This window comes from Fringilla coelebs (genome assembly GCF_963513975.1).
Source record: "Fringilla coelebs genome assembly, chromosome: 3".
NCBI lineage: Eukaryota > Metazoa > Chordata > Aves > Passeriformes > Fringillidae > Fringilla > Fringilla coelebs.
The window spans coordinates 10361653-10505831 of record NC_140030.1 but is presented as its reverse complement, the minus strand read 5'-3'; the positions used below and the strand labels follow the sequence as shown (position 1 = coordinate 10505831).

Below are 144179 nucleotides of genomic sequence, written 5' to 3'. Positions count from 1 at the left end.
CTTCTCTCCCTGGGACCTACAGCACTGTGAAGCAAAGTTTTTATTGGGCCCATTTTGCTGCTAACTGGAGCTGTTGGGGGACTTCCAGGAACGCATTTCAGGTGTGCAGTGGTGACCTGGGCTGCTGCATCCCAGGATGGCTCTGAGCCCTGGGGGTGAGCTGGGGTAGGGGGTGGGGGACAGCCAGCCCTCTGGGTCAGACCATGGCTGGCTGCAGGACATGGCTGGCTGATCCACTGAACACCAGCCTTGGTTAGATGTCAATATGAGCTGCCTCAAAACAGGAAAGTGTTTGGAATCCAAACATCATTTTAGGATTGTTACAGGAACAGGGCAGAATATGGATGCACAAACTCACATTTTATTTTCTCTAAAGTCATGACTCTACTTCCCAAGTGGCCAATTACCAGACTTTTCCAGGTACTGACAACTCAGAGCTTTCAGTGACTCCAGCTGCAACATTTCTGACAGTATAATTTACTTTTTTCTGGCTGCCTTGTAAAGAGGTACAGGACTGTGAATTTTGGTCCTGGGCTTTGAAGCTTCATCCAGTCACAGTAATTCTCTGCTCCCTGGCTCTAATTCCATGGCCTTGTGCTTTGGATTTACATTACTTACCTTCTCTACATTTCATTATCTTTTCGGTCTTACCCAGCAGATATTTTCATTAGAATTTATTTACTTGTAAGTTTTTTCACAATAAATTCAAGGGGGAAAAGTGAGAGTAATTCCTTTGCACAGAGACTACAGTCACTCAGGCAATTCTTTCCCTCCTTAGGACCAAGTTAATTGGAATGGGATGTTTTTGGTTGCTATCCAGAGGTGGCTGGCTGGCTCTGACTCACTGCATGCAGCTTTACCTGCAGCCTCTGAAACACTCTGAGTCACAAGGAGAGGCAGGGCAGCTGACAGTGAGAGGTAATCACACAAAGGATATTACAGCCATGAAGGCACTTCAGGCACTGCTCCCGGTGGACAGCAGCAGCGGGGCACAAATACATCTATGTAGTTCTTAATTAACTACAAAAAGTGCCTGGGTCCCTTTTCCCCCCTCTCTCTCTTATTTCCCAGACCATAAACCAAATCTTCAGCAGGTATAAACTGGCACAGGCTTTCTGACTTCAAAGGAGCTGCATCGGTTTGAACCAACAAAGATTCTGGTGCCATATGGCCCTAATTATGTTAATGTGAGGCCCAAAGGATGCAGTGCAATAATAAAAAGGAAATACTGTGTGATCCATCATCACTTTGGCACTCAAGGCAGGACTTTCAAAGGTATTTAGGCACCAAAAGAAGCAGACAGGTGCGTCGAAGATTTTCTGTGTTCCATTTCCCCACGATAAAAATTTATTTCCTTTCTATCCCAAACCAGGCTTGAGAGCCCCCAAAAAGAGGGTAGACGCATTTTGTTTTTATCACCATGGAAATAAGAGGGGTCTTTCCAAAGTGGACCTCTAACTACTTTGTTTCTAGACCTCTCTGGGTGCTTGGCAGGTCCCAGGGCTGGCAGGGCCCCCCAGACACTCCCAGGGTCCAGGTGAGGCGGCTGCCAGGCGTGGCTGGAGCAGAACTTTGGCACCAGGTGAGGATCTCCACAGGAGGAATGATTCCAGCCCCTCTCACTCGCCCCCAGGGAGTGGCTAAGCCACAGTGCCCCATCAGCACAGCTCCTTGCAGTGTTATCCCAGCATATGGGGCTGCAGGAGGATATGGGGAGGACAAGTGTCTGTCCTCAGCAGATGGAAGCCTGCTGCACCCTGAGCTCCCATTGGTGTGGAAACCTTCAGCAGCACAGAAACTACCTTTGATTTAGATCCAAACAACTAACCACTGTTATTCTTGGACATTTATATTACATTTTCCTCATATTTTCCATCTCATGGATGATTAAAAACAAATTATTTCATGAAGGTGTTTGAAGTTAGGATGCTTCGTGCAGCAGTTGTTTGTTTCTAAGTCCTTGACAAGAATTTCCTGTTGATCTGGTTTTACGTTGTCTTTACCTAAAACAAATCTTCTCCAGGGACTGAACTATTCCCTAAATAGTTTTAAAAGGGTTCTTCCATCTCAGGCTCTTTTCTAACAGCCTTGTAATCTTCGTCCTGCCAGGGAATGAAGCAAGATTGCTGAAAGCATATTCAGGTTGCCCTAAAGGAGTGGGAAACAGATTGCTTAATAAGGCAAGAGCTGCATCCCACACAATAATTGTCACAGTCATCTTTCATTGTTCTGATGCCTTTATATTGGTGCTGTCTGTAGTGTACTTGGGAGTGATGCAATGCTGATGCTGTAATAACCTGGTAAGCAGTTGCATAGATTCCCTTTAGAAAACAAAAGGTCACCATTTCATGGAGTTCCCAGCATGAAAATGTGTTTATTGATGGCTTGCATTTTGTATAATTTTGTTCTTCAGCTACTTTACTGCTCAGCTTACTCAGTCCCAGGGCACAGATGTACTCATGGTGAGGTGCTGCTGTCCTTCTAAAGAGCTTGCAGTAGTGGATGCTTTGGCTGTAATTCCCAGCATGTACTGATGTGTCAGGAGCACACATCACCCTCGGGACTGGCCAGGAAATGCAGAAAGTGAAGAGTAAGGTAAAGCAAACACCAGGCTGCCTGTGTGTGGGAGCAAGGTTTAAGTCTCTACTCTGCCCGAGCCAAACCAGTTAATAGAGATAGGGCTCCTGAAAGCTTCTAGATGCTTCTCTGCTCTGTTAGTCTGCAATGGGCCTATCTAAATTTAACCAGAATTTTTTATCTTCCTTTTTTTTTTAACTCTTAAAAGCAGCTCTCAAAGTGGGTTTGATCAAACCCAACATATTTCTGAAAAAAAGCCCTGGATTTTGCATTTTGACATTTCCTGGTGAAAAGACTTGTGCTGCTGCTGAGATCCCAGATGAGTTCTGGGCAGCTGCAGTGAAACAGGGGGGACACTGAGTCAGAAGGGTGATCCCAAATTCCTGCATGTACAAACAGTCCTGTCACCTGGTTGCAGTAGAGCCACTCCAATAGTAAAGCAATAAACGATGGATGGCAGCCTATGAGATAAAATATCCAAAAGATATTGTCAAAATCTATTATCTTTAAAATACCATGGCCTTTTATGATTTTAATTTCAGCAAATGACGGTTTACAAGATGAAACCCCAGTCCTGCACATTTTTCTGATTGTTACTAATGTCACACATGTAAGCAATGTTTCCCCTTTGGCTCAAGTTATTTATTGACATAAATATTTGTGAGATCAGAACATTAACACCTAACATGTTTTAGCATAAAATAGCAACAACTCATATGCAAGTCTTGATAGTTTCTGTATTTTTCTATAAAATACCTGGAGTTCCTGTATACTGTGCAGCAGGGAGCAACACAAATCTGCCTTTAAAGATTCCCAGCAGTTCTTGATTCATATGTAACGGAGAAAAAATGTGAAAAAAATATTTATTGCAAATTCCTCAAATATTTACCAGGTGAAACATCAAGAGCAAGACCTTAAATAGACTCTTAATTCCACAGTGAGGTATTAAAACAGTGTTCTGAATTTCAAACATGCGCTGGGAAAAAACACTGCTTATTGACACCTTTTCTGAAGACCAAAGAACAGACTTTCCCTCTTGCTATAGAAGAAAAACCTGTATTTAGGCATTCATCTGCAACATTTTCATTCTACTTCTCTTATGTGACATTTCATCCTTGTGTTTGGATAAAGGATGTTCATCTAATCAGTACAAATGCTTTGCAGCACCCAGGTATTGTGCTCTCATTAACTCACAAGCCTTCTTCTGTTTATAAAATGCTCTGAATATTTACTGGGGACCTGGACAATGCTGTTTCATTGTTACAGAGCATAAGTGTATGCAAAACCTCCTTTGTGTTTCCCATATTTTGCAACCATTTTCTTTTCCTCGTCCTAAGTCATAAGCTCTGCAGAGAGCTCTGTGATGAAATCCTGAGTACAATTAGGCTAAAGGATTTATTATGATTCATGCAGAACAGGGGGAACTGTGTGAACTTCAACTAAAACATGAAGGCTTTTCCCCAGCATATACTTTTGTCTAAAATCTGACGCTGCTTTTTCACTTTCCTCAGAGCTCCTGAGATTTTTAAACCATGTGGGCCGGATTCCAGGTATCTCTAATATCAGCAAGAAACTGGGTTTGAATCCAGACAAAACACAAGAGTTTCACTTTTGGCCCTGCTCCTGGAAAAACAAGGGATTTGATCTTTGATATAACATGGATCAGACCTTCAAATCAGACACTTGGAAATGGCTGTGACTGAAGTGAGAAGGAAAAGGCTGGAAAGAGTCTAAAAGATGAGGAGGCTCCACTGTAGCCACCACATCATGCAATTTCCCTTATAAATATATTTATTATCATGTAAAATCAGCTGAATTTTTTGCCCCTGCAGCCTTAGTGCTCACTGCAAGAGAGCACAGGGATGGCTGCACACAATCAGGTGGGATCAGACCCAGCCCAGGGTCCCGTCCCTGTCCCTGTCCCTGTCCCTGTCCCTGTCCCTGTCCCTGTCCCATCTGGTGCAGGCAGGCCATGGGAATGGGGCAAACAGATGTCCAGCCTGGTCTCCCAGCCTCTCTCACTCAAAGCACAGGGCCCTCTGCACCAGGGGGAGGGACTTTGCATTTCATACTCACATGGCCTTTTGTCTGGTGTGAATTCGTTCAGCCGCTTGTTTGAAATCACGTGAAGGCTTTACATTCATATGCTCACATGGAAATGGTGGGGATTTTTTGGCTTAAAGGCACCTTGTTCAAGTACCTGCTGAGTGGTCCCTTCCACTTCTACAGCATTCTTGGAAAAAACTGGCAAAGCTCCTCTTTGTAGATACCAAACGTGAGCTTTTAAAGCATCAAGACATGATTTCCACATTTACAAGCCCAAAGGAAAAAGTAAAAATAGCCCAAGGAGTATTGAAGGGATGCTGCAGAGCCCTGTGAGGAGCCCACTCGATGCCATCCCATGGAGCTGCCAGGAGCCCATGGAAGGGCAGGCACTGTTGGGTCACTGCTTAGCCAGGCTTTGGGTCACTGTTTGCTCCAGGTGAACTGCTGTGGGCAGAGGTGCAGCCCCAGCCCCAACAGCTGCGCAGAGAGAGCTGAGACCTGCCGGGGGGACAGCAGCAGCAGAGCTGCTCAAACAGAGCAAATGAAAGGCCTGGGGAAGTCAGGAGGAGTTATTTATGTGGAGGGGTAATGTTGGCTGGAGTAGAATTGCTTTGGGGCTGCTCTTGGACAATTGCTTTCTGGCTGCTGTCCGAGCCTTGCTTTCAGGCTGACCTCTCCCGGCTCATCTGGAGCTCTCTGCTGCTTCATTAGTTACTGTCAGTAATTGTAGCCTGCAGCCATGGGCCAAGGGAACGTGGGGGAGAAATAAAACACGGGAGGAGGCAGGGATGGGAGGGCTCTGCTAGGAGGGGCTGCTGCAGCCAGGGCTCTGCTGAGCCACGGCTCATCCCTCTGCGGAGCAGAGCCATTGCAGCCCGACCTGTGCTGTGCCCAGAGCTGGGGTCAGGGCTTAAGGTGATGCAGGATCATCAAATGTAAGCTGAGGTGGTGGAAGTAGTTTAGGAGAGTAAATGGCAGCTTTGGAGAGCTCAGAGGACTCAGAGCTGTGGGAGGAGCAGCTGAGACCTTTCTGTGGCAGAGGTAAAGCCCTGGTACCCTGCTGGGGCCTGGCAGTGGGCTGAACATTCCCCAGCAAATTACAGCTGGTTTTCAACCTGCAGGACCATGGATGATGGTAGGTGCCAGTTGCCACCAAGATGGAGGTGTCATTTGGTTTCTCAGGTGTCTGAATTCTTGTGTATCCACCTCCTCCTCCAGAGTCTGAGTCTGGCCTGGCTGGATTGAGGAACAGCTCTTCCAGGAGGATTTCATCATTCATCATCGAGTCAGTTGGATGTGCTGATGTGCCGTGTGGCTTTATGGAGAAGCTTGAAACAGAGCTTTGCTGAACAGACTCAGAAAATCCCTGATTTTGGAGTAGCTGGAGGCTGGGAAGGTACTTGGAGACACACTGGGTACACTCAATGAGTTTTTGCTGTTCCCCAGGTGTCTGCTTAACACAACTATTCAAATTTTTAATTTAAGAGAACAGAAAAGGGAGGAAGGAGGGGGGCAGCACCTGTCTCCTCCGTATCTACCCCCAAAGTTCTCCACCATGAAACACACAGTGAGGTGTGATGGAAAACCAGCAGACAGCCTTGCCCCAGTGTCCTTGGACAGGCTGTGGTGGTAGGGATGGGGGGACGCCTCCACAGTGACAGCAAAGGAGGTGCAAAAACAGCAGTGCTCCAGACAGTGCTGTCAGGTCCTAGATAGATGCAGAAAACCCCTGTGATCAATTGAAAGGTGATAAGGATGTCTCAGCATGCTCCTTCATCGCCAGCTGGAGGGGAATTGGATTTGTCCCTGGATGGGAAAGAGTAATGGAGTGAAATTCCCAAGGAGGACTCTCCTCCCATTACTTCTGCAAGTTACCTAAAAACCCCAGAGTGTCTTTAATGCAAGCTGCAAGCACTGCCATTATAAATAATTTGGCACTGGTTCTGCTGCAGGAAAGTGCCTCAGCACTATATTACTTCAGCATGCAACTTAGATGCTCTTTAACACTTTCCCAAAGTGTTTCCCTATCTCTTGAGCAGAACAGACTCTCCAATTTCCAAATGCATCTGCCTACAGCTAAAGCAGTTGCAGTTTAACTGGGATATGTAAGCATGTGTGTGCTTCTGTGCATGTATACATCATGACCCTCTAATATTTATTTTTAAATCTTCTCATATGAAAACAAAAGTATCTTATGTCTGGATAATGGGAGAAAAAAGAAAGTAATTTATTTACTGAACTTGTAAAGTTCCCAGGGACAAGAGCACAGAGTCTTCAGAAGCTTCCCAAATCAAATTGTTAAGCTTTTTTTAATTTTCATGCCTGCTAATTGCTCTGTGCAGCTGGTTTTATTTAAGAGGTTAGTATTTTGAAGTTGAAATGAGGACATATTGCAAACTTCACCCCACAGTTCACTGTGCAATGTACTCTGCACAGCAGCTCAGACTGTTAATCATAGGTGAGGGTTAACAAAGCCAAACTGATGCAACTGCAGGGAGACATGGGATACAGCCAGACAGAGCAGTTCAGAGCCATAAACAAAGACACTGTCCCAGTGAAGGATGGGCCTATTGCAAAATATGTGAGCTCAGGGCATCCCTTGGCACTGCAGGGTGAGGAGCACATGCAGAAGTCCTGTTGCAGGAAAGGAACCCTCCAGTGCCACCAGGATCATGTGCCTGACTTGTTTGCTGTGTCTGGGGGAAGATCTGGACAGGCTCTTCAGGCAGGGTCAGGGGGTCTCCACTCAGGGCTCTGCTTTGGTGCTACAGGAGTGTGAGCAGGGCAGACACTGAGCACACAGCCCTCGACCTTCTGGAGGCTGTTCCCAGGCACTGATCCTGCCCCCAGGCCATGCCCTGCCCCTGCAGGTGCTCCCTGCGCTGCAGAGGGTCTGAACAGGTTGGTGTCATCTTCCCAGGTGAGATGCTTAATGATGCAAATATTATCCAAACAACTTGAATACATACACCACCTTGACAGAAAACTAGGGAAGCACCTTCCCAGCTTCATCTTATGCATCAGATGGCACCAAATGTTAGGTATTTTGGCTTTTGTTTTCATCTGACTCCTGAAATTTCTGGTGGGAAAAATAGCTACTCACTTTTCATAGTTTAGGAAGGTTTATTAAACCTTATCAAAAATACAACAGAAGACTGAATAAAAAAAAAAAGGTTATAGTGCTGGGAGCAAATGATTTTCCCTGCCATGTGCTCAGCCCCCTCACAAGGGAGGTTTTTCCCTCTTTAACCCTTTAACCCTTCCCAAAGTTCTGTCCATCAACCCCTTCTTCACTGTCCAGTGGTGGAGATCTCTTCCTCAAACCCTAATTGGAGGTCAGGGTACAGTGGTGAGTGACAAGCCAACCCTCCCAGATGTCCCAACTCCCACTGAAAACCACGCGAGGGGGTACAACATAACTATCAACCTATAAACTTTTCTTAACTTATATGCATGATGTTTGTCCATTAATTGTGAGAGTCAATCAATGCATTACTCATCTATCACACTGGTGAATAGATTCAACAAACAACTCAGTCAGCAGCAGCAAAGTTCAGACACAGCTTCCCCTTCATACATTCCCTCCTCCCACCCACTGCTTGAAATTGTGCAAATACATAAACCGATTACAGGGTTAAGACAAAAATAAACCATTTGTCCTTCATCAAGACAGTTCATATTGCACATGACCTAGGTGTGGCATAATGAGGCTGCTGCAAGGCAACCCAAATCCAAAACCATTTCAGCAGTCCAGCCAGTTGTGCTTGCTCAGGTTGAAGGTGGCAGTGCTGCTACAACTTCCAAGAGGCTGCTTGCCCCTTGGGAAAATGTCAGACTGGGAGGACCAAGGGTGTGGAGCAGCATTCCCAGCTCTGTTTAGGATTGTCCAAGGAATGGGTAATGTAAAAGGAATGAAAGGAATTGTGTCTTCTGGTAGAATTAATCCCTTGAGGATTTGCAGTCTGTAAGCAAGGTCTGGCTGGGCCATACGGAAGGCAAAAGCAAGCATTTAGCTGGGAGAACTGAAACTTTTCATTAAAAAAAAAGTTTCGTTCTGTCTGCTTGCAAACAGGAGAAAATTAAAGAAGAAAAAAATAACCCCAAAGCCAAAGGTCACCCTGCGTCATGGTTTGAGAGGAAGCAGGTTTTTTTGGGATGCTGTGGTCAAACCAATAGGTGCTCAGATTTGAATATTGGCACCTGGTGTGGCCACTGAGGATATGGATACGCCTCTGAGAACAGAGGGGGTTAAAAGCTGAGAACTCCCAGGGGAGAACACTCTTGGTTCCCCCCGAAAGAGCTCAGAGCTGCCCTGCCCGGCTCTGAGCTGCGGGGTGAGGGGAAGCCATGAGGCCTGAGGGAGGTAGGCCAGGCCTTGGACAGAGAAGGGAGGAGAAGGCCCTGCAGGAGGGAAGGGTGGAGGAACCCGGAGAGACATCGGCAGCCCCCCTGGAGGAGAGAGAGAGAGAGAGAGAGAGCGGGCTGGTGTCTGTGCCTGTGCCACCTTGAGATTTGATAGCACGGCCGGCTGGGAAGGAGAAGGGGGGAGTGCAGGGAGAGGGTGCCGCAGGCCAGCCATGGGAGTTCTGGACAGGCCAAGCCTGAGACTTTTAACCCTTTTTTGGATGATGGGAACCTTACAAATGCTGATTCCTCCTGTAGTTAAATGAGAAGAGAGATATAGATGAAATAACAGGAAATGGGCAAGTGTGATGAAAGTCTGTGCAAGTGGAAGATGTCAGAAGAGTTGAGAAGAATCCTAGGTGGGAGGAGATGATGGAGTGGCCTTTGGCTGGACTTCTCTTGTATAGCCATGGACGGAACCACCTTTTCCTGTGACACAGAGACTGCATTTAGGGGGAGGCACTGACTCGGAGCCAAGGGAGTGCAGTGATGTGATGGAAGGCGTGAACAGAGACGACGGGTGAGGAGGGTGGTGGTGCTGCCCTCTGGGAAGAAGAAGAGGATCTCTATTCTCGAGACCCCTCAGCCCCAGGGGCTGAAATCTGGGGGGGACATGTGTCCCAAAGGTGAGAGACTGTGCTGTTTTGGAACTGGGCAAAGCACCCTTGAAAAGGAAAACCCTAGAGGCAACTCTGGTCTGTGTGCAGTGGTGAGAGCACTGGGCACGGAAGGAAGATGTCACGCTGGCAAATGATCTCTGGGTGGTGCCACATGTGACAGGGAAATACAAGAGGTTTCAACTGTGTTTCCAGGGGAAGCCTATGGTGCAAGAAAGACTCCTTTCTCCTTGATGATTTGAGAATTGATTATCTAAAGGGTGGTGACAGATCGAGAGTGGATGATCTGAAGGGTGGATGTTTGGGAAATCTGGTGGGGGGAGGAGGAGGAGGAGGAGACATGTAAGGTTTTCATTCCAAATTGTGTGTGTTTCTCTTTATGTATAGTTGTAGGTTAATAAAGTTTTCCCTTTTTTATTCCTAAGCTGGAGTCTGCTTTGCTCTATTTCTAATCACATCTCACAGCACATACCAGGGAGGAAGCATTTTCATGGGGGCACTGGCATTGTGCCAGGCTCAAACCATGACACCCTGGAAATTTAGAAGAGGAAACAGCTATCAATTGAAGTATGCAATTTTTTTCCAAGCCTCAAAGGACTGAAAGACGAAGTATTTTCAGTATTAGACCCCCTTCACTAAATACATTTCCCCCTGTTTTCAGGGCAAATGCAATGCAATCAAATTCTGGGTTTAAAAAAACAACCCAAGAATAACTGAGTTAAAAATCCAAGTTTCTACCTGAGGGAAGTGTTTTGAAGGGTAGTTTGTTGCTATTGAACTTGCTGGTAAATTACATTGCCCATTGTCAAAAAAGGTTGTTAGCAGCCACTGGGTAGCTGGGTTACACATCTGTAGTATCTGGCATGTAAAATATTTTGTTATCAAAAAGGCTGATATTTTCCTCTCCTGCCCAAAGCTGCAAGGAGAGAGGAGCTCATGGTTGCTGTTCCCCACAGCAGGGACATGGAAAAAGGGATCCTGGAAAGGCTCTTGCTGCCCTCTCAGCAGGGAGATGAGCTTCCCAATTCTGAGACATGTTATGGGAGGCCCAAGGAAGAGCTGTCAGCTGTCGCCTATTAACCTTTTCTTGTATTAAAAATATCTTTTTGATTTAACACCATTATCATCTTCCACTGGTGGCCACTTGACACATGCTTCTGGAGAAAAAGCTGTTGCTTCTGCCCTGTGGAGAAAATCAGAACATGATTGAACCTTGCATCCAGATCTTCTTCGATTTTCCTACTGTGCTTCCTGCCTTGCTGACAGCAACAATCCCAGCAGAGATAATCCTGTGCCACCTGTTGGGATGGCACTACCACTCCACCTTCACAAGGTGATGATGTGAGAAAAAAACCTATTTTTTGTTTGTACCATGTGGTATTTATTAGAGTTAATTCATACTATATATATACATGTGTATAAAATATTGTAAGATCTCACTCATGTCTTTGACCACCCTGGCTGGGAGCAGAGTATTATTTCTATTCAATTAGTTCCAGGACATCGTTAAGATAATACCAAGTCCCTTAGCTTAAGAATGAAGCCTTCCCAGACCATGATCATCGACTTCCCAGGAATATCTGAGCCCTCAGGAGAACCTGCACCTGGAGAGATTGCATCTACCGTCTCAGTACAGGCACCGCTCGGTTACATGTGAGAGAAGCCTATTCCGAAGAAGTTCAGACAGCCATCCGGACACCTGGACTGGCTTTTGTATATTTCTGCATCTCTATGGTCCCAGTGCTACATGTGAAGGGACACAAAGGACATTCTGTCATTCCTGCCCCAGGCAGAATACACGGGATATAAGCTCGGGGCATGAAGCAGTCGGGGTGAACCACTGGGGAGACGCTGGCACTCTGTCAGTCGGATCCAGGAACACCCAGCGCCAAATTCCGGAGTTGACACTGCCTTGGCTGTGGTGGGTTTTTCGAAATTCTGTTTTGTTGTTGATCTAATAAATCCTTGTTGTATTTTTATATAAATTTGGCTGCCGATTTGATCATTTATAACATACCAGTATGACAGAGGTGATGTCTGAGAGGCTGGAGGGAGGCAGAGAGAGTTGGGGCAATGCTATTACTAATTTCCCCCTGGACCATGTGCAGAACTTGGAGGGGATTTTTGCTCCACCCTTCACTTACTTTCCTTTAACACTCACTAATCTCTCATTAACCTGCCTCTGTACAGTGGCTTGCAATGGGGATTTTCCCCCTCTGGATATCCACAAAGACCATTAATAAATTATCATATTTGGGAGGCTGGCTCCAGACTCCAGTACAGACTCAGTGTGATTTATGCTCATGACCAGTGAAAGGAAAAAAAGCCATCATAGGCCTTAAATATTTTTTCAATAACATATTTGGGAGGGTAGGAAGTGTTAGATCAGCAGCAGGATTGTTCTCTTCCTCTAGTGAAAACTCTTCTAGTAAAACATTAATTTGAGAAATCAGAAGCAAGGATTCAAAGAGAGCCCGCTTCCTGCTTCAAAGCCTGGTTCAGACCTTGATCTATAAACCTCCAGACCTAGATTTCTCAGTTATGCCTGGGTGTTACCATAAAAAAAATGTTAGTGGAACATTTTAAATAAGTATTGAGCATTTCCAGGAAGTGAAAGTGTTTTTTGCTAAAATGCAGTGATCTCTCTAACATACACCAGAAGATTTTCTACTCAAATTACAACCTTGAGCAAGTAAAATACTGCTTCTTTATAATATATCATTTATCTTGGTGAAGATTAAAAAAACCCAACAAATCTGCTACAGAATATGACTAGCAAGAGTTAAATTCTCCTCTCAGACATATCAGTGCAAATCTGATTATAACACAACTGCTGGTAACATTACTCCAAATTTGGACTGGTACAACTTGAGACTGATGTCTTGAAGTAAACATGTCCCTGTGATTTCAAATACCCTTTACTACTCACTGAGGTATGCAAACTACCATCAGCAGAACACAGGCATGCTTCTTTGGAATGTGAAAAGGCCTATTACATGAAAATAATAAAACCAAGATATAGTGAAAAGGAATTTAGTTGGAGGGCAGGTTCTTAGTGTTCCCCCCAATCAGCAGATATAAATCTTCCTGTACCTCAGACTTCATGTACTCTAAGCTTTCTTCTGAGAAGCAAGGAGAGTTTCTATCATTATACCCATTAGTAGCTGTCTCAAAAAGAGTTTCCTTTTTTTTTTCGATGAAAAACATAAGCCATGAGTTGTAATATGCAATTTCTATCATTAAATCTCAATTAATAGCCTGTCTAATCAAGTACTCAGTTATTTAGTAAACAAGTGCTTTGAATGGTGATGACTTTATGGTTTATACAGATGTTTAGCAGAAAAAGACATGAATACTGTAAATATTAATGTAATGTAATGTAATGTAATGTAATGTAATGTAATGTAATGTAATTAATATAATATGTTATAATATAGAAAATACACAAGAGAAAGGTCTGTCCACACCTTGGTGACAGTAGTGAAAATGAAGGGGTTCTGCAGAAGGGTCAGTGTTTCTGGGGTTTATGGGAAGGAGGCATTTTAAGCTGGCTGTAAAAGGGGATGATGTGTCAGATAAATGAACTAAGTGATTAGCTTTGTGAAAAACACTAAGCAGAAAGAGCAAAGTCTCTGCCCTTACTCTGGTGTAAGATGCAAACTTGGCCAGTCGGTACTTTAGAGGAACAGTGGAGTTCTTTGTCTGGCTTAGCTGAGTCACACAATTATCTCAATAACAGTAAGTACCTAGCAACAGCCTCAATAAACACCCATTTATTTGATTAATCAGCCACTTTGAAACAGGTTTGGTAAACATTACCCTTTCACTTTTGGCTTACGTTATTAAAAAGCTGCCCACTGAAGCTGCGCCCCACGCTATGAATAACCACGCACAACCACCACTGTCCTGCCCGGCTCAGGCAGGTGGGCTGAGCTTAACCTGACACTTCTTGCCCATGTCAAAACACAGAAGGCAGGAGGGATCAGTGTAGGATTGCTAGCCATGGGCTCAAAATAAAACTGCTGATGTTAATGAGCGCTATCGAAAACTGCACAAGAATTTGGTCGTTGCGAGACCAAGATAGGAAGAAAGAAAAAGCAGAAAGTTAGGTTTCCATAAATGTAAACATTTGCATATTTGAGGACAACTTACAGTGGCTGGAATGTACTTTAAGCACCAAAATGTACTTGAAGTACCAAAAAGGTTTGGAGTACTCAGAGATTGGAGAAGTGTTTGCAGCGGATTGGCATCTGGGAACAAATGGAATTTTTTGCTATCATAGGAGATATCAAGATTATTTCCAACCCTTAGTGGACTCCTGTGAAAGGGAGGCTGTGAAGTCTGGTTACAGAGCATACAAATATGTATGCAAATATATACTTCTATTTGTATATATATATATGTATGTATATATGGAGTAGAGGTGCACTCTTCATGGGAATGCTGAGGTGGCAGCACTTTACTGCTTTTCCCAAGATCTCCAAAGAGTGCTGTGCCTGCCTCTTGTGCAGTGGTGAGGGAAGTTTTCCTCTTCAAGGAACATGGAAACTTATTTCACAGGTAAATGGCTTTGTTCAGCTGAAGCCCTATTCCCTTCCCCTCAGGTAAATGCACCATCAGCCTGTACGGCTGGAATGACCTTCCCTTAACCTTTCTGGCTGAAACTATTCTCTTGACCACAGAATAATTAAGTGTAGATATCTGCTTGCATTGCTACAATAAATAATTATAAATCTGCATTCCCATCCAGCATTCCTTTTCTTAATGCTGCCATAATGCCATTTACATTTGGATTATTTTTCATCAATATACCGGTATTATCCCCAGTATTAAATTGTCATCTAGGAGCAGAGGTTACTCCCTTTCCTGCTGATTTTTAATGCACAAAGAAATAAACCCTTCTTATAAGTGTGCTGAGAACCCAGTGTCATTAAAGCCATACAGAGCCTGCACTTAGGTAAGATCTAAATCTAACCTTGCTCAGCGAGAGAAAAGGAAGAAGAAACAGAGATCCCTCCTGCAAAACATCACCCATCTGCTGGGTGGGGGTGAAGTTCACAGGTGTCCCCTGTTCTCCCAGTTTATCTCAACCACACATCACACCTCTTGTTTTTTCATGCATTTACCTTTATGAGCACCAACAGATTGTAATTCAACACATTTCTGTAAAAAACTAGACATTAAGGCAGAGATAATACACAGTACACATGAGAGTTAATTAATTACATATTTTTCCAAATATTACTCTGGGGTAATGTCAGGATATTTGTCTTCAGAACTTAAAACCTGGCTAATGTGAGGGTTCTGTGGAGCCTGTATCCTTTGAGACTTTTGAAAACTGTCTGGAAAAATCCTGTAGGCAATCTTGTCTAGCTCTGAAGCTGGCCCTGCTCTTTGCAGGGTTCAGGCTGAAATCTCCAGTGCTTGTTACCAAGTGCTTTTTTCAATAATTCTCTGGAACTCTGATTCAAAAACTGACATCTGAAGACATAAGTCATGCCTCCATATAAAGTGTGTTCTGTTATACCACAAAGACCCTGGAATACCTTTGATTGGTTTATTTCCCCCAATAGGTGGGGGGCGGGGGGGGGAAGCCCCTTGGAGTGTGAATTGTGGCCCTTCCATCTGTATTCTTGTAAAGCCCATTATAACACATGAGGAAGGACGAACAGTGGCATTTTACCAGATGTGATTACACAGACAACTTTATTATTTGCAGTTCACTGTACAGGAAGGACAAATGTCATTATTCATCCATTATGAGGTTGCTTTTGCTTTTGCTTTTTATATTTTCTTGCACATAATGCCTTGCAAGTTCTAAGTAGCACCAACCTCTTCCACGCTTCCAAGTTAAGATTCTTCACCCCTGCATTCACAGAGGGTTCAAGTGGTGTTACTCAAGACTGACTTCAACAGAAAGGGAGAATAACTGCAACAGCTTTCACAGGTGCACACAGATAATCCAAGTGTCATTTTCCCCTGAAGAGTGAAAACTTTTCCCTGGGAAGGGTGTTTCTGTGGATGGCATACCACTCCCTGAAATAAACACACAGAGCACCACAGCACATGCAGGAAAATAAATGTGGTGCATGTACTCTGGGTGGGAGAAACCTCTGACCAAAGGTGACCATGGTGCAGGAGTCAACTTGTTTCTTTTGTTCCCTCTCTACAGAAGAGAGAGTTTGTTATCAGGCAGTCTAGGGATGTTTGGAAATAAAATGACAGGGAATGAGTATGTGAGCTGTTTTCCTAAAAGCAGCCAAAGTAATTTATTATATGAAATTTAAAAGATAAAAAAAGACAGCCAGAGGAAGCCAGAGTTTTTTTAACAGCAATTGAAAACCTTTTCTTTCCTTGCCCACATGTCTCAGTAGAGAACAGAGCACATTTTAACAGCTCCCTCATTAAAGATGGTTGTTCAGTGCAGAGACAAGGTTATGCAAGTCAGGGCAGATGTGAAGCGCCGTGCAGCTCTGAGAAGGAATATTTTGGAGCTACACTTTCATTGTGTGATTTCTTCATGAAAAAAACCCAAAAGCAAAACTTCAGAACACTGAAATAAAACATCTGATCTTGTTCTACCTGAAGAAACTGTAATAGAGAGTCAAAATTTAAATTAAATAATCCCAGGGAGCTTGGAAATAAAGCATCAAAATCGCAGGGTGAAAAGTTTCTAAACCACAGGAGCTAGCCAGAACTTGTTACGTTCCTGAGTGATAAACACAAAGTTCAGCTGATCTTTCATGGAAAAAATATAGTAAATTTCCCTTCTGGGGGTTATATTTACCCAGCCTTTTCAGGCTGCATTATCACCCACCGTAATCTATTTAACTTCCATTCATGAGTCACTCTGACACTACACTGCTTTTCAGCTCTGTAAACAATACAAAAACTGAGCTCCTAGCTACAAATAAGGAAGGAATTTTGAACGTAATGTTTTTTATCGATGAAACATATTGACACATGATGATACTGTTGTCAGTCATACTTCCATTGAAGTTAAAAGGAATAAGAGCAAGCCAATATTTGATAGTTATTTCACAAATGTACTGCATAATCTCTGAAGACTAAGTCCTAACAGATATTAAACAAAGTGATTCTACATAGTGATTCTATTATTTGCAGCACCTTTAATAATTTGCCATGATAAAACTTCCAATGAAAAAATGTGTATACTAACATAATAAAACACACTTTAAAGGTAAGCATAGTGTATATAGTATATGGGAATGTAATATACACTTTATTAAAAATGTTTTGCCATTATTTAAAGGTACAAATAAAACAGTCATGTAACATTCATTCATGTTACAGATTCAGTATTATTATAAGCAATAAATACATTATTAAAGTTGAGGCAACAAGGAAGAACAACACACTAAGCTGAGAATTAAATGGAGGCACATTTATATACTATAAAGTTGGAATGTGCATTTGAGAATGGCAAGCTCCCATGATTGAGCTCCTACCCCAGTAGGCAGGCAGTGAAGTGGATTTAAAAGATGTAGTCCAGATCCCCAGTCCTGGGGTGGGACACTTGCAGAGAGAAACAAAACTATCCAAAAGTAGATTTGGTCTGAATTGAGAGTCTGATCTCCAGGTCTGTCAGCTGTGCTCCTGCAGGAGATCCCAGCCTCTCCCTGCGCTCAAAGGCAAGCAGGCACAGGCATCACATGGCTCCTTCCACACCTGGACTAAGCAGAGCTCTCCTTGGTGCACAATTCCTGGGAAAATACCTGCTTGATTGGAAAATACCTGCTTGATTTCAGCTAAACTTACCCAAGTAAGCCTGGCTTTGCCGAATGCTTAGGCATATTTGGCTGGTAATGGTTTTTCTGTGTCAGTAACAAAGTGACAAATCCTGACAGTGCATTGTTCTGTCAAAGGGAAAGGTTTAGGAAAAAAACATGAAAGTTTTGCCCAGGTGCTGCATCTATAGGAGCACCCAAGGCTATTTTTTGCAAAGGAGAACCCATTTGAACTTCCTTCCTAGTGCCCAGATGGATCCTTGCACGCAACCTGCTGGGTTCCTCCTGCAGTTCTAGGTAGGCAAGTTATTTATTACTTCCTCTCCTGAGCTGCTGGGAGCCTGATTATACACTGCTGCTGTTTGCTTTCTCAGTTCAGGACTTGGCTGCATTTCCAGAAGAGGTGCTGTTGTTAATGGTCAAAATGATCTCTGTGTCAGTCTCTAGACACAGTTAGAAACAATGCAGCAGTGGGGTGCAGATCTCTTGATGTGGCAGTGACCTTGGAAGTCCTGCCTCAGTCCTGCCTCCACACGTACCATAAAATGCAGTATCCTTCATATTCTGTTACACCATGTATAAAACAATGCAGTCTAGACATTGTCAGAACACTATTAATGATAATAATGAACACTATATGAACAATGCACTATAGAACACTATTAATTACCTTGCACCTTTAGTCTCTGAGGTCTTTAAAAACACCACTCTGCAAACCTGTGCTGACTGAATGTCACTGACCAAGTCCCTCAGCAGCTGCTTATCCCACTAACCCCGACAAACAACAAGTTAGCCATAAATAATAAATAATAGGCTGTTATTTGCTGTTTTGGCAGCAGATGTCATTTCTAGAGCAGTTCACCCTCACCATGCTCAGTGTGTTAGATGAAATGAGGAGGAGGAGGACAAAGATCTCCCAGCTCTGCTTCCAGTGCTGAGACAAGGAGCCTTCCAGGGAACTGTGAGACTTCTCCAGGCTGCAGGAAGTTCTGGGCCATATAATAACAGCTCATAAGCCATGAAATTTTACACAGAGGGTGTGTGTGATTCACTCCTGGGTATTGCCCTACCCTCAGTGAAATCTCACCAGTGACTGCAAAAGGAGAAGGCTCAGGGTTGGAGATGAGCACTTCATAAAATCCCATGGGTGACAACACTCATGGATCAGTTCCAGAAGGCTTTGAAGGAAACACTTGGGCTGCCTGGAGCCTGGTACTCGCCTGTCTTCCCAGGCAGGTTTTGCAACTTCCTGGGAACAAAGTTCCGCCAAGGCTGGATGGCTCCTGACATCCACTCCGGGAGCCCTTTGGGCTGTGTTTTTGCAAACTGGCCTGGCTGCAGCACAGGCACCCCAGGGGCCTGAACCCCACTGGGATTAGACAAAGATTCATGATTTGGCACAGGAAATAGCATAAGATGTGATCTCAGGTCTGCCATCTCCCTCCTTTCTTCTGCGTGGTGGTTTGGAACCCCAGGCTGGACCAATGCTCCTGTGTATTTACCCCCTTCTGTCCCAAATCCCACAGCTGCTCATGCAGAGCCCACAGGGCCCCTTGCCTGCCCAAACCTTCCTGTTGCTCACTCCTTGCACCACAGAAACTCTGCTGGGGAACCAGCTCCTGCCCTGGGGCACCACCCATCCTCATAGCTCAGATCCCAGCATCAGGAGGGGTGGAGCAGTGGTCCCAGAAAACTGTGCCTCACTGGGATGTGCCTCCCTGGGATGTGCCTCAAGCTGGTGCTGCAGAGATGGAATTAGAACCATAGAATAATCTGAGCTGAAAAGGAGCCACAAGGATTATCTAGTCCAGCTCCTGGCCCTGCACATGACCAACACAAGCATCACACCGTGGCCTGAGAGAGTTGTCCAAACTCTTCTTGAATTCTGGAAGTTCAAATCCCTCTGAATTGTGGAAGCATGGAAGTGCATAAAAAACAGAATAAATTAATTTCTTTCCTCTTTGCTGCCTTACTAAAAGTGTCTGGGCAAATATTTGACCCCTCAGGCTTGTTGTCACTCTTTTCTGAAGTTCTGAGCCTTCCCACCTGCTGAACACTCATCTATCTGCTGGCACATCACAGATTGAAGGCACATCTTTTTCTACTTGCACATATTGAGGGGAAAAATTCTATTTGTTGAAAGATGCTTATTGAAAGACGTTTAACTGAGTTTTGTGAAAGGAAAAACCCCTTCCAAACAATGCTGCTGGAAAGGGGAGCCTTGCATTTATTATGGAAGATACAAGGGCAGATAAGCAAGCCCAGCATGTGTTTAGCAGTCTGGCTGCTAGAACAAAGTACAAATAAAAAGTCCCTCAACAGCCACCACAGAATCCAGTGGACTGTCTTTTTTAAAAAGGAAAATCTATCTTTGCTTCAAAAATTCAGTCAATGCTCCCTTGATCACTCTGGCTTCAGGTACCTGGCAATGCTCCTGAGCTCCTGGGCCAGGATGGATGTGTCCTGGCTCCCAGGGGAAGGAGGGGCAGTGGGGACTCCAGTGGGTGCCTGTGCCACCATCCAGCTGCTGGCCCATCATCACAGCAAGGGACAGGACACTGCAGTGCTCCCTGACCTGCTTTAGCATGGACTCAGCTTTCATGAATCCAGGCACTAAGTGAAAGGATGGCTCTGGGGCTTTGTGTTCCCAGCATCCTTCCCTGGTGTGCTTGTTCTCTGCCAAGGCATGGAACAAGTGTGCTCGCCCCAGTTTCTTCATCATGTCTGTAGGCTGGAAATAATTTACACTTAATATTTTTTAAATTCCCAATTTCACATTGTCCTAGTTTTGGCCAAGGCCATGAGCAGGGTGGAGCCTGGAGCTGTGTGGGCACCTCTGGGTTGTTATTCTGCACCACCCACATCACTGAGGGGGGTAGAACTATGGAATTCTCACTTCCAACGAGAAAGGGGGATGGTTTGCAGTCAGGAAGGAAAAGGTGCATGCAGAGGGGCTGGGGAATAATTTTTTTCCTGTCTCAGGAACTGTGCAGCACAGGCTCAGGTCAGTGAGAATATTTTCTGTATGTAAATTGCCCTCTTTTTGTATACTTTTGTTATTAATTTTGTTGCTCTTGCTGTCACTGTTTATTTTCTTATCTCATTGCTGTTTCTAGTAAATTGTCCTCAGCTCAGCTCAGAATTTCTACTTTTTGTCTGTCTCTGTCTTGGGATGGGGGAAGGGAGAGGCTCCATGGGATTCAATTTCCAGCTTAAACCATGATGCACATTTACAAGTTACTTCAATTTTAAAATCACTTAACAGAGTGTACCCAGGTTTTGCTTCTCTCTTCAATCTTCATTAATAAATAAAATTGGCCAGGGACCATTTGCTTGCTCTGGGGCAGAGCAGCCCAGTGCAGCTCCCATGCACATGGCTGAGCTCTGTTCCTGCCCCATGCACTCTGGCCAAGGGAGAACCAACCACAGGGAAAAATCATCATACTGTGGTGGTCCCTGGCTGGTTCAGGGTGCTGTTGGAACACTGCCAGGCAGTACAAACCAACAGTGATGGGGTCCATGCTCACAGCTGGACATGCTTGTCATGTGTGCCTGTGGCTGAACCCCCACTCCAGCCTCATTTCATGGACCAGTACAGATGTACCTGGGGAGAATTCATTCATCCCACTTTAGTTCTCTAAATCCTGATGCCTTCTAGATATTTGTAGCATATACTCTTAAATAGCACAGGTAGAAAAAGAGTTGACAATTTTATTTAATTTATGTCATGATTTATCTCATTAAGTTTCAACTCAGGAACTTCATGGCTGTGGCCAGGCAGGGTGTCAAGCTCTGCAAATGTGGCCTGTTAAAGCTTAAGAACTGCATCTGGAAAGGTGAGAAAGTCAGAAGAAATACACAGGCAGATGGCTCAGGGGACAGAGCACACTCAGAGTACAAGGTCGAGGAAAACCTGACAAAACAAAAATAATACTGAAATGTAACACCCACACAGCCACTCATGCTTCCACCATAGAGAATCACAGACAATTTTTTAAAAAATTGTCCTAAGTGATCCTGTCAACGTCCTGGAGAATGAGAAAGTTAATCTGCATCCTCCAATGGTCAAGGACCACAAGGGTTTCTGCAACATGACTAGATAAACTTGATACATTTTCAGGAAGAAACAAAGCCCACAAAGACCATTACCTTGCTATTTTTTTCTTCACTAAACACCTTCATGTCTTGGATAGCTTCAGCCACGCTGTGAATGGGAGTGTGGCTTTTCCAGGCAACCCCTGCACAGCCAAAGCCCAAGGGCAGGTTCCTATGGTGACTGAGCACTGTAAAGCTTTTTGCCCAGCTCTTAGGAAGTGCTTTGCAAAGTAGCAATGAAACACTACTCTGCTTAAAACCTTTTCCACAGGATTTATTCACCTGTGGCCTCCAAAGCGATTAACCAGCTGCATTGCTCCCGAGGCTAGTGATAGGCACTTGAAGCCTTGAGTGTGTCTCTATTAATTCTTAGGTGTAACCATTTTTAGGGGTCAGGAATTGCTAGGGCTGAAAGCTTGGAGATGTATTATATGTCAGTACCTGCATAATTATTTTTCACAAAAAAGAAGGCTTTACTGAACTTACACAGTTTTGTTATGGATGACATCTCACATAGCAAATACATTGTACACTGGTGGCAAAGAAGGTATTAATGTAGTTTATTTAATTTTCTACCAAAAACGATGAAGAGTCAGATTACACTTCATGTAATTCACAATGTATACCATTGAATTCTGAGTCCTGTGCAAGTGGAAAAAATCACCATCTCTAGCCAGATGACTAGTTTGAGCTGCAGGATGTCAATATTTTAGCCCCAGAATTCAACATTAAACTTTTCATTTATCAGCTGAAACGAGGCTTACCACATCTGCCAGAGGAGGTGAGAGATGCATTTCCCATGTGGGTTCCCCAGGAACTGCACACCCTGCCAAACTCCTGCTTTCCAGGAGGATGCTCGAGAACCACCTGGAGACTTGAGGAGCTCGGTGTGCTGCCGTAAGCTGCCAGGAGCACCTCACTCCCCGCTCACTGCAGTCAGAGGCCATGTCACCCCGGGCTGCCGAACACGGGCAGGGCTCACCTGGCACCGGGACTGCCCCTCTGCCTGCAGCGAGCTGCTCCTGCTGCAGCCGGAGACAAACGTGCCCGCAGGTTCGAGCTGACCTTTACAAATCGCTCCTGTCACTCCCTGTTAGGAGCCTTCTGAGCACTGACAGGAAAAACAAGTCACCCTGTGAGCAGCGGGACTAATTGGTCGTTTCCCGTGCTCGAAGCGTTCCTTACAAAGCTTTTTCTCTCTTCTTTCAGTTACCTAACACGGGCTGAACTCTGCAGCCTCTCCCTCAGGCAGGCTCTAATGGATTTGCTTTCTTTTCCTATTTCTGTGAAACCCGTGGAAAATAAAGACCTTTGCAATGGCTTCCTACTGTGCTAACAGTCCTGTGAGTGCAGGGTTTTGTGTAGGTGTTGTACCTGACTCAGCTTTCAACACCGGGTTATCATAAATGTCAGGGTCTCTTCCCTAGGAAGGGAATATTGCTTAATCATGTTAATTTAACCCATTTTACCACACTTCTAATCTTGGTCAGTGTAGGAGGAACCTCTCAAAGTGCTCCTGTACCTAGCAAGCACACACAGTATTCATCTGATGTCAGCAGCCAGGAGTGCATAGAAGAGCTGCTAAATGTACCAGAATCCTGAAATGGTTACAGATCTCCTGCAACTTATCGCTGCTGAAATTTGATTGCATGTAAATCTATTTTGCACATAGAATCACAGAATGGTTTGGGTTGGAAGGGACTTTAAAGACATCTAGTTACATACAGATACTGCCCTGTCATGGACAGGGACACCTTCCACTGCCCCAGGTTACTCAAAGCCCCATCCAGCCCGGCCTTGAACACTTCTCTGGATGGGGCATCCACAGATTCTCTGCACAACCTATTCCAGTGTTTCACCATCCTCACAGGAAAGTGAGGGTGGTGAAACATCTTAACATCTAACCTAAACCTACCCTCAGTTTAAAGCCATTCCCCGTTGTCCAATCACTCCATACCCTTGTAAAAGGTCCCTCTTCAGCTCTCTTGAAGCCCTTTTTGGTACTGGAAGGTGCTATAAGATCTCCCCAGGGCCTTCTCCTTGCTGGTTATTTTGACATGCTTACAGTCCAGCTGGCTTTTTCCCCTGGACTGGCTTTCCAGCAGGAAGGCAGGCATGCATGAAGCGCCATCAGCCAGCTTTTGCCTCCTGAGTTCTGTTGCCTGGGAAGCAAAGGCCCAGGTTTCTGCAATTAAGACATTCAGAGCTGGTGTTGTATTTCACCATGATTCTTGCTCCTGAAAGACTTTGGGCAGCCCTTTGGCCTTCCTCCCTTGCATAGGCAGAACCGTGCAAGAACAACAGGAACATGAGAACCTGCACAGGACAGCTCCTCCAGCCTGAGCTCTCCAGACTTCAAAAGCCACACGGTGACATTAACCACAGGACAGACAGACAGGAAATTCCCCCAACCACAGTGGCTGCTGGCATGAGGTCCTGCTCCTGCCCCCTCAGCAGATTCCTTCCTGCCTGTTGCTGATTCACCACCACCAGCTGCTCACATCTTCATGCACTGTCCTCCCTGGTGGCCCTGGAAAGCTACTCCAGAGGAGGAGCTCCATCCTGAACTTCAGTTATTGTTTTTTCTTTTTCCTTTAGTCAGATATACTTTGCTTTGCAAACATTATTGTAAAACTACTTCATTTTTTAGCAACAAGTGCTGGCAGATCCTGGTGGTATGTGATGTTTCCTAAGTGAGCATCAGCAATGTCTGAATGGGGTCAGACCTCACACCACAGGTGATGCTCACTGGGTACATGAAACAGCACAAGGCTTCAACCAAAGCGGCCAAAGGAAAAGCATTGCAAGCAAAGTATGACTGATCTCAGGTGTAGTATTTCTTTCTCTTAGTTATGGCCTATCACAGTTGATATTTGGTAATTTCTCAAGAAAAGAAAATGACATTTGGTTCAGGTTCAGTAAGTTCCATGAAACATTTGTCTTGGTGGGTATACCTTCATCTGTGTATTTATCAGATCTTCCTTGTTATCTGTGTGTCTCATGTCAGCACCAGTCAGGGTTTAGCTGAACAACTCTTTCAACATAAATATGATTTTCAACCCCCTCACAACCTCTCATTCTCTGAGGTCACACAGAATGGGGCACCTGAGAGATGCCTCATTCTGGTCAAAGCCACCCATCCCTAGGGATGACCAAGCACCTCAGCTGTGTTGCAGGCAGGAGGCAGGGCAGGAAGATAACTCCACCAAAACCCAGCTGCTGGTTTCACACTGCCCACAGACGTGGGACTGATAACTGAAGAATAATCCTTGTAGAAATAGGCACTCACTGCCTTTTTTGCTTCAGAAAAAAAGGATTTAGGACTGAGCACAGATTTAGGATTATATTTTGGATTGAGCACAGATTCTTTCAAACAAATTTATTTTATCAATTATGTGCATCAATACAGACTTTTGCTGTAGGATTGTAAAACCTTTCCAGCCTTCTCTCTACTGACTTTTCCATCACTACTGTAAGGCAACATTTTTTTTCCCTTAATAGAGAAAGATAATTAAAACACAGTTGATGACCTTGGTGGAGAACAGCATTACCACATACAAGATCCAAAGTGGATTAGTTGTGTATCAGAGAATCACAGAATATCAGGTTGGGAGGGATCTCAAGGTTCACCTGGTCCAACCTTTCTTGGCAAAAGCCTGGTCTAGGCAATATGGCCCTCTACCCTGTTGAGCCAAATCTCAGAAGTGTCCAGTGCTGAGGAACTCACCACTTCCCTGGGGATATTATTCCCACGGCTTGTCTAGACTGTAACACATCAGTTTCTCTAGGAGGAGGCTGTGGGAAACTGTATCAAAAGCCTCTGAGAAATCTAGGTAAACAATGTCCACTGCTGGCCCCACATCAACCAAGCAGGGAACTTTATTGTAGAAGGCAATCAGGTTTGTCAAGCACGATTTGCCTGTGGTGAATCTGTGCTGGCTTTGCCCAGTCATGTTTCATCTGACTTGTGATAGCCCCCAGGAGGATTCGCTCCGTAACTTTCCCAGGGACTGAAGTAAGACTGATGGGCCTGTAATTTCCTGGGTCCTTCTTTAAGTCTTTCTTGAAGATGGGGGTGACCTTACCTTTCTTCCAGTCTTTTGGGATATCCTTCAATCTTCATGACTTCTCAAAGATCACAGACAGTCACCTCAACCCTGGCATCAGCCCGGTCTCTGCACACCCTCAGGTGGATGTTGTCAGAGCCCATCAACGTGCAGGAGCCAAGCTCCTGTAATTGCTCACAGACCAGCCCTTCCTTCACCAGCTGTGGGTCTGTGTTTGCCTCAGCCTGGATTTTTGTTCTGAAGGCCTGAGAGTCCAGCAGTGCTGGTAAAGACAGGAGTGAAAAAAGTGTTGAGAACCTCTGCCTTTCCTGTGTTATTGATGACTAATTCAGCTTTCCTGTTGGACAGCTTTCTTTCTATTTCCTCTTCTTGTTTACATCCATGGAGAACCCTTTCTTGTAGGTTTTGACAACAGCTTCTCTTGCCCATGGGCAGTCTGTCCCCATGCTGCTAGTTGGAAGTGCAAAGAGCAGCCCAGCCCTCAGAATGTGACCATGCTCTTCCTCTTGCAGGGGCAAGAGGCATATGGGATTTAGAGACCCTCAGCTCTGCCACCATCTCCAGACTGCAGAGACCAGCCTTCAGATGCCTTTCTTTACTGTGTAGTGCAAGAACTACTGAAAACATGTAGTTGTTCTCTGTAATAAACAAGAGAATATTTGGGTCCAATATTGTCATTAGTATTAAAGTGGGTGAGGGAAGGCAGGGGGACAGGAAAAAAATTAAACACTTATTCCTGAAACTTCAGCATACTTTTCAGTCCCCCTTGAGTCCTTGTGTACCTGAAGAAGAACCACAGCACAGAAGGCTGTGTAGCTTTGGAGGGGAAATGCCAGCAGTGCTGTGTGAAGATTGTACCATGGTGCTTCTCATTGCTCCTCCTTGTTTAACATGGATGAATGCAAAGAAAGGAGCTGGAGATTGATGGGAAGACAAGCAAACTTCTCAAGAGGCAGTGCTGAAATAACATGCAAAGTGCCCTAACTGGCCAAGGGGTTGTGTTGTGCAGGATTTATTTTCCCATTTATGAAACTGGGGATCAGTGTAAGAACCCTCTGCATGGAATAATTTCAGGTCTTTTTTTTTTTTTCTGTAAGATGTTTCCTAGATCAATATAAATGCCTCCATGCTCAAGGAGAAGTTGGAATTTATGCTGCCTCATGCAGAGAAAACGTGAGGAGCCCCAGGTAACCTGCAGGTAGGGAAGGGGAGGCATGGTCTGAAATGTGCTACTGGGGCAGCAGGAACACAAGCTAGAGCAGGCATTAGAGGCAGTGGGGTTTGGTAAGGAGGGAAATGAGCTCAATGCATAGAAAACACACACTTTCCCAGAGTAATACAACTTCTCACAGTATGGTATTATGTAAGCTCCTACCCCAGCCTAAATTTCCTTTCCAGGCAGGAGCCAGAGTGAGGACATAGTTTCAGAAATCCTAATGGAACCACAGAAACTGGCTGAGGATTCCCAGCTTTGCTTCCCAAACACAGGGACATCACTTTCAGAAACATCAGGAAGCTGGACTGCCTTGTTCCCAGTGCCCAGTTTCTCCTTGATTTATTCAAAAGGAATCTAAAGGAGCCTCAGTTATTTATGTGAAAGGGACTTTGTTGGTTGCTGACTTGGAGTGGGACATGTGACACAGGCCTGAAGCAAATCAGTAAATACAGAAATATTCTCTTGAGAAGGAAAGGGTGGGGCAGAGGACATGGTAATTACATGCTCTCCATGAGTGCTGCTTTTCTTTGTTTGCCCAAAGCAGCTTTGGAGAAAGCATTCCTAATTGCATATTTCTCATTTGCACTGCCTTTTTGTTCCCCTCAAAAAATATTCCCTTTAAGAAGGTTTGTCATCCTTTGCATGGAATCCAAAGCAGTGGGGGATAACAGAATACATGGCTGGCAGATGATGATCTGGGATGCTCTCCTGGAAACCTTGACTTGTGTCAATACCAGCAGTATTCAGAGGCCAAAGCTCAATGCAGAGTGGCTGTAACAAGTCACATGTTCCTGGGGGGGGTATGCTGCAGTCCTTTTTCTCCTTCTTCTCTAAGCTCTCCAGCTTTACTACCTCTGAGAAGGTGTGAAGAGCAGGATTTGGAAACTGAATGCAGGATCTAAACTTTGCTGAGAACTATGCAGAATGAGAGAAGGACAGTGATGAATGGGGACATCCTGTTGAGCAAAAAGCAAGAGAACATGCCACAGTGTTTACTTGTCATCTTGGCAATGAGCAAGGGTGCCCTTGTTCCTCTCAGACCAAAAGTTTCTAGCCCTAAGTCATCTTTTGACATCGCCTGCTTCGCCTCAGCACTGGAATCAAGTGGCTTATCACTGGAGCAGTGTGAGTACTCCTTCCTCTGCCAGGACCTGCTGGTTTGAAGACACTGGCTGACTTGGCTCTACCTGTAAGACCTCTGTCCACCATGGCCCATGGGAGTGGAGAAGGTAGGGGAGTGCCAGAGGAAAAGCTACAATGCACCTCGACAGCAAAGTGAACATGCCAGTGAGCGGTCTGTTGCACAATGCTGGAGCAAAATGGAACAGAAACCCACCTCTTTGGAAAGGAGCAGCAGCCTCAAAGGGCTCAGTGTTTGGCTGTGATTTTCCCATAGAAGTGTTTTTACAGCTGTGGTTAATGTGTGACTAATCCTCACTGTGCAGTAACCACACAACCACTCCTTGGAGCGGCGCGAGTGCACGGCGGCTTTGGGTCGGACGTAGAGATGGTAACATCTGAAAAGAATCCTTAAAACTGACGACACTTCTGAGCAGGGCTCTAATCATTTATGTCATGCCTGAGAAACTTGCAGCCAGGCTCCAGTGTATGTATATATATGTATAACAAAAAAGGCAAACCACCTCCCAAGAACAATAAACAGTTCAAAGGCTTGTGTTCTCAGGCAGCTGCTATCAAACATTAACTGCACTATTTGAGCAGGAAGAGCAGACTCAACCAGCATTTTCAAGAGCGTTTGCAAACTCTCTTTTCCTCCAGTAGTACACTAATAGCAATAATAATAATAAAGCCACATTTCAGTCTGAACAAAAGGTAGGTAATATTGCTTCGAAACAGACAAATTCAAATGTTTCTCTGTGCCATCCTGAGAACAATAACACTCCTAGAAGTTCTTGAACCGTTGCTGTGTGTTATGAAGACTGAACACTCAACTGTTTCATCAAGTTATTCATAAAGGCAACTTGAGACCTGCATGTTCTGGATGAGAAATGACATCAGGGCTGTGTGTTGCATGTAGCTGCATGTACAGTCCCACTCTCTACGTGCCAGTCCCTGAAGGATTGGCCAGGCCCTGGTGTCCATTCAGGTTGGCTTTGAAGGCCTCTGACCATGACTGACCTGACTTTTAATTGTGAGCAAAGTCAGTTTTTCAGATCTTCTCCAGGTATGGACAGATAAGCAATGAGATGGGCCATCTGCTCCCTCGTTTAGATACATGCCAACTCTTTCTTTTTTTTTGCTTTATTTTGAGGGGTTCTAGTCCGGTTGGGGGGGGGGGCTGTTAAAATACAACCATGTTCTTTAATGGCCTTAATAAATTATTTCAGCCTCAATTCTAACTGGTTTGATTTTGTTCTGCACAGATATCCTAAGCTTCAACAGTTTTAAGCTTTCCTCGGCTTAGGTTTTGCGTAAGGCAGTCTGTGTGTGTCTGTTAGAATAACAAACTCCATGATTCCTTGTGGTCACACACTGTCCCACACTGGCACCCAGCACATGCCCTAAGCACAGCAGCAGGCTCATAACCAGCATGTGCTCATGCTAAGGGGGCATTGAGAAAAACAGCCCCTTGCTCTCAGCATGTACTACTTCCAAATCTGATGGGAGTCAGGTGCCAGAAGAGAGAGGAATCTTATGTAGAACCTGCATTTCTCAGCTCCTGCTGAGTTTCTGCTGGCACTCAAACCCTGTCCATTCAGGAGGAGACACAACCTGGTTTGCCACATGAAGGAAACAGCTGTCCAGTCTCCTAAGGCACAGGTCTCAGGGTTTGTTTAGAGGGAGAAATGCACTAGTGGCATCAGGATAAGGTTCCTCTAGGCTGCCCCACTCCTTTCCTCAATGTCCCTGCCCTCACTGCAGTCACCTGCAGCAGCCCCAGCTGTGTACAGGAGGAATCCCGCTGGCTCCTGCCTATGGCTTCCAGAGGTAAGGCAGGTGAGATGGGTTTTGGTGGGGGATTTTTTGAGGCTTGGGGATTTGTGGCTCTGCACGCTATTTTCAAATGCATTGTATATCAGAGGGGTACCACAGTTTGGGGACCCCTGGCCTTGTGGCACATGTTAAGCATACCACTCTCTCCCACACAGGTTCTCAGGGGCCAGGAATGCTTTGATGGTTGGCTCAGACAAGTATGGGTTTATGCTGAGGACATTTTTATACAACAGTGTCACGTGGCTTTGGTTAAACTGGAACAGCTGTGCTCTGGGGTGTAAGATCTGTCCAAATACTAATATTTATTTTAAAATCACACCTATTTATCCTTTGCTCTATGCCATTTTAAAGTAAGATTTTTTACTTTTAAAAGCACCGAATATTTTCTGACTTTTTAAAGTTTAGTGATTCAGTGATTACCCTTCCCTTGTTCCTATTTTAATTTCTCATTAGCACATAGTTGTGTGTCCGTGCAGATGCATAATCACATGTACATGTATACATGTGTGTGCAAAAAACAGAGTACATGGGTCCAAACCACCTTCTGTTGTCATCTCAAAGGATGCTCCAGAAGGCTGCCTATCCGCTTTTCCATTCTAAAGGAGGAGATAAATAAACTAGAGTAAATTTAAAAAACAAACTAAACCTACCAACCAACTAAACAAAAAAAACAAACAAATCAAAACCAAACAAACAAACAAAAAAAACCAAACCAAAAACAACTGGGTAAGAAAGAAGAAGAGATTTTAACTGGTCTCTGTGTTCTTTGCACAGATTATTGCCTGAAAGACATCCCACTGGCTCAGGAACATTTTATACTGTAATTTTCCTGAGTATCCAGCTTTGTATTCAGTACATTTGGATCTTTTCCCCCTCACCATTAATGGAATGGGTCTCCAAGTTTAAATTTTTAAAACGACTTGCCAATTTATTTTTTCTTTTCTTCTTGTTCCCATATTATTCTTTTGCCTAAATTGTTCATCCCCATCCCTGGTCCTGTCGTTTACCATGACAAGCATGCAGCAACTGTACAACCAGACTGTCACTCTGTGTTTTCCTGAGCTGGACAAACCAAATACCATTAGTTTACTGTGGGAAAAGACTCTGTTCTCCCACATAATCTTAATATTTTTCCTCTGTTCCTTCCCAACATGAGTTAACCCTAGACCATGGAGGTGATGGTAAGCAAAGGGCTCACCAGTTCTTTGTATAATGATATCCATGATGTAAACAATTCCCTCTGCTTGCTGGAAATATTTGCTGGCTATTACATCCTGTATTATTTTTTTCCTTTCTTACAGCTACATCACACATAATTATTCTAAGATTGACTAATTCACCTAGCCTTTTCTTCCCCTTTTATTCCCAGGTTAGAGCAGAAATTCCTTTTGTTGTCCCCTTCATGCCTGACCTTGTCATATTGAAGTTGACCCTACACGTTACTTGTCAGAATAGGAACACGTCCTTCATACTCTAAATTGTCTAGGGTGCCCAAATTCCCAACAGCAAATGCAATTCTGTGTATTTCCTTCTATTATGTCAGACAGTATTTAGAAAGATGTCCCCAAAATGAGGTCTTTTCTCCCTACTAACTCTCTGCCTTGCATAGCCTGCTGCTGGCTACTTAGCTGACTTCTCACCACTTTACAATTCTTCCACTAATCCCTAGCTTCCTCCTTTTGATTATTCATTTTCTGTGTGGCACTGATAACTTGCTTTAGCAAAGTTCAATTAGAAAAGATTGCCTTTGACTGAAAAAAACCTGCAATCAAAAAGCAAGATATCAGATTAGGCAGGCAAATCTACTTTTGGTGAATCTATTTTGTGCTGTATATGATCATCCTACCTTTTAATTTCTCTATCCATCAGATCCTTTTGTAAGACCCTGCATACTGCTGAGGTTGCACCTTCTCCTTAGTGAAGACACTGCATTTCATTTTCTGCAGTAAAATTGCTGTCCTCTAACTTGACAAACTTATTAAAAATTCTGTCCATCAGGCTTGCAGTTTTATGACCTAAACACTGCCCCAGAATGCTAAGTAACTATTTGGTTTTGAGCCTCTACCTCACCTCTTGCATATTTAAAAGCTTGGGGGCTTTTTTTGTTTTGCAGCTATCTCAAATGGGGCGAATTTCACCCTGCACCTTCATTCCACTACTCATTTTCATCAATATACACACTAGTCCTGATGAAGACTCAGATAAGGCATTTATGAAATGCCTGACATAGTTTTTCTTCTCAGCACCCCTGCAGAGTGGCCCTCTTTTTTCTCCTGTTCTCTATTTCAATTACAAGATTACACAGCCTTTTAGATTTGCTTTAGCTTCCTTTATAGGCTCTAATACAACCTGACAAAGTGAGAATTGTGAAAAGTCCTCCTTCTCTCATAGTTTGCCTTCTTTGACATTCAGTGCATTTACACCCTCCAGCTCATTTTTCCAGAACAAAGAAGGGGTCAAATTTTTCTGCCAGCCACATTCTTTGCATCTCACTTGTGAACAAGAGCAAATGTGATAATTGCTCCAGCATGGATGAAGAAGAAAGTCAGGAAGCACAGTGAACAGAAATATGACTCAGGAAAACCCAGGCCAACCTGTGCCAAAGCAGGAGGCAGACCAGCCCTCCTGTAAATAATTCTCTCTTGGTACAACAAAATTTCTCTGAAGTGCACACTGAGGATCAGACAAGTGTTGCACTTGGAAGGATTTTCACACAGGAATTTCTCACTTCCCTTAGCACTTCATTTTATTCCCTCCCTGCTGCTTTAACTTCAGATATTATCACTGACTAGAAAAGGGGAAGCAAAAGTCTTGGTAGCCCCTAAGGAAGTGAATTCACAGCTGGTAAGGCCCTGCAATGCAAACCAGCCAACTCTGATCTTACACAAGTCTAGCCAGTTTAAAGGACTGGCAAAGTTGGCATGAAGTTAAAAAGCACTTTTCAGCTGTATTTAACTATGGAAACAAGTCTTCTAAATTCAACCCTTCTACCCTTTTGCCTGGATTCAAAACCTTCTGATTACCAAGATTCCTCCAAATGTTTGGGTTTTTCTGTAAACATAACTCCCCATGGTTCCAGTGTAAGCAATCTAAAAATACAGTGGCCAGTTTACAGAACAAAAACTAAGTTTCTTGCAGTTCAAAACCTTGCAAAAGTAAATAATTGTAAAGCTGCAGTAAGACCCACCCAGACAGAGAGCAGCTCCTGATTTCCCTGTTTAGTGAAGGGAATAATTTTCCTCTTCTTCTGTGCTGCTCCATCTCCTCCCACAGAAGCCATAGCACCTCAGAGTAAATGATGTTGCACAGCAGAACACTGAGGACAGGTCTGCTCTGTTCTCCTCCCTTGGGTGTACAGTCTCCAATTCATCTTGGAAAGCAGGGTTTAGGGAAGGCTTGGGGCTGTCCTCCTACAGTCCCCTCTGCTCTCAAACTCCTGAGGGCAGAAGATGAGGAGCTGGAGGAAGCCCTGTGGAAGATTTGTAACTTTCATCACCATTTTGGGGATGGTGACATTGTGCACAAGGAGAGGTCCCAAAATCAGAACCAGCATGAAACGTTGCAGGGCTCTAACAAAGCCATTTCATTCAAGTCTCCACTGGAGCCCATTTGTATCCCACACCAGTGCCTCCAGCCAGAGCAGCTCACTGCAACCGGGACACTCAGGGCAGGGTGGGAGAGAAGGCAGACCACACTCTGACCCTTCAAATGCTGAACTGAATCTCAGTCTTTCTAACCCCAAAATTCACAGTTCTGTAACCCATATTCCTTAAAGACCTAGGGGGTCTTAAAAACAACATCTACTTTTTGAAGTATTATACACAACAATGTTCACAGACAGACTGTGTCGGACACATTCTTGCCAAAATGCCATTTATTGCAGTATACCTTTACATGGCATACAGATAACCCAATGTTGCATCTTCTGTCAGAACTCATATTTCATTTGTACCACTTAAATAACACAGAATGTCATGTTTGTTTCACAAACTGTCAGTTAAGACTACCAAAATATACAGTTTTTTTTCCTTTCCCTCTAACAAGGTTGTGAGGTACAACTGAATTTTACTACTTTATCTTCCTGTGCTTTACAAGAACATTTTCATAGATAGACCTATCAAACCTTTCTACATTCCTATACAAAGCAAAGAATTACAGCTGAAATTAACACCATCTGGTCATTGCATTAACCTATAAAAATTCATTCAGTAAAAAAAAAAAAAACAAACCCAAAATAAAAAAAAACGAAAAAACTGAAAACAGAACAACCCTAACAAAAAACCATAATGGTTGTTGCAGTTTTTCTTAAAAAACCAGCCAGCTACACATATGCACAAGTTCTCCACGTGCATAAAGAAGAGTTTGGAATCAAGACATTTTGGGTTTTTTTCCTTGTGTTTGCAGTGAAGGCACCAATCTTAGCTGCATGGCAGCTCAGGAGTGTTTTATACTTCATTTAAATTACACAGGTTTTTAAGTTTGTCTGTTAATGTGCAACATTTGTACCAACTGTTGCAATATTCCAATATACTCTGATCATTCCCTCTGGCTCGACAGTACAAATATTTACATCAGTTGTAAACACTCCTCCACCCACCCCATACCTTCTGCACTGAGTGATGAGGAACTGAAGTGGCAAGAAGCTACCCAAAGGCAGAGCCAAAGTAAGGCTTGTACAGAACACCACACTTGTGTTCGCATGGTTTGAGATGCTCTGGAGAACTCCAGACCCCCAGAGAGGCCCCAGTGCCTGACATCTGACAGCACACTGACCACACACAGCTTCAAGCATCCAGACTGTGCTCAGGGGGTGCTTTTCTGCCCTTACTAGACTGACATCCCTCGAGTGGCTTCTCTCCAAAGTGCAGGAACAGCTTCCAAGGAGCCGCTCCAGAGTAGCGAGAGTCAAGCACACCAACTGTTGTATCTGTTTAAGGCCACCTACACTCAGCCTTCCCCAGGCTCATTTCAGATGCTTCTTTACTCCTTAGCTGCAGTCAGGAGGTGCTGCTTCCCACCTCCCAGCCCTGTGTGCCACGGCACCCTGTGGCACAGAGGGCAGAGCACATTCTGAGACAGCCATGGTGACTGGAGGTGCTACAACACGGCCTGGTCACCTGGTACTGCCCAGGGTAAGATCAGACAGCAGGACAGCCAACCTCCACTCAGCACCTAGGAAAGGGAATGTCTGAGATGAGACTGCTTGGAAAAAATCTACTTCTTACCTAAGCCTTGAGAGAGAGAGAGAGGGTAGTGGGACAGCCCAACACTATTGGTAAAATTAACTCTCCGGTTAGTTTTGGGGTTCTTGGGCTTTGTTTTTTGCTATTGTATGTACCAGCTGCTTAGGAGCTGGTTCTGAATATGGGATAATGTTTCCAAAATATAAGTTATTTTAAACCACGTGGCAGTCATTTGCTTACCCTGCCCCTCACACCTTCTTTTGGCAGAGATCAAGTTCAGCTTGATGTTTCATAGGCATTAAGTGCTCCAAATACAGCTGTCAGAAAGAGCTAGAGGACAGCAGTGTACCAAATGTCTGCCCAGCACAGCCACTTGTTACACTCAAAACACATCTATGAGTTAAATAGGAAGGACCCCTGCTATACAGAATTTGAGCACTGATAATTGGTTATTCTTGCTAGCCCTTTCCCTAAATATAAAGAGTTTTATACATACAGTGCTCCCTTATCTTCTCCCCACCGCCTGTCCCAGCAGTCTTTAGATAAACCAAAGTGAGTTTAGGAACTTGCAGTTCCAGTTCTGTTTCAAAAAAAAAACCAAAAAAAAACCCCAAGTTGTGCAAGAAAGCAGGGAATGTTGAATGAATCCAGATCTATTTTGTAGTTAAAAATTTTCCAATGGCAAAGTGGTAAGGGCAAATAACCCAATGATCATATGGCTTAAGTTTAATGCAAAGCACACTAGGAGGTCCACGTGCAGGGAGAGAAGAGTCCAAGAAAGATGGAATAAGAAGTGTCCTGAAGATCAGTGTTTATGCATAGAATTCCTCTTGTTTGTGTGGTTTTTGGTATCCTCCATTAGACTGTTTTGGTTCATCCAGTGAATAGCTGCCTTCATCTTTCTTCTTCATTCTGTACAGCATAAATGCAACTAGAAACACTGCAAACACCAAGCCTACAAGTCCTCCAGCAATAACACCTGGAAGGGGAGAAAAAGACACAGATTACTCTAGATGCCATACCAGATAGTACTACTATGATTTTAAGTTCCAGATTGTTCCCTACCTATCCCTGGCTTAATAACTTAAATTAATGTGTCCTTCTGTCCCCTCCCAAACCAAGCACCTGCTCAAATACAGCAGCCAGTCCTAGGGACATGGATCTCCCACTGGGCCATGCTACACAGCACACAAGGCCATGGTGTTCAACCCTGGTAATTTGACTGAGGCAGCAACAGAGAAATTTTACTGTAACTTTTCAGAAGAGTGAAGGAAGAGGTTTAAACAAAGTTGCAGATAAAGCAGCCACTGCTAGCTGCTATTAGGAGACTAATATTTGCCCCTGTTAGGGTTTTGACATCACAGAATCGTCACCGTCATTTCAGAGGTCTAACAAAAAAGGTTGGCATCCTTGCTCAGAGATGTATTTGCACAACTGCAGCTTCTGCTGCCAGGAGACTCCAGGAATCTGCTTTTACCAACTAGAAATCCAAAATATCTGGTACCTCCAAGAACTTCTTTTCTGTCCATAATTCCTGAGGCTCCTGCTGCTTTGGCATTCCTCTCAGAGTCAGCCAGTACTTCTGAGTTCTGGATGGAGATTGATTCCTCGTCTTTAGTCAAGATGAAGTCTCCCTGTTGGGACATGCAGGGCAAGTTATTCATGTTTCTCATCATGTCTGTCCACCAACATAACCTATTAAACCAATCACTGGTTTTGACTAATTAACACCCATTCCCACCAAACCAACTTAGCACATGATACTAAAGACATCTCCCTGCAAAGGGTGTCAGAACTGTTAGTCCTCACCGGGTCTCCAGAGCCAACTTCAGAAACCTCCTCATGTGTAGGAGCAACATCCCTTGGAGCTGTGGCCATGGGGGTGGCAGCGACCTCCCCCTCACCATGGACAGTAGAGTGAGGCTCAGGCACATCCTTGGTGTCTGGCACATCAGAGCTGGGGATTTTAGGCTCAATCTCATGGACCACAGCAGAGGCTTCTGAAGGAGTCACATGAACCACGGAAGGAAAGTGAGCAGTGGAACTTCTCACTGTTGTTGTGACTACATGGCTTGTTGGCTTCCCATCAGGTGAGCCCAGGATGGATACTTCGTCCTTCACAGCTTCAACTGGTTTCTCTGTCACTGGATTACTGGTTGCAGATGGAGATATTGCTTCCTTTTCAGTTCTGCTCTCAATCCCATGAAATGGCTGTTCACTGAAATCCACTGGTGCTGCCACTATTGAGGAATTAGTTGATTCTCCTGGGATTTTCCAGGTGTGAGACTGATCAGTCAGGGGACCTGCAAAACAAACAAACAAAAAAATATTATCCTTGGCCAGTTTAGAGGCCTGTTAATAGTATCTTCAGGACACTGGTCTAAGGAGGATGCTTAACCTTCACAGTCAATTTTCATAATTAACCAAAGTTCAGTTTGTAATTCCTCATCCTTTTCAGTGGAATAAGGAAGGGGCAGACCACTGTGGTACTCAGCAATACTTTGTTAGTCATCTGCTTCTCCCCAAGGCAAAAGTGCCTGTTTGTGGTGAGGTTGACAAGGGAAATCTGCTTTCAGTACACTGGTTCCTCAGGGTAGATATCTGAGTCTTTTTCCATAAACACTTTTATTTGATTCAGAGCAGTTACACCTTCAGTCTCAACCACATTTGGAACTGATTTCAGGGTCTTAATTTCTGCAGAGTATAATCTAAAATACAAACTTGTGGCTGGAAGGAAGCAGAAGCATAGCATGCTTCGGCTTTCAATAGCTTGCTCTTTTCTCACTAGTATCCCCTCAACTTCAGTACTGAACACCAAGGTCTCTCTCATGCAGTTTAACAATCATTTTTATAGACCTTTCCCCCTACCCTAAATCCCCCTTATCTCTTATAAAAACCTATGGGCCATGGGAACACGCCCATCTGATGACAGATAAAGTTTGTACTTGATACGTATTGGTAGGCTGGGGTTTGCACACCCTCAAACATTATCTCCTATACCTGCTCATAAAGGGCATTGTTATGATCTCTCTTCCCCATGAGTGAAGAATCACTCCAGTTTCATAACATTCTTTACACACTTCACAATAGCAGTCACATGGAGTTTACCTCTGCCTCTGCTCCCTCTCAAGTCTCCTACAGCTCATTTTCTACTAATTGTTAGCATCTCAAGGAATACAAGATTAATAGATTAGGCCCTTTCTCTGTTCCCAGCTCTCATATTCTGGGGTGGGTGTGTGTATGTGGATTCCTCTCTCTACCCCCACTTCCCTTGGGTGCTTACTGAGACCTCAATTGCCAGAAGGATCAAGCACTACCAGCACAAGTGCTAATAACTCACCTGCACCTGAACCTGAGAATGCATCGTCTTCATCACCAGATGAATCAAGGTCTTCAGGGGGAAGGTTCAGATTTGTAGTTTGCTTTAAAGAGAAGAGCAAAAAGATGCGTCAGTGATGAGATTGAAGTGATCAGGTTGCTTGCAAAGAGTCTTCTAGGGGTTCCTAGAGGTCACACAAAATTTTTTTGTTCAGATTGCATTTTTTCTTCTTCCCTCATTCCAGCTCCCCTCCCCAAAAGAGTAGCTCTTAGTATGTTAGTATGTTTGGTGTTGGAAAGGTCAGTCTTGCTGTCTCCTTTCTCTGCACTGCTTCCAGGCTGCCGTTGCTTTGGGAAAGAAGAAAGCAAGGAATCCATTCAGAGTTGCATCCTGGGAGCAGGAAATGCCCAGTCCTTACCAGCCTGTTTCAGGTGCTGACTGTGTCCTCCCTATCTACCAACCACTCCACCTGCAAGTCACTGCATTATTTCTAAGGAGCACACGGGAAGGGAGGCAAAGTAGTTTGCCTTCTTTCCCTTTATGACTCAAATACTTTTCACATATCTGAAACCAAAGCATCTAGCTTTGGTCTTAGCTAGCTAGAAGGAGAATCCAAGTCCCTTTTTACTACGTGTGGGCACTCAGAATAAGTCCAGAGATAGAAGCCAGCCTTCACTGCTGGAGAACAAGCCCTGACCTTTCTCTGTTTACACTCCAAAGAGTACACTACCCTGCACCGAAATTCAGTTGCTGAAACAAGAAGCCAAACCCCTGTACTATGGCACTTGATTGTCAGAACATACAACACTCAAAGCTATTCAGGATCTCCAAAGATGACAACACTCTTTCAGTGTTTACTAGTTAACTAATTACAGAATGATTACTTCACGCATCTCATTGGCTTGTGCTGTATACACTTTCTGCTCCTATCACTACAACATGCCTGACTCTCAGCTCATGATGAGCCTCAGGTTTATTTCTGCAGGGCTACCATTACCTAACCAATCATTTTCCTTTCTCAGATTTCAAACCAAAACCCTGTAAGCCACTTCTTCCAAATTTTATCTTTTTGACATCCAACTACATTCCCTGTTTCCACAAATTTTGACTTCTATCTCATCCTCAAGTCACCTTTGTCACCCCTTTCCAGCACAGCCATCTGCAAGTTTAGATGTCTCATTGAATCATCCAAGCTGTGGGATCCCTATGATCCCAAGAAGTGCAAAGTCTCATTTTATTAAGTAAAAAAAAGGACAATATTCTTGCCAGCTTTGCAGCCAGACCCTCTGTATTTCTCTTGCTTGCATTAACACAGGGTCACTTAAAAATGAATATAACATTCATCCTCATCCCAGAGAGAAGTTAGCCAGCACCATTATGTACTGTCAAAACAATCCAGCTCTGTAGTTGTCACTTTATTACCTACAATGGATATGTTTATCGGTCCTATCTCCTTCTTATTCTTAAGATACAGGTTTATCCAGTTTTCTCTTCCATCCTTAATACCTTATCCATTCCCCACATTTCCACAGGACTAGTTTCCAAGATGGTTAACTAGCCCTTTAGATTCTGCCTCTCTGAAGACAAGTAACCAAGTTGCCACCAGCCTATTCAACCTCAAGATCTTACCCCTTCAGGCAATTATTGTAGCTATATGATTTTTTTTTTTAATAACAAAAAAACACTGGGAATAAAACCCCCTCATACAGACATAAATTTTTTAGCTCTTTTCTTCCCTACTGAAAATAACCCCCAAAGCACTATTCCTTAAGCTTCTGCAAGCATATTTCTAGAGTGAATTGCCCTTCGATCTCTTGCTTAACGGCAAGTCATGAGGTCTAAAATTTTGACTTTTAGATTTGTCCCCGCTTGTTTGCGCTGAGCTTTTGCACCCTTCCACAGAAAGTAGGTCAGAAAAGTACTTCCCATGTGTTTTCCTTCTTGTGTCCAAGGGTGGTGACTCACACAGGCTGATCTCACTTCACTTCAAATATTAAAGAGTACGAACTGTTGGTGCATAAAGAATAAAGAAAGAACTGCCAGGCTGCCCAAATTCAGATCCCTCGTGTGCCCTTCCCAGTACATTCAAAAGATAAGTGAGGCCTTAGAAATGGCACTGTTTTTGTTGATAGGGGGGTTGGAGACCATATTTCTCTCTCACTTCTCACACCAGTAGTGGCAAGCACAACCCTTTGTTCTTTCACTCAGCCTGGCTGAGTGCAAAGGGGGAACATGCTGCTAAAGGTGGGGATTGCATTCTCCTCCCAGTGGGAAAACTTCCTGGAAGCAGCTAGAAATCAAACTCTTCAGCTTTTTTTTTGAAGTAAGGCACTGCCAACACACCTTAAGATTGCATCACCATACACCTTCAGCTAGGATCAAGGCTACCTTCCCCCCAAATCTGAATATTCAGGGGTTGCTCATCTGGATTTCCAACAACACCTGGACAGACTGATTGTCTACAGACCTCAACAATCTTCCTGAAAGGATCACAGACTGTCAAGAAATAAAATCTTGACTATTAAGCCTGCACCCTTTCCCCTTGAGGGGTTAATAGGTGTGGATTGTTCAGTTGTGCCACAATTCCTTTGTTCTTATGAAGTATGTCCAGCCTCCCTACCCTTAACCAGGGTCCAACCCAGGACAACCAGCACTCACACCTGAGCTCTGAGCCTCTTCCCAGGCTGCTGCAAGCTCTGCTTCTCCACAGCCTTTGCTATGTACCCATTTGAGTCCTAGTTTGATTCCTGCATGTGAGCAGGGATAGTGAGGTCCTCCTCTGAGGGGAGAAGCCCAGGGCAGCCAAACCAAGGGACACCCAAGGTGTTCCAGGGCAGAGCTGTCCAGCAGCTGCTCAGCACCCATTCTCCAAACACGACCCACCAACCCCTGAGGCTGGCTGCTGCATGTAAGAGAATAATAGAAAACATGAACCAGGATCAGTAAAGCCTGCTTTCCACAGTTTTATATGAGAACTTAGTGAAGTTACATGCCCCCAAGGGTCTTGTCCCCCTGTCCCAGCTGCTCTTCTGGGCATTGTGGCACCTCCCTTTAACCAGGCAGCTTCCGGCTTGGGATCTGAGAGGGACTTTGGCCCAAATACTCAAGGGAAGTACAGGATTATGCACATGTGGATAGCAGTCAGAATACCCACAAAGTGCTGTAATTTCATGGCATCATCCAATTTCATGACACATGAGCATTAAGGAACATTTGCCCAATTTATGTAACTGTATGGTTATATAAGGACTACATTTCTTGCTTCATAAATTACAGCTTCAATGGGCATAAAAGATGGTAACCTCCCCACAAAATACAAGTACTGCAGAAAGGCCATGCTTCTATAATGATCTGCCGCTGAAGGATTTCAGACACAGCAAGGTTAGAAAACACTGACTCAAGACAGCATTGGAAGGGACTGAACTAATTTGGGTTTGCATCAGGAAGACAGACCGTGCTGTTCAAAGAACAAACACCTCATGGTCAAGGTTTTTCAATGACCTTTGACTGAAGCTGACTTACACCAATGAGAAAGGTTTTGAACAGCCAAGAGGATTAGGGGCACAGAACCACTGGGTTATGCTATCATACAAAAGAGCTGAAAATAATTCCACTCTCTACCTTTCAGAGAATGGATGCTTTGAAGGATCTCTGATGGTATCTCATGTACTCTAGTCAAAAAATCTTTACATTCTTATTGAGCACCTACAACATGTTGCTTTTTTACCATTTAACAAGCTTGTATGGTTTTGTTAGCAGTTCAGACGACTGGTTGGAAACACTTGTCCAGTCCTTTTGATTTGCTGTCACTGAGTTCAGTTGCATGTGAGGGGTAAAATTTTTAACTGTATTTTTGATATGCTTTAAGCAGTTCTCATTAACCAGTGGAAGACCCTCTTCCACAAGGATCAAAGCAGCCTGTTTAGGGGAAACCCTGGGGTGACTGTTAGCTTCTGCTCTTGCTGAGCACTGCATTGTTGGAGAACAATAGTTATTCAGTTCTGCTGGGACAACCAGAAAGCTGCTTAGTGGCATCTTCAATTTAATCAACAATAGGCCCGGCTTTCACAACTCATTAGCAATATTATTGGATCCAGAAGGCTGACATAGTCCAGACTTTTTTTCTTTTTTAAAGTATCATTTTTAACTATTTTTCAGTCTCCATCTTGGTCAGAGTCTCAAAGCATGGGTCCTTCTGGGCTTATCCCACCAGCTGCTACAGAGCTCCCTCCTGCTACAGCAGAGATCTGAAACACTCTCTCATGATGAGGGGGAGATTTGTAGTTGATTAGTTGATCTAACCCTGCCCCAACTGGGAACCACATTTATTTAATTTGATACATGCAAAAGGAAAGAGCTTTTCTCAAATTGCTCTTTGAGGTAAGCAAAACCACTGGCTTTGCCACAAGCTGCTACAAGCCCTTAACTAGATTAAGGATGATTTGTATCCGACTCTTCTTAATCCAGTTAGTGATCTGCAGGGTCAAAAATACTTGAAATCCTCCATTATCTGAATAAAGCTGTTAAATTTGCACATTTATTTCCCCTAATAAATCCTTCTTACTCAGCTGAAAAAGAATGAACTGTAATGAGCTGTCCCACCTCAAACAGTTCCCTAAACATCCTGCGAGAGTATTGCAACAGCATGGGAAGGAAAACCAATAGTTTGCTCTTGTTTAAGAGATATACAAGAGCAAGACAAGCATTTGCCCTATAATTTGGCTACAATAGAGCATCTAGAAGAATACTTTCAAAAGGATTTGAACAATTAATTCTTAAATAAACTCAAGGTTTGTCTTTCACCCTTTCCAATACACTGAAGAGCAGAAATGCTATCTGAGGCAGAGCAGCCCAAAGAGCTTCTAACCTCAACATAATATTTGTATTAGTGTGGGGAGAAGACAAAACCACCTGCTGAAGGAAACTTTAGCTTTGTTAAACCTTGATATTCTGCACTTAATAGCCCATGGACAATTAACTCCAATCACAGATGTTCATGGTTGGGAGACTGCTTCAATGGTTAAGGGGGGGGGGGGGAAATTAAAAAAGAAAACCACACAACAACCAAAAACAAACCCCAATCATATAAAACCCACCAGCAGCATCCTCATCTACCCCCCTTCTATTACAGACGTACAGATTCTGGAATTAAGATGGCCATGCACTCTCTTTAACAGTCAGCCATAAATCCTGGAATAGCAGAAAGAGAGCTGATGCTTTTATATGGCAAGTCAAGACTGAAGCTTGCATGCAAGCCTGTAACATCAGAACTCAGCAGCAGTGTGCCACCGCTTCACCTAAATTCTCTTGTAGTTGTTTCTCCTGCTACTCCACTGCTCAAAATAAACCCTGGTGCTCCTTGGTGATCATGAAGGTCAATGAAGTATTTCTCTTCCTGGAGGAGCCAAAGATGCAGAGTAACAGCGCAGGCCAAAGACAGCTACCAACCACCCCACGCACAGTTCAAAGGCTGGACAGCCTAGATTTAAACACTATCTTATCCCTAGCTAGTGTTCCAATCAAGGACTGCTGTGACAACAGGAGTGTTGGAACTTCATGGTCCCTTCCAACCTAAACCCTTCTATGATTCTACAAACCAAGTCACCAGCACTTCTCACTTCCTAGCGCACTCCCTGTTTCAGATGGTGGTGTTCCCCTGTGCCCTCAACAACCTTTTGATGTGTATTAACAAGCTTCAGCATCCCCACCCTTCCATCCATCAATCTGTGCCACCTGCAGCAAGCCTGGAGAGTGGCTCAGAGGGTGCTCCTCCCAAACAGAAGCAAGTGGAAAGCAAAGGGGGATCTTTTGGTCAGCAAGGCAAGCACCATTTTAACAGAAAGAGGTAAGCAAGCCAGTTAATCTGGCTGCTTGTCTATCAGATCATTATTAGAGTAAAGAGATATGGAAGATCTTGGTTAATTGCATTCTTACTGGCCTCCTCTTCTATTTTTGCCTGGTGACTTGAGAGAGGAACTATCTTTGAGGGAGTTGTGTTTGAACTCCCTGATCACCACACAGTAGTTTCCTCTTGGCACTCAGCTCTCAAAGGCAGCAAAACAACTTCCAGTAGCTGCTCAAGACAGGATGAGAGCTCTTAGGATCTATTCCACCATGGTGAGGAAAAAAACAGACTGTAGACTGCCCACTGTTCACTAGGCTGTGTTCGCCTTTTCTTCAAGCTGTAGGAGCATAACCTGATCCTCTGCACAAGATGCAGTGGCCAAGGAATAGCATCCAGCTACTCCACAGGCAGAGCAGCCAGTGTCCCAGTGCTTCTAGAGGCTCCACATTATTGCCCAATCAGCTTTACATTTTCTCCTTAGAGTGACAGGGCAACTTTTTTAATTAAGTAGGGCAGAAACACAGTAATCAGCATGCCAAGAGCAAAAATGAACCAGCTTGTTGCCACCAGGTTAGGTTTCACACTGTACAGCAGGGCCCTTTTAACTCCCACCTCCCACAAGAGCATGTCACTTCATGCTTCCTGGACCATCCCCTGCACGTCTGTTTGCGCACTTTCATGGTGAACCAGATCAGGGAACTGGTCTTGTTAAACTAAACAAAAGGAAAAAGAAAAGAAAAAAAAAAAAACCCAGACCTCCTCCCCCCCCCCCCCCAAAAAAAAACAACCCACCAACAAATCCAAAAAAAAAAAAAAAAAAAAAAAAGAAGAAGAAAGAAAAAGAAAAAAAAGTAAGAAGAGGATAAAATATCATGCAAAGAATTTTCCAGCAGGACCAGTTTCCCAATCCTACTCAGTGCATGAATGCACAAGTGTTTGTGTTGGCACAGGGCAGAGCGTGGCAGCCAGGGCTGCTTAAGCATTCACACAGGCTCACAGCCTGCATTCTGGGATGCTGACACTCATTCCCCAGCCCGCCATGCATTATGGAAATGCACATCACCAGACTGCAGGCAACACGCAAATCAGAGGCTGACTCAGAGGGCCACACAGGTTCATACAAAAATGAGCAAGGACAGGGGCTGTAGGGAGAGTTCTGCAGTGTCTGCTCATGGATCATGTTTGTTCCAAGGTCTGACAGCAGTGCTTCTGAGTCCTCCCAGTCCTCCTGGGAGCAGGAATACACAGTAGTAAAGGCTAGACAGATGTCTTGCTCAAAGCAGAGCAGATCTACTTTCATCCTGGGCTGCCTGAACTTTTACAGGAGGCCTAGCGCAATTGCCATTTATTCCTGGACAAAGAGTACATTGAACATCCTTCATCACAGAGGGCTGAGCAGAGCTGGAGCAGCTGGAGTCCCAGAGGACTATGGAATCTTCAGCAGGGGAAGCTCATGGCCATGGTCATGGCAGCAGGGACAGCACAGCAGCAGCGCATGGGAGCCCTCTGTGCCAGCAGTGCACAGAGCACTGTGCCAGCTTTGATGCAGAAGAGCTCAGCTGCCTCTCAAGTCCCTCTCAGCCAGCTCCACTAGAAGCCTGCTCAGTCTCTCAGCAACAGAGAAGTGAGTTACAGCCTGTGCTCCTGCTTTCTCACCTGGACTATGTATCAAACAAGGAAGTTACTACACACTGCTTTCACTCACACCAACCTGCTCCTTCCAGTCAAGCAATGCAGCTCAGGCCAAAGACTGAATTTCTGAATCTCACCACAGACCAACACATCCACAGACATGGCACACAACAGGCACACAGCTTAACTCTGTATCACTGACAGTCTGTCACAATATGGCCAAAAGTGGGGTCCCTTTTGTCTCCCACGTTCAAGGCAGCCCGTGCTTTGAAGATGCAGTCTAATGAGAAAGCTCATTTCCCTGCAGCTAATCTCATGAGAAGCAGCCAGTTCAGTTTTATGTTATAAACCACTTTTCTTTAAAGATCCTTCCCTGCAGCTCTTAAACATACTTGATAATTCAGGCATGTTTCTTGAGCTAGCAAAAGAAAGCCACAGCCAATGTATAAGCTCAAAGGGTAGTGCAAAGTAGGTGGAGCTCACTGAGGCCCATCCATCCTGGGAAATTAACTTCAATCTACTTAAGCTGACTTGAGAGATGAGCACTGAGCTGCCTAAGTCAAGACTAGGCAAACCTAGCTTGTCAAAACCCTCTGACTGAAAGTCACCAGCACTTCTTACTTCTCAGCATAGCAAAACCAGCAGGGAAGATTCATTCTCACAGCAACAGCCACTTCATCTGCTTGTTTAGAAAGGAACAGTCCAGGAATTGCTTGGTTTCAGCAGAGGCTGGAGGTGGGCCACTCATCCCTGAAACCAGGAATGGTTTAGAAAGGAACAGTCCAGGAATTGCTTGGTTTCAGCAGAGGCTGGAGGTGGGCCACTCATCCCTGAAACCAGGAATGGTTTAGAAAGGAACAGTCCAGGAATTGCTTGGTTTCAGCAGGGGGTGGAGGTGGGCCACCCATCCCTGAAACCTGACAAAGTAAGGCTAAAGAGGGGAGCATGCTGGCAAGCAGAAAATCTTTATGAAATGGAAACCTATCCAGCAGAGGACTCCAGCAGCCCAAACCCACACATTACCCACATGTACTGGTAGCCACACCACAGAAAAATGCAACCCTCTTGCCAGCAGAAGGAATTGTAAGTGACAGGATTCAAATACCTGCTGCCTATTCCTCCTGCACACATGCGGGACCTGCTGTGGAGCTCAGGTGAGAAAGAGCAACTCACCTCACACAAGGCACCGGCAGCCACGGCCACCTTAAATAAGCGACTGGACTTTGCAGTGCTGCCTCCAGCACATATAAACACACTGAGCTTATATCTTGGTTTGCCAATTATTCCCAAACAGCTGGCTGTGGTGGAGGCAAATTCCTTTCCTTGTCCTATCTCTTGACACCACTCACCCTGTTCAGTGACCAGCACTAAGGACTGTCATTGCAGTTAAACCTGCAGCAGAACCAGAGCTCCTGACAAGAGCAACAGTGGCCTTCAGACTGCCTGGCTGCTCCTTGGCAGCATGTGTGGGCTGGGGAAGCCAAGCTCCTTTCTCCACACACCTCAGAAACCACCCAGCTCCCAGCGAAGCAGCCACTGGCATTACAGCCCTGAGGCTGCTGAATGGAGCCCAGGGCTGGGTTTGAGGCAAGAGCTGCAGGTGTTGAGTGCCCCCATTTGTTCCATTTGGGACTGGCTCGTCCCGGCAGCCCTCAGGGCTCCAAATGCTGAGCGAGGGGCTGTGGGCCAGGTGCCAGGACACCGAGAGGCCCAGCCCTGCACGGGGGGCTCGGCCCTGCACGGGGGGCTCGGCCCTGCGCCCGGAGGAGGTGGGGGGGACCCGGCCCCGCACCCGCAGGAGAGGCTCGGCCCTGCACCGAGGGGACACGGCCCCACACCCGCAGGAGAGGCTCGGCCCTGCACCGGGGGGACCCGGCCCGGCAAGGGGGAGGACTCGGCCCCGCACCCGGGAGGGGAACCCGGCCCCTCACACTCCTCCTGCCTAGGCCGTGGCTGCAGGACAGAGCACAAGCCTGCAGCACACCAGTGTAGGGACACGGCAGTGGCAGCTCAGGGATTTTAGTCCCACCGGAGCACAGCTTGCTCTGGTCATCTTCAGCCGATCAGCTCAGGAAGTCCCAGCTCAGAAATCAGAGGTGTGCCTACAGGAAAGCAAGATGTGGTCTGTGGTGTCTCAAGTCCTCAAATTAGGGTGGTGGCACCCTGTGCCTTGCTGATGGCTCTCAGCAGCACCCGAACACGTGTGCCTCTGGCCTAGGGAAGCCTGTTTCCCAAAGAAAAATGCTGTGCAATTTTGCTGGTGGAACTACTACCCAGGTCAAATGAGCTCCATGGCAGCTTTAATGTGATCAGCAAAATACAACAAGCAGTGCTACAGCTGCACAGGTGCTCTGACCTGAGCACATGTGGTTCCAGAAGTCAAAAACCACCTCATCACTATGCTACACAGTATTCTGAGGGGAAAGGAACTGTTCTGCTTCACCTGAGGGAGGGAAGCCAACACGCAGCCAGGAACAATTATCAGACAAGAGAAAATGCAACAACCTTCAGTGTCCAGAAACAAGGATAGGAAAAGACTCAGGTTCTTATCTCAGTAGTTTCCCTCTTCTCCACCCTGAAGTCCAGCAATTACCTAACGTGAGGTATGCCAAGGAGCCAGGAGACAAAGCTCTAAGATTTCTTGAAGGATCACAGAAACATTTTCAGTCTACTACTGATGCATACATGTTTCTAATTTGAGCAAATTGCTTGCAGTGCTATATTAAATGAGTGAAATCCAAGTTTCAGATAAAAATCCCTAGTGTACCAATCTAAAAAGCTTGTACCTAGGGCAGGACTTGTGGCTCCTAGCAGCTGGAACGTTGTTTAAACCTCAGCAGAAAGATGAACTTGCAACCCTGGAGTACCAAAGGTCTCACCTAAAGCCATTGGTAAACCTAAGTGAGACTACTTAAACTTACAAATGCTTGGCCTTACAACAACAAAAAAGCTGACCAGGTGTTCCAATTAGTTACAGAGAGTTACAGTGGAACAGCCCAGGTAATGTTTTATAAGAGGATGTATTCTACAGCAACCGGATATGGACAGGACAACAAAAGTTACTTTCTGTTTGTCTACACCTCAGTGGCAGAAACACCTGCCAGCTGCAAGGCCTGCTGCTATCAAAACTCTGCTTTATCTTCCCAGCTGATCTGCTCAGTCTAACTTACAGACCTTACATCTGCTCCTACACATCACGACAACATCCCAAGCCTCAACAACCCAAGACAAAGCCTCCTTGATTGCTTTTGTGAACATTCCACATTTTCTTCAGAGGGATGCACAATGAAGTCTCCAAGGCTTGTGAAATTAGTTTTTGCTAATGTCCTGGGGTGACAGGACCTAAATCAGGACAGCTAACAATCTGTATTTTCCATACATGCATCCCAGACGTGCTCCCTTGGAATGCTGTATTTCATTATAAATGTAACACTCAACTTCTCAGTTGCAGCATCACCACCAGCCCTTCCAGCCACAACCCCCACTGAAGAGCTGATGGATTGGGGGACTGGAAGCACCCAGAAGGAGCTGCCTGGCCTGAACAGGCACCAATGCAATCTCTCTCACATGTGCACACCAGATGGCAGGACCAGGGACATCCCAAAACCTAACTGCTTGGCACTGTTGCTTGTCAGTCTGGTACAGGAGACCTTGACTATTTGCAAGGGAGCTACAGAAGTGAAACTTGGGCAGCAAAATGAGCCATGAGTTGGCATTCCACAGCACCTTTCTGATCTGGTCACAGCTAAGCTCCAACCAGTTCTGAGGGACTCTGTTCTTGCACAGCAGGGCTCACAGCAGCCAGCACCAGTCTGCTAGGAATGAACTCATGAGTCCCAATTGACAGCCGGTGGCTGGACTCACACAGACCATGCAGGCAGCTTTACATTTTGGGTTTAACCCAATGCAAGGCAGTTCCTGCATCTTAGCAGGTCTTACTCTAGCACACACTGGACTCAATGATCCTTGTGGAGTATATTCTACTATTCTTGGTGTTCTTTTTATGTTTGTTTCCATGGCTCACCACTGCCAGCTTAGATCTGATGAAATCAAGTCTCTCCCTACATTCAAGTCTCTCCCTACATTATGAGGCATGCTATCACACTGTCTTATCCACAGGATCTCAGTGTTGACTAAGCCAAGGTTGTTTATAATGCAGAAGTCATCCCTGTAACAGATGCAGTTACACTGCCATGACTAAGCCCTTCACAAGGACTGAAACATCTCAACCAGAAGCAGGAGGCACATCTCAGATCAGGAATACCCTGTTCCACTGTCCCAAGAGTCTTCTCAAAGAGGCACTTTCACCATTACCCCCTCCTTCCACAACAGTCCTAGCAGCTCCTGAAGAAAATCACCACGAGAGTGTTGTGGGTGCTACTGGTCTCCTTGGAATAAAGAGCAGCAGCTCAGATGGTCTTTGGGCACAGGCTGGACCACATTCCACTGAGTTATTCTAAGGGAGAAGACAGTTCAGACTACACGGATTCCCTTTGAGAAACATACATGCTCACAAGCACTGGAGCACAGAGCCAGGGACATACCCACATGAAATGGCACAGACCAAGCTCACAGCACTCCCTCCTAGGACACTAATGGTCTCTGCGCTTATGTTTACAAAAGCACTGCTAATCCTGCCCATGCTACGAAGTTCTGACAGCAGTTGCCCCATTCACAGTTAAATTATGCAACACCTCAGTGAGATTATGAGAGCTGACTGGTGTACTTCCATGCTGAGTCACGAGGATGTTGGAAGTATCATTTCAATGATGAAGCACCAAATGAAATCCTCCCACCAGAAACAGTCTTAACAAACCTTGCTGCTGCAATGGTGCTCCAGTCACCTAGTGTTCCACTCATCTAATTAATGGACATTAGGCATTTCTTGACCAAACACCTACTGGATTAAACTGACTCTGACCCAGTCACCCAGTTACACTGTTTCACACCACATCTGTACAGCAGAGCCCTGAACAAGGGACAGTTACAAAGGCCAGATAAATCAGAGCTTCCTTTTGATCTCAGCTGTTATCCAAGCCTCATCTCCTGCTGTCATTTTTGGGTGTATAGCTTGTTCACTGGTCTTCCCCATGGCCTCCTTTCAGAGCAGCCACCAAAGCAAGTGGGGAGAGTACAGTTTAGTGGGAGATGTTACCATATTTGTGCACTCTGGATGCTCTCTTGCCTCATATGGGCAACTGTAAGATTTCAAGCTGTGATTTGGACATCTCTGTGTTTTATACATCGATACTGTGAAGAGACAAGAGCCACTTCTGTTCCCTTAAACCACTACTGCCATTGCTGACAGATTGACAGGCACCACAAGTCAATAAAACAGTGGTAAAATTGCAAGGCAAGGTGAATGCTTTACTACCAAGTTACTCCTAGCACAGCATGTCCCCTAGTTCAGACCAGTTTCTGTCAAGAGTATAGCCATCAGTATAGCCAAGATGTGACATAATAACAGATCGAACTTGTAAGACACTGTTCAAACATCACTAAGTTGAAAATATTTTATATGTATGAATAAATTTCTGTGTCTTCTCCATGACAACCAACTCTAGTCAGCACATTATCCCTCTAAATAAAGCAGAGCACAAAATGCTGAAGGACCACTTTATGGGTCAAGTCTAAAAGCACAGGCTGAACCACTGGCATGGACTAGCACCATCACAACAACACTGAATGCTGCCCCAGATATGTAGTATTCACCTCACAATCCTCAATGGATGGATTACACAGGACTTCTCACACAACTGTACTTGCTGGTCTCTCTGAATTATCCAAAACAGGTTCAGTTTCCAAGAGTTGTGATCCTCTGTTGTGAACTTTCACTTTCTTTTACTGGATACTGCAGTTTTCTCAACTTTGTAATATTCTGGGCCTGCAGCCAGAGACCCACTGGCTACATCATGTTAGTAAATTAAATAATATCAGAGAACATCCCCAGGCACTAGAACACCACCAATACCATCACATTATTAGAATGATTTATGACATAGTTTTGAGCCTTGCCAAGCAGTATGCCCCCAAATAAGCACAGGAAGGTTCTCAGCAGGCAGTCTGTTGAGGGGGGTGCATTACAGAATAGACCAGATAATTAGATTTCCTGCACAGTTGTGGCTCTAGTGTTTAAGTCGGTCACAAGACACCTTGTGTCGAACGTGCTTTACTGTACTGGGTTTCCATGGTAGGGTTTTGGCAGCAGGGGAACTACAGGAGTGGCTTCTCTTACAAGACAGAACTTCCCCTGTGCCTGACAGAACCAGTGGCAGCCAGCCAGGACAGAACCACTGCTGGCCAAGGCTGAGACTATCAGTGACAGCAGCAGTGCCTCTGATGACACAGTCCAGAAGGGGAAAAAGTTATTGCACAGGAGTGATTGCAGTCAGAGACGAGAGGAGTGAGAATATGCAAGAGTGGCAACCCTGCAGACCCCAAGGTCAGTGAAGGAGGAGGGACAGGAGGAGCTCCAGGCCCCAGAGCAGAGATTCCTCTGCAGCCCCTGGTGCAACTGTGCCCCTGAAGCCCATGAAGGTCCACAGTGGAGCAGAGATCCACCTGCAGCTGTGGAGGATCCCACAACAGAGCAGGTGAACGCCCAAAGGAGGCTGTGACCCCATGGGGGGAAGCCCATGCTGGAAGAAGCTCCTGGCAGGACCTGTAGCCCCCATTGAGAGAGAAGCCCAGAGCAGACCAATTTTGCTGGCAGGACCTGTCACTCTGTTGGGGACCCAAGCTGGAGCAGCCTGTTCCTGAAGGACTGCACCCCATGGACAGGATCCAGACAGGAGCAGTAATTTAGACCTGCAGCCCATGGGAAGGACTCACACTGGAGAAGTCTGTGGAGACAAACCCTCACACTGGAGCAGGGGAAGACTCTGAGGAGTCCTCGCCCTGAGGAGAAGGAGCAGCAGAGACAACATGTGATGAACTAACCACAGCCCCCACTCCCCATCCCCTTGAACTCCTGGGGGAGAAAGCTGGAGAATCTGGCTTAAAGTTAAGCCAAAAAAAGGAGGGGAAAAATGGGGACAAGGTGTTTTTAAGATGTGGGTTTACTTCTCGTTATTCTACTCTGAGTTGATTGGTAATAAATTAAATTCATTTCCCCAAGTCGAGTCTATTTTGCCTGTGATGGTCACTGGTGAGGGAACTCTCCCTGTCCTTACCTCGACCTACAAGCCTTTTGTTGTATTTTCTCTCCCTGCCCAGCTGAGAAGGGCAGTGACAGAGCAGCTTCAGTGGGCACCTGGTGCCCTGCCAGGGTCAACCCACCATATTTACTTACAAGCACCAGTGTAGGAACGTTTGGTGAATCTTTTTAACCCCTTATGGTTGCATGTTGGGTGTAGGGGGGGGAGGGCATACTGAGCATTTAATACTCTTGAGCTACCAGAGTAGTAACTTCTAATTATTCATAATCGCATCTTCCAGCTTGTTGTAGAAAGAAGCTCACCAGTGTTTCACAGCTCAGTGCAACTACAGATGCAGACTGGGGAACTTTTTGCAGGTTAAACACACTTCAGAGGGAGCCGGTGCTGCTGCAGGATTAAGCCAGCAGCTTTCTTCTGCAGGCCATGAGTCAGTCGATGTGAGAGCACGATAGCACAGCACTCCTTGCCACTGCCCAGACATGCCAGAGTCAGCCTCTTTTGTTCCATGCTTTGTTCACTGATGGGAAAGTAGTCACGATCTAGATGATTCCTCCATTAGGACAGAAGGAGATTTAGAAGTCAAAGCTGTCTAGCTGCAGGCTGTTGAGCAAGTTTCGATGCAAGCCTCACCACCACTTTCCACTGCATGTAGGTGCCACTCACACATTGCTAGAGCCAGTGAGGTGGACAAATCTCATTTGTCCATCAAATCTGCTAGTGTGAGAGTCTCTGTCACAGTTTCATGAGCAACAGAGCACAGCAAGTGAGTGAAGAATATCACATATATTAGCATCTGTGTTAGATATGAATTCAAGCAAGCTTTGTGGTTCCTCTACTTTGGGTTTTTACCCATCAGCTTCCTGACTAAAGAAAGCCTGGACTCTGTCCCTAAAGAAGATCCCAATTAGCTGGTCAGTGAGATAACAGGTTCTCTCCTCTGCAGATGCTTTAGCAGAGACTGATGTTTTGGTAGGACAGGCTGCTCTGAGCTCCTGTGGTTGTGCAGAGCATAGGTATCAAATCTCCCAGATCACCATGCTAGGGCCAGGGCACACAGCCTCCAAACTGCTGTCAGCTGGATAACAAGTAGTATGTGACAGGCATAGATGTCTCTATAAATAAATACATACATACATATCTGTATTTGTATTTCTCCACTCTTCTGGTCTCAAAGCATAGGAAAAGACAGCATGGGATCCTGTTCTGGGACAGGAAAGAGCCAGGTAGTCTCTTCCTACAGCACTGTAGCTGCCAGCTCTGATCCCCAGAGAATATACAAAGGCTTCCTACCAGCACAACCACAGCAGCACCACTGCTATGACATCGAGCTTCACAAGAGCTCTCATCTGGAACTCGTTACATTAATCACCACTTGCTTTCTAGAAAGCGGACTGGCTCCACTCACCCCTGCCCACCTCTGGCTTCAATCTACAGCCTGCTCCTCCAGTAATCCCTATATGAGCAATGGGCTGGACTGGAGCTGCTGCCTGCCTCTGACCAGGATGTGTACAGCCACCAGCATTAGGAACTAATTAGCAAGAGCTTTCCTGTGTACAGCAGAGGACAATCACAGTCCACAGTGCCGCCCAGAAAGCATTCAGCATGCTCCCCTTCCAAGTGGAACAAAGTTCAAGTTTCCTTACATTTAAAAGGGGCAACAAGCTCCTCATCACATGGCAGAGGCAGACAAAGAGCAAGGCCCAATGTCCAGCTATGGTTTGTGTGTGCTCAGGTGATGGAGCCAGTGCATTCTGAAGAGTTGTTGTGTGACCTGGCTGTACTCTGCAGAAGGCTGCATGACAGGAATGTGTGTCTGGGACTGCCCACAGCCAAAAATCAAGACTGTCAGCCTTTGCTTCTATGACTGGCAATCACAAGACATTGACATTACTGCACAGGCAGTGTAGAAAAGCTACAAGTGGAGTATGACAACACAGAGCCCTCGTGGCAAGGCAGGATACCCAAGAGTATTTTAAGCTGCTTGGCAGGCAGTTTCCTATGTTATATCAGCACCTTTGATTTAGTCAGGAGTCGTTCTGCAAGTGCAATCCAGAAGACCTTCCATCAAGACACAAAATGAGTGGACATTAAAGAGAACCATGTTGCAAAAACATGGGCTGTGGGAGAAGATAAGTTCTGTCAGAGAGCAGAGCAGCAAGACACAGAGGCGAAGCAGCAAGAGTTCTTCAACTGAAAATACCCCAAGGAGTTTCTAACTAGAAGCCTAGCAGGGAAAGCCATGACTTACAACACCTCCATGACTCAGTTGTTACTGCAGCTCCAGTGACTCAACGGGAAGTTCTATTGCCAGCTCCATCCAAATCCCACTAACACACTGGTTCTCATCCAGCAGAGCAAGCCTCACTGGTGAGACTGGTCTCAGCAGCAAGATACAAACATTACAGTGGAGCATGGCAAGGAGCCCAAGCTAACAGACTCCATTGGACCCGTGCCGGTTCCACAAGACCCAGAACGCCAACTGCAGCCAAGCACCGCTTGAGAAACAGAGAGCTTGGGAAACCACCACATTAGCAGATGTTGCCCCACAAGAGTTGCTTGTAGGAGGTCCAAATGTTATCTCACCTTGAGGTGAGGCTTCACAGAGAAGTAACTTTTCCATTAGCATCCCCACAGTAGAAAGTGCACTGTCCCAAGTTTCTAGCCAGGCCAGATAAGGCTCATTGCTGTGGTACACCAGTAGCCAGCAGAGCAGCAGCTCAGGTGAAGCACACTTGTCAGCCCTAACTTAGAGACCTGTTAACAAAGCTGACACTCAGCACTCCAAAGGAGGCACCACATGCCTTCGGCATTTAAGAGTATCTTCTCAACTCAGAAATGAACCTCTGAGAAACATAAGAAGTCCTTGCACTCTTGGTCAAAACAACTTGCCCACAGTAAGTTCATTGCCTATATCAAAGTCTACAGAGTAACAAAAGCTCCTCACATCCAATCCACAAATAAGCAGTGTCTTTAAATATTACAATGCTCTGATGCTTACTCAACAGCTCACAACCATCCACCCCAAATACAACCACTTATGTTTCTGCTCATATATATTCTGCTCACTTCAGAATGCTGAGATGGGACCCAGCTATAATCCCTAATTTCTTCCACATTCTTTAGCAGAACAAAACTACAGTTACACTAGAACAGAAGAGAGCTGCTGTTCTAGCCAGCAGCTTATGTTCCCCACTGCTTTGCTAGTTCTCTTGGCAGGAGCCACTGTCCAGTCTGTTTGTTTATGTAGAGAGTTACCATTAATTTCTACAGATAAGAAGTCCATCACTTTGAGCTAAATCACTCTCAGATAAAGGCACCAGAGTAAAGGTGTTGTGCTCCTCTTATAGGCAACTTGAGATCTAGCCAATAAAGCCTTGACAAAGCAACTCACCTTGGAGCAGACGTGCAGGGGCTGGTCAGATAATCGCTCTCTTTGGCTCCACTGATTACATCGCCTTGACTCTAATGAGGGCTTAAGCACCCAGCACACACAGACACCTACATTTAGGTGCTTCAGCATCAGCTGAACGCTGTCCTGAGGGACTAGTGCCATGTGAACACAGCAAGCCCATCAATCTTCAGATGTCAAGGAGTGCTGTATTAGACGTCTTCTACTCTTTATTATCTCAAAGCTATTAGGGTGAAAACACTAACGCTGCAATGCTGAAGCACTGCAATTTTATAATTGGCAGCACCTACTCAGGAAAAGGCCCTATCTTCCCTCTTCCAAGAAGCTCCCTCCTCCCTGGAAGGAGGGCCTAAAATCCCAGCTCCTCAGATGCCAGAAACAAGTGTGGAATGTCCCTCTCAGGGGTATTAGTATGGTTCTTGGACACAGTAATCACTTCAAACAAGGCTAGGACAGAATGCTGGTATACAGGCCACCTGGAGACATCCGAGTACAGGCAATGCAAAACACATACTTAAAATGGACTGATTTTGCTGCTAAAACAGCAGCCTACATTTCAGGTTTGTGCACTAACTTAATTTTAGAAGGCTTACAGATTTCTTGCACTTGCTGTAACTTGTCTCAGGTTGTTAGAGAGGATTGTTTGTTTCCAGAAATTTCAGAGTGCTGCCATTAAAACGTTAGCTCTTCTCACCACTTGAAACTCAGAGAAACCTGGAACAAAGACTACAAAACTGCACCAGAGCCCCCTTACACCATACAAACTCCAGCTCATTTGCTGCTGCTCTACTCAGAGCTGACCAGATACAGCAGTCACCATTTCACCAGGAGGGGGCCACCAGCAAGTCAGTGTTCAGATGGAGAAGCCCTGTTTACAATGCTAGATGAATATTATGACACTGCTCTGTGCATACTGTAGAAAATAGGTGTTTCCTCCTTTTCCACTGCCTTCATGTTTACCAAGCAAGATGGACTACCCAATTTCTTCTAACTAGTTTATGTTCAGATAGGAATGACATCACCCTTGGAAAAAGGTTTGGCCTGCTCTGGTAAGCTTCTGTCAACCACCAGCATGCACCTACACCAGACAAAACAATCAGAACCCTCCTCCTCTCACCATAGGGGCTGGACTGCCCACTGCCCTCCTGCAGCAGGATCAACTGGCTTCTGGGTAAGTGTTATACCGTGTAAAAGTTTCTATTTTAGACAACAACCAGGTTAAACTGTTAAAATTATAAGATGTATCAGTCTTCTCATTTCAAGGAAGTCCATGTCGCCATCATAATAACACAGGGCAATTACTCTCATAAAGAGTGTTTTAAGCAATAAAGTGTCACCTTGAAGGAGACCAGGAACCTCCCCAATCATTCCTGCAGGTAAGAGTACTCAGGAAGAAAACAACTTTGGCCAGTTTCTTGCTCCTGTTCATTATTCCAATGACAATATGCATAGATGAGCCAAGTTACACAGCAAGAGCCAAGGGCCAAGCCATGTGCCAGCAGCAGTGGCATCCATCCAACAATCAGACCACCAAGAACCCAACACAACCATGGCAATGGCCACAGCACTGCAGTCTGGTAGATTCAAAGTACTGTGCAAGGTCACTCTGCTTCAACACAAGAGGCTTTCAGACACTCAATGCAAATCATAATTATTCCAGATGGGTGGGAAAGGCAGATTAGTCCCTGTCACTGACATTCTGACAGGGGGAAAAAAGCCATGTGATCACCAGAAGGGAAACAGCCTCAGTGCTGAATCATCCTGGAGAGCCCCAAGACTTCTGCTCCTCCATGTGCTCACCCTTGAAACCTCTCGATCTACAGTGCCAGCCAGGCCTGAGCGTCTTGCAGGCACAGAAGAACTCCAGACAAGCATTTACTTCATGTCCTTCTCATTTCTAGTAAGGAATATTTATCACAGGGGAATTTTATCCAAATAGAGTACAGCGGCTGCAAATTAACTGCAGTTTCCCCACTTCATTAAGCAGAAGCTTACTCAGTAGTTGAGAGCAGAGCCTTCCTTCCATGGAACAGTGCTGCCTACACTCACATGTTTGTAATTTTTAGCCATCTCATAACGACTCACTGCCATGTGGGCCAGGAGGGTCCACATCCAGAACTATAGGAAAAGTTCACAGACAGAATGGTACAGCAAAAACAGAGGTATTTCGAACAGCTCAGATCCCACTGTGCACTTTGTTCTGCCACTCCTTATCCGACTGGTGCTGCAGTTTACCCCTAAGCAAGTTTTAAATCAATCATTTCAGAAAGAAAAAAATCCCACTAGTTTTACTTTGATGGTCCTGCCTGCTCAAACTATCTCATGCTCCACTTTTTTCTCCTAACTCATCCAAAGGGGAAGACTCCACAACCGACGCACACTCAGGTCTGGTGGGGGACCACACAGGAAGCAAAGAAGTGTGTCCCACATCTCAGAAGAAAGGGATGGGACTGGGGCTTTGTGGCCCTCGAGGCGCGGCCACAAGATCTCCTGCCCCGCACCCTCCGACCGCACACGGGGTTCGACGCCGCCCAGGCTGCGAGCACAGACCTGAAGCAGCGAGCACAGCACTTCATGGGACTGCGGGGCCAGGTTTCCGCGGAAAGGCTCTCGCAGGCAGGGCGGGAGCAGGAGCAGAGCCATCCCCTGTCCGCGGATGACACCTGGCGGCTGCTGCTGCGGGACCAGCGCGCCCCACGGCTCCGGGCTGCCCCGGGAGCTGCTCCCGGGACACGGCAGCCGGGACGGGCCTCGCTGCCGCGGGGTCACCACGCTCCGGGGAGCTCCGGCACGGGCGCGGCCGTGCGTCCAGCCGGGCAGCACCGGGACCTTTGTTTCAGCGGCAGAAAGCAGAGTCCGGGCGTACCCTGCCCTGGGCCGGGGCTCTCAGGCACAAAGGCGGCGGGGACCCACCGACCCGCGGTCCCTGGGTCTGTGCCGGGGCACGGCAGGAGCGCCGCAGCTTCAGGAGCCACCCGTGACTTGGCCACAGCCGAACCACAAAGGGCCACATGCCAGCGCTTCCCCGGACCCGCCGCTCACCGCCTCCGGGGCGCGACACGCCGGAGGGGCGGCGGCAGCATCCGAATCCGCCCCCCCGGCCCTCCCGGGCGCACGGAGGGGTCCCGCGGCCGGGGGTGCGGGGAGCGCCGCCCGCCCGCTCCGCGGCGCCCCGGGGCGGAGCCGCCGGCAGGTCGGGAGCCGCCGCGGCGGGTCTGGTTTGAATTAAGGCTGCCGGGGCAGCCGGGCTAGGGCCCGCCGCCAGCACAAAGGCCACCGCAGCCCTCCATCCCGGCACGGCTGGGAACCGCTGCGATCCCCTGCGGGAGCCCGTCGAAGAGGGGAGCCGGCCAGTCCCCCCAGCCCGGCCCGGCCCGGCCCACCCTGCCCCGCCGCCCTGGACCCGCACCCGGTCCCGCTCCGCACCCGGGCCCCACCGCCCCACGTGCGCCGCGCCCGCCCCGCTCCGCTCGGCTCACCGGGACAGCAGCCTGGAAGCAAAGGGCCACCAGCCACACGGCCACCACGTTTATCATCCTTCCTCCTCGCCGGGCCTCGGGAGCGCGCAGCCTGCCCCTGCTTCCCGCCGTCTCCAACGCCGCTCTTGCTTCGCTCCTCTTAGAATTGTTTTAAGTAGCGGCGGGTCTGCCCCCTTTTCTGGTTTCTTTTTTGTTTTGTTTTATTTCCCTCCTTTTCCCCCCTTCGCACGCAGCCGAACTAGCCTCCCAGCAGCGCTCTGCGATGGCGAGGAGTTGAACTCTGTCTTTTAATGAACCCACTGCAACAACCTTCACCTTACGGCCACCCCCCGGCCGGCCCCGCCTCCGCTCTGCTCCGCTCCCCTCCCCTCTCCTCGGCTCGGCTCAGCCCGGCTCCCCAGCCCCAGCCCGGCCCGGCTGGCACGCCCTGCTCCGCCGCCCGCCCCCGCTTCCTGCCGCGCTACCTGCGCCGGTACCCCCTCCCCGGCCGCTCTCCCCTGCTCCCCGGCCGGTCCCCCGGCAGCTGCCCCTTCCCTTCCACTGCATTCCCAGATTTCCTCTCTGGCAGAAGCATTGCTCCCGCCGAGCTTCCTTCCCTCTCGCTAAAAATAATAACTCAAAATAATAATAATAATAATGATAATACTGTTCCAAGCCTTCCCTTCCCGTTTTACTGTGGGAGAAGCCCGGGGGCCCTCGGCTGTCTCCCCCCGGCGCCGCTCCGGAGAGAGGGGCGGGAGCGCTCCCCGGGGCAACCTTCCTAGCTGCCGATCACCTCCAGCGGGGGGCTTCTCCCCCAGAAAATTCGTGTTTGGGGAAATGAGGTGTCTTCCCTCCTGCCCGCGGGTCCCCGGGGCCGGCCCCATAGCCTCTGCCCGTGCCTTCGTGCACACGTTTGTCTGCTGCTCGGAACAGGATTTCTGGCAGCGTCAAATGCTGCGAGAGGTTTGCGGCAAAAAATGCCGCTTTGAAAGAAGCGCCCTCCTGCAACTCGCCCTCGTTTTTACTGGAGTTAAAAGCGACTTCAGCGCTGCTGTGGCTTGGTCTTCGCACGTCCCACCGAGGATGGCAAAAATGAGGCAACAACCATCCAGCAAAAACACACGGCAGGACGAATTGTATCACCCTTCCACGGGGTCAGGGCTGGAGTTCCTGTTCCAGTCCATTCATTTGTCTTGTTTTATTTTCTCTGCTTGTGCCAGCACATGTTGAAATGTTTGCTATAAACAATGCAGCTGAATGTGTGTGCAAATATTATTTAAAAAAAAAAAAAAAGCAGTTTTTAGGAATTTTTACAGCTGCTGGAAGCTGTAGCAGCACACACTGCCCACATGGCCAATGGGCACAGCATGGCCAAGGCACAGCTGGATGGATGAGGGATGTGGTTAATGCTGCAGCCATTGGGCCCTGCTGCCCTGGAGCTGCTGGGGAGAGGAGTAACCAAAAAAGAGCCTTAACTGGTGCTTCTTGGTTGTTCTGGAGGCTCTTGGTGGGTGTTGGTCAATGTGTGCCAGACCCAGGATCCCTTCCCACAGCTGTGGCCCAAAGGCTTTATAGACCTAATTGGATATTCAATGTGGCTAAAACTGTTGAGATTTTATCACATCTTTAATTACCTTGATTTCTTTCCCTCTCTTAAATTACTCGTGCAGCTCGTACCACCCTGCCTTTCCCTCACGTGAGCCATGGCCACCAGGTTCTTCTTCCTGCCCAGTCTTGAATCTGGTGCCACCAGAACATTGGACATGAGACTTTTGGGAGAGGGCTTGGGTCAGAGGTGCTTGGTGCTGGGGCCTGCAGAGCACGAGGCTGAAAATGTCACCCAGACTTGGTGGGCGGGTGGTGACATCCATCTGCATGGCCATTACTGGGGATCAGGAAAGGCATGCTGGGCACAGCCAGCCTTCTCAGCAGATTTTGGTGGAGCAGGGGTCAGTTTGGCCAAGGCTCCATCTGGTGGACCCTGGCAGCACAGTGGAGAGAGGGAACACTTCCACAGCACTTCTGGAAGTGGTGGCAAGGCACTGCTGGGGTTGAGTGGTGCTGGGTTTTATGCCAGCGTGGGCCTGTGTGTGTCCTCAATCAAATAGGACTGTGGTGCTTCTTGTTGGATTGGCCAGAGAAGGTTTAGAGCTTGACTGGGATGCTCTGGTCGGGATCTGTGAATGGGGTGAGAGAAGAACAATGCAGCATTTGGAAGCCAAGTGTTTTCAGTGACATTCCCGTGCCCTCCGCTTGATCATTGAAGCATGTTAAGTATTGTGGTTTCAGTCAAAAGAACTCCATGCTGAAAAGCCAGATGAGACTTGTATGGAGAGGAGTTTCTTGGCAGCCTGGAGCTCAGGGGATCATAGGAGTTGGTTGCTTCTGCCCATTACAGTGGAGCTGTGGGGATTTCCCAGAATTGGATCAAGGGCTTCCAGCAGTGTAGCCCAATTGAACTCAGTCTCCTTGGGGAAAAGGAGCTGGTTTGAACTGTGTGCTGCCATGGGAAGAGAGGAAACACAGCCACGGGAGGAATCCTGCTCACTGCTTCTGCTACCACCAGAGGCAAGCTGGGAGCACGGATGGCAACTGCTGCTTTTGGGCAACTACCACCCTTCTGCACTGGGCTCTGGAGCTGGAGCCATTGTCCCCTACCCTGATGAATGTGAGTATCACACAGCAGCAGGAGCTGCCTGCCTGGCTTGCCAGGTGTCAGAGCCACCCACATTAGCGTGTGAGGATGTGCCACTGTTACTGTGTGCCCTCACCTTGAAGCTGCACACCAGCAGCAGTGCAGCCTGCAGAGCAGGTGACTCCTGAAGCCTGGTGCCATGTGTCCTTAGATGGTTTATTAATGGTCTGTGACCAGGTGGGCTAGGGTTAGAAAAAGGGTCAGATTCTGCTTTGAGTTCCTAAACAAGGGCTGGGCTGTACCTGTGGCATCAAGCTGGACAGACTCACACATCACATCTCAATGATTTCATCAGCTGGCAAACTTGTTTACGTATGCTACAGACTGACATCCTGGGATGGAGAAGAGAAATATATTCCCTAACACACAGTGGAAGGTTAGAGTATGTGCAAGTATTGAGATTGCTGTAAGTGTCCAGGCTGCCCACCTGCTGGGGTTGACAGCTCAGTGCTCACATCTGCTATTTCTGGTTGGCTTCAGGTAGTTGCCTTCTGAGATGATGGTTGCCATTTCCTGTGTTGTTACTTTTGTGACAAAGAAGTCAGGTTTTCCCCCTCCGTGGTAGCTCAGTTGGCTGAACGGGATTCGCAAGAACAGCAAACCCACAGCTCTTGTGTTTCACTTCTCCAGTATAATGTGTAGGCAAGGCTTCAGGTGAAACCCAGAATTTCTGTGGTGATTGCTGAACAGGACAGAGAGGAAAGAGGGTGCCTCTGGACACATGGGACAGTAAAAGGATGCTAAATATATTTAGTTAAATGCATTCAGATTCAGTCTGCCCTAGAAACTCATAGGAGTGAGGTGGGAGAGATGCACCCAAAAAAGAGGGATGGTGTCTGGGAAGGGCAAAGTACTGTCGCTGACAGTCCCTTTGATATCAGGGTTTCCTATGCATGGTGCCCCAGAATGGTGAGCTGGCAACAAGAAGCTTTGATCAGTGAGCTAATACCTGCAGATGGAAGAGGAAGGATTGTCCTGAGAGGAGTAGGTTAGGACAGTGTGGCTGGTGGCCTATTTGGAGACTGTGTAGACCAGGAAGATTTGCAAAGTTTCATTTGCTGCTAGCCTGGAGCTTCTCTTCTTCTTCCCCTTTCAAGTTCCTCAGGCCAGTGCCTCTATTATCCATGGCCCACACCACATCCTTCTCTTTCTAATTCCATGCAGTAACAATGGAGCAATCTGCCCAGTCATTTAACCAATACAAGCATTAAGAACGAGTCTGAAGAGGAAGCAAGCTGGATCTTCAGCCTCAGACTACCAAGAGCTTGTCTGCCAGAGTGCATCATTTGGTGTCCATACGTTGTGCTATTCACCTTCTGGGTCCCCAGACACAGGGGCCACTGTTCACCAGGTCCCCTATTCACCAGGCCATTTCTCTTTGTTCAGGCTGGTGGCACCAAATTCAATTAGCTCTTCCTAACTCCTTGCATGCCTTGGCAAATCCTGTGCATTTTGGCTTGGGTGTCCTTTGACACTGATGTAGAAATAATTGGTTCTGACCCTTTCACATGCAGCTGTGACTTGCAGCAGGATCACCTGAACGCACCCAGTTTGCTTGCACAGTGATATCTGATTTTGCTTGTTCTGTCCAGCCGCCTTTGCAGTGAGTCAGACATCTGTGAGCAACCCCATCTCCTCCTGGCTTGCACTCCCAGGAAGTGAGAGACCAAAGGAGACTCCCTGTGGCCCACCCTAAGGTGTGGAGTGTGCAGTTAGCCTGAGGCCATGTCTGCTCTGATCTCATTTCTTCTCCTGGTGTAATGCTCTGATGGAAAGGATGACTTTGCTTACTTGGACAAGAATAAATCTTCTTGTAAAAAATTGGAGGTTGGGTTTTTTTCTGCTTAAACAATGCAAAGTGTAATGGTCCAAGTGTTAGGGGAGCTGTAGTGTTGACTTTATAGTTGCTAATTGAATCAACTTGGCTGCCTCTCCCAAGAGTTTGCTGACCTTTTCCTTTCTCCTCTATCCCCTTTCCCTTTGTTCTGCTAGTGAGAACTTCTGTGTGGACACTGAAAACTATATATAAATATGTCTGTGCCACTAACCAAATAATTCTTGACCTAATTAAGCAGAGCTTCCTTTGGCAAAAGCTCAGCTGGCAGTGGCATGCCACTTTTGTGATAGTTTTCATAAACAGCTGTAATAAAAGCAGCTGCATTGCTTTGATGCTGCGTGTGAGGGCCTGGTAGGATCCTGCATGCTCATTCCAGAGAGCCTCAGAGCTGGATTTTGGGGGCTGGTGCATGAAAACCTACAGAGGGGTTTCCCATTAGCCTGAAGTTACACGGGTGTTGCCCACAAGAAAAGACTGACTCGCTCTCTCTTAATGAGGCCTTTTCCTGTAGTACTGGATGCTGCTTTCACTGTTCAACAATTTTCGCCCACCACTTTCAGAGCTTGTGGACTAAGCAGGTATTTCTGAAAGCACTCACCTGAATAACCACTTTTTTTGTTGTTCTTTCCCTTGCCCAGGGAGATGCTCTGCTGCCTTTCTGTGATGCTGTTACCCGTGGTCAGCTCAGGGCAGCTCACTCACAGTGACTCATGCAGGCTTGCAGTGCATGATCCCTCAACCTCTGTGACCCTAAATAATTTGAGCACAGAATGGGATTTGCCCTGGCATGAAAATTAGTATGGAGAGAAGGGTATCATGACTCCCAGGAACATACAGGCACGCAGTGCTGGGAGCTTTGGAGAAAAGGCAAGCAGCACAGGGAGGACAGAGCTAACCTGTTTCCACAGCACCCCTTGCTTGGTACCGGCTGCCTTCCCCTCGGCAGCCGCCCCACTCCTCCAGAGGACGTTTCCATTGATCCTGTGGTGCCCCTGGGGACGGGAGCTTTCTTCATGTGTTCAGTGGGGAAGTGCTGAGAAGAAGTTTTGCAGATTGCCTGAGTCGCAAACCCTCTGACCATGAGAGAAGTTGGACGCTGTACAGCTGCCTGCCACCCTGCAAAATAGGAACTGTGATACTTGGTGCTTTTATAGTACCTCAATAAGTGATATAACAATAAAAGATGTGTATTTTTAATCCTACAGCTGGCTCTGGCAGTGTCACAGAGACCCATTATTTGCCTGGGGGAGATGGGGACGCCAGATCGAATGAGGTATAATCTCTTGTCAAAGGCCTCCTGTATTTTCTCTGTATTCCTTTATTGTCCTGATTTGTGATAGAGGCTTATGCTCTATCTTATGATAGGTTATACTTGAATAACTTGCACAAAACTTTTATTGAAGTTCTCCTTGGGGAATGTGGTCCCTGTTCCTCTCTGGCCATACCAAATATACAACATACCCCTGAAGTTAGCTATCAGTTTTTGCACAAATTAGAGTGGTACAGCTCATTAAAAAGTTCCAAATGAAGGAGAAAATGAAAGTGTTTTAGCCAAAATATGGAAGTATTTGGTCCACATGAAACATGTTGACTATAAGTTTCAAGACTGTCACCTTTAAACAGCCTAGTGTCTTGAGTTCGGTGTTCCTGCTGCATGGAGAATTTGAGTAAGCACGTCTAACTTCAGGAATTCTGCCAAAGCAGGTTTAATACTCCTACGTATGCAAAAAAGCTGGTCTTGGGAGAAGCAGATGCTGGAGCAGAGCAGTTGTGAGAGCAGGGCTAGGCTGCATCAGAGATTTTAGTTCCGTTTCAGTAACAGCTGATTAGAAGAGATATTTGGAACGTTGTAAAAAATACTGTTGGTTTTTTATGTATTCATCAAGCTGAGGTGATCTGGACCCCAGACTGGCTGAGGGTCTTTGAGGAACGTTGGCTCTGGGGCCAGCCACAGGTTTTCCCATTTCCTCTTGCCACCGGTGATGACTATGCAGTGAAATTGATACGATACAACGTACGGGTTTTCTTCCTGATTAACCAAACGGATGCATCTCGCTGCAATTATCACCCTTCATTTAGCATTTCAAGGCCACTTACCCCCTCCCGCAGGCATCGGCAGCCCTGGCTGCGGGCTGAGTGCAGCCACTCCTGGCCGACCCCTCCAGGCGGTGCAAGTGCCTCCCGGCCCCGGCTGTCAGCGCCCTGATTCACCACCGATCCCACCCATCCTGTCTCATCCCTCACCCTGGCCCTTCCCATGCGTTCATTGGGAGAACGCTTTTCCCCAGCCCCCGGCGGTGGGGATGCCCCTACCCCGGGTGGATCGGTGCTGCAGGGGTGGTGCAGGTGCAAGGCTGAGGCACAGACCAAGCTGTGCTCCAGGTCTGCCTGCCAGCACCTTCCTGGGGGCGACCCACCTCCATGGGAGCATCTGCCCCGGTGGGAACGGGCACAGGGCCACGGGGAGCAGGGCAGGGGCACAGCAGGGCACATACATGGGGGGGGAGCTGGAGGGAAGGACGGGAGCTGTAACCCTGTAACCCTGCAGGGCTTACCCGGCTGTAACCCTGGCTGGGCAGTGGGGGTCCTGCACTGCTGACCTACATATCTGTGGGGAAGAGAAAGCTGTGGGTTTACCATGGGTTTCAGGTAGTATGGAATGAGTGCCTGATGCCTGCTCCACTCTGACAGCACTGACTGTGAACAAAGATATTTGCAACACAGATGGGGTGAACACAGATATTTTAATTGCTTCAAATTTTATTCTCTTTTGTTTCCTTTTTTTAAGTTTGGGTTCTCTTTAGGTGACAGTGAAATTAGCTTCACAGGGAGGCCTGGAATGAAGGTTTTGCAGTGCATAAAGTGTCTTTTTACTATTATTGCTATATTATGTACTTTTTAAAAACACCATTTGGTTTTCAAGGTGCTCCTTCTGCCTTCCCCTCCCCTTCTCCCGTTATTTGTAATCCAAAAGGTCCTTATGGTTGTTTATTGCACTGTGTTACAGTAGTTTTGTGTGTGTGTGTAGATGTAGCTGCTTTATTTCGCCACCTCTCATCCCATTCCATTCTTCAGTATAAAGTTGTTCTCACTCCCACCCCCAACAAACCCTTTGGGCCTAGTCCTGCCTTCTCTTCCCTCTCTCCCTTCTCTTCCTCCCCCTTTTAACCATTGATTTATAAAATGTTGCTTACTGATTTCTGGTACATGCTACTTGAAGAGACCAACTCTTAAGGCATCCAGAGCCATCTAAGACATTCTGCTGGAATAGAAGGTTTGGCTGAGGCAAGCTCCTAGGGAATGTTTCCCTGCCCTGCCCAGGTGTCTTGGATGCTCAAGGGTCCCTCCAATGGCACCAGATCCCTAAGTATGCAACAGGATGTGTTCCCAGTGGATGAGTCTGCCTGGGAGCATCCACATTTAAACAGATTTGGTTTTAAACTGGGATGGTATTTCCCCATAGCCTCGCTGGTGGGGTGTAGCTGCATGGCTCTTGTGGGGGTATCCCTTCTCCAAGTGGCAGTGGGGGCCATGCAGCGCTTCACAGAAATGTGGGCTGGGTCACCTTGAACAGCCTGGTCAGACCTCTGGACTTTTGGTTCCCTGCATGTGGAGGGGGTGGCATATGGGGTAGGGCTGCATGATAGACCCTTTCCCTGCAGTATGTGAACTTGTATGACTCCCAAACTGGGATGAATAATCAAACCCTCAGTTCTCATGAGACACATGATCTTTCAAGGAAACAGGAAACAACATGTGAGTTTTGGAGTACTTAAGATGGTGAGTTTTAATACAAAAAGGCTTTTAAAGAGCCAAATGGCCCTCTTGAAAGAGATCAGTGTATAGCTTGGATCTCTGATAGGGTTGAACTCTGCTCCATTCATCCCACCCCTCCATGCAAGGGGTTGGAATGGACTCTGTGAGTTTGCCCATCCTCAGCCCAGCTTCAGGCCTCTGATTCTTGCTTATTGAGTGATTGCTGTGGTTGTTGTACCAGCCTCTGGATCCAGTTCACACACAGGTTGGAGCAAGGAACAGCATCTAGGCAGACCCAGGCAATGGGGCTGAATCCTTCTCCAAGTTCCAGCCTGTATGAACAGATGGCCTCCCAAAACCTCTCCTCCTGAATTGATCCTGGGCAGGGAGGAATGGAAATACTTTCTGATGTTGTATTTTAGCTGTGTTAGAGAAAGGGAGTTAAGGTTTATACAGGGGAGGAAAGAGAAGTCTTCATTCCCAGCAGGGAACCTCTAATTTTTGATCCTCCTGTTAAGACAAGGAATGGGGTGCCTATATTTGGGAGAAGAGAATATAGCCGTGAAATGTGCTGTCATCGTCTCCCTTGCTAGCCAGTGCTTTCTGCCACCACCTCTGGGTTTCTGCCACCACCCGTGTGTGTTCCCTTGCTGTAACACTTCCCTTCTTAGTTTCCATTAGCCCTCAGTAAGCAGTTGTATGTCTTTGGGGATCTTTACTTTGGGACCTGACACCTGCAACCTTTCTGCTTCCCCAACACTGAGGAAAGCCCTTTGACAGGAGCAGACAGTGGCCTCGCAGGCTGAGAAGGCTCAGCCAACATCACCTGTAAGGAGAGGGACCTCAGCAGGCTTGGCCAATGCCCCCCAGTGCCCACGAGTGGCACCCCTCTGCGGCACTCAGGTACTGGGGCAGCTCTGTGCTGCTGGGGGTACGACCTGCAGCCGGTACTCAGAGCGAGTGTTTGTGGAGCTGCAGCGTGTGAAGCTGCCCTGTGATCAGCAGACAAGCAGGCAGCCTTCCCCCAGCCTCCAGCACCTGAGCACGGCTGTGCTGGGGCAGGGCTGCCTCGCTCCCCGAGGCTGGGCTGGGAAAAGATCCAGCAGCCAGGCTGAGGAAGGGCTGCGGTGCTGTGCGGCTGCCAGGAAATCTGAGCCCTCCAGGCAGGTCTGAAGCTCAAACGAAGCTCATTAGGGCTCAGCTATGTGAGGGGTTTCTCCCCACCCGCCTGATGTTCTTGCACACCAGCTGTGTCACCTGCAGCGTGCCCTGGCTCTCGATTGCAGATCTGGGGAGTTCAGGGTTGGGTAGGCACTGTGCAAGCAGAAGAGCAAGAGACAGAAGGCCTCCTGTGCCCAGAGTACTGATGCTGGTGAGAAGGTGAACGCTTTATTCCAATGTTTGCTCTTATTAATGAAAGGAAGAGGGTCTTTAGAATAGGTCCTCCTGCATTTTAGCTGCCTTTTATAGAGCCTCTGGAAAATTTCCATTCTGATAATGATGGGGGAATGCTGCTCCCGAGATATATTTTGCATTAAGTAAATCTGGGAGAATCGAGGTGGAGACAAGGATCTCAGGTGCAGAACTTCCAACTCCCACCTGCATGCTTTAGGAGTCATGCTCCATCTTGTGCTCTTTGTGATGCAATGAATGGTTCAAGCTGTGCAAAAAGCCCAGCCCAAATTCAGGAGTAGAAGGTAAACCCGCCCAGCTCCTTGTGGTTAGGAAAATGCTTGTGAAGTGAGGGAGGTGGGTTCAAAACCCTGAGGCTGGTAATGGAAACTAATTCAAGCATCTCATTTGCTGGGCAAGTTCCCTAACCATGGAGCGAGCCTGCAGAGGGAGAGGCTCCGTCCAACAGAGGAAATGCTCGTGCACCTCCTCGCTGAGGAGCACTAGCAGCTCAGGTAAATCCCTAAGCTTGGTCTTCCCCACCCCTCCCTGCCTCGATGCAGGGTGGCTGCTCCCCCACCCCACAGCCTCTGGGTTGTGACACCTAATGTGTGACGTTGGGATCTGGTTCATTCTCCTGGCTAAAGCAGTTACCTCCTTTCCTGCACTAGTTCAGGAAGGCCCATATCAGCTCTGGAGCACTATCAACACTGGATGGACAGACATCATTCCATCCTCTCCACATGTGACTCTTTCTGTGACAACAGTTCTGGCTTTTAATCCCTTCTGATGATGGAGTTTGGGAGGCCTGGGGTGCTCTGCTGCACAGGAGAACAAGCACCCCAGGCTCACTCTGCAGCATCTCTCAGATCGTCTCTTCCTGGGTGGCAGGATCTACACTTGCCAAGTTCTCCCACACCTCCCTAGCCCAACATCAGGAACCAAGCAGGGCCCCAAGAGGGATATACCCCTGACAGGAACCAATCTTCCTCATTCCCAAGCCAAGAGGTGCTTGAATCAGCATCCTTTGGGCACAGATAGTGCCGGCGTATCTGAAACTGTTTGGGCTGAGTAAAGCACTGCCTGTAGCTCATCACATCAGAGCTGCCCACAGACTAATGAGACTTCAGGTGGTACTGGCAGCTTGGAATGACGTGAAGCACTGTGTTAACAAACCAACAGCCACTCCTGCCCTGCCGTGGCCTGCAACAGCTCAGATCACACAGCTCATGGTGTTCCCCTTTCCTTCCTCAAGCAGCAGAACTTTGTCACCACGGGGGCAGGGTCTGCCACTGTCAGGACACGTGATGCTCAGGCACTGCTCCATGCAGAATTCCTCATCGGGGCGCTGCGGCTGCCCTGGCTGCAGGGGCAAAGTGCTGCTCTGTCATCTGCCCTGAGTTTTCCCCCCAGGTGCATGACTTACATGCAATCTGCAGTTTCAATGACCAGTCACTAGATGTTAAAATGCTTTTGCATTCTCTCACCTTCCCCGAATGACATGGTAGGAGTTATCATCCTACTGTTAACCCAATTTCCCAGTTACTGGAATGCTGAACATCAAACACTCTGGTGGAGCCCAACCTCACTGCTGTGGTGAGCCCTGAGCATCTCTCCAAATGCCCGTCCCTTAGAGAAGAGAGAACAGTGACTAAATTGGTTTCTGAATTTGCATCAGCACTTTAAAATGTCTAAGCATTACGACCCCAAAACCTCAATTTTCTCCGTGCTCTGATGGAAAAGTCAGGGATGGAGGGATGGGCATTATGACTGCTCTGTCCACAGGGGCCCCTTAGGTGAGTTATTTCCCACCAGGCTCATTTCCTGTGCTGTCAGTCCACTTCACTCCACACCTTCAGCTAAAAATGGTCTTTTGAAAAACCTCCTGGGGCAGTAACAGAAATGAGTGTGGATCTAGGGATGCCACAGAGAGCTAACAATTTTTTCTCTCATTTGAAAGCTAGCCCTCTCAAACGCTCCTGAACTCATCCTGAATCCAGGGATGTATGAAGAAACTGTCACCAGGCTGTAGCCTTGTCATCAGTAAAGACATAGTATAAAATAGGAAGGTTTAGCTGCTCAAAAGTGCCCTCTGAAAATTTAATGATCTAATCCAGGGTTCTTCAATAATTGCCCAATTCCCATCAGAACAAGTGAGCAAGCACCTTCCCAAAGCTGAGCTCCACAGACACAGGTAAATCACATGAGAATATGGCTGCTTTCCTACAGGAAAAACGCAAGACCAGATATATTTCACACAGTGTTATTCACACATTTTCATTTTGATTTTTACAATATATACACGTGAACATTACATTATTCAATACGAGCCACCTGAAGTCAAACCTAATCCAACTGGTCCGTAAACAATCTATATCAAAAAGCAATACTTGAGCAAAAAGTCTAGTGGTTCTACCCAAACCCTAAAATAGTTGAAAGGAAATCCAGTGATTTTCATGTTCCTGGATAGAATTTGTGCACAAATGATCTCAAGAAAGCAAGTGGAAGATTATACTCAAGATATTGAAAGCACCAAGGATGACAGTTACAGGACTGTTTAAATTCAACCATGGCACGAGTGCTGCAGGGACAAAGTACAGGGACATTATCAAGTTTCTGCCTGGACATCCCCAAAAGCCTGCTGTACTGTCTTATGTGCTGAAGGAATGCCGGCTCAGTGGATTGTAACACACGGCACAGGTTCACAGGGCAAAGACAGTCACTGAGAATTGATGTGTCCAAGGGAGTGGCTCAAAATTCATCCTCTGGGTGACTACGGGAAAGCTCTGGCTCCAATGACTGGGCTGGTACCTCTGGGGAGGAATTTTGTGAACTGCCATGCAAAAACTACTTGGCAATTAGAATTGTGCTTACTGAAAATAACGAGGCCTACTACTTCACTTCATGCAGGCACTGGAAGTAGGCCGGAAGAGACTTTGCCGTTTGCCTATTAAGGAGTTCTCACTACCATTAGAAACGCAGCGCCTCAGATGTCTGCTAGAGCAACAGTTATGTAACCCTGGTACCAACAGTAACATGACAGAATTCCTCATACAAGTTTGTACCACTACTATTTTCTTTCTCATGATCACATCCCTACCAAAACAGCCTTTTATTTCATCAATGCTCAAGACGTTATTTCCAAACTACCACGCTGATCAAAACTTTAGGTTAAGCCATCCAAATGAACATTTTACACAAAATACTTACTTCAACAACATACAAAGCACTTTCTTTATCTTTCAGAAACTGAATATACAAAGTAAGCTTTTTCCAAAATATTTCCATAGGCAAAGGATTAAAAAGGATTTTAATTATACACATATGGTCACAATTCTGCCTTAAAAAGATCATTGGGAAATGTACATAAGGCCGCTTGTATATGTACATCATCTTTATGTTACTGTTACAATGTCATATGTCCAGAGAAAAAAATCGACAGTATCATACATATTTGCTTTACGCTGCGAGAAGGCTATTCAAAAATACAGTACTCTTCTGTACAAAAAATTCATGCCACATTTATTAAGATGGAAGAAGCATTGGTTTCTGTAATAACCAAATATTTCAGTCCACTTCTTACTATGCTTATTTATCCTGATTTAAAATTTGAACAGATTGATTTCCCAAAGTGTCCATATGAACAGATTCAACAGCTATGTTATAAACAAAACATAATGTTTCTCACAATAGATAAAAAGAAAGCGGGTTCATATTTTTGAAACCATATAAAGATAGAATTTTAAAAAAATCACTCTTGATTTGCTGAAATAAATTTACATTATACAACACTATATGCCGGGGGAAAGAAGGGAATGAGGATATGAATATACACTAAAATGCAAATTTTTGTCCCAAAAAGGAGTAAAACAAATTACATTTACAGCATGAAGGTTTACAAATGTACATCTGTACAACCAAGGTAAGCATCACTACTAAATTAGCAAGGCTTTGTAATAAACATCGAAACGAGAGATTTGTTTTCAAACTGTAAACTTACACCTATTAACTACACGTATACAATGCATATATTTATAGGAAGCAAAAAGCTATCTGAATATTTAATCAATCATGCTTAAATGTTGAGCTATCAAGTTTACTTTTCAGTGGCCCCTTCTCTTTATCATTACCTATTTTTTGCATCTACAGTGAGAAAGCAAAATAAATGCTCAACACTTTCAAATCCTTACAATTCTATATGCAAAATAAAAAAATACATATCTCTACTCTTCCTGCATTGTAAAACTGACTGTAAAGTTAATACAGGGTTCACTCCTTTTCCAACAGAGTACTTTGCTGAATAGAAGTACCACCATCATTTTAATCCCTCTGCCTTGTACAACAATTAAATATATAAGTATATACAGCACTTTATGTTTAATACATCGCTAGAGAAAACCTTAGGGCATGATTTAAAAAAACCTGTATCCACAGCAAGTGCCAAAACCTAGTCTTTTAAAGTTTCCATCGTTTTGTTCTTCTCTACTTTAATTTGCTGTGCCCTTGGATAGGGTTTGTTATTTGGATAGGATGTTGTGAACCACCAAAATACAACTTAACTTTTCAACATGTTAAATAATGTTTATGCAGCTGATCAATTTTAATCTGGTATAAAAGACTTCACACAAAAGGGAAAAATAAGGATTAATTCTATATACAACTCTATAAACCTGTTGTGCTATGATGCTGGGTAGACCTACCAGATTGCAAGCCAGTGTATTAAAAGAATACTGTACTTTTTCCCTTTAAAAACTATTTCAGTGACTTTACAAGGTAAAAATTTACAAAATATGTGACAGCTATTTTGATACAATTACATCATATACAGGCATTCTGTGCTTTGCCAGCCATCCAATCTGATAGGTCTCCGGATCAGGGCTGGAGATATTTTTTTTTAACAATTCACTCCCCAAAAATATACACAAGAATAAAAATTTTACAAATGGATGAACAAAGTCAATAAATAGATTTAAAAAAATCAGAACATTTAGAGTTAAGTTGTAGGTTTTGATAATTCACAATTTAATTTTTCTTCTGTTTCTCTTTGTCTTTTACAGCATCCCATTTGGTGGTCCACCAATTGGCCCCAGATCAGCACTGTTCTTCAGGTAATACTTCTCCAGCTTGGCCAGAATGTGTTTGCCATAGGTGTATTTACGCAGAGTCGTGATGTGGGGTCGAATCTGTAATAAGAAACATGTTTGGCTTTTTTAACATCCACACTTTTAAGTAGAGGTGACTACGCTCTGAAAAAAATATGCAAAAAGATGCCGGAAGCCTGTATTTCAAAGTGCTGGAAGTTTCTGGAAAGATGTAAAACTGGTGATTTTGACTCGTCAAATAACTGATGTTCCTATTGCAGGAAAAGGGAGGCAGTACTTTGTGGGAGAGCCCTGTTGGTGACTGGGGGAAGCAGAGCTACTGCAGGAATATCCTGGGCCCTGAGTTAAATAGCCTCTGGCCATTATGGCAACAGCACAATTCTCCATGTCTGGATATTCTTAAGCAGAAATGTGTCTGTATGCTAGGAAGTGTGGGAATCTCTTTTTGGGGGGAACTGCAGAGTGGATTTATACCCACAACCAGGAAATAAAAAGAGAAACCAGTATTTCTCCTGTTATATTAACAGCGATGACAGATACTACATTTTCCTGTTAGAAGTATTTTCACATAGAAGCTGGAACAAAGACAGGAGATGAAATCCAACTACTGAAACTTTCCTTTTTTAGCTCAGTGCTCAGAGACCTGAATGTTTTCTCCTTTACCAAGCTCCACTAAATGCCATGGTTATACATCAAGCTCTAGATTACAGAAGCATTCAGTTTTACATCTGCAGGGGAAGGTGCTGTGGCAGAAAAGCTCCCAGACATATTTCTGAATCCCTGCAAGCATGCACACACATACCTTGTGCATGATGATCTTCCTCTGGGCGGGCTCGGCCATGTCGATCATCTTCTGCACGACGTAGTTGGCGTACTGGTCCTTCATCATGGTGTATAAGGCACTGTGCGGGCCGTCGTTCTGGCAGCACACCTCGTCGATCAGCAGGGCACGCTCCGCGCGCGACGCGTGAGTCACGCACTTCTCCACCACGTTGCTGAAAAAGAAGGCAAGTCCATGATGGGACCGTGTGGCCACATTTCTCTTCACAGAGAAAAGCAAGGCACAACTTCCCAAGGATAATTTCTGGATTACAGAATCGCAGCAAGGAACCTCAGAGAAAGAAAAAACCAATTCTTATCTCATTTACTGCTCCTGTGTTTTGGAACATGTGGAATGTTGTGGAAGATTGTTTACCTGAAGGGAATCCTGGTGTGAGTGTTTTGATTCATTGACCAATTGAATCTGTGTGTGTGTCGGGACTGTTGGCTGACATCACAGGATTTTGGGCAGTTGAGTTGAGTGCTTGTGCAGATTCAGTTTCGATGCAGTGTAATATAGTATGGAATAATGTAGTATATAAAGTAATTAATTAGCCTTCTGGTATCAATGGAGTCAGATGCATAATTTTCTCCCTTTGTTGGGGATGCCTTGATTTCGGATAGGACTGGAGGTGTAACATTCTTTCAGGTAACTATTACCAGTTTCTCTGGAAGTTTATCAGTTCTTCAGGATTCTTAATGCCAGTAAAGAGCATATTGCAAATGCATCAATTCCTCATTTCCAAATTTCCAGTCTAATGACTGAGGAAGTTAGCTAGTCACCACATCTGTATTACTTCACATGTGTGACAGGGCTATTTTCTGATTATTTGGTAGGAGAGACTTTTTCACTGAACCTACATAGGTGTACTGGACTTCAGGCTGCAGATGTGTTCTAGCACATCTATTTTGGTTGTGGGCCATTTGAAGACCCAATAGAGAATGCCAGGTATGAAGACTCTTATTTTTTGAATAAATGCACTTTCCAAGAGCGTGCCTATCAGAGATTCCATCAAATATTCTTTCGTAGAGCAAGTCTCTGACCTTCTAGTTTATTTCAGAAGCTGGAAAGGCCATCAAGGCTTGTAACATAGCAAAATGATCCCAGCCCTAAATCTTAGAAATTAAACAAGTTAGAGGGTTTATGAAGAGTTCTATTCAGGCAAAGAAAAATAAAATCCAAATAAACCAGTTTGCTAGCAATTTTTAAAACAAATGCCCCCATGTTTGCTAGCAATTTTTAAAACAAATGCCCCCATAAAGTCACAGTGTATTTCTATGTCATTTTGGTGACAAGGTTAGTCTCACTGAACCACCCAGGATGAATTCTCAGGTGTATTTTTCCTTCACAAAAGGCACATAATCCATATTTCAGCAAAAAGCACAAAAGGAGGAGTTTTAGGTTCCAGTTTCAGAATAGTTCAGTCCTCCCACAGCAGTCTTTCGGACTTCTAAGGCAGAAAATCCTTGTCAGACTGAACTACAATTTTTTAAAGCTAGCCTTGTTATACTTGCAAATTGCTAGGCTGGATTGAGAGTCACCAAGTTCCAGCTCACTGTCATCAGCACATCACTCAAGTTCCAGCAGAACTTTTCACCTGGCTCTGGGCATCCTTACATGAAAACCTGGAATCTGTTCTCTGCACTTGCACAAAGTGAACAAAAGCCATTCCATAAACCCACAGAACCTCTTTTGTTTTGCTACAGAACCTCTGCCTCTTCCCTTCCCCAAACTGAGTATAAAAATATCACTACCATTCATCTCTATAAAAATATGAAATTTCAGGAGGTAAGATAAACAATAAAAAAAAATTATTGTATCCCTTTTGTAACACAAGAAATAAATCCAGTATTACAACTTTACGAAGTTAATGAATCTTTACTATATGAAAGTTGTGCAATACCTGGCAAATTTGTGCTGACTCAGAGCTAGAACTTTTCCTCTTATTTCTGAAACGATTTTGCTTTTGTCTTCAGGACGACCATGCTCCAGTACATGTTGAATAACGTAATTTCCATATTGATCCTGAAAATAAGATGACTTAAATATTCTTTTGTGTTCATACCAAATAATGAATACTGACAGCTTTTGTACATAAGCATAAAGTATGAAATTACTATTTGCGTGGATATAAGGAAAAAACAGTAATGTCAACATTACAGAAGCAAAGTGATGCAAGAAATATTTCATCAAGAATTACTCAGCGGACCACAAATTTTACATGAAAAATGTAAATAATTTGTAAAACCGGTGTTTTGCTAGAGTATCTTTTATCCTCTTAAAGAAAGAAGTCCTCAAATTTAAGATCATACTTTTTTAACAGCTGTAATATTCCCCTGAACACCAAGCTACAGTCAAAAGTGTAAGAAAACCACTTTTTATGTCTTCTTTGCCTCCCAACTTCCAAATTCATTTTCATTAAAACTACAGAAGGAAAGAAAAACAAAACAAAACAAAAAAACCAAAACAAACAAATAAAAAACAAAAAAATCAATGTCTACAAACTAAAAAGAGGCAAATGCATTTAAACTAGGATACAGGAGTAAATGATAACAAAAAACTCTGAAGTGCATTAACAATGAGCCTACATGCACTGACCTGCACCAGCTGCTCTGTGTGTTGATGCAGCTCTTCTAAGATTGGCAAAGTCTGCTCAGCAGTGCAGTGCTCCAGAATACGCTGGATTACTCTACAACCATATGGATGAGTTGAAAGCACAAATACCTTGAAAACAGGAATGCAAACTAAATGAAACCAACTGAAGCTCACATCTATTGCAATATTGCTGCATTCAAAATGGAACTGAACATACCAACTGCTATTAAAGAAAAAAGTTTTGTCTGTCAAGACCAGAATTCCATTTCCAGGAAAAGTCAGGAAAAGATGAAAAAGCAGGTTTTTGTGCGTCAAGGACTCCAGAAAACATACAACTAAGAAGCCAAGTGCTCATTACAATGTTTCTAGCCTACATAGCTGCAGAGGAAAGCCTGGAAGTATCACCCTTAGGTAACTGCTGTTCAACTTTCACGCTTTCCTGTTTGCTTTCTTTTCAAATTTTAAGACTTTGAGACTTATAAAAAGGAATTCAATAACAGTGGCTGATTTGCACAAACTTCATGTTCCCCCATACACAATAAGCTCCCAATTACAGATACAAAGTTTGTGAATAACTACTTAAAACATACAGCCAAATCTTGCTTATTCCTTCTGCTCGCTTCTCCTGAAGCTACATTTGTGGCTTGGGGATTAATTCCAAAAATTTCCTTGTTGGTCAGGACTGAACATAGAATCTTGTATCATTAGGCATCAACTCAAATGTAGGAGAAAATTAAAAGTAATATCATGAGTGTGACATTTTTCATTTGCCATTTCATGTTAGCTACTACTTTCTATATATAATTATTTGGTGCTTAGGATGGATGTTCAGTACATATACTCACACTTTAGTCAAGGAGCTCTATTTACAATTTAAAAAATGCACCTCATGTACCTCATACACACTTTTTGGTGTAAGAAGACCAAACCCTAGAAACCTTGGTATGCAATTTAGTACTATGTACAACAATAATTCAGGTATTGCTGTTGTGTAAAATGAGAAAGATATTGTAGATTTTATTAGGAAATACATTTGGCCATCCATTAAAGTAAAATTTAGTTATATAGCCAAGTTAGTAAGATTTTTACAATTCTTCTCAGGACTATAAAAGTACACGCTTGTCTCAGAGGATTAAAATGTTATTCAGCTGCAGCACATTCACTAGCCTGCAGCACAATATCAATCTTACAGTAATAATGCTTTTTTGGAAACAAAACAAAAACCCCAATCTGAAGTAAACAAATACTACACCCCCTTCACACTAGTCCATATGTAGGGAACAGATTAGTGAATTTCATCACTGCATTCCCCTAAGGACTGACATTCATTGGGAAACACTGAAAGACACACGTGCAACACAAGCAACAGGAGAGGAAAATGTAGTTTTTAATGAAAAATGTATACTAGAGAGCATGTAAGTTATTATTATATAAAAAATGGCCCTGCCAAGAGCTGTGAAGGAAATGTGAAATGGTGCTATCACAACACACAAACACAAAGCCTGGGCATGCAAAGTCCCTTTTATATATTTATGTTACATAAATATTTATTATTATTTGTAATACACACAAACATGTCTTTCTAGAGCCTTATCTTCAACAAATTCCTTTTTTAAAGCATGTAACCGCCTCTCCAACAGCTTTTCCATGCCAACATTCCCCTTTTCATTCTACTTAAAATAAGCTGAGTGTGAAGTGGCAAATGCTATCTTGTACATGCAAATGATGGACAAAGACCTGCAAATCTTTTCCTGTGAAATCTAAGCAACCTGCAAAGAGGAAATGAACCACTGACACTACCTGTCCTTTGAATGCATCAATGATGAACTGGAGCGACTGGGGCTGAACACACTCAATGCATTTTTGTACAACGTGGTTTCCATTTTGATCCTTCACACATTTCAGAACATGGCCATCCAGCTCTTTCACCATTTCATTCTGCAAAAACAAAGATTATCCCTGTCTTTATAATGGTATTTGCCCCACCCCACCCTCCTTAAATGGGGAAAAATTTAATTTCATCCAGACTCCAACCTTCATATTCACTGGTGTTAACTGTGTACCTCAGTACTCTCATTTAAACAACTATTTTAGCCCCCAGGATATTTCATGATGAAGGGAATAATCATCAATTTAATCAAGTAAAAAGAGGGATACAATAAATAAAATTAAAAAAGCATTGCTCTAACTTACAATTACCTGCTGGTCAGGTGAGATTGACTCGAGTGCTTTCTGGATAACACGACAGCCGTACATCTGCAGGGCCAACGGCAGAACGTGACCACGGATGCGTGTTGCTAGGGCTAACTTTTGATCCAGGCTTCCAAACTAAAAGAAAATAAATATGCTGTTAACAAATGAAGACATATTGCAACATGCTGGAATTTACATGTCAGAGTAAGTATTGTCAAGATGTACATGACTGTAACATTTGAACAATTTTTCACTTTGTATTTTGGTAGGGATATTTACCAGAAGCTTTTCTTTTCTAAATGCAACATTTTGTAATATTCCACATCCAGTTCACATACCTGCTATCAAATGCATGACCTTGAAAGACAACAGAAGAAATCATATAGTTTATATTTGTCTGTCTGTAGGAATATTTAAGTGAATTAAACCACTTTTTCAAATAAATTATACTGGCAAACTGACCACAGGTCACTATTAAGTATGAATCCAAATCAGATTTTCTATCTCAAAACTTGTGTAGTCCATCTCACATCTAGTAAGAGAGGACACAGAAATGACCAGCTGGTGGCACAGCAATATTCCTGCAGCATTGCTGAGAATTGTCAAACTCCACACTTGTAGTCATCTCTGAAGAAAGCTTGACCAACAACTTCATCTGCCTACCTATCCAGTAAAATGAGGTCCCCTATTACATGTAAGGCCACATTCACTTTTGTTCTTGAGAAGTGTTCTGAAGAATTAAGATGAAAACACTCAGCTAACAATGATTAACTGTGTATTCATCCAACTTAACATTATGGAAAAAACAGCAAATGATGACCCTTCAGCAAAATCAAGATCTTGTATATCATATGTCAGTGACACTTTACAGAAGATATTCTGACTGGTTATTTGAAAAAAGTAAAAAAAATGAGCACATTATTTTACAGATTATTAAAAATTACATTCTTGTTTACAGCAAGTATGTTATTTCCTACTGGACATTTTCCAGCATCACCTTCTCTCCACAGGTCTTTGATACGGCTCTTGATTTAAAATACACTATACTAGATACCTTTCTTACATATAACTCTTCCCAGGACACAGGTATTACTTTTTTCTTCTCTCTGCAAGCCAAAGCTTGTAATTCTTTGATGAAGCCTTTTTTTTTTTAACCACGTAGTTTTTAAGAGAAGACAAATCTGTTTTAAATACTAGTTGTAGTAATATTGGGTGTATCTTATGATGGATACTCCTTACTCAAAATTCTTCTGCCTCTATACATTTTATGGGAGTTTCCTCATACACAGCACTGGATAAAGTTCACACAGCTGGTTGAGCACAAATGCATTATCCAGACCATACTGTACCATGATGCAGTAACCAATAAAAAGCATTTTTCAAATATTTATGTTCCCTTTCAACTGCTGAAAGTCTCTCTAAGTTCGGAGGTTTGTGAAGCCTCAATGGGCATAGTGTTCACCAACAAATGCACCATCAGTGTAAGGAGAAACAGTGTCCATTATGGCAAAAACCACTGGGTACAGAACAGAAAACACACATGCAGTTACATACTTGGGTTCTGTAGAAGTCATGTAGAATTCTGCTATGGTGTTATGGAAAGTCCAGCTAAATTTAATCAGATTTACAGCACTTCATTTGCATGTCCATCCATACACTAAGCGCTATGCTTACCTCAAAGAACTTCTGTATTACATAGTTTCCAAATACATCAGTCATCAACTGATAGGCTGCTTGCAGGATCTCATTAAATACCATCTGGCGCTCAGCTGGAGTAGCTCGCTCCAGCTTTTGCTGTATAAATCTAAGTGCAAAAAAGGGTTCATTATGCTTTGCATCAACAACAGGAAAACCTCTCAAACACTGTTTCAATGAGACACCTCAACATTCTAAAGAAAGCAGTCAACATTTATAAAATTTATTAAAATGAAAGTAGTGCCTCTGCATATAAAAGGATACATTTTAGTAAAATTAAGACTTGAAAACTTTCATTTGAAAAGCATTAAAGATGAAAAGAATAACAGTAACTAAGTACCTGATGAGGTACTGACAAAAAAATAATTTTACATTCCAGATGCCACATATTTTGTTTTCTTAACCAATGCCTTTTTGATACCTTAATACTTGTGTTTACAAGTCTAGTTATGAGGCCATTTCTACACTGAGAACTTCTACAGGCAGCTAAATTAATACTACTTTTAAAATGAAATTTCTTAGAGAAGGTCAGCCTAAGAGCATGTGCTCCAATTAAGATACTTTGAGTTAAAATGACAAGCACCTCATTCAAAAGTTTCATATTAATAAAACAGTATCAAAGCAGAAAAATATTATAAACTATTCTTATAATAATTACCTAGAACCGTGCTGGTCTTGGGAAAATTCAACAATATGTCCAACAAGGTCCCTTAGCTGAAGATTAGGGAAACGATTGTTTCTGAAATCTTCCAGCAGCCGGCTGCGTCCGGAAGGCATAATGTCAGACCGGCTGTAGCGGAGGCGCGAAGGAGGGAAGAGCTGGCTGGTGGAGCTAAAGAGGCTGGAGGTGCTCGCCGCACTGCGATACTTGGCTTCGGCTCCGGGGGCTGCAGAAATATAGCGACCACTACCATTTGTCAGTCCTCCTACAAGGAAGCAGCTCTGTCAGTCACAGCCGTGAGAGCCAAGTAAGCAACAGCAAAACAGCAAGTGAACTAAAACTACGGATACACCCTGGAGCCAAAGAAAACAACAGTGCTGTCTTGTTATTTATATTTACCTCATTGTGGTTGGAGGAGTTAGATAGCTTTATCTAGGCAATAAATAAAACCATTCTCCTCCTCATTTTTATGTGAAGGGCACCAGGAAAAGAAATGTCATTAGAAGAATATATCAAGGTAGGTAAAGTGAGCACCCACTCCAGCCTTACAGAAACTTTAGAACTGGGTGGGCAATAGGCTTTAGTGGGCAGACTTCCACTTCACGAGTCATACTGGCTTATACCCTTGTTAGTAGTCTTGAAGTTAGCCAATTGTGTCAAAATAGACCATGAAATCTGAACTACCCTTCAGTCCCTACTGAGATACCTTTCCAGCTTTCAGCATGTTAAGGGCATTTTTGGGGAGGCACATATGGTGCCTCTTGCCAAGCTGTACCTGTCCTGCAGGTTATTTGATGACTTCAGCATCCCAAGTTTTCAATGTGGTACCTCTTCTCAGCACTAAATATGTCAAATTTCAAATCAGGTAACTAAGAGTGCTCTACTTAATTATCCAACAACCACAGATATATCAAACTGAAGCTCCTACTAGAAACATGAAGTCCTTTCCTCACTGCCCAAACACTCTCACTTCATCCTTCCCTACTTTCTAAGAACTGAACTGCCTTCCTGTGTCTATGTCCTACTACTGTTTGCTAGTGATTCCACCTAAAGCTGTCACTCCACAGTCCTGTGCATTTCTCCTCACACCCTGCTCTCTGATCAGTGTGTGTCACTCTGAACTCCTCCAGCATGCCTCTTCTCTCCACTTTACAAAAGGCAGCAGTTATCATAAAAAGCATGCAAAGCATTTTTCCCAACTGCTGTATGATTTTTTAGGGTGATACTCTTCCTATACTACAGGAAGCAGAAATACTCAAAGACCATTCCCACATAGAAACCTCAATTCTACTACTAAAATCAAACTAAGGAAAGAAAAAAACCAAACACTCCCTAAAAGTATTGACTATCAACTAGAAAAGGAAAGCATTCTGTCTCCCTGCCTAGGAAGTAACATAGTAATTAAAGCCCTTTCAAAGTCAACAGAATAAATATCTACATTTGAATTTAAAACAAATTGCAGTATGTGCTGTTTGAATGGTGCTCTATTACGAACTTAATTTTAAAAAAAGGCAAAAAAAAGGAAAAGAAAAAACCCAGCTGACTGTGCCCTAGCCAATCCTTCTTTTGGTTCTAAGTATTTATAAGGCCAGGCAACAACAGTGTTACGGTGGACTGGCAATGTATTAATGGTGAAGTTATCTTTCTCAAAAGGTCAAATTCTAGTAACAGAATCTGAGATGTTAGTGCTCTGCAAGACACATCAAGCATCACATTTATTGCACTGTATAGTACTACACCCTAAAATAGAAATTATTAGTACTTATTTTACAATTAAGTCTTCAAAATTGTGTGAAAAACAACAATACTTTATGCCCCACAATACCTTTTAAAAACTACTAGGTTTTCTCTTAAATTAAAGTCTCTTAATTCTGTACAGCCAGAAAAATCAAATTTTTGTAACTATCGCTTTTAGTTTTCCATTGACAAACCCTATGGTACTAACAAACAAAAGGAAAAAAACCCCAAAATTCTGCAGGTGAAGCAGTGCGCAGAGTGATGCTCTGCCATAATTTCTCCTCTAGGAATGGACTTCTAAAGAACAAAAAAAGTTTTGCAGCTGGAATGATGGTATTTCTGACCTGGACTATGTAAACAGCGCACACCAGTGCAATCCTGGTTCCCCTGTAGGTGCAGTAACACTATTTAATATCACTAGAGGGCACCAGAGCCCATCTGAAAGGAACTTACAGGCTACTTTCCTGTTGCCCGATCACTACTATTCCACACATGCTCAACTCTGTACCAGAAACTAACAGGGCAGTTTTGATCATATGCTCAGTCAACATACACAGTCATAGAATTGAACATGTGAATCAGGAATTGTTTCAGCTTGTTTTTTTTTTTTTTTAAACTGAGCCTCCATTTCTATAAATTAAATGTGACAATTTATCCAGCAACTAAAATAGAAATGAAGAAATTTGGTAGCTTTTAACAAATGTGCTATATGTGTGTAATATACGTAATAACGTTTCCTGCTGAGAATTATTAAGCCTTTCTTCAGTCTATTTTGGGAGCCATCACTTTTTAAGACTTGTAAGACAATTATGCTGCAACTGGGAGGCTCCTGTCTAGCCTGTGAGACTATTTCACACAATCACGTTAAGCAGGACAATAATACAGGAAGGCTGTATTAAGAAAGCACATCCATTGTGCCCAGAAGAACCTGTGGTACTCAGAAAGCAGAACCTTGTAAAACACTGGATACTATTATAAAAAAAAAAAAAAAAAGAGTAATTTAATTAGTAATTAGCTTTCATTTTCACATAACCTTTAATTACAGCAATGTTAAGGCTCAGTGGCAACTCTGCAGATTTGAAAAACAGTTAAACTCCCAAAATAAAGGCATATTGTCTTAGATACTTATTACATGCAGACATAATTGTGAGTACAATGGCCTATTTTCTTCACCAAACTAGGAAAATAACAGCCTATATCATGTAAATTACTTGGGGAACATACCCTACTGAATAAAGCACTGAAAAATTAAAGCACTTATTAGACATCAGTATAGCCACACAATTCCAAACTCTTGGGGAATGAAGTGTGCAGTTCATTCTTCAGATAATCAATTAGCTACCACTTCTGATCTCATAAAACAAAAATCTCCAAAACACTGAATTATAGTAAGTTGTTTTACAGTTTATTTGAACTTAAACCCCCATGGCTAATCCACAGGGCCAAAAAGGCAGAGAGATATAAAGGGGATATAGATAATCTAAATCAGAGCCTAAGTTTCAAGGATACCAAGCATGTTAAATTATTGACTCCTTAACATACTTAATGTTAAGGAGAACATGAAAAAACATTTAAAACTAGATCCAGGCATATTTATTTTGACAGCATTAATCTGTTAGTATTTATCAAAGTATTTTTTCAATTATTTCTAATAAAGACAGAAAACATGTCTACTGCAGAGTAACTTATTTACATGTGTCAGCAGTATTTTCTAGTAACACACATACATATAAAAAAATGCTTTAAACTTAATTTCTAATAAGTATCTGTTCATCTGTAAAAAAGTAGCTTTGTCTCATCCTAAGCTTCAAGTTTCATCTTCATATGGAAAACAGAATTACACAGATCTATGTATATTTTAGCAATCAATGCACGTATGTATAATGACTGGTTCCAGCCCTACAGAGGAGGGGCACAGCTGAGGCAATGCAAAGCTCCCCACATGCCTTGCCAAGAGGCCTTTACTCTTATCCAGAATGACCATCCCTGAAGGTGAAACATCAATCCCAACTGCTAACAAGCCTGGCTCCCAACACACAGGAAACAATTACCTCCAAAAGCCCAGATTTTAGAAATCTTACTCCACACCATAACTCTATTCTTAAAATTGCTGCAATGTACCATCAAACAGGGTAAGGACTACCAATCTAAATGGATTTTTTATGACTATGGAAAACCATTTCCTCTTGCAGGTCCTTGTACTTGGGAGTGAAAGGGTAGTTCAAATTCATGACCTTACTGCTCCGGCTGATTACAGTAAAGAAGCAGTTCCAGACAACTGACAAATCCCTTCAAATACAGGAAAACTGACACTAGCACAAAGTCATTAGCACATTCCTATTTTAGGGTGTTGGATAAAAGTTGGTGAGAAGAGATAAAAACAGTAAAATATCACAAATTTCTTGTAAAAGGGAAATTGTTCTTTTAAGCTACAAATTGCAGCAGTGTCTGACAAAGGGGTTATAAAACCATGCACCCTTTCCCAGTGTAGTGCTCTAGATTCTGGTGTCTGAAACAGGAGCAACCGAATTTGATGCCCATTTTAAAACAAGAGTTAAACTTAGGTGAACCTGTTGATACAAGCAGGCAGGACAAGTTTGGAAGGTGGAGGGAGAGCTGCATTTGACAGGCATTATCAGAATACCAATGGAAACTGCATGCAGACATGAACTTACAATGTTGTTCTACTCTGAAAAGTGACTACATGATAACCATACCCTTCTTAAAGTACACTCCCTGTTAGATTTCAGGTATAACTTCTCACTTGGTGAGAAACCTTTGATTTTTTTTTATTTTTGTATGTGAGAACAAAACATGCTTCCAAGAGTGGTTGATGAACACACCAGAATAAATATAACAAGACAGACAATTAACTGCAGAAATAGTCTTAAACTCTTAGATGGTGGATTTTGAATGCAACTGTGCAAAAATATGGCACAGGGCAAAAGGGCTAAAAAAGATTACTGCGTTTTTTGTGAAAGCAAATATCCAGAAGTCCTCCATTTCCAAATTTCAGGCTGATTTTGTAATATAGCAAAAAGTTTATGAGTAATCAAGGTCCACTTCATTTGGATGATGAAGAGGACACATGAAAGCCAACAAGTTTGTGTCAATTTTCAGAGTACAACCGTATATTCTGGCAGTTACACACTGATCTAGTACATGATTTTAACAAGCTATTAGGCTTAGTTGACACTGCCAAACAGTTCAAAATGGGTCAAAGTCAGTATTTAATAATTTCTGCTGATAGAGGCAATCCTCTGTACTGATTACAGCCTATTTTCTCAGAACTGAAAAAAAGTCTTTTAACATTTATCAAATGTGAAACAAACAAAACTTTGAATGTTTTAAATTTTAGATAATGCCTTCCAAAATTTGGTTTAAATATAGTTTTCAGCAATATGAAAACTATGGTGAGAGTACTTTGAAAAGAAAGAAAGAAAAAGATTTCCATGATAACCCCATTGTCAGATGTTCAGAACTTTCTCAAAAGCCTCCATTTGGGCTGAAACTTTCCATGCTTGGTCTCAGCCCAAAGGTGCACTTTGTAGACCTGAAAAAGGAAAAAAGGTAAGTAAAAAAAAATAAAACGTGCTGAAACATCCCCTTGCCCAGTTTTATTTCGGGTATTCAGCACTTAACCTTGAAGGGGATACTGTACTGCAAATGTAATATATTTTAATTATTTACCCTTGTTATACAAATCACTCACATATTTCTCACTAAAGGTGTATTCTGGTAGGCATTTAAAAATTTTGTTTCCTGTTTTATTTGCACTAAGAAGTATAGGGGATTATGCTGCCTATTGCAAGCATGGAACTATGCATTGAACAGTTACTGGAGCAACTGGCAACTCAGTCTTGAATTACATCCAGTTTCACTGTATGATTTTAGCATCCAAATTAAATGACTGCAAATATTCGCAGCAGAAAGGAAAAACTACTAGGTAACCTCAGGTTAGAGGCATTATCTTTTAAATATACTGTATATTGTGGTGGGGTTTCTTTAGATCTTTCATTTTTTATTTTTTTTTTAAAGAAAGGCTGAGCTCCCATGTTATCTTACTAGCCAAAAAAAAACATTTGAGAAATTATTTTCATCATTCCTTAAAAAATACATCCGATAACAGAGAGCCACCACTAACAATGCCTTTGCTACTTCTTTGACAAATGCCTTTTTTTTGTCTCCTTCCATCAGTCTGGTGATAAATTACTGTCTTCCTGGCAAAGTAATTGGGCCATGAAGTTGACTGATTCAAAAATCACCTTTCAATACATTTTACATTGAGAGAGAGCACTGCTCACTTTTCTACTTTATCATGGCAAGGGGCATTAATGAAAGTCACTTCACTGTTAAACACATCATCTAAAATGTCCTTAAAGTGGAAACACAGTGGAGGAGAAACAAAAATAATGCACCTTTACTTGTCATACTGTGGAAACATAATAGAAAAAGGACCAACAATTCTTACTAGGCTCTCTACTGGGCTTCTGCAAAGGAAGAAAAACCAGTTGTTGGCCCGATACTGCCAAAAGCTGAGTGCCCTCCACTGTCAAATCAATGAGCATCTGAATATGCTCTTCACCATTCAGGAATGGCCCCTCTTCATTACAAAACTGTTTAACAGCAAAGGTAATGTGACATCTCTTATGCAACATATATTTTACACATAGAAATACATACACACATACAAACAAAAAGTGTTTTTTTGGTTTTTTGTTTTTGTTTTTTTTACCTAAATGCAAACTGGATGAGGATCCATGTGATGAAAGTGATGGCGGTGGCGTAAGTGAATGTCCTGGCGTTTGGCTTGGCAGAGGCATGCCTATTGGACTTGGAGAGGAGGAAAATCCCAGACTATTGTAAAATGGCTGCCCTATGGGTGCTAGGCTGCTACTAGATCTTTTGTACAAGTCAGAGCTAGTAGATAGAGAATCTCTCCTTGTGGCACTACTACTTGCAGAACTGCCAACTGAAGAAGAAATAAAAAGACCCTAATTACACAGTGTAAACTGAATAAAACCTACCCCAACTACAGCTGGGCAACAACAGATGAGATCACAATAATTACAGCAATCGTTATGACAAAGACAATCACTGTGATAACCACACATGCTTTTAAGTAAATCTAAGTGGGTATAAACATACCACTGGCAAATAATTTCATCAATGTCCATGTCTTTCAACATTTCACACTAGACTTCTCACAGTAATATTGCAGTACTCTGCTTTAAATGCCTGACTTCAGGCTTTGGGACAAATATGGAATTTATAAGATTAGATTACACTGTCACTTTATAGGATAAATGATTCTAAAAATATTGCCACTAAATTTGATAATTTTTTTTCCACCATAAATTACTAGTCAGACAGTGACGCTCATTTCAGGAAAAAGTCTAGAGGAAATTTGTTGTCGTTTAAGGGTTCACAAAATAATTTATATTGCTGTTCAGCTGTTTCTGAACTTCCTTGTTTGTGAACCCCTCACCTGTAGGAAAAAAAAATGACTACTTTAAATTCCCTATGAGAATCATGGCTCTCAAAGAAGTGTTTTGAAAAGATATTATAAAGAGGGAACAGGCCAAGAAAGAAGATGAGAAGCACAGCAGAGATAGGAAAATTAAGTGAGAAATTAAAAATGTGATTTTACTGCTATCAGTGTTTCTGAAAGTCAAATTAGACTAGAGGCTTTGGATAACAGTGTATTAGTGAAGGACTGGTTATCCTGCACAGCAGCGTTCAGAAGGGCGATGAGCAGTCTAGGACAAATTAGGAGAACAATAAAAAGCTTTTAGAAATGTTAAATTCTAATATCTGCTGCATACTAGTGAAGCATTAAACTAGAGTGTCTGTTTTAAACACTGAACATTATTATAATCATGAACAAAGCCAAGATTATTGATACTTCATGAACAAATATCTTTCTTAAGCTGAATTTGGAAAATTGATTACTACTATTGACTACTTCAACTTAAAAAGGAAAGGTCAGAATTTTTACTTCCATAACCTTTATCCTTTTCTAGTAGTTTCCTACTAAAGCTGGTGGCATGGAACAATATAAAGGTTGCCTGAAATGTCTCTTTTTTAAGACACTAATTTGTTTTCCCTTAACATTAAAAACTTGGTTATATTTTTCATGGCAGGAACTTGCTTGGACAAAATTTTTAATAAACTTTTGTCTAAACACTGCCATTTCAGAAATACTGGCAAAGAAAGGTGCTTTATCCTTACCAAAATAATGTAGCTACCTCTTTGAGAAGTTTATGCTTTCATGCACTCAGACCAAATATGCCAGCAACAGGAGACCTTTATTTTCACACTCTTAGACTGTACTAAAAATCTTTGCAAAATCACAGTTCATCCAAGTTCAGCACAGATCTGCTACAGACTCAGAGCTGAAAACTTAAACTCCTGACCATACACAGCAGGTCTGAGATGGTTGATTAAGGTTGTGCCTGCAATTGAACTTCAGTGTGCCATGTCAAAAACAGACTTTGAAACTGCTGTCCAAGATTCCACCTTGTGTTGGAAAGGCCCATGAGGCAATGAGGAAAGGAAGTTTTCTATTTCAAGTGCCGGGGAGACAAAAGCCAAACACAAGAAGTAGACTAGGGAGAGGGGAAAGAGAAAAAAGGAAACCAGAAGGAAGAAGTGAAAAAGGTAAGACAAAGGAGCCAACAAAGAGACTGCAAGAAAAACTGGCAAGCACTTTCAGTGGGACTGAGGATGAGAAGAAAGCAGATCTGAAGAAAAGTTAAGCTGTAGAAGGTGCATGTGACTGTGGGGCAAAAAGACTGAATAGTAAGCTGATGATGGGAACATCACACAGTACAAGCAGAAACAGAAACATACTTAGGAGGGAAGCAGGAGATAAATGTTGCCTGGAAACTGGGAAGGAAGACATACTAGAGGAGAAACCAGAAGGAAAAGATAACTGGACTAACTAGGTAAGGAGATTGAGAAACAAGAAGAGCAAATTAAGACAACAGTTGAAAGAAATCTCAAGCTTTGAGACCAGCTCTACAGGCTCTGGCTCAGTGAACCATATAAATGTTAATACAATGCTACATGATGGACTGCCATTTTTCCATCTTTCAGCATTTCTTACTCGGCTAAATTACTGCAGCTTAACAAGTTACCACAAAGCAGCTGAGCTGCATTTTCACACACAAAACAAGCAAAGCTCACAAAACCCAGAAGACAAGTTGCATTAGCTTACTCCTCTTCCCCCCTCACTAAGCTAATCCAATTCCTTTACAGTTGTTACAAGCCAGAAGGCGGCATCTGGAAAGCTGCCATAGTTGATCTAATTCTTGGCTACCTGTTAAGCTGCAGTGACTTATCATCATGTACCTAAACCTTTAAAATGGAATATGAATAATTTTATTATAAAAGAACAGAGACTGTGAGTACATACAGTCATTTATATGGTATGTTTGCTGCTTTCAGTTGTTACTTTGTTCAGTTATTCAAGCTAGAACATGCTCACCTTCGCAATTTTTGCAGCTATTTTTGCCCCCTGAAAAAACTGAAAACATAAGGGCAAAATGTGTTCTGCCATCTATCAGTCTTCATGGCTATATTTTAACTGAAATTCAACATTTTCAACACACTGATGGGAGTTACAAAGAAGCTGAAACCATGGCACATAAAAAAATTCAACTTTCAATTTGCCTCAATATGCATAAATACCACTTGTTTAAGTGCTCATCTGTGTAACTCAATTCATATATACCTACAGGCCAGAACTCTAAAATAAATAAATAACGAGGAAGCATTTTTAAAGTGGCTATTAGGGCAAGTACAATTTATACTTGGCAGAAGGGCACTTTCAATATACTTTTATTCAAACAATACTACTAAAAATATTTCAGGTTTAGATAGCACCTTTCATCAGCACCTCTCAAACTGCAAAAGCATAGGGTTCCTGCTTCCCTGTGCAAACTGCCATGCTTATTAAATCACCCTGGATACTGCTCCAAGATTTCAGCATGCACTCTCTGTGCTGAGGACTTTGGATAAAGCTCTGTAACTGACCTTTGTTACAAGAAAAAGGCTTAATCTCCTGTGCCAGAAAAAGCTATGCTGATTTTCCTAAGTAGATACACAACTAAAATTTGTGTACTATGGAGGTTCTTCAGATAAAGCAGGATAAAAACTTTTATGACTTATATCTACTCTATCTAGAGACCTTAAATAGTTGCACAGTATTAAATATATATATTTATTTTGACTATCTACCACTGTAATGAAACTATACCTAGAGTGAAACACAGCTGCTAAGGATTCACTGAAACCTTACAAATAGCTCAGAACAAGTTATATTACATAATATTGGATAGCACAATTTTGTAAATAAAATTTACTTGCTGTAAATTAAGGAAAAATTAAGAAAACCTACACTACTGAGTAGCCTCAAATTTTTTTTTTTTTTAATTGAACATGGGATGTTTTGGGTCTCCTCTTTAAAATCAAATATTGGACAGGATCAGTGTAAAAACCTGATTTTGGACTTCCTAGCATTAGTTTTGTTGAAGTAAATAATTTTTCTGATTATTTTATGAAAATTAACACTGAGGAAAAAAACTGTGTTGGGTATGCAATACATTTGATGTCACTAGTCACACAGTTACCAAATAACAACTACCATGACTTAACACTGAGGGGTGTGCTTTTCCTTCTGTTTTTTCTCCCCCATATATTAGGCCACTTTGTAATTTTTTAAAAATTGCTTTCTTTAGCGCTAATTTTCCTTAATTTTGCAAAGAATACTGTTAAGAGTGCATAAAATTCCCCCAATTTCTACCCATCTACAAGATATGCAAGATCAAACATGCTCCCCTGATTTCATTAAAATATTAGTAATAAGTAGCAATTCAGTGCTGTAAACTTAGAGATTAATAGCAAAAGGAGATATTCTTAAAAAATGTTTATTTTGCCTAACTAAAACTGAATCTGAAATATAAGAAAACCTACCTTGCATGTTTAAAAACTGTGTGAATATGGAAGTTTTGCTTTAGAGCAGAAATACGACAGAATGATTTTTTTTTTTTTAAATACAAACAGGTTGGTAATATTTAGGAGTATGTGTTGAAATAATTAAAGGCCCCAAACATGCACAGAACTATTTAGGCTTAACTATATCTAAGATTAAACCTGCTAGAGCTAACAAGGACTATTCTTTGGTATCAGGTATTTTTGTTTTATAAATCTCTTTAAAAAAGTTATGGAAACAAGCACTTTGATATTAGATCAAATTTAGAAAGTCATATGCTGTTTAATTTGTTAAATGGAAAACTAGGAATTTTTGTGATATGATTATTAAAACAAAAGAAAGTATATCTTCACTATCATCAATTGTTACTTTAACCACAGAATGAAGACTGTCTTGAAAACAAAAGCAACTTACTGAAAAACAGTAACAAACTTCTGGGGGACAGTTCAGTGATCAGTATGGAGAAGTATTTTGGAGATACCTGTGACTACAGGATATTGTTCAAAAATACATCTTCTATACAGAACCCAAGTGAATTTTAAAAACTCTCTTTTTACCCTCTAAAATTTGATTTAAATTTATATAACCTATTTTTGCATTCCTTTTAGAAATATATGTATATATATGATGTCTGATACAGATACATTTTTTTGCTTAGCACAGAAGTCTCACAGAATGTCCTCACTACATTAACAACCTACCTGATGAGCCAAATCCACCAAGTGCAGAGCCGATAGCTGCTCCTAAAGAGCTGCTACTTCCAAAGCCAAGAGATGTGCTTCCTGGTTGGCCAGGACCATGTGAAAAAAGGGAACTGCTCTGGGAGTTATTGGTCAAAGAGTTACTGCCATAAAATGAATTGGATTGTAGGCTACTATTTGTTTGCTGTTGCTGTTGCTGTGGCTGGGCACCAAGTGGCCGAAATAGACCGTTCGTGGCTCCCGCGAGATTGTTTGCTGTTCCTCCAGCTGAAGCAGCTGCAGCTGTAAAACACATGTTTTCAATCATAATTACTCTCTTGAACATTTCTGACTGAAAATGGATTATTCAGAGCTAAATTGTATTTTCTTGAAGCCCTCTTAAAACAAGCAGAAATTCACATATTAAAGGACTGAGAAACTTAATAGTATTATACAATCTTAATTACTCAAGGAAAAACAGTGAAGACAGTACATGTTTTAGGCTAATCAAGACTGCAGAACTGTGTAATGTAATTGAGGAAATTTCCAGTGTAAACATGTAAGACATTACTGTTTACTGAACTTTTTATATCCAAAGTTGCAGTGGCAGAATTACAGCTAAGAGTCATTTAAAGACATCTTCAGCTACTGTCAAAAGCAAGTTCTGCATAGAGAAAGAAGCTGATAAATTAACTTAAAATCTAATTTTCTGAACAGATTAAGTTAATTAATCCAGGGTTAATATTCTAGATTTTAATTTAACAAATGCAATAAATGGTTCAGTAAAGTAATACTGGATCTTACAACTGGTAAAAAAGAAGGAAACTAGAGGGTTTTGATACAACTAATTCTCCTCTTTTGCTTTCCATTCTATACATAGCTTTCTCCTTGCCACATTTTTCAGGAGAAAATAAATTTCATGAGAAAAGCACAGCAAGGTTCCAGAGCAGTCCATCTTCTGCCAGGCCGAAGCAATGAAATGATGCTACCTAGAGGACACCATTTAGGGGACTGATGAGAAGTGCATGTTATAATGCATGGGGAGAGGAAGGAGAAAATGTTCCTATCTGACAAGTAACATTTGCAGAAACATGCCTGTGTATGTATGGCAAGAGGACTGCAAATTCCAATTAAAAATGGAAAATCCCATCTGTGAGAAAGAACAGAAGACAGAATAAAAAAGCAAGCATGCACACTATATCCTTCACAACTAGAAAACTTTACAGATGCATAGAAAACAACGATGTCAAATATTAATCAACATTACTGTTAAGATTCAGTAGAGAAGTGAAAGAAACCTCTGTGCAGGATTAAATATTTACCTGCTTGTGCTGCTGCAGAACTGATTAGAACAGGAGTTGAGGCCACCAATCTGACTGGTGCGCCAAGGCCGGTTCTCGCTCCAGGGCCTACGACTAAGGCACCAGTCTGATCGTAATAGGCAGTGGGAGCCAGCACCTGGTAACCTGCACCACACAGGAGACAAGGATCAGGGCTACACACAGTCTCACACAGTCAGCATTTCCTCTCTCCTTGAAATATTCTAACCACAAACTACAAATTAGCATTTCTGCCACAGTCTTTGAATATCAACTGGACATCAAAGAAAAAGCAGTAAAGATCATAAAATACTGGGACAAAATAAGATTTAGAAATGCTTCAAGTAATTTTTTACATCTAAAATAACTACCAAAATTAGTAGTCTAACGTTGAACTTACTGTCAAGGTTAAAGTTTCTAACACCATAGTGAGAAGGTACAGGTACAACACAACTGGCAGATTTGGACCATTATCAAATCAATTTCTTTCAGCAGTTTAAAATACTTTTCTCTTGTACTCCTTTGCACATGGAGAAGCTCTTGAGACGAGCGCAATTAAAAGGCTGAGCTAAATGCAAGTCTGGCAATTCCACACATTACCTAACCACACTTAAAAGTCCATCTGCAAAAAACACATTAGGCATCTGCAAAAAACACATTAGGAAAGGAATGCTGTGTGTGCAGGAGTACCTTGGACCAGCCAGTTTCACAGGAATAAAAAAGACTGTAATCCAAGCATAACACTTCATTCAGTTGACAGTTAAGAATTGGAACTGATGAAGACAAGGAGGAGGAGTTGAAAAAGGAGAAAAGCAAGCAGTAGGAAGGAGTACAGGATACAATATACGAATGAAGACAAGCAAAAGAGACAAAAGAACACCAAGCAAAAAAACCCCTGTATTTAGAACAAGAGCAAGAGAATTAATTTTAAACCTCTTGAAACTTTATAGTGAAGTAGATGAACTGGAATAAGAATCCCTCAAAAATGGAAGGCAAGCTATGATAATCTACGAAATGGTGCTCTTATTTAAAATACAACAATTTCTAGTTGTTAGGTTGACTATTCTTATGAAGCAGTAAAACAAAACCGAATGGAATTTCAATATTCCTCCCATGTTCAAATATATACTAACAGTATTAAGAAAAAAGACAAGATTGCAAAAGTCACACATCTATTTTTGTACATGTAAGGACAAAGATTTTGCATTCTATTTTAAGTCAGCTGCTCCCATCAGTTACCTTGTTTGTTAAGAACTAGGTCTAGCAGATTTCTCTCTGAAATACATATGAACCTGAACATAACTGGACCTCTGATTTAAGGTGAGTACCACAATCACCAGCCTTCCAAGTCATATTTCCGCCTCCTCGATTTCTAAAACATCTCTAATCTCCTCTGCCTAGATACAATCCAAAAAAACCTGGAAACATCATCTGCCTTCTGGCCTGGTGGTTGGAGTGCTCTGCAGGGAAGCTGGAGACACAGGTCCAAATTCTCACAATATCTCAAATAGGAAAATATGAAGGAGACTCAGGTAGCACTGAACAGGACAGGAGCAATAAAAAGCCAGATCTTTAGGTTCAACTGACAGTTCTGGAAGCGAATACATTATACTGGTTATGAAAAATCATCACTGCTGTAATTCTAACCCTGTCTGTTCTCACTGTTCACTACACGGTGTGCATTCCAGGCACATTTACCTTCTTTTTCCCACCAACAGCACAACAAGACAGTTGTCCTCCACATTATTTGTCTGAAAATTTGGCCAGTTAAAACCAACCAAAACAGGTTCTTACAGGTGAACTAGATAGAAATACTTTGCTAGAGGTGCCACTGCCTCTTCCATCTACAAAAATGTGCTCTGCTCTACCCCTTCCACTACTAAGAAAAATTGCTACATTCCCATTTCAGGTAGGGAAAGGGTCTGTTTTACTGTAGCTCTGCAGATAACACAAAATATTAGCTTAGTGGCACAGTACAAAAGCCCATTACAATAACACATGTTCCTGCACACATTAGCAATGTTTAATTACTAGTACCTACGTAATTTCTGCTTTTACTCCTAGCAGGTTCAACCGATAACAACATGTTGGTTCTGCTGTTTGTTCCTGCTGTATCTTATAAAACCACTTTTTCAGAACTCAGAATTGGCTAATGCTTAGCAGTATTTACACTACCCACCTACCCTCTTCAAATGCACAAACCCATGGATAATGCTGTAACTGTTGAAGTATAACTGCATAAAACACCCACTGATTTTATGTTTACACCCTTCCGCTCATTTCAAACTAATATACAGCTTTTTATATGACTTCCAGCCCACAATGTAAACAAGCCTATTTTCCAATGCAAAATATCTGGAGGGGGGCAGGGGAGATAACTTACACTTTGCATAAATTAAATTTATTGAAATTAATACTAATGCAGTTTAATACAGTAATATTAGATTTTCTAAAATAATTTACTTGTATGATTGCCAAATTAAAAAATGGAAGCAATTTGCCCTTGCTCTTTACATTACAAGATGCCCAAGCCCTCTTGATACTTCCCTGACATTATATGAACCTGTGATCCACCCACAGACTGTACATTTAAAATAAGTAATGATAAGTTAGGTCAATAGCATCCAGATACTACCACAGAAGGTTCAAGCTACGAATGAGAATTGATGGGTTCATCTCTCTTTCCAATTTCTGAAATACATTCTGAACCAAAACAGGCCTCAGCTTTCTACTTAGATCTACCTCAATGAAGCAACATAGGACTATTTGTGAAATTGCTAAAACCTTGTTCAAGTGCATCTTCAGCCTCAAAGGTATAAAATTTTTTGCTTTGATATCAAAAATAAAATTTCAGAGAGACCATTCAAGATCAAATATAACTGAAGAAGAGCTCTCACAACAAACTTAGAGCTTTTCTTTTCCTTTCCTTTCCACTATTCCACAAACTGTGCCTCATCCCAGAAAGCTGAGCACAAATCTAGAAACATCTCCTGCCTTCTCTCTTATCAGAGATAAGGCGATGATTTGGCAGATGTCTTCTCTAATTCCCTCTCTTCCTGTTTCAGTTTTTATTACCTTCCATCACATCATTAGCTCTCCCTGTGGTTATACAATTTCCCCTCAAAATTAACAATTATTAATCTCACTTCAGTGCCTTCATATTCAAGTTCACTGTGGTGTTCCCATGTAGTCAGAAAACTAAAACATACTGTTCCCTAATCAGTTCCTAATCACACCTTTTATTTGAGAGTTCAATTGCTCTATCTATACCTACTGTCTCTGTATCAGCAGGGAATGTGAAAGCAAACAATCCAGTTTATAACTATGGTATTTTGCTGAAATGATTTCTAAATGTCTCCAGAAACCACAGACTTGGAAACATTTTCTGATTCTTATTACACAAATATTGAATATGTCTAAAGACTGAGAGGAAATGAAATCTCTTCTCCTGGCTCATGCAGGTCACCCTTAATACTGCCCTTATCCATCCAGCAGTGCAACTTCTCTCAGTGATGACATTCAAATAGATGCCAGTTTGCCACTTCTCTCTACACAATTTAACAGATGTGACACTCCTTACTGACAACTCAGTTATCTGCTCCTTTTAAAAATGCCATCCTCTACCCTCCCCAACTCTCTTTGTCCAAAACCTGAACCCTTATAACCTTTTGCTTGTACTGATGAAGACATGCTCAGCTTTACCTCTGCACGTCCTCTCACAAATCAAATTCAGAACTTACTATTCAGCCAGTAACCCATTTATACTTTCTATAACCACAGTAACTTTGCCTATACTGTGTATCTGCCACAATGAAATCTGACTTCTATTTCATACTTCCCACTGCAATGTCACGCTTCAAATTCCTCTAGGTAATAAAACCACAAAATGCTATGGCAATGGACAGAAATTGTTGATTTTAATGCTTTTTACATGGGTGTTTTTTCCCAGACTACTCACTTTACATGTCTACCTGCAAGCCAGATGCACCATGACAGCTTTATTGTATCTGACCTAGTCAGTGCAGTCAGTGGAGCCTCTGGTGGCTGACCTGCTGTTATAGACATCTATTTTTGGGTAAGCCGAGCAGCTCTGCAGTCTCTTTACAGCAACTGCACAAGGGAGATCTCCAGTAATTCCTTCAGACAGCTGAAGTCTCAAGTAGACTCCTGACTTTGGATGATTAAGCCAAGTCCAGAAGTTGCCTGTGATGAGAACTGGTTTTATTCATAAGAAGAATGTATACTTATTGCCCTGTGAATTTGGGAATACCCTCTGATACTTTCTTGCACATATATTAAGGCAAAACCACTCTGTTTTTTAAGAATCTTTGTTATTGAATGACTTGCTCAATTAGGATAGGAAGAATTTAAAGTGGTATTGTGTAACTTCAATGCAAAATGCATTTCACATTAAGTAGTTTTAAAAAACAACCTTAAGTTTTACCTTTTATCAGCCTTCCAGTGCCCAGAGGGGCCTACAGGAAGGCTGGAGACTTTTTACAAGTGCATAAAGTGATAGAACAAGAGGGAATGGCTTCTAAATGAAAGAGTGCAGCTTTGCACTGGATATTAGGAACAAATGCTTTACTGTGAGGGTGGTGAGGCACTGGAACAGGCTGCCCAGAGAAGCTGTTGCCACCTCACCTTTGGAGGTGTTCAAGACCAGGGTGGATGGGGCTCTGAGAAGCCTGGTCTAGTGGAAGGTTCCCTGTCCATGGACAGGGAGATAGAGATATATAGAGATAATCTATAATATATAACTATATAGAGATAATCTATAAGGCCCCTTCCAACCCAAACCATTCTATCATTCTGTGATTTTCTGAAAGTAGACTTAACAGCGACATTATGTGAAAAGTAACCTGGGTTTCAGGCCCCTTCTCTCTGCACACAGAATGAGATAGGCATCTCAAGCGACACAGTGCTACACCTTCCTAAACAGTTAACAAAGAAACACCTGAAATATCAAATTTCAAAATAAAGCCATCAAATAGTTGGGATAGCATGAATTTCATCCAAAGGCTGCGACAAGAAGAAAGCAGCTAAAATAATTTCAAGACAGCAGCATGGACAAGCTGAACAATATATTCTGACTTGCTAGTTCACAGTGAAGCCAAACTAAAAATGTTCTCTCTGTAAAGAGTATTTAAAAGCATGAAACTCAATTTAGACCTTCATGTTTTTGTAAAACAACTTAGTCCACTGAAACATGAATTCCACATGAAATCTTGTTTATTACATTACATGTCTTGCTCAGTGGATGCTGTCTGGGATTCACTGAATCACATTTTGGTATCTAGATATTATTTAGTCATCTTGATTCAATTTTATAGTAAGGTAATAGAAAAAGGCATCTCTGGAGCCAAACTCACTTTATCCTAAATCAGGAAACTAAAAGAGAGGAAGACAAATCAAGAGTAAAAGTTTCTATTTCTCTTTGCTTATAAATGGAGCCCAAGCATCTCTCTCAAATACAGACACCAAACCCAGTAACAAGATTCTCACATATAAAGGCATGTATTCATTTCCTCATTCTATATTCTTCTTACCCTAAAAAGAGGAATCATCAGCACACCTGAATCACTACAAACCCATCTGATGATTACTGAAAAAATGTCTTTATATTTTGAGCTCTATCCCCTGTAATAGGGTGGTTGGTAAAGCTTAAGTCAGTTGCACACAATTCCTATTATACAACAGTCTGAAATATATGCACAAGAATAAAGTTCTTCTCTGGGCATCCAGGTTTGAAGCATCAGATGGGATAAAGCAGAAACCTACAACAGAAACTGAAAAAAAAGGCTCCTGTCCTCATGGAAAACCTTTTAGGGCTTGTGGAAGAGGAAAAAAAGTCTTCAAGTGCCTTCTTCAAAGGACAGGCTCTTGCACTACTGAGGTTATGCATCTGACCACTCAGTATTACTTTCAATCATCCACCTGGAGGGGGTGGTGTGGTTTACGGGTTTTAAGAACTACTCTTAAGACAGCTACAAATCCAGATCCAAAGTAAGAACTAATAAGTAACCATCAAAAAATATACACCACACCCCCTCTCAAAAAAAAGCTATAGCTAAGCCTTTGAGACTTGTGCAAAGATGGCTATAACATCTCTCACATGCCTCATTGTTTGTAGGCCTTATCCACTGCTTCGGTGAGGTGCAGAAGTACCACTTGGCAGGTGCCAGGACTGCACTTTGCTGATTCCTCATTTTTAGGAGAAAGATGCTACAAGCTGAAGATAACTATTGCATGAGAAGAAATAGAAATTACAGTTAGAAAAGAAAACAGACAGGAAAAACACCATAGCCAGTCTGCTCTGCAGCTAGAATCTAAAATGCACAGGAGGCCAAGTGCACAGTACAGCCCCAGAGCATGCAGCAAACAACTCTGGCTCCAGGCTGCAGAACATCTCACAGTGGAGTCGACCAAGGAGAGAACTTGCACAGGTAAAAGGAATGGATCAACATTATCTAACTTAACTATGTAAAAACCTTAACTTTCATACTGAAGAATGGCCAAGTACACTGAAACTGCTCTTGCTCAGGTAACTGTACCAAACACTTAGATGTTGAACTTCAAGCTAACCACTCCACAACACATGAACCACTCCTCAGGAAGTCAAAAGCCATGCACACTAAAAGAATCTGAGGCTCCAACATTTGGAGTTCTTCCAAGCATTTTGTGATCTTCAGATATCATCAAGAAGTAAATTTTTTAAAAACATCTTAATTTTGGATTCTGAATTTTAGATATTATTATGTCCCAAATAAAAGTTATTCTAGCAAAACCTAATACTTCCTGTTGCAGAGGAACAGAGAACAAATGACTTTTAAAGACAGCATGTAGTTGCTTCACTATATATATGAAATTACCTTGCAAAAATCTGTATTTCTTGTGCATACATTTGTAACAGCAAATACAGAGAAAATGCTCCAAATAACAAATGCTAGAGGAGCTTCTTGTGCTCTAAAAATACTGTGCCAGTATTTTAAACCAATTGAATAACACAAAACTACAAAACTCAATTCTAAGCAGCTTATTGTAAATGGAACAGCACTTTGTTAATCTGTTACCTAATAACACCAATATTCTTACTTTCTGTGAGTCTCTTAATCCACCGATAACATACATACCTGGCATGCCTGTAGCAAGACCCTGACCAAAAGCCAAAGCTGGATTTGCTGCTGCAGCTGCTGCAAGTGACTCTGCCTGCTGCCCTTGCTGCCCCTGGTTGGGAGTGAGCGGGCGCTGAGTTGCTCCAGCTCGCAGGACCTGGAAAAGGCCGACACAACACCCCTTCCTTAAAAGGTAAGGAAGCCAATCTATTATGTGCTAACAAAGGTCTAGAACAGTTGCTTTTAGTATCTGATGCCTCTCAGCCCTGATTGCCACTTTGGGAATCCTGCGCCTCACTGGTTTCCAGAATATACACATACAAAGATGAAAAGGTATACACCATTTTGTTGACCAACACGACCATAAAATATCTGCCCTGCTTTGGACATCAGGACTCAGGTACGTTCCATCAATGGTAATAAGTATAAAGGAAGGCAGAAAATCTATAAGAGTGATACATTTTACAACCTACATTATTTATTAACTGAACACCACACCTTCCTTGATAAACACATTTGTTGACAATACTTCCAGGCAATTGAATTATGTAAATCTGAGTATTTCAGCACTTGTAGTAACTTGTCTAAATAATTAACACTCCACTGCCAACAGTGCTGTAAATAATGCACCCACTAAGTTTTAAACATTCACATAACACTCCATCACCATGCAACGCAAGCATATTTTACTATGTTCTGACAGCAAATCTCCGGGAATTTGATTGAAAAGCAATCTAAATTCTTGCAACTACTCTATTCCTCTTGGTTAAAATCAACTTTTTCAGGTCCGAAATAAGGGAGAAATACAACTCACAATATATTCCCACAAAGAACTGTACATGTTATTTGCATAAATCAGTATTAATTTTATGGACAAAACAAAAAGAAACTGCAGAGACAATATACATTCAGTTACCAATGCAGGTCACTGACAAAATCAGTAGAAACAAATATCCACCCAAACATAAAAATAGTGATGAAATCCCTGGAATTAAAGGTATCTCAGACTTCTTATATTACATTTTTAAGAACGGCACTGAAATTAACCATACTGCTGGTAAAAAATTTGAAAGGTGTAAAGTTATTGTAAAATTTGGGGTTTTCCTTTGTCAAAATTGCCATTCATTTATACTGAAAACTCATACAATAGCTTAAAAATTTATCCAGAGTAGCAACCGAAAATAAGCATTTTTCAAGAAATACTTAAAGAAACTGAATTTTCAACAGGTTCTTGTAACAATTGCTCACTCTTGCTTCACCAAGGCAAAAACACCATATGGCACATGGTGATGCCGCAATACAATTAATGTATTTTATTGCAGAAAAATAAGCTGGGCAATCCTTCCTTCCTGTGAAGCAACAAAACTACTGGTAACACCTTTATTTCCCTACTTTTCTAAGGGACAGAAAAATGCGTAACAGTCAATCTTCCAGATAATCTAAGAAAACACAGATCAGTTTTTTCCCAAGCTTAAAGGAAACAATATCCTCCTAAAATTACCAGAATGCATTTTTTCATCCCCTTATGTCAGTTTTCTAGATTAAACTTTACATTAATTTACTACACAGGAAGCATCACCTACACACATAATAGCACAACAACTGGAAGAAAGGAACCATTTTCAATGCTTATTATCTTAAGAAACGAGACTGTAACACAACTTTAACATGGTGTGAGACAGTGACAATGAATAAGGAAATTGAGAGTTTTTACTCTCTCAATTTCATTTATTATACAATAAAATGCAACATCTGAATTATGTAAAATTTTCCAGCAGCTGACCCTTACACACTGGGATGTTAAGGTAAGGCCTCTGCTTTTCATGCTGAACGTACCGGTTGCTGTCCCTGCTGTGCCTGGGAAGCTGCTTGCTGATTTGCTGTGGTATTTGCTGCTGCAGCTTGCTGCTGGAATAAATTGGCTGGATACACCCCCCATGGAACACCATAATACTGAGGAGGAACCACAGCAGGACCTAAAACCAGAAAGCATGATTATTCCATGTAGTGCAGCTGCTTAAAATACAGTTTGCAGCATCCCTCATTGATCCATCTTCTCAGTTTCAGAAGAGAAATCAGTATTAAAAAGAAAGAATTCCCACATTAGCTAAAATGACACATGAATACAAATGTGTTCATTTTAAAAATTCACACCAAGCCATATTTTTATGAAAAAATGAATACCCTTGTGAAGCTCAGACGACAAAGAAAAACCTTGAAGCATTCAGAGTCTCTGTACCAAAGAACATTCAAAATCAGTTTTCATGGTTGGAAGGAAAGATCATATTAGAACATCACAGTATGAACAAAATTTATCCTCCTGATAGTGATGTACTGAGACTTTGAATATCTGTGATTCCTCCTTTCTGTATGATGCCCTTGCTTATAAACACTATTGCCTGTGCCTCTCCTGCACATACATGATGCTCTTCAAAGTGGGCACACTTAACTCTTCCAGTCTATTGTTGAAGAACCTGGAGAAGAATAATCTCTCTGTATCATGGGATCGTACATATAAACCATTATGTATACATGTCTTTTAGTTTTTTTCTACTGCCTTCCCTGTGAAACACCATGTGGAAACAAAACGAGTTTTGTTGTTTTTTTTAATGTTATGCTCAAGTCTGAGCACTAGCTGGGACTTGAATACTCAGTCATGGGGTTTCACAGTAGTATCTAGTAACTTTTTAAGAGATTTTCCTATGCTTCTCTGTTGTCTGGGCCTTTTAGCATGCTGGAGACCATCTCTATTCTCATGCCTACTGGGAATGAGAAAAGCCAGAATTAGAAAATTAATGCACTGAGTAAAAATATACAAGGAAAGGCTCGCTGTCACATCTTTTGAAAATAATACATGCTGTCAAAGTCGGATTCACCTTATTAAGGATAAACAGTTTTAGAACAGAAAAAAAGCCCTATATTTTGTATATGAAAATCCAGTGGCAAGAGAAACTTGGAATCCATATATAACAAACTGAAATCCTTTCTATTGTAGTAAGAATTTTCAAAATGGCAGTATTCATTTTTTTACAAGTCTCTCCTTCCTAGAACTACATTTGCAGAGAATAAACTTTTCACTTTTTTCCTGTTTTTGTTAGGTTGAATTATCAAGACAGACACTTCCCAGTGTTCAGTTACCTGCTAGGGTAGCTGCTGCAGCTAATCCAGCTGCGGTGTACGGGTCAGTCCCTGGAGGAGCAGCGCTGATAATATATGGGTTTGGCACAAAAGCAGCTGGGGCCAAGCCTGCGGAGAACACGCCTGCTGCAGTAACAAACAGAGCTTCATTACAGCCAACATTCTTAGCAAGCATCATCATATTCACACCACCCAAATCACACAGCCTATCTGTTAAAATCAGAACTGCTTGTACTTTGGAAGCTCTCAAGACCAGGTACATAATAACAGAAATCAACACTTCTAAGTCTTCTCATCAGTCCTTTCTTACTAATCCCTTGGCCTAACAGCTTTGTTTTGTTTTGTAAGACTCCAAGGAACTTTATCTCATAAGCGTCTATCCATCCTTACACAGAAGGGATTATTCAAAGTGGAATTTATCTTGCCCAATTTAAACTATCCCAAAGTTAAACTAATCTTGCAAGGAAATCTGTAGCAGACAAGTCATCTAGTGTGTGAAGTGAATCAGCCAGATGAAATAAACCACCGGCTAGAGACAAAAATCTCTCTTCACTGACAATTAGGAAAAAATTTAACCAGATAGTTTAAGTCAGATACCTAGCTTTTAAACAGCAGATGAGATGCTAATCTTACTTCCCAAGAATCCTAATTTGATATAGGAATTGCAATGGAAGGAGACAACTGCAGAAAATGCAGCAAACAAAGCATCACTACCCAGAGTTTCCCCAGTCAGTTGGGGTCACGTACTTTATACAACACTGAGTCAGCAACTGTTGCAGCAAGCAAAGCACATCAAACTATGTACCTCCTTCCAAATATTTCTTGATAAATTTCTATTAATATGCACATGAGAAGAGGCTGCATTTTAAGGAGAAAAGTTTCAGCTGGCTACTCAGTCAGCACTTCATACTAAGCAGAGGCTTCTCCAAAGTTTAGAAGTCAAAGACAGGACCTGTGGACTCACACAAACATCTCAATCTGCCATGCTTCCAACTCTCAGCCTGTATTTGTCAAGAGCTGCCACTTTTCAATCCCAGCAATAGACTGCTGATCCCGGTCTAAGCAGACTTCACAACCTACCTAAACAAGTTGGTGGGAAAACTTATTTGCAGGAGAGCGTGGGCACAAGTCACTGGAGATGTTTCCTACTTCTGCCTGCCCTTCTGATCCTGAGAATCCTTTTTTTCTCACAGAGAAAAGATGTTTGTGCACACACCTCAACAGCCCCGTGGAAATGGAGAGGGTAGAAAACTTTAAACCCCGACTACATCCCTTCCTTAAACAAGGAATTGCTTCCATGTGTGTTCCAACCTCCCTCCCCTAAACACCAACAGCTTCTCCATAGGGGAACATAAAATTGTTGTCACTGAAATGAAGGCTCTTTGTTGAGTTGCAGCACTTGAAGAACTTGATGTATTTAACTAACTCACTGAACTAAAGGCACTGAAAAAATGCCTGATAAAGAATTAGCTCATTAGGGTACCTGCAGGAAGAAAGAGCTGTTTAAATGGTGCCATTAACAAGGAAAAATTAAAACTTAATCAACACAACAGTATGATTTCAAAATTCTACTGTACGATGTTTTTTAACTGCATTACTAAAAATACTAAACTGCAATAGAATCTTAGAATTGCATAATGGTTTTTAGTATATAAAGCTAGTGTTTCTATTACTGCTTAAAGCAGTAAGCATCTTTAACTTTTACTCCCACCAACATTCAACTGCTGTGCTACAGAAGCAAATATAAGTTTTATTTCTTTGTATACAACCGTCCAAAGGGGAAAATTTACAGCAAAAGACCTCCACTAAGGACAGTAGAGTCATAGGCAGTCATTCTGAGCAGTTTTCATGAGAACCATTGCAATGGGCCAAGTGATCAGTATCTATTTGAATGAGAAGACTGGGTAAATTGAAAGGAGTGTATCAAAACAACACACCCACTTTGCCAGGGACTTGCTGCATTGTACGAGAACCTCACCTATGTGTGGCTGCTGAGCTGCAGCCAGTGCATACTGCTGCTGCTGGGCTGCTGTCAACTGCTGAACAGTCAGAGCATTAGTCCTCTGGAAAAGCTATTGGGAAAAAAAAAAAAAAAAAAGATGTATTTGAGTTTTCAAAAGTCAGGGCTATAATATACTTGGATTTGCTTATGGAAAAAAAAAGTCAAACAAAGCTTCTGTAATAGTAAGTTACTAAACTAGAAAATTATGCAACAATATTCTTCTAGATTAATTATACAGTTATTTGCCCTTGACTAAGTCACAGACAAAATAATATTCAATGCATTACATGTTGAAATGACTGATTATCAAGAGGATAATCAACAACTTAAAGGATCAATTTTCCACAGTCCATTACTAACCTGCTGCTGAGAATTGTAGTCAAAAAGTCCTACAGTAGCTCCTGAAGAGTCCATTTGTACCTGATTGCCAGGATAGTCAAACTGTAGAGAATCCAGACCAACTTGTTCCATGGCATCTAGATTCTGATTTTCTGGATTTGAAAATTCTTCTACCAGAGGCTTGTGGGCTGTAGGATTGGGAAGTGGACCTAATCCTTCTGTGGTGCTGGGATTGGGGCCCAGGCGTTCAGCTACTTCTGTTGGGGAGGCTTGTCGACTTCCAGGGGTACGACTGTTCAGAAGGAATTTAAGACAGACTCTTCAGTCTTAAATAAAGCTGTCCATGGACAGAGTACAGTATTTCTACTTTCAAAGCAGCTCTGAACTCAAGAGACTTTACAAGGGGAAGTGGCAGACTAATTTTATAATTTTCAACCAGCATGCACTGATGGCTCAAGATAAAGGATGCATTTAACTCTAAAGCATAATTTTATTTGTTTTTTTGTAAGTTTAAGACTGACTACAGAGCTCTTCAAATCACTTGTGAGAAAAACAGATTTGTGATGCTGTTTTGAGTCAAAAGGAGTGAACTGTGGTCACCTGTGAATTTTGGGATGTCTTTTTATTGTATTTTGGTAGTGATGTGAAATGTACTACAGAGAAATTAAAAAAAAAAGATGGCTACAACACAGCGTAATTTCAACTGGAAAAGACAAACATACAGTATAGTAACCATTTTTCAAATCTGAAAAGCAAGCAATATATTTTTACCTTGAGTAAAATGAACTAATAACCACTCCACTTAGCATGTGACTAAAACATTTCATTTCCTAGACAAGTCATTTAATAGACTATACTACACTGATGATTGGTGGGGAAAAAGTGTTCCTAATATAACCCTGAGCAGAATATACAGCATCAAAGATACAGTATTATATATAAAAGCTGAATTGCTCTCTCATCTGACTGGCAGTCTACAGGGGACTTTTTGGATACCTATAAGCACCTACAGGCAAACTGATGAGGTGAGATGTCAACAGAGTATCATCCTAAAGAGATTCCCAGCACTATTTGTTTAGATTTGGGATACCTGAATTTGAGTGGTATCCCACCTTCTGTAGGAGGCCGTATTGTTCAGACTAGCAATTTTTACTGGCAAAAATCTAAGTTAACTTCTAGGAAAGAGTTGTGTGAGAAAATCAATGATCCACTAACATTACTGTGTTGGCAGAACTTTATGATTATATATCGTTTCTCAGGAAATCCAGAACTTCAAGTTTAGTTGGCTTTACTTAGTGAAAATTGGGCTCAAAACCCAAATGCCATCTTGCAGGAAGAACCTATGTTTATTCCAGCAGTACAGTGCCAGACCAGTCTGCTGTACTGCTAATTCTAGGTCAGCGACACAGCCTCAGTAGTACCTGTTCTGCTTCCTCTTCAGGGCTCCAGAGCCAAAGTATCTGTTCCTCACTGAAGCCCATGACTAATGCAAAGAAATCTACTAGCACTTACATAACAGCTGATAACAACACTTAGTCTGTAAAGCCAGAAATCAGCCTTTTAGGGAGTTTATTGCAGCAACACTGTATGATTTATTACTCTGGACAAAATATGTCAAAGAAAGGAAGAGGTTTTTGACAAGAGGTTTTTTTTTAATGTAAAAAGCAACCTCATGAGCATTGTATATAACATGATGGCTTATCATCTAGGTATCCTAGCAAGCAACCATGTCTTGCTGAAAACTTGAGTTTAAAGCCATTTAATACTCCCTATTTTTCCCAAGTGAAACACAGCATCAACAAAGTGAAGAACAAAAGGAAAAAAGGCAGTTATTTCAGTACATACTTAGTTTTAAAATGCTACAAGTACAATAAAAATACAACGAAGAGGACAGGATGAAGTTTCTTTGTTAATACTTATGGTTAGCTAATACAGGTTGCTCCTTACACTGGTGCTGTTCTGTTGCTATAGTTAAAGTTGTGTCAATACTTCAATTATAAACCTCAGTTTGGAGGGCTCTATACCACCACTTTATATGGCCCATTTCATTTAGATGGCCTTATTTTTTTTTTTCTGAGAGGTTTACTGGCTTTGGATGCTTTTTTGCATTTGTGTATTTTTCAATAACTTCTCTCTTTAAATAATACAGAAGGTACTTCACAAACACCTATTTCAAAATTGAAATAGATACTGGTAAAGAAAAGCAGGACAGAAGTTATTCTGCATTTGCTATGGGTAACTATGAAAGTAAAGTAACTCTGTTTCTTGTGTATATTGCAGCACACAACCGAAAGGAGCCAATGTGAGCTCTCTGGTATGCTTGGAATTGTATTATTTTCAATGATATGTCTTGAAAAATAGACCTCAAGAATCCCTCTTCAGCCTCAGGTAAATACATTTTAAAAGGGTAGGAAATACTTACGTATGGGATTCAAACATGCATTTTAATATACTTGATCAGTAATGAACTACTGAAACCACAACTATCTGGTCATGTTCATCACATTAATACAAATTTATGAGCAGCACTCTAGTTCTCTATCTTTTTAATTCTTTGGTATGACACAAATGCATCACAGTCACTCAAGAAAGAAGGATCAGCCCTTAAAAAATACCCAATTTAAAATGCAGTTTAGTGTTAGGAAAAAAACCAGACTGGCTGTGCTGTCATATAAGAGTTCACTGTTCAAAAGCTTGAGCTTGGTCCAATCTATTTTTCCCTACAAAAACAACCAAACTGCAACACCATTCCATGGGTGACATTTAATTATATGAATAGGAAAATACATTGCTTCACCTTAGTCAAAGATAGGGCTTTTATAAAGACTTATGGGGAAATGATTAGTTGTGTTAGGCTGTGGTATCCACTAGCAAGATCAGAAGGAAAGTTAAAATTCTGTAGGACTTACTCTCTACAACACTCAGATGCAAAAGAGCATTAAAAAGAAGCAAAAAGAGAAAGAAATTTCATTTGACATTAAAAGGGTTAAAGTTTTCATCCCTCTTTAATGCACCACATTCAGAAGGTACCCATTTACTTTTAATAGTTACTATGTTAAGATGAATTTGTCTCATGAGAAGTGACACACACATTAATGACATCCTAAGAAACATGTGGCACGGTGGGAAAGGGAGGACTTGAGAGGGGAAGAATCAGTCTGCAGCTGGGTAATGTTTAAAGCTGACACACAAACCAGAACTGTAATAATGCCCTTAAGAGACATGCTTGTCTTCTTGAGAAACAGTTAAAAGCTTACTTAAAATCTTTGCAATCGGCATCCATTCCATTTGGCAAACCTCTGCCATTTATTTTAGTAACATCCTCATCATCTCCTTGTTTAAGATCTCTGTTTTTGTCCTCCTCAAATGGAGAAGCCTTGCCTTTCTGATCTCCTTTCTCAGGTCCATCTGTTTCAGCATCTCTAGTGCCCTGAGGAAAAAGAATCTGTTTGATTCTGAATATTGAACAGAACACAATAGGAGCACCACAAGGTGACCTAATTCTACACTACAGCGCACGTAAACAACACAAACAGTTTGTTGTCAATGAAATTGCATTTGGTGGGTCACTTGATCATCAAGTTTCAACCACATGCAATTAATAACTGCCAAAATGTGAAAAGGAATGCCAAGATTTATAATGGAAGAGCTAACTCAACCTTAACTATAGCGGTGCTGTTAAAGCAGTAACACTTTGAATTAGAGAAAAGTTTATATTATACAATTAAAACATCCAGTTACAAAACAAACCCGCATGAAAACATAGAAGATCTAGAATAAAGCTCATCACACATTTTAAATTAAGCAATTTGCAGTCCTTTTCCTACCTTTAAATCAAGTTTTTAGGAAAGCACTTTAAGACAGCTATTTAGTTAAGATTCCCAAACCACTTCCCTCTTCTGCCCCCTCCAACCAAGGAAGACAGACAGATACCAACTACTTCCTTCTAAAGAGTTAAAAATTAAAAACAAAGAGAATTGAAAATATAACCATGTAACAAAGACCATAGCAGTAACCAGGCAAGCTTAACACACTGTATTACTTACAAAAGCTCCTTTCCTAAACCGGGAATCCAATTTATCAGCTGGAGAGGAACTTAACACATATTCTACCATGCTCACTCCAAGGCCACCACTTTCTGATCGTGGAGACAATACAGCATTTACTTCACTGTTTCCATGAAAACCCTGTCCAGGCTTTCTCTGTACCATAATAGGCTGGGACATAGAATGGTCTGTTAAAAACAAACAAATAAATAAAACTATAGTATTTTTTAAAATACAGTTTGTAATGTTTCCACATTTAATTACAACAGTAATATTAAGACAAAAAATTAAATTAAAAATTCCAAATCAAAGTTTCAAGAAGTGCTATTGAAATACAATCACCATGCAGTTTACATTTTCACAACTAAAATGAGAGGAAAATAAAATTTAATATTCAGTTACAAAATTGCTTTGAGTAACATTCAGTAATCATGACTGATGTTTCTGTACATATACAACAATCACTTACGAGGAGTTCCCCATGCAGTCTCTCTCCACTCGTCACCAAGGAATATCCCTTTTTGTCCATCTTTTGCTGAATCATCAGGTTCCCAAAACTTTTTGGCAGGTAAAAGCTGTCAAAAAAGAAGATGGCTTTATTTAAATGTGCTTATAGATGGGCAAAAATAGCAGGAGGATATTAAGAAGATATGCAAGTAATTAGTTCTACATCATGGAATCACAGAACAGTTTGGGTTGGAAGGGATCTTAAAGATCATCTAATTCCAACTTCCCTGCCACGGGCAGGATTGCCACTTACTAGAGCAGGTTACTCAGGGCCTCATCCAACCTGGTCTTGAACACTTCCATGGATAGAGCAGCCACAGCTTCTCTGTGCAGCCTGTTCCAGTGCCTCCCCACCCACACAGTAAAGAATTACTTCCTTATATCTAATAAAAAATTTCTCATCTTTTAATTTAAAACCACTTTCCCTCATTCTACCACTATCTGCCCTTGTAAAAACTTGCTCTGCCTCTTTTTTTGTAAAAAAAGAATTGCTAAAATAACCCCAACAGTATTGAGATTCTGATGTTATGAGGCAGAAATACAGAATACAGAAGTAGCTGTGAAAAAAGCAAATCAAATTAATCCCTGTGTTAAATCGAGACAGTCTTCTCAGAAGCTTTAACAGTGCCTTCCTGCCAAAGACTCAAAAGTTTGGCTGTTAACTAATACTGTAATAACCAGAAAGAGCTGCAGTTCATTGTGAAGTTCTCTTCCCTTGGAAATGCATCATAGTCCAAATTTTAGAAAGTGACTAATACATATGGTAGCAAGACAGCTCCTTTAGACCATAGGGCTGTTAAAAATCTGTGACACTCATATGTGAAGTTCCACATACCAATGGTGTTATTTAGATGTATGGTTTTTTTTCATTCCTACTTGTAAAACAGAAGGTGTCATGTTAGATCAGTATCACTTCTTGTACTGTCTTCAACAACAAAAAGACTTAGTGTGACATGACAGAAGCACCACACAAACAAGAAATCCTCAAATACTAGCATTCTTTTTGCTCTGATTTTACTAGTTTATACATTTTCCCATCAGTAACAGTACAACTGTCAAACTCTACAGGTCATATTTTCCCCATATGTAACTAAAAAACTGTATTCTTAGACACAATAGGTACTTTACAAGGTACATCAAGAGAAAGTAAAGTGAAAACAACTTGCAAAATGTAGGGAAAAAGAAATCCATCAGATTCTGCATAATGTAATGCTGTATTTAGAATTTTAAACTTTGTGAAATTAGAAAAAAAAAACAATCTGATGAAGTTATCTGCAATAAATGAGTACATTCTAGAAATTTGCTTCTTCTGTAACTTAAGTGACTAAAAAAACCTCTTCTGAACTTCACAGCTGGTTAATATGAGCCTTAATGAAACTAGTAACAGGAGTCAGTATGTAATAAAGATTATTTCTTAGTGTGACACTGAGAGCACTTGTGAAAACAGCCTCAAGAGGAGGTGGATAAGATTGCCACTTGTAGGCCCCGGCATTAACAGTGCAACAAGAAGTGACAAGAGCTCCTCTGGACAAATTAAGGATTGCTGTGTTTCTGTGCTGCCCAGAGCTCTTACCAGAAATGAAGGTGTTTGACTGGTTAACCTCAAATCCCTGGGTTCCTTACAGAAATTCATTAACAGAAAAGGATTCAGGTGGGAGGATGATAAACAGCCAAAGCTCAACCAATCTACAGAAGAATGTTATGCTTGCAAGAAGTGCTGTACTGTTGTGATCTGCCCTAACAGAGATGCCCACTCCCAAATGCATTGTAGAATCACCACCAGGTGTCAACCAAACATAATTTGTGAGCAGCAGGATATAAGTTTACCTCAAATTTAAGAGCTGAAGTTAGCCATCCGAAGGCAGAGAACCAGATTCATGGAATCTTACAACTGCATTTCAACTAAAAGGAGAAGATTACAAAATCCAGATCTGCCTATGGAATATACACATCTTTTTTATCTTTCTATTTGTAACAGGTTTGCAATACTACTTAATTTTCATTTTGTAGGAGAGTGGTAGAACAGAAAGCAAGCATTTTATGTTATCTACAAAACCTTGCTTTTGGGAATCATATTTTATTTTAAATGCTGTCTGAGCCAATTTCAAATATGTGTCCAGCTGAGAGCTTTGAAACACCTAAGAGAAGGTGTCACCACTTAACACAACCCTGTCAGAATAAAACAGATCTAATAATATCTCAAGTGCCATAAAATGAGAATTACCTGAAGTATGCTTACCCAGAAATTAGTAAATTCTACTATCAGACAGGTATGTTCAAATAACTCAGAGTTAAGAACAATAAGCAAATTTAGAGCAGAATACACTGCAATACTGGTTTTGATATCAAAATTCATTCATATGATTTGTATAAGACAGAGAACTGTTCCCTGGGAGAAAGAATTACCTGAAGTATGCTTACCCAGAAATTAGTAAATTCTACTATCAGACAGGTATGTTCAAATAACTCAGAGTTAAGAACAATAAGCAAATTTAGAGCAGAATACACTGCAATACTGGTTTTGATATCAAAATTCATTCATATGATTTGTATAAGACAGAGAACTGTTCCCTGGGAGAAAGAAGCAACAATACTCACTGCAAAAATACAAGTTGTTTTTTAGAGGGGATTTTGCTGCTGTTGTTGTTTGTGTGGGCTTTTTAAGGTTTGTTTAGGGTTTTTTGAGGTTTGCCTTTTTTTTTAACTACTTACTCTCAAATTTCAAACAGACAAATTCAACTGCTTTCAGTCTTCATGTATTTTGGTACACAAAGAATATAAAATATCTTTAACACAAAACATCCTGCATGATCCATACTGAGAGGCTAAATTTAAACTACTAAGATTAAACAGATTTACTGAAATGATTTTCACAAACATTCTACACAACAAAGTCCCTCCAATATTTAAATAAATGCAATTTTACTAAGTTAACAATATTGCAACTCCCTGAGAGTCACTGATTTAGATTTATTATTTATTTTGACAGATTGGTATGACATACACTATGCTCTTTTTAAATGCAGGTATAAGCTCTTGGACTGTCAAATAAACAGACCTATCAGTTGTGAATTCTTTTAATTGTGGAATTCAAGTAAAAGAAGTACTTTTCAGAAAAATGAAACAGACAGGAAAAACAATGTGTTTGATTAGTTCTACTGAAAAAGACTTCATCTAGAAGTCATCTCAAATCAATACACATAGTTAAAATCATTAGGCTTTACTCTTTGATAGCATGTGTTTTCCTCAACATTTTCTGCATTTAGTAAATAAAACACAAACTTTACAAAGATACATCCAATTATAAGTAAGAACAATGGAGACAGTTGTCGTATTTCTTACTAAACTCTCCCAAAAATACACTAAATGTGTCCTTTTCAGTACCAGCACTGATCCCTGTTAGGTGTCTGCCAGACAAAGACAAACAAAGCCTTTTACTACACACAAATAATAACAAGCAGTTATGCTAATGCTGCCTCCTAACCAGCTCTGATATGAAACTGCACAGTCTCCACTGCTGACTCTTGAATTAAGGATTTTTAAATTATTTTTTTAAATTTATCTTTACGATCACAACTTATTCCTACTGAGCTCAAAGAACATCTCAGCTGAATTTCTCTGAAAGTCTGGACACTAGAAATGAATACATTGTTCCTAAAATGAACTCTGTATGCTTCAACCCTGTAAGTTAAACCAACAGACATTATCAAAAGATGATTTAGTTTTCTGTTCCGTTCGGCACTAAGTTTTGTGTGGCTGTAGTGGGTCACACTGAAGTCCTGCAGCCCATTCTGGCTTGCTCTGATATAGCAAACAGATGCCTAGAGAGAAACAGGACCATGTGTTCTTATTCCTTCAGAATACTGAAGTGACCTTACAGGTCACCATAGATTTTGGGAGGTGGAGCCAGAAGCATCATCTGTGAATAACCAATGTAACAATTTAACCAAGCTAAAATTGTGAAACACATTTAGAGAAAGATGTCTGCAACAGACTTAACAGTCTCCTAATGACAAGTATTGATACCCAGTTGTGAAGAAAAGTATCCGTAATGATTAGGATTATGAAAAAGAAATTAATTTCAGTTCAGAGAAAAATCCTAGCAGAGAAAATCAACAATCATTTCCCAATGGCTAGAAACAGTTCACTCGACATGACCTCTCTTTCATACCTTTCAAAGCATATGGAGGACACCATGTAGGAGCCTCTACCAATTCTAGCTTACTTTATGAGGATGTTTCCTTTAATATTGTAGAAGGCTATAATCAAAAGGAAGATTAAAACAGCCATGAAATGTATCCCAGAACGACTTTACTGTTGTGCAATACATAAAGAAAATTACTGAGTAAGTCAGCCTAGCTATGTGAACCTGTATTATACCTCAAGATACCTGAAAGACACCATTGAAACAAAAGACAAAATAACCTGGTGAGTGCAGGGTCACAATTTAGCATCAATTTCTGATGCTGCGGTACTGTATCAAAGCTCTGACTCTTTGTGTGTAGTTTTTTTAAACATCCTTATAGATCCACAGAATGCCATGAAAACAATTCAACAGAATCCTAATCATGCAGAAATGCATCCCTTCATCTAAAATAACCTAAAATGAAGATTGGTATGAACAGTCAAACAGACTGTAATTTAATTCCCAGGCATTTGTGCCATCCTTCACTTTCACTTTTTATAGCTTTCAATCTTTTTACAGTACTTTGTGGGTGTCAAAAGACCAAATACCACCCAGAATTTTACCCATCCACTCTATCACACTGCTGGTACTATCACAGATGCTTCACTAACACTTTTACTTTTCAAAAGGAGTTTAAGAACTGGGAGGGGAGCAGTGTGGCTACTTAGGTTTCTAAAGGACAGGGCTCCATCTATGATTTTTTTCAAATGGGAGATGGTTCAAAGACAATCCTGGATGAAACAAAAATTGCTGAAAAGCCAAGTGATTGCTTGAATGCTTCATTAAAATTAAAAAAAAAATCAAGTAGGAATGGCCATGTGTCAGCTCAGAAATATTCAGCAACTAGAGCAGAGCTCTTAGTTTTCATCAGTAGTTATGGCTTCCATAAAGACTCCTACCATCATTTTAAGAAAGTTAGGCTGCAATATTGTCACTGGTTCAACCATCAACTGAAGTAGGTAAATACCCAGCAAGACAGAAGGATCCACATTTGAATTCTTAGTTCAACATTAATTTCTTCACCAGGTTCCTGTCAGGGCAAATAACCCTAATACTTGTCAATTACCTTCTAAACAGTTCAGGGAACTGCTTTTGAAGGAGCCAAGTCATCCTTCATGTTCTTAAATTCCTTCCCTCAACCTTAAAGTACACTGACTTAAAAAAACCCAAGCAAATCAAATCAGTCAAAAGAAATAGTCCCTCTTCCCTCCAGCTAAATTACATAACAGCACTCTTCAGCCTAGTTAAAATCTTTTAAGGAGTAATTACCAGTGAAAAAATAGTAAATTAACACACATTTCTGCTGGGTATGCCAGTTCATTTTTCTGGAGCCAAACCTTGTTTCCAAATCCCAGTCTCCCTGGCTTCTCAGGAGTAGCAAATTCCACTAGCTTAGATACAGTGAGACTGAAAACATGCCTCCCTCCATAGAATTGTAACCTCTTACAAAAACTTACCCTTTCACTTCCCTAGAACCATCATTCATCTAACAAGAATGACACAGAACAGCAGAACCAGTCAATAACAATCCCAACATTCTTTTAATGTAATTAGCTTCTCTTCACCTAAGAGAGAATTAACTTGCTCTTAAGAGAAGCTCTTTGCTTCATGTTGTATTATTTAGACTTCTTAAACTGCACCAACATTTCCAAACCACCAACTGGATTTTCAGCCCTCAATAATTACCTCTCCCATTCCCCGAGATTCTAGGGCAAGAGCTTGAAACTCATGATTCATCTCATCCACAGATCGAACCTGCAGACGGAAAACCAAAAGAAAAATATATTAGTCAAATATCTTTACAGAAATTTAAGAGTTTTTTCAGTACTCCTGAAGATTTCTGAATATTGAAAGCACACAAAAAATGTGCTTCCCCATTTAGTCTGAACATGAGTCTGGATTTCATTACCAGATATAGTTAGTGACCAATTTAATGTACCTTGCTTATATAATAACATGCAAGAAATTCCAAGAGACTTAAACAGTTTAATCTCCACATATCTGCACAGATATTGCTCACTATAGGAATGGTAGGCAATATACATTTGCAATCAATGTAAAAGAGGTGAAATTAAAGATCTGGCCATATAAAATCCCTTAGAAAGGAGAGGAACTGTTGCACACTGTTACTGAGTACACCTGGCAGCAAAAAAAGAAAAGCTCACAAGGAAGGTCACAAAACCTACTAGAGATGTGTTGCTTTTAAAATCTAGTAAATGAGTGCATTATCACAATTCCTTATGTTTTCTTCCAGGAAATGACATTTTTCCTTCTCCACAGGTTGGTGTTGGGTTTGGTTTTTTTTTTTAATTGTTGTAAATATGAAAGGTATTTTACTAAAGTAAGAGTTGCTGCTGCAACAAATCACCTCCTTTTTCCATGGCACAGACTCACACTGGGCTCATTCTTTTCTGAGAAAATGGTTTCCATAAGGACTTTTCAAAGGCAGGATAAGTTTAGAAAAAAAAAATAAAATAAGGAAATTCAGAGTTGTTTCTTTCCCTTCTCCCCCAATAGTGACATCCAGCAGGCAAAGTTATTCAAGTTCAAAGTAAAATTAATTTCCCTCCCAACTCCACTCTCTTGAGGAGTTACTTTCACCAGTAAATCTATCTGTTTACACCAGTCAACAAACCAAACTGAAGTTACTCTACACAGCTGATAATACATAACTAATACTTTTCAATAGATGCTCCAATACTAGGCGAAGAAACAATCTGGTGCTTTCAACATTCTGGCACAAACAACTCTCTCTTAGGATTGGAAAAATGGCCAGTAGATACTCCATTCTCAAAATTTTACTCCCAAACTATTGTTACTGTCTCAATCATTCTAAGCCATTAACTTCAGAGATTGTCTCTGTGCTTTTGACAAAGAAATTTCACAGCTCAAAGAAAAAGTCCCTCAAGAAGAACAGTATTTTAGTTAAGATGGAGTCTGAAATCACTTTCCAACAATTTCATTGAGATACTGAAGAGCAAATTTAGTTTCAGACTGAATTATGGGGTAGGCACATCAGCACACTAGCCTTATTCCAGTAATGCTGACACTTAACTAGTTTTAATTTTGATTTTAGTTTTTTAAAAACTGAAAGCAGATTTTAACGTAGCCTTCAAAAAGTTAAAGTTATTTTCCTTCAAATTAGTATTTTAAAAAACAGATTCATATTTTATGCAAAACTTTTATTATCTCCAAGGGATAATCAAATATTTGTGCATGCACACAGAAAATATAACGGTAGAAGAGCAATTACTTAAAAAGAAAAATCAGAAACTCAAACCTTGAAGACTTCTGAATTTGAATATTACAGTTTCTGAAAACATAACTTCTTCTACAGATTGCTGAGAGCTGATTATGTTACCCAGCTAGGCCACTGTTCGTGCTGAGGTCATGCACTTCAGTTTCACTTACAAACCAGTATTAATTTAGGCACTTCTGTCTCAATACGTAGTTTTGATCTAATGATCTCTAAACAAATATGCAGGTAAAGCTTCCCAAATGATATTTACCATAAACACTACCCAAATCACTGTTAGATAACAAACAACCAAGCTTGAAAGAGGCATCATTTATCTGGTTGTGTTTTGGGGGGATTGTTTGGGGTTTGTTGTTCGGGTTTTTTGTTGGTTTTAACTTTCAGTGGTGGTGGTTTTATTTGTTTGTGCTTTTCTGGTGTTGCAAGACCTAATAATAAATGCTTATTTTTCACAATTCAGTGGGGTCCAAAACCACCCCTCCCCTTTCCTGTCTCTGAGAAAAGACAATCCAAGAAACAGGTAAGAGCACAGCTAACTCCTTTTTTCCTCTAATCAGTTCCAAGACCATTATAAGAAACTGAAGTTTCATGAAACTGTAAATACATTTTAGCACAATGAGCATTAATTTTGCTCACTGGCCTCTTTCTTAAAAATTTAAAATTTAAGTTAGCATTATCTATCCAGCAGCAAGAGAAAAAATACAGTCCTTTTTTCCACCAAAAACAACAGCCCACAAGATCTTGCCCCGTATCACAGGTTTGTGTTTCACAGGTTGTTTACAAACTGGAGAAAGCACAGGCAGCACCAGTATCTCCATGTCTTTCTTCAACACTAACCCAGCCCTATCATTATAACAACAGAAGAAAACATCCAGAATGACACCCAGGTGGATCTCCTAAGTGTAAAGACATGCCCTTTTCCCCAGAGGAGAAACTTTGGTTTGGATTATCTGTATTACCAAGGAATTTTGTTTTCTCTAACTCAATACCAGCATTAACTTAACTCATAGGTCCCAGAAAGAAACATTTTAAAACTTTTTAAAACACAAATTCAGAACATTAACACCCCCCCTTTTTTCTATTTTTATTCATACCCTGTTATACAGAATAATTTATAAGTCAAAAAGAGGCCTGTGGAACTGCTCAACATTTACAAGGTTTTTTTTTCTGGTTTTGTCTGATTACATCACTGCCTCATCCCCAGAACTGCTCAAGGCCAGGCTGGACAGGGATCTCAGCAACCTGGTCTAACAGAAGGTGCCCCTGCCCATGGCAGGGGGTTGGACAATGGTTTCAAACTTCCAGTGCACAGCAGCAGATCATTCCACAGGGCCCCCAAATTATGCACAGATATTACACACTGAGCTGTCTTTAGGTAAAACAGTTCCTCACATACTGCTGTTACGTAGGTAGAATGGCATAAGCATTCCTGATTTCTTCCCCCTTAGGACATCAACAGAAAATTCTCATCTCCTTCTACAGGCTCTAGATACAGCATAGCAGCACATTTTTGTCCATTTTTCATTGCAGCATTAGCAATGATATTTTAAAACAAAATTTCTGTTCAAAAACAAAATTATGTCTTAGTAGACTCTTTCTAAAGTTTACACTTCCTCTCTCTCCTTGAAATTTAAATTTTTTTTTATAAAACTAGAGGCCTACACAAAACCCATTCCTTTATTCTATTGAGACTCTGTAGAGGACATTCCTACAACCCTTCACCCAACAGTTTTTAGCACTCCCCCTAAATGAACTTGGTAACCATCGAGGTAACTGTTTGATTCAGAAGGTTTTTTCACCCCTTTTCCATGCATGAGAATTTCACCAGATCACCCAGAGAAGAGACCGCTGTGGTAAAACACCACAGAGAAGAGACCACTAGATTTGATTTGGTGAGAGCAACAAGGAGAACCTGGTGTGGAGCAAGGAGCATCCACTCAGTGCTGCCTACATGGTAACTCCACCAGGAACATGAAACTCTGCCCTCCGTAATTCAGGGCAGACTTAGGGAGGCAGATTCTAATCTTGCCAGAAATAAGCTTGTAACCATTTTCTTGCAAAAGCAAAGAACAGCCCCTTCTTTGAAAAAAAAGGCCTGTGGAAAATAGTAACAAAAAATCCAGTATCAAAGAGAAAAATACGACTTTATTTTATACATCAAAAGTGGTTAAACTAGATGACCAGAATGTAGGAAACCCACTTTTTCTGCATTAAGAAATGCCAAATGCCATCCCTCCCCTCTCAGGTGAATACCCTAACCACTGTGACAAAGAAGACACATTTTGCAGCTGAAGTTGTGTCCTAGGCCAGAAATTCAACACAGAACACTTGGTAATTACAGCACTGGGACTGGAAAGAAAGGGAAGCCGCTGTTTACACTGCAAATGCTTCTGCTTTTTTCTTAATTTTATTGAATGTTTTCAATGCAAAATACCCTTCCAGCAGTTTTCTACAGGGGTGGCTCTTCTGTAGCATTTACCTTATGCAATATATGTGCTTATGGCAGACAATATTATGATCAACTTAAACTACTTTGAAAACCCAATACACAGCAATTCTGCCTCCATGAAGCTGAACACTGTATTGTAAAGCCATGTCAGACACCCGACAAGACATTTAACAAAGCTCCCCAAAAGACAGCTCAACAAAAACCTTTCAGACAGGTGGCCGACTTGAAATTACGAAATAAAAATAGTATTTTTGATACAAATATCAGAGAGGAATCTAGAACAGATTCATAAGAAAGGACAAGAAAGAATAACTATACCAGCAGCCTAAACTGCACACCTCCAAACCTGTTATGATATTTCTACTCTATAATATTTTTGCCAAAACTACATAAAACATCCTTACTTTGATAAAGAGGCCAATCCACAGAGCACCCAGACAACAAAAGCTGTTGAGTAGCTGAACAGGAAACTACAAGAAGCACAACTGAACTGTTTTGTACCCTAAGCACCAACTATTTTCTGTAACATTAAAAAAAAACAAGACATCTGTTTGATTAAAGCTGCTTTTGAGTAGGTGCATCTTCTCATACTTCTTGGAAGCATCAGAGAACCAGAGGTTCACTTACTACCAAACTGGTTAATGAAAGTTGCTGCTCCCAAGTAAATCAAAGTCAACAGGTACTGTGTTTTGGTAAGAGGCAAGGTTTTCTGAGGGCCACATGGAAGAGTAACACAACTGAAAATTTCACAAAATACTCCAAAATGTTCAGGCTCCTTAAGCAGTCCAAACAAAGAAGGTATAAGGCACTTAGGCAACCAACTGTAAGTTCTAACATATATTTATATGGTTACAATCTCAAAAGTACATCTTCCTCCAGTGAGCACTTTACAATTTTCACTGTGTTAAAATAGTGTTCTAAAACCAACCAAAACTTTTGCAGGGAAGTGAATAGTTCTTCAACAGACTGAGCAGTACTATACTTCTGCACTCTATGACCCCTAGTACATCCAAATATTCTAACAAGATCAAATTTCTCAATTTAGTTGGCTTGGCTCAGCAATCACTCTGGATCTTAAGGCTCTTGTGCTTTATTTCCTTGTGAGTTTTGTATTGTAGTTTGAGAAGCAACCCTAGCAGCACTGAGAACATTGTCAATGACAGAAAAGAGCAGATTTTGAGGTGGAGTTTCTGCAGCACATTAAAGGGGCAGGGGAATACCCTCCTCCAAAGCAGAGTACCGCCTGCTGAAAAAGCCAACTCACATTCTTTGCCTGTTTGTTTTCAAGAGGAATATCAATAACCTCAAAGCCTGCACAGAAGAGAACTGAATTCTCTAGGTTTTTATCAACATCATGTATAAAAATGCAACTGTGTTATATATATATCTCAAAGTATGCTGGATAGTACCTCACAAGTCACCATCAAGTTTGGAAAATACTGATTTACGTAGTAAATGGTCCTTACTTGGCATAGTCCTCTGCCAACAGATGATACAGAGAAATGATTATTATATCATCACTATCCACAAAGAACAGCAGAGGAAAATGATGGACATCTTGCCCCCTGTTTCAGAACTACATGATGGTTCATTCAAAGCCAGCTAAGGATTCTAAGAAATTGCACTTTCACCCCCTAAAAATGAACTCTTCCATCACATAAGAAACTTGCCTCTTCTTTGCACAGGCTTTCATGATTCTCTTTCCCACCCAACCAGTTCAAGCTTTGCCCTAAGACTGGCAGAACTGTTTGTACAAGTTTCCCTAAACTACTGTCAAACGTCCTCAAGCTCAGGATTTTAATCTGTACAGCCAAATACTGGCAGAGCTAGCAGGCTCACATAAATGAATGTGTTTGTACTGAAACCAGATTTCATAACCATTTGTAACAGTTACACTGTTTGCACCATTTGAAAAGCTGAAGTGATATATTCCTACATAAATAGGACATATAGTTTAGACTAAATAACCTTAGCAGGTTTCTCAGTTTTTTAATTGTGTAAGAAGTTATCCATTCAAAAGAGTTTCTAAGAAATGTACAGCAGTAGGGAGGGTAATAGAAGTATGCAAAATAAAAATCTAGAAATGTGATAAAAAGTATGTAATATAATTTTACAAAATGGAAGAAAAACCCCATAAAAACTTGTCCAGTGAGAACTTCTGTAAACAGCAAATTATTTTCAAAAATTTAATTAGAACAAGTGATTAAAATAATATTTCCCATACACCTTTTAGAGTATTTAAATGAGCTGCAAGAAAAAGTAATTCTTAAAAAAAGTGGCTGACTGGTCCTTTACTGCTCAGAAATCAAACTGATGACCTATTTTTCACACAAGAAATTTTCTTCATACAGGTTTAATCATGAATATGAAATAGTTTAGGTACAAATCCCATGTAGTTTGGTGAGACACTTCACCTTCCTGTGCTGCAACTCTTCACCTTCCTCTGCTGCACACATTATTCTGCAACTCTCACCCCAATAATCCTTCATAAATATACCAGAAACAAAAAAGGAAGACACTAAATATATTCAGAAATTTGGAAACAAAGCTGTGAAATTAAATATGAGTTGCAGTTTCTGTCTAAACACGCTTAATTTAATTGGTGCTGATTACTTATATGCATATGACTAAACTCTTTTTTTCCTAATTTTAAATACTACACTTCTTGTTAAGCTGGTTAGTCAGCATCCCCTTTCTGGTAGCAGTAGCAAGTGCTACAAGTGGTGTAACAGAACTTTAGAGGAATTTAAGAGCCAAATTTCTAACAATTATTATCCTGTTCTACACAGAAAGGCTCTGTCAGTAAGTAATAACAATCCAGCTACTTCTATACAGAAGCATGACATTAATTTGATGTGCTGCTGTTTTGAGACATCAGCTTTCATTACTTCATCATTTGCTCTCATTCAAAAACTTTATTTAGTAAATTAAAAATCTTTTAAAAAACTTTGAGTGCTTTCTAGGCAATATACTATAAAAAAAAGGCTTAAAACTTTGCCTTTTCTGAAGATGAAAATTCTGTATAAACTCTAGAGGTATCTACACACAAGCAGGAACTAGACAATTTATCTGGCTGTATTTTGTAATGATTAATGAAACATAGTTTTCATTCTAATAGAGTCAACAAGCTTGTCTTAAATGTGTTAACAAGAATTGGAACACTGGAATCCACGGGCCTGGAATCAAATAAAATTTCCATAAATTAATTTTCTACATTTTAATCAATATTCTTTTTGCTGCTGTGTTTTCTTTAGAAATCTCAACTATCTTCACTTTTCTGTTTATTACCAAGGAATCTGAAACAGAACATCTCTCCTACACAAATGTCTGAAAAGTTAAAAAAAAAAAAAAGAGAGAATCCAGACTAAATTTCTGTTTGGCAAATTATGGGGTTTTAACACCATCTTAATGTGATCCTAAGGAATCCCATGGAACATAACTCATTTATACAAAGTATCATTTATATGAAGAAAATTATTTCATATGTATGTACATACACATGGACACCACACCTATTAAAAGTAGGGCTGTGGAAATTTAAGAAGTCACTCTAACAGAATTTGCAGGAAACAGTTTTACTTTGTGTTATTGTAGAGCTGTTATCACAAACATTCCTGCCACCCCCAGCAACTGCTAAGTAACAATCCCCTTCTTCAGAGCATTGACTTTCATTTTGTTTCCTCCAGAATATGGAAGTTTCATTTGCCACACAAAATATTAATTTCTCAAGGATTTAGTTTTCAGTAACACATGGAAAAACTGAAGTTCTCCCAGTAATTCTGCTCAGAAGTTTCCAGTATCATGAATTCTTCTCCCTCATGACCCTGTACCATTTGAACAAGCTGTTGGCCTTTCAGTTTTGCCTTTTTCCCCCCCTCCTGAGCAGGCAAGAAGAAATTAGGTGATACCAACACAGTCTGATCTTCTCAAAGTGGGTGCTACAACCAGAGATTAAACTACCTAGTTCTTATGCAATGAATTGAACAGCTGACAGTACAAAAAGAAAAAAAAAAGAAAGAAAAAAAAAAAAAAAAAAAAAAAAAAAACCCACAAAAAAAACCCCCCAAAACCTGGAATTTTTAAACTCCTCATTCCACTACAAATAACTAGCTTTTGCAAAGAAAGGTGCTGACACAACACACAACTTCTCTGTATCCCCAGCATAAAATAACAGTGAAAAACCCCAAGGTTTCAAGTCTGCTTCAAAATCCACCTTGATTTTTTCTGCACTTTTAAACTCTGCATAACTTCAAGGAGAGGCAGGGAACAGTAAAACTAACTTCTTTTAGTGTATTTTTTTAGTTCTTCCCTTGCTACAAGGAAGCATATGTGCCTTCTACTTATCTGTCTACAGCAGGTGAAAGGACATTTAAAGAAATTGCTGTTATCAATTATTTCAGCTGTTTTCTAAAGATGTTCTCTTTGGACAACATGCATATAACTGACTTGTACATTTCTACAATTGCCTAAAAGCTGGAAAAACCAGCCAACTCTAAAAAAACATAACTAGAGACTACTTTTACCACAGTAAGCATCAGTTCTAATAGCTGCAGCCTATGAGCTATCAGTTGCAGTCTATGAGCTGCAGCCTAGCTTTGGACATTAATATCTCATTAAGTGCTGGCTAGCATAGTCCTCCAAAGAAACTAAAAGACAGTCTAAAATAACAGCAAAGACTTTATACCAACGGCAGTAAACAAAGTAAAAAAATAAACAGGCTATTTAGAATTGAAATTGAAGCAACAAAATCTTTTTAACAAAAGATTGCTATTGATACACCTGTGCTTCAATAGATTTAGAGCCAAATACTTCAACTTCTTCATTTAAGAAGCCAAACATTTAAGAGTAGTTACACGTAAAAGCCACTATCAGTACATGAACAGGCACAGTACGTAGGGCAGGCAAAAGCAGAAATTGTGAACAGGAACAACCCACATTTGAATTATCTAAAAAAAAGACGGTGATTTTATGAGCAAAATCTCTGGTTAGATGTTTAAATTCCAGGTTATTCATCTTCACACAAAATAAAGTATTCCCTGAAATCATTTACCCAACTACAGGCTTCCCTTCACTATTTATCCACTTTGCTTTTCTCTTCATCTTTACACTGAAGAAAAAAAGCTTTCACATAACTCTTCACAAGGACACACAAGGGCCTTCTTCACCCCGACCAAGTCAAGGTAGTTCAGAAAGCTAAATGCAGCTCCTCTGTGCAATACAGCAGTTTCATATTTTCAAAACCACCAATTTTAAATCACGTTTTAAAAAAGGCAAGCAGCGTCCTAAACCCACAGATAAGAACTTAGATTAAGCAAAAGAACTAACACTAACCTACATTTTTATTTTCTTGACAATATGAATAATGTAAGGAAATGAATAACAACTTAGCAAGAAATTTGCTGCAAATGCAAAAGGCTTGAAAGCCCATATGCAGCCTTTTTTGGCCAGGTTTTTTGGCTCCCACCACCTGGATGTCATGCAAAACTCTCCTAGAATGCCTAAAACAAGTTTTAACTTTAGGACAAAATTCCACAACTATACAATAACTTTAAGACAAAATTCCACACCTACACAATAACCATTTTTAGAACAAGGCCTCACTCACAATCTCACCTAGAACCTGGAGCACATGGGAATGAATGCAAAAAAACTCCAGCTGGCTCCATACACCACCAGCTCAGGTCTCTGGTTCCCACTGTAGTGCTCCAAGGCCGCTCCCAGCTCACACTCCCTCTGGAAGCAGCACTACAGTTCAGGTTTATGCTGCTGCCAGTAATTCCTCACAGACCTGAATGGACTCTGTGCAGAGCCACTGCAGCACAAGCACACACCAAAGTTTATCTATATGTAAATAAGATAATGCACAGTTGACCACATGCCATTTGTTTGCTGTAATATCAAACCAGGCTCTCCCTATGCTAATTACTGAATAAGCACTAAAATATGAAGGACTCTGCTTCAAAGAACTTTAAGTGTAAAACATATTACAAAGACTGATACAAGAAGAAACAATTGGTAAAGTGAGATAAAGCAGTCATTCACATGAAGACATTTTACAATGCTTGCCAGGTATTTGGAGACATCGTGGCAGGTGGAACTATAAAGGTGTATGTTGGACAGCACAAGGACACTGGTGAAGATATTTAATAAAGACACAACTAACACGAAGTCCACATGAAGGAGGCAGCAGCTCACCACCTGACACCACATGTGACAATATGCAGAGGGGGGAACTGCTCAAGTTCCTCACCAGCTGAAACCATCACCTGCAGCTTGAAATGCTGCTGAAAAGGTCAGAAACTGTGCAGACACACAGAAACAGCAAATGTGACTGGAAGGAGTGATAAGGAAAAAAGCCTCTAAAAAATATAAGCCACACAGAACAAACTTGCTTGCGCAGTCAGGTGACTGCAATAACTCTCCTTTTCCCTGCCCTGATGACAGTTCACATTAAGCTGCCTATTCCATGCACTACATGCTGGAAAATACTAAAAATACAACCCAAGTATCTGCAAAATTCAGCACTGTAATCTTCCTCTCTCTATCTAGGGAAGCGTTTTAAAACATTTTACCAAAAATTTCTCATGCTTTTCTTTCAGTCCAAGTTCATGAAACCATGTTGCAATACATCACAAAATACTCCATTTTCAGCTACTTCAAATCAAAGAGAGGGGAAAGATGGACATGTTTCCTCTTTCCAGCCACGTCTGCTATCAAAACTGACAGTCACAAGCAGGGAGGCAATAAGGTGATATCTCACTAATCAAGTAGCAAGACATTTAATTTTTTAACAGAAAAAAAAGGCCCAACGTTACAACTCACTCAAAAAACTCACAGTATTTGCCCCATCTCACAGCACTACTATGACAGAAAAATCTCACCGGGAACTTATTGAACAAGATTTTTTAACAGGGAACAGATTTTCCAAAACAGGAATCAAATTCCCACCCCTTCAGCTCTCCTCTAGGCATAATGGAAAATCCTGCCAGTCTAAGATTTCTTTTCCTAGTTTGTGAGGCTTGGAAAGTTTTAGTTATTTGCAAATTTGAGAAGCTGCTTAAATCATACATTCAACAACCATAATCTGGGTTTCTAGTTTGGTGGTGCTAAATGCTACTGGAACAAATTGATGACAATGGCAAACTCAAAATTAAACCAGAGCAAACCCCAGCACAGAAAGATAATACTTACAAAAAAGTTGTTAGAGAACTTGTTGCATGCAGAAACAGAAATAAATCTTCAGAACAGCTTTAGAGGGATGTTAACTTTACAGTGAGAACAACCCCATCAATCAGCTAAAATAAAACTTGGGCTATTACAATGAAAAACTAACAAAGTATGTGTTGTATAGGCGATTAACACTTGAAAAAGTCTTAAAAATCTGTTGATGAAAATTTGTTTGAAATCATCTTAAGGTAGTTATATTTCACAACTACACTTCACTTTTAAGTTGAAGTAAAAGTTGCAAACAAAGATAGGAAATAAAAAAAAACAGACTGCAAGCATATTTAGATTTCTAGGGACAGTTTTAAGTAAAATCTATAAAAGGAAAAACTAAGGATTGAGGAAATGCAATTCCCACTGTAAGGTCAGGAAACAGATTACGTTGTTCTCAATTTGAATGAAGAGATTATGTTCATTGTTTCAAGGGATGGCTACATGACTGTGAGGTCTCATATGGGAAAATGATTTCCCAATTTCTATTGCACAAACATATTAGTCTACCTTATTTGAACAACAAACAAAATAACATTATTAAAACCAAGGCAGAATTTCTGCTAGGAATTGTCCATTTCATCCTGTTAAGCATTTGCACATTTTGCTAGTTTAATAGCACCTATACATTTTCTCATGGCTATATTAGTTCTAATAGACCCTCATGGAAGTCAGGATGGATACTTGCAAATACTGAAACATACAGCTTCTCCTCCAGACCACAAAAGTGCCAAAAAGCTCTTGAACTCAGTAAGACTCTTTTTCCTTTGTTCTCTCTTTTTCCCCTCCAAGGAAGGGTTTTTCTTTGTTATAGCAGATACTCACAAAACTTTGAGATGTTTGTCAATTCTAACACAAATGAGTTGCACCAATTGCAGCTCAATTGAACTTTGCTTAAAGACACAATTTATGTTCTTTTGTTTATAGCACCACTACCCTTAGGATTTTTGGAAAAGGCTGCAACAGCCAAAGCTTTTCTGTCAGTCTTGCCTATTAACTCTTGTTTCTTCAAAAGCAAGACGCAAAGACACCCAGGTCATGTTAAAATTCACAACCTAAAGTATTTAGATTAAACTAAGCGTTTAACTACCTTTGCCATGAGGGAGGAAAGTAGACGGAGTTGAATTAGGAAAAGACAGGACAAGCAGCCTGGGCAGTACCACTTGGCTGTAGATGCTCGCTTCAGCATGTGGGAAGAACGTCTGCAAGGAGTTCGACATCCTAGAAAATATATCCTGACTTTACAAAAACTTCTTCTCTGTAACTCCAAATATTACATACTGATTGATGATCACTAAACTTTTCTATCCTAGACAATTTTTCATTCCTGAAATGATGTGAATTTATGACAAACAGATGACTAACCTATCTGCAGCCCCTTGGGGATATGAACAAAAGGATGATGCCACAGCACACAGCAGTCTTCCTCAAATGCTCCGCTACCAGAGACTGAAATGCTCTTTTGATGTTGAGGGAAAGAAAAAAATGTCAAAGCCTCAAGTGAAAATAGTTTTCATACTTAGTTTGTTATCCTTTATAACTCTTTTCACTATTAAATATTTTAAAGAAAGATTAATGACAGTCAGGGATCATTATCTCTAGGTTAAGGAGTTTATACTTAACCTTGTCAGTGACTGGATGGTCTCTACTGTTTTAATATGCAAGGTGACAATGGTGGTGTCCTGACTCAAATTAACAGTGCTGGCTTTGACATCTTGCACTGAGGAGTTCTGCATGCCCTGCTATTCAACTGAGTGTCCAAAGATTTTTGGCTACCACCTCTCATGCAAAGCATGCTCCTCTAGCCTCTGCCCTCTTCTATGCTGCAAATTACTGTTTTAGAGACTCCCCCTCTGCCTGCAAAGTAGTTCAAGTCTCTAAGTGTTGGCCATTGGTAACTGTTGTCCATCACTTCAATTTTTATTCCTGCAGCTGAAGCAGATGTAGAAGAACACATCACACTGAGAATAACAACAACTGGCATGTTCCTGTGCCTCTTATGCTGAAATGTTCTGTAAGACAATGATGGTAGTTCTGAGCCAGTGGCTGGTCAATTTGGACACCAATGTGTCAAGTGTACACTTAGCAAAAGAATTTTCCATTTCAACCAAGTGTTGAATCCACTTGTGGTGTTTTTGAATTTCCTGCTCTTCTCTTAAATGTTTGTGCCACCTGGAGTTCTTTCATTAGTCTTGGTAATTTCCAAATTAGGGTACACTAAGCCTCAATACTCCCATGGATCTTCAGGATAACCCACTTGATCTTTCTCTGAGTTATCAAAGGCCTACAATGCTACTGTGAATTAACTTAGAATATTTCAGCTGGACGGAATAATCTAATCCAACTACTTGATCACTTCAGGGCTGGCCAAAAGTTAAATCATCTTATTAATGGCATGAACTGCCTTCCAGCTATTGGCACTTCAGTGATAATTTCCACAGTTCATCCCTCAATAAGCCCTTATCAGGGACACTGACAAGTAACTCCTCAGTCTTTAACCACAGTAAAAATTAAATGTCCTAGTAGACAAGTAATTATCTTTACTAAAGACATTGTTTGCCTTGTGTTCAGTTGTTTTGAAGTTATTTCAGATGGCTTTCAGAAGACCAACATAATGTTCAGTAGTCTTCCCAGGAATTCATTTCTTGCAGTTAATGAAGTATATTTATCAACTTCTTATTCTCCTACAGAGATTCTTTAGCATTTTAACTAACTTGAAGACTCTTCACAATCCATTAGTGACTCCAGCCCAGTTGATCTATTTATCTTATTGCTCGCAACAACAACTCATTCAACTCACTTCTATGTATCACACAGTATCAGTCAAAAAGTATCAGGTATCTTCTGGTATGAAAGTGGATAAGGTTTTTCCACATTCTCTATTAACTTGAAATCCCCAATTAAGGCCTCAGGCTCATGGGACTTACTTGACAGAAGACTACTCCTGCGGAATCCTCTGAATCCTTCCCCCTCAGGAAAATCCCCAGAGCACTGCCTTGGAGAAACTTACCATAGAGTTTTCCCCACCTGGGCAGACAGAAAGGATTCCCCCATGGACTCTTGCTTAACACCGATCCATCCCAGTTCCTTTCCCCAAACTTCCCCTGGTTTCTCTTTTCCCTGTTTCCTCACTGGTTGTGGCACCCCTGGTGGCCAGCCTAGTCTCCCCTGTAAGCCACTGCCCTTTGTACTGCCCCTGTGCCCTCCCCTACTTAACCTTGTTGTCTTTGTCCCTGCTCCCTCTGGCACGGTGGATGCAACAAACCTTAGCTGGAATACATCATACAAGGATCCTTCCTGTCTTTCCTCTGCTGAGCTACCTGTGGCCTGTGTGCGCGCATGGACTTGAAATGGCTGCTCTTGAGGCCTTAGTCCAACTGGCTTCTGGAGGAGACTTCAAAGAAGGCTGCAGCATTTCTACCACCCTGCAACATATCCCTGGAAAACTGCATGGAGCACAGTGCTGGGGAATTCTTGATGTTTTGGTGGAGAGCTGGGGTTCTTCAGCCTGGACAAGAGAAGGCTCTGAGGAGACCTTAGTGCACCGTCCAGTACCCAGAGGGGTTACAGGAAAGCTGGACCAAGGCTTGGAGGGATAGGGCAAGGGTAAATGGCTTTAAACTGGCAGAGGGCAGGTTTACAGCTGGCATTTGCAACAAACTCTTTACTGTGAGGATGGTGAGGCACTGCTGGCATCAGCTGCCCAGGGAAGCCGTGACTGCCCTATAAGAACACTGGTACACAGAACTCAAATCAAAGAATTGAAATGGAGAAGTCCCCTGATCTGTCCTTGATTTCTTCTGGTTTATATTGCTACTGAAGAAGGAGAGCAAATGAGACAAAAAACAGCACAACAGTAAGACGATGACAAAAAGCTGAAAACTACTATTCCCACATGGATAATGCACAGCAAAGAGCAGCTTCCCCTTCACCAAATCTTCATAATGCACAGAACCACTGAAGCACTTCGAAAATTAAGAGTAGTTCCTCTGCATCCCCCATTCAAGTTACCAGAAAACATGTATAAGGTTCATGACAGTCACCTACAAGAGGAATCCAGAAGTATTTGGGTGCACCTAACTGAACTAAACAAAGCTTGTGATAAAGGCATTGCTTTGATCACGAGGGGTGGAAAGCAGATGGCAGAAGGGAGATGCCACTGTTATTCAGCACTGATCTGTGAATAATTTTACCTACACAACATATCAGCTTTGAGAAATGCTAGTGAAAATCAGAACCATTACCTGTGCAACTCCCACTAGTGAGGAAAAACTCATCATTTTCATTCTCAGGAAGTGTATCCAAATGGAAAAATAAAATATTGTCAAATTTTAGATTTACAAAATAGCCTTATAGCTTCTGCACAAGTAATAAAGAATTTGATACAGCATGAAGCAGGATGTCAGGTGAAAGGTTTTCTATTTTGCTATGTAGGTCAATATAAGAGGAAGAAAATAGTAAAAGGGAAAGCCAAAAACAAAATGCCAGAAGAAATCAAAGAATGAGAAAGAACAGGTGAAGAAGATGATTAAGATACAACAGGCATTCCTGGTTGTAAGGTCAGCAAATTTTGTTTATTTACATTTGTTCCTATACTTACTACTTTTTTGAGTACAGTCCCTACGTCCTTGGGCTTGGGAAGGTGCAAGAAATTCCTTGTGGACCTAAACAGTGGCACACTACCAGAATCCTGGGGGTGAAAGCAATTCCTACCTTCAAATCCAAACAAAAGTTCTTAAAATAAACTTGGGAAGCTGTATGAAATATTTGAGGGCAAAAGGCTTAAAACTGGATTTTGTTTTTCTTCTTGGTTACCATATGCAAAAGGAGAGCTACCTTTTAATCTACACTTAATTCTATTTCACCTGAATAAAACATTCTTATCTCTAAGTGTAACAACTAAGACTCAGTACTAAATGCATATTACTTCTCATAAAGCCTACCAGGAGAGAGTGCCTTTTCAAACTGAACCAACTGCTTTGCATAAATTCAAAACTAATTATTTTATCATATTCTGATAAAAAACAGGCACTCAGAGAAATATGATATGTTTATGCAAGTTAAAAAAATGGTTCCAACTGAACATTTCAAAATTATTTTATGCAGTTAAATGTATAACTGCTTTAACAAAATGAATGGTAAGTTTTAGGTTTTATTATTACAGCATTAAAAAAAAATCAGCTTAATTCGCAAATATTATTCTTAAAGATGTGGATTTGACACAAAACACAGCAACTGTTTCAATGAAAAACAAATCTACAACCTACTGGATGACCTACGAGAACACCATCTCCTGTGGGCCAGCAGGGTTTGCCAAACACAGCTGCCCCCCAGCCTGCTGCTGGAAGAAATTCCATTTGTGGCATGGAGAACATCCACTGAGGGGTACCTGGACACTGGAAGACCTGACACCATAGTTACAGGGATGGTGTGAGGAGTGTTTCCACTTGAACTGGGCCCTGATGTTACTGCAGCTACTGCTCCAGGTGGGGCAACCCTTAATCCAACCCCACTGGCTTCCACACCAATGCATCATTCCTCTGATCTCCAGCCAGGCCACTTCATCCATGCCTAGGAGGACACAAGAAATGCTCACGCTACTTAAAAAGCTAAAAAGAAAAACTTTTGATAACAAAAAAGGCTCTCCTAAATATCTTTAAATATATAGCTCTTATAATTAGGACTCGGGAAAAAAAAAAGTCCAAGCAGTACAAGAACAATATTTATTGGGAAATATGTTTACTGACTTAAGCTTTTAATCTTAAATGCCACTGCCAAACTACGACTCTACAAGAAAAAAAAAAGCACCACAGAGGTTTTTACAAAATAGTATCTTAAAATGGTAGAGCTCCATACATTATAAATGCTTGCCCACGTATTTCCTTGCTAAAAAAAATCAAAATACAATTTCAATCACAAAGGCAGCAGTTTCTTTTACATTGTTACTCAGCATGATGTGTAAAACCACTAATTCTGTTATACTGCTATGTCTGATTCTATAATTAGGAGACTATGTATCAAAGTAGCACAGAAAACTAACTTTTCTATGGGAACTACATCTCACTCTTACACCCCAGCCTCAGTTGTTCTTTCAAATGTGTTAAGCCACACAAAATTCTAACATAATAATTGACATTAAATGTCTCTAACCCACACAACAGTACCTGTGGGGGTCTTCACAAGACAAAGATTTCAGACTCAGGTTAAAATTAAATTCATCAGCTCACTTGTGAAACATTTAAGATTTGGCTTAAAACAATTATAAATGACAACAGCAAAACACTCTGGTATCGACAAAATCCTGTCAGGAAAAAACACCTGTCCCTGCCTGAACAGCGACACTTAATGATCTCCACATATTCCTAATCTACCATAACTGATGTATTATCAGCCTTTTGGTATCTGAATGGACATAAATAAAGCACTAAATACCACCTACAATCTAAAATAAGTACTTAAGGAAGAAAAAAATATTCAAGTCTAAGAAATGTCTCATTTTTCATGCTAAAGGAAAGTGGCAAGTCCAATTAAAATCTAACATATGTGGATAGATCCCAAATATAGACAAAATAAACCAGTCCTTTAATCCCTCTACAGAGTTCTACCCTTTCACTGAGTCTTACAGACTACCAAATGTTGCATCTTTAAGGAAAAATATAATATATAGACAGTTATATGGGAGGGGTATTTTTTTTTAATCTTGCACAATCTTGGTTTTGTGAGTAATGCAAGATCTAAACCTATTTTGTCTTATCAGTACAGTTACAGTAGATATTTGCTTATTGTCAATACTGTAGTAAAATGAGTTCTGCAACTTCTTCAGACTAAATGATTAACTCATCATTGTAACATGCCAGAACTAAAATTTAAGTAATATATATCATAGAGGAAACAAACAGAAGATACTTGAAATATATGAGTCAAGCTAGACTCCTTATTTTTACATCAACTACACAAAGTCATTTCCAGGATGTCTAGCTTTGCATTTAATCAATACACACATGTGAAGAGTTACAGAGCTTAATACAGCTTTTAAAAACTCACTTTCTTTTTGAAGAGATTTATGATCTAATTCTACATGAAACTTCGTATCAGCCATGCAAAATGACTGTATGACTAGTTCAATCCATCACCCAAAATTCTTCCTAAAAAAAAAATGGATGAAATCTACAAGCAAAGTTATGAACATACAGATGTGACATGACTCCAGTTACTTCCACTAGGATTTACATACTGAAAGCATTATATGGAAAGACAGACAACCAGACCTATTACCTGTAACTGAGACTTTTGCCAACACCTCAATGAAGCAAGAGGTAACCTATCATGGAGTTGCATGAAAAATTAAATTAAAAATAATCACAACTACAAAATATAAACCAGATTACTTAGTCCAAGGTACACAAATAATTGGCGTCAAAAAATAAGGCTTCCTAGAAAGGTTGCAGATATGTTTTTAGCATAACCTGCAGAGGACAACAGTTCATATCACCACTCAAGTTTAGTGCAAAGAGATGCATATACAGAGAACTGGCAAAAAAGACAAGTGTGGCTTATTACTGAAATGCTTTTGCTATGGACTTCAGCATTTCCTTCTTAACTCCTAAGATGATTGTCATAACTTCCTCAGATGTATTTCTTCTACATACCTACAACTGCTCTTAAATAACCATGCTTAGAAAAAGTATCTGTTAAGCAATAATGAAGTATAATCTTTAGAGATAAATGGTCTTTATTTGTAAGCTAAACATTTCACATATCAGCTCTTGCCTACTATGATAAAAGCCACAACAGGTACTCTGAGTGAGATCCAAACTAAACCTTGCTGTAAAGTTTCAGCATGCAAGCCATTGTATAAATTCCATATAACTTGTCTGAAACGACACTGAAGCATCTAGAACTGAATCCTTTACATGCTTTGATGTAACTTAAAATGCTTTTCCACAATATGACTGTGAAATGCCTCCAACTTCATTACTTAGTGACACTACACAATTGGTATTACTTGTTATAGGACCTTTTAAAGGAAACGGTTCTTTCCTCATTGCCAAGACAAAGGCCTGGGCACTGGCTTATGTGCAATAAGCAAGACAACAGGTATTATATGGGTGGGGAAATCCCAATTAATGAAGCAAACATTTTCACCTAAATTACTCAAAGAGACATTCCTCCATTCTCTTACATTCCTACACTTTTGATACACACAGTGAGAAGCATTTATACATCATGTCTACTGTCATATGTTGTTTCCTCTGTAGAGTTTCTATCAAACTGTAAAAAGAAAATACAATGTATTAATGCTCATTTTAGGAGCATTCTCAACACAGAATTTAACATTCAAGAGAATTTAGGTTTCTTCATAGTGCAATAGACAGTTAATTTTCATATAATTCCACACTCAAAAAAAAAGCAGGAAGACATACCAGCAGGAATTCAAACCCTCTACTGGCTTACTTGCCTCGGTGTATAAAAAATTGGTCTAATAATCTGGGGATTTTGGAACCCACTGTACAAAGAAAAAGATGAAATTATCAAGGAGAATGCTTCTACACATGCTGATTATTCAGTGCACACTCAAATATCACTAAATGAAGAAGAGGAGGCAATATCTAAAAGTGAACTAGAAAGTGCTGTTTAAAAATCAGATCGAGTTCACAGTTTCAGCAAGCTGACATTCTGTTAACACACTTGCCCTAAACATCTGCAACATCTGGCCCACTGAGAACATTGCAGAGAAACACCCAAGGAAAACAGCTACATAAAGCCTTCAGTGTACTCCACAATCCACGGTAAGATTTAATATAAACTGTCATAACAAGAGGCATCTCATAAAAAGGCAGGCAAGCCCAGCTCTTTCAGCCAACTGCTTGCACTATTAGCTCAATCACGATACCAGATACAATTACAATTGCCTCAGCACTGTGCCAACATCTCTAACACAGAAGACTTATTACTACAGAGTGATACTCCAGGAAAAAAATAAAAACAAACCATTGTTATTAATGCAGAAAAAAGAGTATTCAAATAATATGGACTTTCCTATGCACAACATCCACATAATAAACTGCAGAATGTGCATTATCAAGCAGTTTCTCACATGCATTTGCCTACTAACCATTCTACTGGGCCAAATTCCAAATTTTCAACTCTGAACACTTCAGAAAACTGTCAGGTGATTTGGTGTCATTTCCACCCATATAACCCAAACTACACCACCACTAAATTAGCATTTCCCTTTTAATGCAAGTTTCCTTCTCCCACTTCCCTAGCATATTTATACTCGCCTTGACACAGAGTTGTCGAGCAAAGCAGGCAACATTTCAGCTTCCCAACAAAACTGCGACTGTTGTTAACATCTGGTTTTAAACCTAGACGTGACTAAATATAACACAAAACTATGCCTTATGTGTAAAAATGGTAACATGGCACAGTAATTATATTTCGAATGCATTCATATCCCACATACCTGAAGAGCTACACCATCAGCTCACTGAAACTATGAAGGCCTGATTTCTCAGTGGAGATGCAACAAAGAGAAAGTAAAATAAACCTCAAAGTATTTTGTTAACTTGCAGCATATGTAGGGAGTATTAGGCGAATTAAGAGTTTTACGGATTCACACTGCTCATACACATCTAATTGCTCAGAAAAAAGCATCCCGAAATCAGGTGATAAGAACCTCTTTATCACATCTCCAACACGCTGCACATTTTGGTATTAAGCCATCTTGCTACAAACTGTAAACTAGAAGAATATAAACCATCCCAAGAATATTTTCTCTCAAAGAAATAAGGATCTGACCTTAGGAAATACAGGAAAGAAAACAATACCAAAACAAAACCCAACAATCTTTTGCACAATAACTGCCACGGAGATTAACCCCAAACTGTTCGCTGTACGCACGATCCACTCAGGACAGGAGGCATTTTCCTCAACTTTTTGTTTTTGTGGTCTGCACGGGCAGGTTTGAAGCAGAATCAAGCCCTACCGCTTCATTGTGTGCCACCAGATACCAAAGGCATTCGGCCTTCTCGCTGCACTCTCAGGAAGCGGTTATTATCTTTAAGAGCACTAAAAAAATAACACAAGTTTTCCGTACGATCGAACAAAGCCCGTGTGATCCCAGCCACGCAATGGCCCGTGGGGTCCGAGCGCCGCCCCCGTCTCCGCTCCCTCCGAGCCGGAGCCCATTGTAGCCCCGGTGCTGCGTCCGCCCCTGTCTGCCCCGGGCCCCCGACGCTCCCCCGGGCACCAACCCGGCCCCGCACACCCCGCCAGGGCCAGGATCGGCTTCCCCCGAGCCCCCCCGAGTGCACAATGCCGCCCCTCCCTCCCTCGCTCCCCCGGCGCCACCGCCCCTCACAGCGCTCGCTCTGTCCCCACCTCGGCGCCGCTCCCGGGCGGACACAAAGGCGGCGAGGCCGCCGCGCAGGCCCCGCGCCGCCCGGTGACCTGCCACAACATGGCCCCCTCCCTCCCTCCTTCTTCTCCTCCTCCTCCTCCCCTCCCTCTCCCCTCCCTCGGCGCGCAGCCGAGCCCGCAGACAAAAGGGGGCTGGAGGAAGGGGGGCCCGCCCGCCCGCTCCGCCCGCCTGCGGCCTTCCCAGCGCGGCGCCGGCCCCCCGGGGGTACTCACGGGCTGGCTGGCGGCGATGGAGCCGGAGCGGCCGCTGGGACACGCCTGCCCGCCCGCCGGCCCCTTCCTCCTCCTCCTGCCGCTCCCGCTGGGCACCGCTCCTTCCTGCCTCCCCTCCCGCTCGCCCGGGGCTCACAACAACATGGCGCGGAGGGACAGGGACAGCGAGAGCGCGGCTGAACCTCCCCGGCCGCTCCCCCCGGCCGCCGCCGCCGCTCGGCCCCGCCGCCCCTGCCCGCCCCGGCCCCGCCGCGCCTGCGCGCCCCGGCCCGGCCCGCGGGGAGGCGGAGGGAGGAGGCGGCGGCCCCCGGCCCCTTCCGCCGCGCATGCGCCGCCCGCCGCCCCTCAGCGCGGGCACCGCGGCGGGGGGGTGTCCCCGTCCCTGTCCTTCCAGTCGCCCGACAGCGCTGGTATTGGGCTGCGTGTGTTTGTGCTCACGTTCACTTACTGGTGTCCAGGTCTGGGCTCCTCAGTGCAAGAAAGACTAGGAACTTCTGGAGAGGGTCCAGCAAAGGCCACAAAGATGATGTGGGGTCGAGAGCATCTCCCGTATCCGAAGGCACTGTGGGAGCTGGGCATGTTCAGTCAAGAGAAAACAGAAGGGATCTCATTAATGCATATAAGTATGTCAAAGGCAGGTGCCAAGAGGCTCAGAAAATCATAGAATTGGCTGAGTTTGAAAGCACCCATCAGCATCAAGAAGTCCAGCTCCTGGCCCTGCACAAGACATCATCCCAAGAGTCACACCATGTGCCTTAAAATGAACTCTCTTAGGCTTGGTGCTGTGACCACTGTCCTGGGGAGCCTGTGCCAGTGTCCAGCCAACCTCTGGGTGAAAAATCTTTTCCTGATATGTAACCTAAACATCTTCTAACTCAGCTTCAAGCCACTCCCTTGGGTCCTGTCCCTGGTCACCAGAGAGGAGAGGTTGCTGCTTGCCCCTCCACTTCCCCTTGTGAGGATGTTGAAGACTGAAATGAGGTCTCCCCTCAGTCTCCTCCAGCCTGAAGTACCTGGCTGGTGCCAGAGTTTAAGGGGAGCCCAGTGACAGGAGCAATGAACTAAAACACAAGAAGTTCCACCTCAACATGAGGAAGAACTTTACATTGAGAGTGGCAGAGCAATGGAAAAGGCTCCCCAGGGAGGCCATGAAATCTTCATCTCCAGAGACATTCCTGTGACCCTGCCTTGGCAGGGGCTGGACTAGATGATCTCCAGAGGTCCCTTCCAACCCTAACAATTCTGTGATGCTGTGATTTTAGGCCTTTCAGGAAGTGTGGCGGTGGGAGGTGGTGCCCACCTGAGGGCCTAGGAGACAAAGGGGAGGTGAGGCCTGTTTGAGGGGTCCCTGGTGACTCCCGAGGTCCCCACACCACCCACGGGATGTGTGTTTGCATGTGTGTGTTACATCAAACAAAAATGCATCTCAGTAGTTACTAATTTATTAACTGCTATGTTACTAGTTATTGTGTGGTGATTTTGGGCAAAGAGCCAATTATTCCCTTCTCATGAGATGGCATCACTGGTACAGCAGGGAGGTGCTGATGGTAAATACAGTTCTGGTACTGGTAGGCATTGCCAGCACTGTGTCTTGATAACCTCAATCAATATGAGCATAAATTCTGCATATTCAGCAGCTCCTAGAAACTAGAGGGATCTCTTCATGTCAGTGACATTTTAAAACTTGCATTTCACAAGAAAATCCCTATTTTGCCTTTTTACCCATTCTTCAAGAGCCTGGTTAGAGAATTCTCCATTGCAAGAAACAGTGCCAGATGCCATCCACAGACCAAACCTTCAGACAAAACGTGGCTCTGGTCCTGTGGGCATTGCACAGTCGCTGCTGCTGACCCGACCCCTCGCTGTGCAGGCAGGGAGGAGCCAGGCAGGGCCCTGCCTGTCGCAGTGACTCCGAGCCCCGAGCGGGGCTGCAGGAATAGCACCTGTATTGGTGCTACTGCTGGCGCAGCAGTTGTGTGGATGAGATGTCTGTGACTACCAACTGTGTTCTTAAAAATAGAGATGTCTCAAAGGAGAAAATCCTCACTGTTTTCAGTATTTATAGACATGGTTAAGAACATGAAAGTTCCCAGCTCCTGATAAAGATAGAAACATTTCTGCAAGAAATGAAAATGATTTCTTGAGTCTAATACTAGTCAGCTAAATACTCAGATGTCTGCAGCCTGCTGTCATTCACGTGGCTAATCTCTGTGATCCCCAGTGTCCCGTCCCCTGCCACCTGGGGCTGTCTCCAGGGAGGCTGCAGGGCTGAAAAGCCAATTCCTGTGCTTACTGAGGAGGGAAGGCCTCTAAGTCACAGCCTCCAAGCCAGCCCTTCCCTTCATGGAGACCAGCTGGGACTGAAGGAAACCCTGTTATGCTCTTGGCATCTTGAACACTTAGAGCAGCTGGTCTACATTATACCAGCTCTCCAGCTCTTACCCTTCTGGGGACCCTGTTTGTTCTCAATAATTATAATCGGTGTTTGTATAAAGCATCAAATCTTCACAAAGACCTCAACATGCATTTGATAAGCATAAACTTGAATGATTTCCACATCAGTGGGCTTCTCAGTGTGCTTTTCTCAGAAAAACCCAACCTGATCATGAAACAGAAAAATGTTTAAGTGCAATCAGTTTGAGATTTGAGCTGATAAATACAATTATTTGATTATTTTCTAAAGTATTTTTTTAAAGAATAAAACAATTCCACCACCACATGTCTCACAATTTAATAATGGCACTAAAGTTTTTGACTCATGCTAAAATAGTTCAAGAAATTACTTTCTCTCTTACCTTTGTTCTGAGTGGAAACTTTAAAAATACTAATGCTTTAGATAGTTATACTTAGTATCAGTCTATTACAAAATGTTTTTTGTAGCTATTCCTCTTGCTAAGGATGTGTTAACAGCTGTCTGGGCTCTGCTTACACTCCAGACGTTTCCGATAAATTCCTCCAACACAGTAATGCTTTGGTTTCTGTGAATAAGTATTCTCAATGAAAAATACTAAACAGATACACAGTCTACAGTTTAAGACAGTAGCCAAGGATATGGAAAGCCTGGATACCATTGCCTTCCTCCACAGTCTTCCTCTGACATCTTGGGTAAGGCACTGAGGAGCACTCACAGAAACTGAAAGCTACAGCCCTAACCACCCCTGCTCAGCTAGTGCCTAATCATAAAGAGGTCTGCATTCTCTAAAGCCACAAACTTCAGGACCTAAAACTCTGGACATAACCAGAATTTATCCTGCTGTGCCATACCATTCATGTCCCCTGGCAGTTTTGATAAACAGTGCTGTTGGATCTATCAGGGTAGCAAATATTTAACTACTTAACGAAGTATTCTGCCATGAAAATGAAATAACTAGATGTGGCAGACACTCTCAAACTATCTCCACAAAAAATGTAGGTCCCTACAAAAACTTGCACTCTTTTAAAACAAGGTGTGTGACATCCTTCACTCCCAGGATGGGGGGAGCACCCAGATTTTATTCCTTTGCTCAAGATTTACAAGCATGACTTCCTTGGAAAGAGTCCCCAGATCAGCAGCCTACTTTGGCTGCCCTCTGCTGCAGCTGGTCTGTTCTGCAGGGAAGAAGTCCATATCTTCATCTCAGATCTTCTGCTTCCTGGCCTTGCAGTCAGAGAAGCATCAAGTTTTTTGGGTTGGAAGGGATTTAATGACCCTCTAGTCCAAACCCCAAATCTAACTATCCCCTGTCTAATCCCCAGTCTGGCTGTCATCCTACATCTTAAGAGAAGCAGTCATGGATGTGTGAACCTCTGAATTCACAGCTGCAGTTAACTACCTACACCTTCACTGAAGGACAGCCCTGCAGCTCGGGAGCCTTTGGAGCTATCCAAGTTCCAGAGCAGCGCCGTGGAATGGTGGTTTACATCCTTAGCATGTCCCTTCTGAGCTACATCTTGGTAAAGTATGATGGTCTGGATGTACGTTTCATGCATTTGCAGGAGCCGATCAATCCCATCCTGAAGTTAACTTTCCCACATCACCACTGCATACCAAGTCTAGGCACCAAATGCATTGGTTCTGCATTCCATTTTGTCAAGAGGCTTAAT

At 42.2% G+C, this 144179-nt stretch overlaps 2 protein-coding genes across 12 annotated transcripts; both read right to left on the bottom strand.

Moving 5' to 3' along the window:
- Nucleotides 1–33646: 33646 nt before the first annotated feature.
- SDC1 (syndecan 1) lies at nt 33647–60118 on the bottom strand. The gene is made up of 5 exons (XM_084202576.1): nt 59750–60118; nt 38249–38330; nt 36718–37211; nt 36413–36542; nt 33647–35887 (listed from the first exon to the last, which is right to left on the bottom strand). Exons 1-5 carry the CDS (start codon nt 59804–59806, stop codon nt 35721–35723), a joined length of 930 nt encoding a protein of 309 aa, XP_084058702.1. The 5' UTR covers nt 59807–60118; the 3' UTR covers nt 33647–35720.
- An 11554-nt stretch (nt 60119–71672) lies between these two features.
- On the bottom strand, nt 71673–140273 carry PUM2 (pumilio RNA binding family member 2). Of its 11 annotated transcripts, none has more exons than XM_084202793.1 (21): nt 140097–140273; nt 118228–118296; nt 112318–112423; nt 111849–112036; nt 111060–111232; nt 107824–108094; nt 107440–107533; nt 105462–105587; nt 104160–104299; nt 102342–102480; nt 95212–95355; nt 93911–94192; nt 88950–89186; nt 82475–82742; nt 81796–81925; nt 80122–80256; nt 79729–79866; nt 77932–78057; nt 77237–77358; nt 75316–75508; nt 71673–74594 (listed from the first exon to the last, which is right to left on the bottom strand). In XM_084202793.1, the coding sequence occupies exons 2-21, from the start codon at nt 118276–118278 to the stop codon at nt 74463–74465; spliced, it is 3195 nt and encodes a 1064-aa protein (XP_084058919.1). In that variant the 5' UTR covers nt 118279–118296; nt 140097–140273; the 3' UTR covers nt 71673–74462. The 11 variants fall into 11 exon arrangements, with proteins under 11 accessions (XP_084058919.1, XP_084058914.1, XP_084058917.1 ...); XM_084202788.1 differs by lacking the exon at nt 140097–140273 and adding an exon at nt 139845–139909 and having other exon boundaries at nt 105462–105584; XM_084202791.1 differs by lacking the exon at nt 140097–140273 and adding an exon at nt 139845–139909 and having other exon boundaries at nt 105462–105569.
- Between the last annotated feature and the right edge of the window lie 3906 nt (nt 140274–144179).

Excerpts from the sequence above, each read along its gene's own strand:
- SDC1 (XM_084202576.1), bottom strand. The coding sequence starts at position 59,806 with ATGATAAACGTGGTGGCCGTGTGGCTGGTGGCCCTTTGCTTCCAGGCT. Across the intron at positions 38,331-59,749 it reads GCTTCCAGGCTGCTGTCCCG|CAAACTACAAATCTGAACCT; the intron begins GTGAGCCGAGCG and ends TTCTCTTTAAAG. Across the intron at positions 35,888-36,412 it reads CAGAAAAGAAGTTCTTGGAG|GTGTTATTGCTGGAGGACTT; the intron begins GTACCAGATATT and ends CTCCCCTTCCAG.
- PUM2 (XM_084202793.1), bottom strand. The coding sequence starts at position 118,278 with ATGAATCATGAGTTTCAAGCTCTTGCCCTAGAATCTCGGGGAATGGGA. Across the intron at positions 78,058-79,728 it reads TTGATGCATTCAAAGGACAG|GTATTTGTGCTTTCAACTCA; the intron begins GTAGTGTCAGTG and ends CCTGTTTTCAAG. Across the intron at positions 77,359-77,931 it reads ACACAGAGCAGCTGGTGCAG|GATCAATATGGAAATTACGT; the intron begins GTCAGTGCATGT and ends TCTTATTTTCAG.